Genomic DNA, 144179 nt, shown 5'->3' with positions numbered 1-144179 from the left:
AATGTGACAATCGGGAAGGGAATAGAAAGCGCGAGAAGGAGAGAAGTGAGCGCCATTAGCTCACGCTGTGTTTCTATTATCCAAAACTTAACAATAACTTACAAAAATTGTCTTTTATACCTTAGCCAAGGTTTCTTTGGTCAAAAACTAATAATATGGAAGCTCTAACTAAGGATGAATTGATACAATCTAGAAGCTTATAGCCCTGGCTCATTGATTACAATATCCACTTGGAAAAAAAGAAGTTACAATATTCTCGATTTATGAAAAGAATCAGTGCTTTTACAATAAAAGCTCCCGAAAAATGATACATGGGTTAGCTTGTTGCTAACACAAGAGATGTTGAAGATCCATCTGACGAGGAGATTTGAACTCTAGACCGGTTAGTCAAGAGAGAGATGGCATAGGCAATCTACCACACTTGGGTGATAGAAAGGTTATACCATTTTCCTACGTTTTTTAGCACACATGCATACACCCACTAACATAGCACACACACACCTACTATGAGAGAGAGAGAGAGAGAGAGAGAGAGAGAGAGAGAGACAGAAAAGCGCTCACCAAAAATTTTCTCCCCTACCTAGCATGTGAGGAGAATTATGAGGAATTAGAATGGATTTTGTGTTTAGTGACCACGAGTGATGCCTACACAGCAGTAGGGTCACTCTACACATTAGAGAATACTGCCCACTGACACATGCTTACCCCTTTGCACAAAATGTCTACCCACGCATGGTAACAATCTTGATTAACATATATGCACAAGAAGATGAAGAAGAATCAATAGATGACCTTAAGGAAGCCTATGATCTCACTGAGGATGAGTTTATTTATCTTGAAGATGAGGATAGAGGCTTAGCCTTGGGACTGCCAACCAATCTATACAATATCCTCTTACCTTGATCCTTTAGTGTGATGCAGATAGATAGGTTAGGATTCTATATTTTGTTTTAATTTTGCTAAATAAATGGTTAATGCCTTTTTCCACATATGTGCCTCTTAGAGGTATTGTTTGCTAATGTGTACAAATAGACGTTACCCTAGCTTGACTTTTCAGTGTCATGAGATCGTTGTCATGTCCACACCAAAAAGCATCAAGAATTCCTATCGGCACAAAAAAGGTGTTTCCCATTCTTGTTACTTTTTTGTCTTTTCTAGCATTCATGCTTGCGTGTTTCAAGAGTAAGGTAACAAAGTATCTAACATACTTGCTTAGTATTCTGCTTTAGATTCAATATAATTTTACCTCATAGTCCCTTGTCTACGTTTATCAATCAAGAATTTTGACTGAGCTAGTTTAACCAAGGTAGAGAGTTAGAGATCATTTTTTAATATCGTAGAAAGATGCTTTCCTACTTCTTCATATTTACTTTAGGCTCTTAATCCGATATTATTAAATGTTGCATGCAATGTGTTGGTGCTTTCTAGTAGGCTTAATCCAAAACAACAAATCAACAAGCAATAAGGCCACTTTAAAAAAAAAAAAAAGGGAAAAAAGAAGAGCCCAAAAGTCAATAAAAGCTCTTTGTGACAACAAATTCTCTAGCAAAGACACTTTGGGAAATCAGCCAAAGGGAATCTATTGAGGTGATGATTTCATGTGTGATTTTCTTTACCACTCTCAAGTTGAGGGTCTTCTATGTATAGCCTCTAGTTAGCCCTCATGAACATGAAACATCTACTCTCGTGATTAAAAAACTCTAAATTGACCATGGGGCTACCCTATTGACAGTAAAACTAATGACGCTAGTGTCCTTGATTCGTTGATCTCAACAAGTGCCACTGAGCTAAATTATATTGTGTTTTAATGTATAAAGCTCAAACACGTTTGTCTAATATCTTGTCATCAATTAATCTTCATGCTTATGCATGACATATATTTTTAGTTAGCTATTCCTATGCGAATGCAATTACCGTGCTATTTTCTTGTGATATTGCAGTGTCCAAGTAAAGCTAAGGAGTTGAAAATTGCAAAGGACGTTGGTGCAGGCAAAGTGGGTCGACCATGGAAGGTGACACAAACAGGTATGGATATGTTAACAAGTTCATGGTTGAGGGCTGAAGCAAGTGGGAGAGACCTAGGCAGGCAGGTGGCAGATGTTATGTATGTCTGATGCGATTTTCTAGACCAAAAGGGCTTCAAAGTTTTCTAGATAGAATGGCACGTGAAGGATCGTTGAGGACCAAAAAATTGAGAATAGAGTGCTTGAAGTGCTGAGTGAGGTAGTCCAGACGACTCATCAAATGGAGCCACGATGTACGAGATATTGAAGTTTAAAGATGGAGGTGTTTGCAAATCTAGACGGATAGGGCATGTGATGATAGGTGATTAGAGTGGGTTTCAGCGGATGGATGTGAAGTGCTTGAGATGGGGATCATGTCAGTCCTTCCAGATCATAAATCGAAGGCTCAGATGCGAAGTTACAGAGGTTTGAATTTTTGTCAAGGGTCGATTTGAGCCAGTTTGTCTGCTTTGGAGAGCGTGCCATCTAGGAGTTTTTGGTCCTCAAATTTTTTTCGAGTGTGGTATGCACAATATGGAGTCAGCCAAATTTGACTGCTTGTCAGTTGGATTCCCAGACACCAAGTTATGTCAGGTGAAGTTGGTGATAGAGATGTCAGGTGGAAGTCAGTAATAGATGCTGTGATAGATGCTAGAGAAAGGGTGCCAGATACTTATATCCCGTTTTGTGGCCTCAATTGGAGATCTCAGGAAGGTCAAAGTGTGACACCGACAAGGCAGGATGAAGTCAACATGGTGGAGATCCCACTATAGTTTATAGGTCGAGCATTGGGTTACTCAACTGGAAATAACAGTCGCTTGAAGTTTGGGGGGGAAAAGCTTGTTCTCGATGGTTTTTGGTGAACTTTGGGAGACCTTGAGGGAGGTGCGATCACAGGCTGCCACGTGGCATTGAGTGGAGCCACATGCAAGGGCTAGAAGGAGAGGAGCGAGGTATAAATCCCCTAGGGGGCACAATTTGGAGGCATCTAAGGTGGAGAGTGTGAGATCTCACGAGCTTGGCTATGGTGAAAGCATGCTGGCACTGCATGGGTGGCGTGATGAGCCTAGTTGGGCCGCCCCTTGGGTAGTGGCATCTTGCAATAATGATGATGATGTGGCACAGTCATAAGGGCGGGCTCCTATGGCCACAAAGGCCGAATTCTTTTGTTGAGGACGGGGGGGTCCCACCCCTTGTCACGGTGCCTTGACATCCCAAGGTGGGCCTAAATGAGGTTGACTTGGAAAACGGCTAAGTGAAGGCCTCTAGGATGGTTCACATGCAGCTGAGAATGGAAGGTATCCAAGCATGCAAGAGATACTAAAATAAAGTGCCATGTGTATAGAATGCCAAAAAAATGCTATCATGAGCTCCAAGAGGACTTTACGAGTAGATGAAACATATTTTTTTCTTTTTTAAGCTTTTTCCCAACCCTATAAGAGGGCATTCCCTTGCTTCATGAAGGGTTCTTTCCCTACGGTTGTGCAGGAGGACCATGAAGTGTTGCCAAGGAAGCAGCTGTTGAAGCTATGGTGCTTGTGCGGAGCCAAAAGGGCTGCCAAAGTTTGTAATGAGCTCGTCAAGGAGTGTGTCGGCTTGGAAAAATATTTGTATATGGTGTTGTTTTGTGCATATTGAAGCCATCATTGTCGTGTATTGGTGTTAGTTTCCCCTTCCCTTCTCTCCTTGCGTATGTTTTCGGGCGTGTATCGACAGGTGTGCCCCCCCCCCCCCCCACTCCCGAGCTCGGTTGTGCAAAGAGAGTGGTGAAGGCAGTGAATCGGGTAGTGCGGGATGATTGGGCCTCTTTGTGTTGGTGCAGTGAGGTGTGTGTGTGTATAGTGTTGTGTGCAAACAGTGGTTTGCATGTGAATGGTGCTGAGTTTGAAGGTGAACTCTAGTGTATTGGGGTGTAGTGTATACCTTGGGCTATAGAGAGGCGTGTTGATTGTGTTCTGGGTGTGTTGCCCTTTCCATCTTTTGGTGCTCCAATGTGAGGAGTGAAATGATGCTCCGGTTTGAAGACTAGTAGTGATGTTCAATGCTAACAAGTGGTTGCTGGATGGTTGAGGAATGTTTGTTAGTCGAGTTTGAAGTTGGCAGAGATGGTGGAGCTAGGCTTTGGCCCCATATTTATAGGTGTTGAAGACCCGGAGGACTGGGTAGTGGATTTTGAGCTATGGATGTTGTTGTTGCGGATGCAAAGTGATGAGGAAAAGCTGCAGATGGTGCCATTTTTTATGCGCGGATGTGTAAAGGTATGGTTTGATGGTCTGAAGAGTGGTGATTGAGGCTCATGGCTGGAGCTACAGAGTCAATTTCTGAAGCAATTTCGGAAGGTGGTTACTCCATCAGGCTAGTGCAAAGCTGAAGGCGATACACCAAGATGTAAGTAAGGAGTTTTCAATTTTTCTTGAGCAGTTTAAAGCCTGATGCAGGTAGTTAGAGGTTGCCATGGAGTTAAAGGCAATGAGTATTTCAAGTTGTCAAAGATGTTAAAGTGCTTGCATCTGAAGATTAGGAAAAAGGTTGAGTTTAATGGAGACAATTATGAAGACATGGTATATTTGGCTAGAGTGAAGAGCAAGAAGGTGAAGCAAAGCTAGACTTGGGCTTGCTGAAGCTTGCACATTGTGTGCATGTTGCAACGGCAGAGTGTTTTATGGTTAAACCGAAGGTGGTGCTGGTTGTTCAAGGTGCAGAGCCTATTGAGGTAAGACTGATAATAGATTATGGCCCTTGGAGGTTTCCTATGTGTGAAGTGTCTAAGCCGATGGTGGACAAACTTGTCAACAAGGATAAGCCTTTTGTCAAAGAGAACCGGTGTGCGGTGAAGGTAGTGGATGGCAAGTTTTAAGAGCAGCATGAAGAGGTAAAGCCTATTTTTTTGAAACAAATGTATGAGGAGGTAGCGGAATGTAGTCGAGTTGCAGATTTCCAGTGTCTAGAAGTGGATGAAGAAGGTGTGCAAAGCCAACAGGATGGTCAAGCTTTTGTGGAACATCAAGAGGATGAGGATGCTGATACAGAGTCAGCATGTGCTAATGATGGTGAAGATATAAGCTCCAGTTTGTGGGATACGGGCAAGGAAGATAGAGGGGATGAGTCCACATCCTATGGCGGGAAGACAGAGTTTGATGAAGCTTTGCTGGTAAGGATAAAGATACCTTGTTGTTTAGTTGATGATGTGGTAATAGCCAATGTGAAGGAAGAGGAGGTTGACACGTCAAAGCATGTGAAGAAAGATATGTAGTCAAAGTTGCTATGTGACACTATGTTGATGACCATGCTCATGAAGATAGCAGTGGGAAGTGTTGTTGTGGTGCAGTTGGTTCGTGGCTTTGCGAGGAGGATGAAGCTAAGTCTATGGATAGCCAAGCTAGCCTACAGAGTCAAAAAGAGGGTGATGGTCATTTTTTTTATGCTCCATGATGAGTTAGATGTTGACCAAATGGAGGAGCAACCGGAGTTGCCTATGGCTTGCACGAGTGGTGTTGCGGATACAGGTGCTATGGGTGAGGTATATCTTGAAAGCGAGTCTAATAGGGGGGTTTGATGATCTTGAGGTTGCTATGGATGAAGGGATTACATAGGTGCTTTTGGATAGAGCTTTGGCCAGGATACAAGTGATGCGACGGTTAGCCCCTCCAAAAGAGGTGCTTCAATAGATAAGCAATGGTCTACTATGGAGAATGTGCTGGCATAGGCTGATGTGGAGAAGTTTTTGTGTCAACCGTAATGCTCTTTTAAGGAGAGCCCCACTTTATATGGATGGGAGGGAGGGTACGTCCATTTTGAGTGATGGTATGTTTGGTGATGCTTGTTATGAAGTGGGTTGTTTGCCAAGGGATGCTTGGATTAGTGAGGACATGCCAGGGGCATCTTGTTTGGATGATTCTCTATGTGTTGGGGTGCACCACTATGGGAGGAAGCTACAGATGGATGGAAGGAATCAGTGTCAAGTGTTTGATCTAGGTGGAGACTATGCTGTGATGCAAGGGGTGGAGCAACCCACTTGAGGTTTGATAGAGCTAGAATTAAACTGTGTATATATGGTTTTGGGTTTTCTCACTATGTTGATAGGTTTTGCAATTGGTAGTAGAATAAAGTTGTTTTGTGGTTGAACATAAATGTTCAACAATGTAAGGTGACACAGACAGGTATGGATATGCTAATAGGTGCATGATAGAGTGCTAAAGCAAGTGGGAGAGACCTGGGCAGGCAAGTGGCAGCTGTTATTTATGTATGATGCAATTTTTCTATACCAAAAGGGCTTTAGAGTGGTCCACATGGGGTGACAAGTGAAGGATGTCCGAGGTGCATGTTTTTTGCTTGAGGATAAAGTGCTTCAAGTGTTGAGTGAGCTGGTCTAGATGGCTCATCAAACCGAGCAACGATGTGCGAGATATTGAAGTTTAAACCTAGAGGTGTTTGCATATCTTGGACCGACAGGGCAAGTGATCATAGGTGATTAGAGTGGGTTTTATTGGATGGATGTGAAGTGCTTGTTTTGGGTATCATGTTGGTTTTTCCATATCATCAATTGAAGTCTTGGATGCCAAGTTATAGACATTTGAAGTTTTGCTAGGGGCCAAATCTGAGTCGGATTGACTTCTTTAAAGAGCGTGCCATCTGGAAGTTTTTCATCCTCGATAGGGTTCTGGAGTTTGGTATGCACAATATGGAGTCAGCCAGATTCAACTACTCGTTAGTTGGATTCACGGACACCAAGTTATGTCAGGTGGAAGTCGATGGCAGATGCTAGAGAGGGTTCCATATAATTTTATCTCGTATTTGTGGCCTCGATTGGCCATCTTAGGAAGGTTAAAGTGTGGCATGGACGACATGGACTGAAGTTGACCTAGCGGAGATCCACCTAGTTTTTACAAAATGGGCATTGGGTTACTAGGCTGGAAATGGCAGTTGCTTCAAGTTTGGGGGAAAATGCTTCTTCTTGATGGTTTTTTGTGAACTTTGGGAGCCCTTGAGGAGGGTGTGATCACAGGCTTCCATGTGGCATCGAGTGGAGCCACATGCAAGGGTTGGAAGTAGAGGAACATGTTATACATCCCGGAGGGGGTCCATTTGGAGGCATCTAGTGAGAGCTCATGAGATCGGCTATGGTGGAGTGTTGGCACTGTGTGGTTGGTGCAATGAGCACAACTGGCCGGCCCCTTGGGTAGTGGTGTCTTGTGGTGATAATGAGGACATGGCACCGCCATAAGGGTGGACACAAAGGTGGAATTCTTTTGTTGAGGAGAGAGGGGATCCCACTCCTTGTCACGGCGCCATGATATCCCAAGGGGGGCCGTCCGTGAGGTTGACTTGGAAAACGGCTAAGTGAGGGCCTATAGATGGTTCACACGTAGCTGAGAATGGAAGGTAGCCGAGCTGTTGCAAGAGATACTAAAATGAAGTGCCATGTGTATAGAATGCCAAAAAAATGATATCATGAGCTCCAAGAGGACTGTACGAGAGCAGATGAAACGCTTTTTTTTCTTTTTTCAATTGTTTCCCACTCCTATAAGAGGGGATTTCCTTTCTTTGTGAAGGGTCTTTCTTTGCCATTGTGCGGGAGGACTCTGAAGTGTTGCCAAGGAAGCGGCTGTTGAAGCTATGGTGCTTGTGCGGACCCATGAGGGATGCTAGAGTTTGTAATGAGCTCACCGAGGAGTGTGCGGGCTTGGAGCAATATTGTATATGGTGTTGTTTTGTGCATATTGAAGCCATCATTGTTGTGTATTGGTGTCAATTTCCCCTTCCCCCTTCTCTTATCTGCTTGTGTGCGTATGTGTTTTCGGGCATGTGTTGGTAGATGTGCCCCCCCCTCCCCGAGGTCGGTTGTGCAAAGAGAGATTGAGAGATGTTATGTGTGGTGAAGGTAGTGAATCGGGTAGTGCTGGATAATTGGGATTGTTTGTGTTGGTGCAGTGAGTGTGTGTGAAGTGTTGTGTGCAAATGGTGGTTTGCCTATGAATTGTGTCGAGTTTGAAGGTAAACTCTAGTGGATTGGGGTGTAGTGTATATCCTTGGCTATAGAGAGGTGTGTTGATTGTGTTTCGGGCATGTTCCCCTTTCCAACGTGTGCATTGTATTTAACCTAAACATCTTGATTGTGAGCGTGTCCATGGGCCATTGCTCTCATCAACATTTTTTACTACTGCTTTCCATCTTCGGTCCTTGCTTCAATTTACACACTCATAGCTTTCGAGGATGGAATCTACATTAGAAAGGGGTGCACGTTATCCCATGAGGACATTCTTATTATTTGTAGTATTTTTAGTCATGGGTTGGGCTTGTTAGTCGCGTAAGTGCATGGTCAGTGATTTGGTGATAGTTAATGAGAGATGCACCATAAACTTTATTAGACAAGGATATAGTATCGACTGGCCAAGTGTGGGCACCAAAATGTGAACAAAATGACCCACATAAAAGACATTGTAAGCTAGTTTTGGGTCATTATCAGAGGTACTAATGTAGAGTGCTCTTGCTCTCTTTATCTCTCTCCTTATACTCTTGTTGTTTGTGTGTGATTGTGTGTGAGCATGAAAGAGAGAGGGTGTGTGTGCAATCGAGCTACGGGTGCTTCTTCCAGTCTTGGAGTCTCGTTGTTAAGCTTGAACAATTTTTGGCCTGCTAGAATAGATGAGAATTCCAAATCCTTCTTCCGTGATGTGTCTTTAGCTTGGGAGTTTAGCTCTATGCAATGCTACCATAACTTAAAATAATTGGTTCAACTTTTACTAATCCATTGGTTGTTGTTGTGCTTGTTGATTGCTTTGTAGCTTGCATTATCACAAACACATTGCTATTTTGCATTGCTTTCATCTTTGCTCCTATTTCCCTCCTAGAATTGAGCCATAATCATTGCCCAATGTAGCTTGATGTTGTAATTGAATTTGGTCTCTAGTAGACCTTCTTTTAATGGATTCATTGATAGCTAATACAATAACTAGCAAAAACTTGCCAAAATTACAAAAGCCTCCTTTTTTTTCAAAAATCAAGATAATTACACACAAGCTGCAACAATAATCGCATCAAAATTTGATAAGACAATGAATTACTCAATTAAATACGGAATCAAAATCACCAAACTAGGCAAAATTAGTGCCAAGATAGGGCCTAAATTCATCCACATCTAGTGCAATTTAAGCATAAAAATGAAATTCCAGAACATAAATGCACATTCCATTTTTTGCACCTACTCAACCAAATAATCATGCGCACAAAAAAATATTTATGCACGCACACACGCGCACACGCACACACACACGTGCAAGAATAGCTAGGCATAAATGCACTAAACAGTTAGGTGCCCACATACTTACAATTAATGCAACCAAACACTCACTTAGCAACACCAACACATCAATGTACTAAACACACGTGTGAATGTTCTTGTCATGTTGATATCTTATCCCTTGTAGATTGGTGTTGGTTTCTCAATTTCATTTTCAAGGTCTTCAATTTTATTTTTCAATATTTACAAGAAAAATAGGAAAAAATGCACGCCAAAAACATTTGTAATTAAAATGGTCTATCAACACTTATTCCCTTGAACTTACCACTTTTGACCAACTTTTTGATTTTTAGCCTTGCACAAGTTATTTACTAAAGTTTTGAATTTGACTTATTTATTTACACTTTATCTGCAAAATCTTATCCTCATCTTGAGTTTGGTGGATCATCCCCTATCACCCATTTGCTTGGCAAGTGAAAAATTGCAGTGCCATTTGATCAAAACAAAAATTAAAGTCTCAAATTGATTTCTTATCAAGCAAGGCCAATTTTCCATCACTTTTTCCTACTCTCCCCACCTGTTGGGAGTTTACCATGAAACATGTTAGAGAAGTGTGCTTGTGTATAGATTTTCAACAAGTGCCCATGCAAGGTCATGTGATTGGCCATATTATGTAATTATGGTCAATGCATAGGAAAAGCACATGTTGTACAACAAGTGCCCATGCAAGGGCATGTAATTGGCCATATTATGTAATTATGGTCAATGCATAGGAAAAGCACATGTTGTACAACAAAATAGTATTAACTCTTGATCTAGATGCTCAAGGTTTTCTTTTGCTAATGAGGATAGATTAACGAATGACTTCAAGCCAAAAAGCAGCAGTTACAAGTGTGTTGCCTATTAGAGTGAAGGTATTCACTGTGGTTTAGTCTTCATTTTGTAGTTTTGGTCTTTACATAAACTTAGTAATAGTCTTGTGTGGAGGCTTTGATTGTCCTATATTTGTGCTTTCCACACACAAACTTACTTGGTTCTTTGCATGCACTTGGGTTGAATCTTTGCCTCATCTTTGCCTTGGTAGAGTTTTGCTTCCAAACTTCTGGCTCCATTGGTGTTTCAATTGAGGCCACAAAGTGCATACAAATTATGTGTATTCAAATTTGCAATCAAAGAGAATAATCATCCCAATTTGGGGTTGCCTTATATGTTTACAACCACAATGTTCCCAGTATAGTTTTCTCGCTGAAATCCTCATTTGGGCGAATGTAAAACTCTTGAGGGAAGTTAACTTGTCCAACCAAGATTTTTCGCTTGATTTTCTACGTGTATTGCATGTTGTATAGTTTTCCATACTTAGGTGTAGGGCATACATCTCCATGATAGCATTGGGCAGTTTTTGATGCGATTTGCATGACACATTTACTCTAGCATTGTACCTTCCAAAGCTTGTTCCTTGATATTATTGATTGTGTGCACTTTTGCATCACCTTTTTCCAATGATGGTGGCAGTGGTTGCGTATCTCCTAGTCTAATTGGTGGTTGATATCATTGTTGGGCATCCATGATTTCCTTTTCAAGATTTGAAATCTTACTTCTTCTTGAGATTGGAAAATAACTTCCTATTTCTTCAATTTGCACTCTTTGGATGCATGGATTTGCTCAAGCATAGCATTTTTTAATGGCAAATAATAATACAATATAATTAAATTTGCCACCCACCTAGAGTCGATAGCTTAACCACTTTGTTAGGTGAAGCTTTTTGATATGGAGGTGTTATTCCCTTTTTTCTTGAACCTGGAAAGATGGTGTTTGAGAGAATAGACCAATACTTGGGTCTCCTTCCTTAAGCTATTTGGAGAAAATCTTAGAGTCAATTAAGTACTTTTGCATCCTCTTTGAGCATAGATATGAACTATGGAACTCAATGCTACTCATTCAAAATTTTTAGGTCTTCTAATTGCTCTAACAATTTGTGTCCATTCAAGCTGTTTTTCTATTCTCGAAATAGGGTCAAAGATTTTTTTTGGAAAAATAGCATCTAGATTGTATATCAAATTGAAAGAAATTGTGTCTAGAGTTGAGTTGTAAGCCACTCTATAAGCTCAAAGTGCTATATTGAGTTGCAATTCCCAATAAGTTCATCTAAATTCCCTATTTTTCTCAAAATCATGCATTATAATGTGTTAGTGTTTTTTGCTTGTTGTGGCTTGTGGATGATAAAAATCTACTTTGTTATGACTTACTAGACTCTTTGGTTTATGACCCCATTTAAAGTATGAGTCTCTCTATCACTATTGCATATCAATCCATAACCCATATTGTGTGCATGCATATTCACACAAAAAATTGCAATGGTTCTTACGTCGGTGTACTTTTGCTTTAGTCCACTTGATCAAGCACCTGCCATGACAATGATGTATTGAGTTTGAGCTCTATATGCTGATGGTTGTATGGGTCTGACGAACTCTATGTCCCATTTAGCAAATGCTCTACCCACCATTGGTTTAGTCGCATATTCTAGCCATCATGATAATTCTAGCTGTTGTGTCATTTGAAAAAGGGCCTCTTGCTAATCTTGCATGTGTTTGCTCTAAAAGAGGGAGCACATGAAAAGTTGCTCACCTTTACTCTACTTTCAATGTTGACCCCTACCAAAGAATTATTTTGAGCATCCATTCTTAAACTGATCATTTAATGTGGGAGAATAAATGGGAACAAGGGTTAGAATATAGACATGTGCTTATGGATATGTCTCAGCATGGGGCCAAGGTTAAAGGGGTCCAAATGAGATATGGTTTGTTAAAGAGAAATGCTACCTAATGGAGCTTACATACCTTAGGGTTAGCTTCATTGAAGACCTCCAAAAGTTAGTGTTAAAAAGTCCTTTGACCTTAGGCAAGCTAGGACTGACCTTGAGGTGGGAACCCTACCCAAGCATGAGGTGCTTGTCTTCTTGCTAATTAAAGTGCTTAAAATGTTTGTGGGAACCTTGCCCAAAGCTTGACGTGATTTTTATGCTTAGGTTCTTGAAGTGTTCAATTCAAAGATAATCTCAATGGGCATCAACAGTTTCCATGCTTGGTTGACTAATTGCTTGAAGTATTCAATTCAAACCAAATGATCGGTTCTTGAGAGTCCTCCAATTCAAATTTCTCGTAGTTTTGTGGTAACAGAAGCACATCAAGCTATCTGATTTCTGTGAATGTTTGCATGTCATGTTCGACGAACATGGAAGGATCGCCTTGACTCTTGCTCGTGTGGAGACATCACTTTGATCATCTGCAGAAGCCCACGAAAACTTGCACACAACAATTATGCAAAAATTTTCAATGGTCGTGAAGTCAATGCTAGAGTAACAGGACCACCTGCAATGGCTTGAAAAGGGAATTTGATTTCCATGTCAGAAATTTCATTTCAACACTTGGTCTTTTGTGTCCAAGTAAGGCTTGTTTAAGGTATACAAACCAAGTAAGGCTACAAACCACCATGGTAGGGACTATGGTTAAGACTACAACAAGATCTTATGTACTCAAGCAAGGCTCAAGATTCTACAGGACACATCCGCAAGGATACACAAATTTTGGCATGCATGGTCATGCAACATGCAAGAGATTGATAGCACATCAAGTCGAGTCAAGTGATTCGTAAGGTATGCATATATTTTCAGTTTGTTTGAAAAAAAATTCAAAACATGCTGCATAGCCCTATCACGCAACAGAGGTGAGTGCACTTTGAACACTCCAAGCACAATCACGGCTTGTGACAGTTACCATAAGCATTAAGATTTTGTTGCATGCATTTTTGGCAAAGGACCGGTGATTAGTTTGCAAACTCAAATCAAGCACGGTTTGAGTAGAAACCACCTCAATTCAAAACATGGCTTCTCTCAAGTACCTCGGATAGAACAAGCTCATCATCGGTTAAATATTGATGCAAAGGCATGGCAAATTGGTAATATTCTAGCATCTCAAGGAGATCGGCACGGCCTGTTGCTAGACTTGATGAAGGGTGCAAAGTTGCTTGGCATGGCTGCCTACTTGTCACCGCTTATAGAAGCCGATGGAGAATTCTTACCATGCGGCACTATTAGCCAATTTTAGTTGAAAGGGTCTGACACAGTCAATTCTCTTTTGCCATGATATTTATATGTCAGTCGCCTACATGTCACCACTTCTAGAAGACGATGGAGAATACTTACCATGCGGCACTATTAGCCAATTTCACATGAAAGGGTCTGACATAGTCAATTCTCTTTTGCCATGATATCTATATGTCAGTAGCAGCATCCATTGGCTATAACAACTTATGTGTAGCAAGGCTTCAATTTAGGCATCTTGCATTGGGACTTCCCACATTTAGAATATGCTATGCGCATACGAACTTGGGGGGGACCTGGCAGTCTACAGGTTATTTCATTACATGCCGAGAGGGCATATATGGTACATATGACAACTCTCTCTCGTGCAGTAGATATGACTATGAGCCAGCTTCAAGTGAATTTTTCCTTCAAGATTTCAGGACAACTTGCTACAACAGGACGACCAGGTAGACAATTTCAAGTTTTTCTATGTTTTGAACTTTAAGATTGGCAAGGATTGCATGGTGTACAAAGTAAAGTGCTTTGAAAACATTCATAAGAAGCAAGGCTTCTAGCCCATACCAAGGTATTGCCCATTGACTCGGGATCAAGAGCATTAGCACACAAGTTTGGGGAATTGGCAATACATACCGGTACAGATTGTGCACGACTAAGATATCGGGTCAATCTAAAGGGGCCATCATTGTCACCAAGGGCTTACACCTCTGCGCGCACGGCATGCCAGTGAGGTAGACAAAATTTCACCTCATTATTGTTGAGCATCCGGACACATGTCTGGTTGATCTAATTTTGCATAGGGACAACATATGAGGAGTATTGGAGTATTAGAGGACAAATGATTCTTGTGCTATTTGTATGCAAAAAAAGAGCACCCAGACATCTCTATTTTTGCATAAGAGCGACACAAGAAATTTTCATAAGGGTGTTTTGTGTTCATTGACTTGTGTCCTTGATACACAAAAATAGGGCATCCGGACGTAAGTTCGGATGCTCTATCTTCGTATAGAGACGACATCCGCATTGAAAAAAAATGTTACCAAAAAAATTTCCAATGAAAATACATACCTTTGTGTTTCCTTAAGAACATTTTGAGCTCTCTTTAGCTTTGGATTCTATGAAAAAATCTTAACAAAATATGACGGACGAATCAAAAAATTTATATATAGCCTCTTTGGGAACTATAAATAGTGTTTCAATCATGTACCTCGAAACACGTGCACAAGGATCAAACCCATGCATCACAAATTATGTCAATCTAAATTTTACTTAGGTAATTGTGCACTCCTATATATCGAGACACTCACACCCGAACAATTATTTTTTCTTATTTTTTTCTATTAGATCCATTCTTCTCTCCACATTTCTCCACAAGGTTAATTCAAGGTCGACTTACATTGGGCCTTCTCTTGTTGCTCCACAAAGTCGATTTCAATAGAACCTTCTTGTTTTCTTTAATCTTCTCTTCATTTTCTCTACTCGAATATTTGGATGCTCATTGTAAGGTAATACTTTGTATATAAACACTTTCTTTGCAAATTTTGTTACATAAAGTTTTTTCCAAGCCATGGCATTGTTATGCAAAAATAGTGTAACGGGACACATGTCGTACTACACTAATTTCACGTAGCAACGACAATATAGCCCTTTTGATATTTTTTCATGTTTGTTACCATATACATGTGGTAGTGATGTGTGTGAACACACTAGGACCGCTGGGGAATTTTTTCCCTCTTTAGGAGTTTTTTTCCCCGAGCATTGTATATACGCCCATCACTCTAGGGCTATCTATTTTTTTCCATTGCACACTAAGTAACACACTCTCTATTGTGTGTCTTGAGCTTCCTTCATCTTCTCCAAGCTGTGTGTGTTTCTCTGCAACCCTAATTCCAACAATTGGTATCAGAGCAGGTTACGTCCTCCCTGGCTTAGTCGCTAGCTACTCCAGCACATGCCTGCTCACTTTTTTCGATTACAGTGAGGTTTGGCGAGCATTTGCAGGTCGACAAATATTTCGGGCAAGCTCGCAGAGCTTAGTCTGCTCAGATTTCTGATTAGGGCTCATTTTGGCCTTCGTTTCCACTACAGGCAGGTCTGCACAGGCAATTTCATCATTTTGTGCAAAATTTCTGTCAGTGTCGTTTTCTGCATAATAGGTGCCTTACAGTCTTCTACGGTTTGTGCTATATAGCACGTGTTGTTCCCACTCTGTTTCTTCTATTTTTAGGCAATTTTCACAACACAGATATCTTCAAGATGTTTGCTGCTGAGGACAGGTTGGATGGGGACAATTACCCTATGTGGGCTTATGTGATGCAACACGTTCTTGTGTCAAAGGGCGTCTGGAATATTGTGCAGGGCATTGATGTACGTCCTCATTCTAAGGATGTAGGCGATGTTGAGGATGTCGCAGGTCTTGCTGCAAGGATTGCTGCTATTAGAGTTGTTTTGCCTACGATAGAACAAGCTAGTTGGGATGTAAAGGATGCGCAGGCTCATGCATTGATTGTGTTGTCTATGAAGCACACCATTATTCCTCACATCCGTTCAACAAAATCTGCAAAACAAGCTTGGGATATTTTGGCTAGTCTTTATGCAAGTCGCAATGAGGCTAAAATTGCTTTGCTGCGTAAAGAGCTGGAGTCGAAGATTATGCATGAGGAAGATGATATGGACACTTTCCTTGCTAGTGTGAAGGATATCAATGAGCAGCTTATTTCTACAGGTGAAGTCATTTCAGATAGTTCCCTTGTGCAAACTGTTCTTGATGCCTTACCAGATTCTTACCAGACTTTTGCTAGTACTTGGAGACTTATGACCCAAGGAAATCCTGAAGTTGTCAAGTTTGATGCATATGCACATTGTTGTTGCAAGAGTCACTTTCTAGAAAAAACAGGACTAGGAGCATGCAGTTGAACAGGATTTTATTGCTTCTCAGAGAAAGGGTGGTAACAGCAATACAGCCACATCTTATGGTTCTACTGCGAGTGGAAAAATTTCTGTTCTTAATGCTTCTACTGGCAGCAATTCGTCTGGAAATTCTGGTGATAAGGGCAAAAAGAAAATGTGCTGCCATTATTGTAAAGCTAATGATCACTTGATCAAGTCGTGTCCTAAGTTGAAGGCCAAAGAGGATAAGAAGAAAGACGGTGGTTCCACTGCAAATGCTGGTTCCACTACAAATGCAACCATGTTGAGTCTTCTGTGAAAGGAGATTGTGTTGCTGATGTTGATGCAGAATGGGCTTTTAGCGTAGAGTGCACTTACAATCCTATTGTCCATGATGCATGCTTGTCAGTTGCTACAAATTCACATGTGTGGTATTTCGACAGTGGTGCTACAAATCACACATTACCTCAGATCGTGAATTGTTCACCTCTCTCGAGTCTGTCCCTCATGGAAATTCAGTCCCTTGTGCCAACAATGCCTCTTATCCGGTTCAGGGAGTTGGAAAGATTGTGCTTACTGCTGCAAATGGTAGTTCCTTCACACTTGTTGATGCACTTTATGTACCTGGGATCAAGAAGAATCTCTTGTTTGTATTCGCACTTGCTAGACTTGGACTTGTAGTCAAATTTGTGGATGACAAATGTATAGTTCATGATCTCAGTTTTGGTGATGAAATTGTTGCATCTGGCCTTTTGTGCCGCGGGCTGTATAAGCTCACTTTGTATGACAAGTGTGGACAAAATTTTGCAAATTTTGTTGCAGATTCAAGGGCTATTTCAGATGCAAAACTTTGGCATGCACGTTTTGGTCATCTGAATTTTGCCAGTTTGCTGCGTTTGCAAAAATCTGATATGGTTGCTTCTTTGCCGCCTCTTGAAGCACATGTTAAACATGTTTGTGAAGGCTATATTTTGGGTAAGATGCAGCGTTCTAAGTTTCCAAAGGATGGTTCAGTTCGGGCCTCATGTAGGTTGCAGCTTGTGCATAGTGATGTTTGTGGGCCCATGCAAACTCCGTCCTTGGGCAATTACCTTTACTTCGTCACTTTCATTGATGATTACTCCAGGCATGCATGGGTATTTCCGCTAAAAGCGAAGTTCGAAGTTTTTATGTGCTTCAAACAATTTCTAGTTATGGCTGAAAATGTCTCGAAATGTACTATGGGCACCCTCCGTTCCGATCAAGGGGGGAGTATATATCTCATGAATTCAATGCATTTTTGTCTAGTCATGGGATAAAACACCAATGTACAGTGCCTTATACACCTCAGCAAAATGGTGTTGCTAAGAGGAAAAATAGGTTACTTACGGAAATGGCACGATGTATGGTCAAAAGTCAAGCTTTGCCGCATTCTTTTTGGCTTGAGGCCATCATGTGTGCCACTTATGTACTAAACAGATGTCCTACGAAACCTTTGCAGTCTATTACTCCATATGAAGCATGGCATGATAGAAAGCCTTCTATTGAGCACATGCGTGTTTTTGGTCGTTTGGCATATGCTTTGGTGCCACAAACACAGCACAGAGAATTGGATGATAAGGCTGTCAAATGTATTTTTGTTGGTTATAGTGTGGAAAGCAAAGGTTACAGGTTGTATCATCCGCAAACAAAACATATTCTAGTTTCACGGGATGTAGTGTTTGTGGAAGATTCTGTTTAGCCCTTGCTGTCATGTACTAGAGATAGTAATGTAAGCTCACAGGACATTTATGACACTTTGTTGCCTCTTTTCAGTGATGGGAATACAGATGTAAGTTCCAATGAGGTAAATGTACAACCTATGGGGGTTTCTGAAAATGTTATAGATCAGTCTATTACTGATGCAGATGTACATGATGTACTTGATGAGGAAAGGGCTGAAAATGAGCAGGCTAGAGGTATGCCAAAATGGCTGGTGCACACTTTGCGTGACAGTAAATTGGATACACCTTTGTCTAGTCGTACTCGTTCAGGCTCTCGCCATGCAGATTGTTATGCTTTGGCTGTGTCTAGCTTACATGATGTTGAGGAGCCTCTGTCTTTTGATGAAGCACATAATTCAGCAAATTGGATGGCTGCCATGCAATCAGAATATGATGCACTTATAGAAAATGACACATGGACTTTATGTGATTTTCCTCTTGGCAAAAAGACCATTGGTACGAAGTGGATTTACAAGTTGAAACGCAAGCCGGATGGTGAAATCGATCGCCATAAGGCTCAACTTCTTGCAAAGGGTTATGCACAGCAAAAAGGCATAGATTATGAAGAGACTTTTGCTCCCACTTGTCGTATGACTACTATGCGTTTTCTATGTGCATTGGCAGCTCATTTTGGTTGGGATGCACATCAATCAGACATTGTTATTGCTTTCTTGAATGGTGACATATTTGAGGAAGTTTATGTAACACAGCCTCACGGTTTTGTCATAAAAGGACAAAGTGTGCAGATGTAAGAAGGCTTTGTATGGGTTGAATCAATCTCCTCATGCTTGGTATGAGAAAGCTGACACTCATTTGGTCAAACGAGGCTTTCGTAACCGTCCAACAGAAAGCACATTGTATGTAAAGTGTGAGGGTGATGTACTCATTGTGGTTCTTTATGTCGATGATTTGCTAATCACAAGACCAATGAGAGACATATTGCTGAATTTAAGGCTGATTTGAATGCTACTCTCAAGATGAAAGATTTGGGGCTGTTGCATCATTACTTGGGTATACAGTTTAAGCAGTGTGATGGTGGTATTGCCTTGTGCCAGAAAAGTTACATAGAGACATTGCTATGTAAGTTTGGACTTGAGGATTGCAAACCAATTTCCACTCCCATGGAAACAGGTTTGAAGTTGAGTCCACATGATGTTGGCGATCCTGCTGATGTCACTCTCTATCAAATTTTTGTTGGCTGCCTCATTTATGTATGCAACACGAGGCTGGATATTCAATTTGCAGTCTCACACGTCAGCAGATTTATGCATAGCCCAGGGTCTAAGCATTGGTAGGCTGTCAAGAGGATTTTCCGTTACCTTAGTGGCACTTTACATCTTGGCTTGTTTTATCCAAAGGGGGGATCATTGCCGCCAGACTTACATGCTTTATCGGACTCAGATTGGGCTGGTTGTTTTGACATGCGAGTGCCCACAACTAGTTTTTGTTTCATGCTTGGGAGTTCATGTATATCATGGTTGAGCAAGAAGCAACCTATTGTGGCCACTTCTAGTTGTGAGGCTGAGTACATGGCAATCTTCATAGTTACGGTTGAGTGTGTATGGCTCAGACGCCTTATGGCTGATTTGGGTGTTGGACACGACACTGCCAACACTATCTACACTGACAGTCAGAGCGCATTGGCAGTTGCGAGGAACCCAGTTTTTCATGCTCGCACAAAGCACATTGAGGTGCATTACCACTATGTCAGGGAGAGGCTCTCAGCAAGAGAGATCAACTTGGCTTATGTGCCAACACAGGACAACCTTGTAGATCTTTTCACAAAGGCATTGTCTCGTGAGAAGCTTGAAGCTTTCCGCAAAGCTTTGCGCTTACTCCCCTTTGTGGACTGATCATGTCCTCAGGGCATGGCACTTCCCTTTACTCATGTGCCAGCTCTCGTTCACGCATCACTCCAGGGGGGATTTGTTACCATATACATGTGGTAGTGATGTGTGTGAACACACTAGGACCGGTGGGGCATTTTTTCCCTCTTTAGGAGGTTTTTCCCCTCGAGCATTGTATATACGCCCATCACTATAGGGCTATCTATTTTTTTCCATTGCACACTAACACAGTCTCTATTGTGTGCCTTGAGCTTCCTTCGTCTTCTCCAAGCTGTGTGCGTTTCTCTGCAACCCTAATTCCAACAATATTTGTGTCCTCTCTATGCAAAAATAACGTATTCATTCATGCATATGTCAAGCCTAGTTTCCTGTAGGAAAGACATAAAAGTTTATTAGAGATACTTTTATAATTTTTTCTTGAATGTGTCCTCCTAATGCAAAAATAATGTAGTGGAATGTATGTCCGACTACACTATTTTTGCGTACAGACAACACAAGGGCTTTTGTATAACTTTTCTTGGTGGTGTCCTCCTTATGCAAAAATAGAGTAGTCGAACATGGGTTCGGCTATACTATTTTCGCATAGAGAGGACACAACCTTCAAATTTGGTGCAACATTTTTAGATTGAGCCCTGTTGAAGTTAATGAAGAGATCTAAGATAGTGTGTTGAAGAAAAACAAAAGTGACTCTCTTTCTATATATTTTCCTCTTTTTAGGTATATTCTAAAGATATGGCAAGGACCAAACAAACTGCAAGGAAGGTTCCTAGAGAAAATGTCAAACTAGGAGATGTCAAGGGAACACTAAAAGATTTCAAACCAATAGACAAAGGTAAGGCTCAAAGGGGGACAAAGGTGAGAGCTCAAAGGTAGACAAAGGTAAGAGCTCAAAGGGAGATAAGGGAGGTTGCATCCTCCAAGCAACCAACCAAAAAGGAAGTTGGTATGAAAGTCCCACCTGTAAAGAAAAGAAGATTCTCTCCGAAGGTGAGATGCTTGAGGGAGATAAGGAGAGCACAGAAGACTCTAACAATTGCAATTCCAAGATTCCTTTTCAAAGGATCTCTAGGCAAATGGCAAAGCAGTTTAAGATTGATATGAGATGGACAAGAGGTGCCTATAGGTTGCTGAAGACTTTCTAGTTGAGCTTTTCCAAGATGCATATTGAGGCAGTCCAGGGCGGGCAACAAGAAGAGCGGCCTCTAAACACCCTTCGAGGCTCCCGTGCTGCTCAATCGGGGCTGGGGCAAGCAAAATCCGAGACAACAACAACCCACAGCCAGAAACCAAACAAGAAAAGGGGCACCACCTAGTTGTAGATGCGAACTAGGACGCACGTGATATCTCCTTGTACTCAAACACACAAAGAGAGGGGAATGCAAGATAGCCACACACACCAAACACAAACATTCACCATGCCAGAGAGAGATAAAGAGCACAAATCAACTTGAGCAACTCAGTCTTAGCCTTAAAGACTAGATGCACACAAAGCTTGATGAGAAATAGAGAGACAACACAAAACTTGACCTTGTTGCCAATACACAAATTGTCTTAGGGTCACGGGAGCCCTCTCACCGAGCACCCTCTTACAATTTACCTTTTAGGCAAACAATTCAACAAGCCCTCAAACCACCAAGCATGAAATGGCACAACAAACTTCAAGGACAATATACCTTCAACCACCTCATGAGCCAACTTATCAAGTCAATTTAGAGAGAAGAGTCGTAGTTTTAGCATACAATTGCACTCAAAACTATGAATCTTATTTATGGACAAGAGTAGGCTACAAATGTGGTGAAGAGTATCGTATCACTCCACTCCTCTAGATGGCATAACTAACTTCAAGCTTCTCCATGCACCTATGTGTAGTGATGGAATAGAGCACTCACAATGCACACACTGTACACAACTAGGCTTGAAGAGTGGTGTCTTATGTGTTGAGAATGGTGTGGTGTAGTGTGATCATGTGATGATTTACAAGGGAGAGAAGGGCTCTATTTATAGGTTTTAGAAGCACCGATTAGGATTAGGCTTAATCAAGTTTATTTGAAGGAATAAAAGATTATACATATTTTTATTTTTTGTTATGAGAGTGGGTCTCTCTTGTCCTTCGAGTCACATGGATGTGGGCTCAAGGGAAGAGAACTATTGAGGATGAAAGGAGAGAGGGATTGGGTGAATAATTTGGGAGGGCCTACTCTAGTAGAGGGTGCATTTTACAATAAGGTTAGTGGTTAGTAGTTAGTAATTATCACTAAAAAATATTTACAAAATCATTCACCAAATGGTGAGATATATGATGAGAAAAGTTAGACAAGGAATGAGCTTGTAAAGAGAGGTTGAAGCTTTGGAGAAGTTGATATTTACCTCTTTACAGAACCGGAAGAAGAAGCGGTCAGCATGGCTAAGTAGCGCGTGTTGATGAAGCTATGTTATCTTCAAACCTTGGAAAATTCATGATAAAAGCCTTCATTGGCAGAGGTTATCCTTGGATTTTTGCTGATTTTTTGAAGTTCTTTACAAAGCTGAAGAGAGTATGGTAATATGGACATATATGTAGAAAGAAAGGGGGACACCTAGGGTGTAGAAATGGAGGATGAAGGCTATGGAGGTGTGAGAGAAGTGGCAATGGTGAAGAGGGTGAATTAGGACATGGGAGTTGCAGGTTTGGGAGTGGGAAGGAGAGGGAGGAGTGTGTGTGAAAGAGGAAAATGATAAAGTGGAAGAGGGAGTGTGGCTGCATAGCATGGGCAAACTGGGGTCCACCAATAAAATCATAGCTCACAGCTCGTAGCTCAAAAAAATATGAAAAAATTTGAGGTAAAAGTTCAGCTCACTAGCTACAAATTTTGTTTGTATCACCTTTTCAAATTAGGGGAGCATGTGATCTTTAAAAATTCAGCAAAACCGATTGTTTTTTCCACTGCACAAGGTCCTTGTGAGGTCCTTCTTTGGATGATTCTTTTGAATACCTCCAAGAATGAGCTCCCCATGGTGCATGCATACATTCCACATACCCTTGACCTTATTTGGTAGGTCTATAATTGAAGATATTGTTGAGATCATGATATAAGTGAATAGTATAACTAAGAAAATCAAATATTGAGGGGTCTAAAAAAATATGTACATGTCAAATATAAATAATATAGGTGGAAAAAAATATAAAGGGGTCAAAATAAATCTCTCTCATTATAAGTCCACCATAAAAAGATGAATATTTTTGGTGTTCTAATTTATGAGAGTAAAAGAGAATAGATGTAGGAAAGAAAAATCACAATAGTGAAAAAATATACACATAAATAAAACTAGTTTTTTTGGATTTTTGTTGGGATGGAGTTACACCAAAAATAAGAGAAGCTTGCATGAAATTATTTTTATATGGAATAAAGAGTATGCAAAATGGTAAGAAAAAATATGGTAATGGTGAGTCAATGTACATAGCATAAATAACACACCATAGGTAGAAATATTTAAATAAATACCAAAATAATTATGAAAAATCATTTTATTTAGGCCCTATATACAATGAAATATTTATACACAAATGGGCCATAATATACTTATATTTTTTATATTTTTATATTTTTTTGGCTCAACTAACCCAGTGACTAGCTAGCTAAGGGTTTTTAAGAAGATATGGGAAAAGTCCCCTAACTGACACACACCTATATACAGTGAAATGGTAGGGATAGCCACAGTGTTTGGATGATTTTGGTAGGGTGGGTTAACTCACTATGGCAATTACGGAGAGCCGAGAAACGGCTATCATTAGCCCTCTCCCAGGATGATGGTATATTCGTGTACCATCATAGAGCATCTTTTCCAAAGAGAGTGCCTCAGAGTCCTTGACAAGATCTTCATTGTTTGGCCCCTCGGCATTTTGGTTTAAGTTACACTCATGCTTCATGTAACAATACTTACATGAGACAGCTGTCCTTTGACAGATCTTTGGTAGATTCTTTGGTAGAAGGCGACTCAAATAAGGCTTCAAGCGATACCCGTTTACCTTCCTGGAGTGCTCTTTCCCATTCAAGTCCATAAGTTGATAGTAACTTGAATTGAAAGCCTTCTTAACTATGTATGGCCTTGCCATCTATTTTCAAATTTGGCATCAAAACGATTGTCGAGTCGATTGTCATACCTTAGCACAAGATCTCCTTCATTGACGCCTTTTTCCTTTAGTTTCTTGTCAAGCTTCTCCTTCGCCTGCGTAGCTTTCCTCTTGTAGCACTCGTATGCTGCTTCTCTTTTCCATTCAAGCTCAGCTAAGGTAAGAAGTCGATCCATCCATGCTTCTTGATCATCTTGTGCTGCTTTGCCATGAAGTCGTATTGTTGGGATGTTGAGCTCAATTGGTTGTAAAGCCTCTTGACCATAGACCAAGTGAAATGGTGTAAACTTCGTGGCTTCCCTATATATAGTTCGATACGCCCACAAGGCACCATCCAAGAAGTCATCCCACAACTTTGTCTTGTTTCTCACCATCTTTCTAATGATGCCTGCAATGACACCATTGGCTTTTTCTACCAGACCATTGGATTGGGGATAGTAGGGTGTACTATGACGATGTAGAATGTGAAGTTCTTCACAGACCTTTGTGAGCAAGCCCTTTCTAAACCCTGGACCATTATCAGAAACAATCTCCAAAGGTGTGCCAAATCTACAACAAATGTGAGTGTAGACAAATTTTCTCAATGTCCTCTCATTTACCTTTGCCACACTTTGTGCTTCTACCCATCTCGTCATGTAGTCTATGGCCACCAAGATATACGATTTCCCATTTTTAGTCCTAGGCAATGGACCCATAGCATCAATGCCCCATTTTTCAAATGGACCATTTGCAAGGACTAACTGACGTGGACCATGTAACAGACGCTTGTTTCCATTAATCTGACAGTTGTGACAGCTTTTACACCAATGTTGGACATCCACATGCAGACTTGGCCAAACATACCCCGCAAGCAAAATCTTCTTCACAGTTAACTCTTGGGCAAAATGACCACCATATGCCTCTTCATGCAAACCTTTTAGAATGGCTGGAATCTCCTTGATAGTTGGTACTCTTCTGCACACTTGATCCTTCCCTCTTTGATAGAGGGATCCTTCTAGGAAGAGATACGCGCTTGCCTTTTTCATGAGTCTCCTCTTCTGAGCCTTTGTGAAGTCTTGTGGAAACTCACCCTCCAAAATGTAGCTAATAATGGGAGTCAATGACTCCAATCCCTGGTATCTCGGTTGCTTGGCAGTTGCTGCCACCATGATGACCTGCACTTCTTTCTCAACACATGTAACTGCTTGTTGTGCAAGTAAATCGGCATCTTCATACTGTTTCCTAGGAATATGATATAGTTGCACTTCTTCAAATTGATTAAACAATCTACGAATGGCATTAACTTTTGTCCTTAGGCTTTCATTCTTGCATGCCCAAATGCCTAAAATTTGCTTCACGATGAGAAGTGCATCCCCTTTTACCATGAGACGTTGTATACCTTGGCCAATGCATATCTTTAAACCATGAAGTAGTGTGTCATATTCTGCTTCATTGTTGCTAGTTGAACCTGGTAGATTGACATTCTCTTGCATGACCACCTCCCCACTTGGGTTCAGCAATACTAGCCCTCCCCCTGCTTTTCCTGTGACTCGTCAAAAAGCTCCATCAAAGAACAAGGTAAAAGCATTAGGAATATTTTTCGGTGGTGGCAATGGTAGGGTCTTTATTTCAGGCACCTTAATCTCCTTCTCATGTACCCTATAAGTAAGGATCCCTGCCAATTGTGCACGCACACTATCTTCTACCTTGAAAGAGTATTGGAACTCTTGCAATTCCATAATCCTTTTTGAGATCCTAGTGCTAAGATTCATTTGAGATGACACCCAAGGAAACAAATTTTTTGCAATGAGAATTACAAAAGGTTTTGGTAGCAAGTAGGATCTAAACTTTCTCACCGCAAACATGAGAGAAAGCATCATGAGTTCTGCCTCCGTGTAGACTCTCTCCAAAGCATTCATGACCCTACTAGCAAAGTAGATGGGTCGCATCCGGGTACTATGGAGATCTTGTTGTAGCAAAACCGCTCCAATTGTTTCTTTCCCAACACTAGAGCTAACAAAGAATGTGTACTCCCAACAAGGAGGCATGAGTGTTGGTAGTTCTGACAGGATGACTTTAATGTTACAAAAGTACTCTTCAAGCTCATCGGACCATGCAAATTCTACTTGTTGTGTCAACTTTTGCAAAGGATGAAGCAACTCCGAAGCTAAGTGAATAAAGCGTGACATATACTTCACCTTTTGAATGAATGAGATGACCTCTTTGAGATTCTTGAGTGATGGGAGCTCAATAAGAGCCTTTGTCTTTGAAGGATCCACCTCAATGCCTTTATAGGAAACCTTGTGACCAAGCAAAATCACTTCATCCTCACCTATGTGACATTTGTCCGGGTTGAGCTGACCTCCCATGTCATAGAGCTTCTTTAAACCTTCTTTTACCCTTTGTAGATGCAATGATTTTGAGCTATAAATGCAGAAATCATCAATGAACACCCTAATTGACTTTCCAAAGAATGCTTGAAACACCATGTTCATGAAACGTTGGAATGTTGCAGGAGCATTTGTCAGACCAAATGGCATGACTCTAAAAGCATAACAACCCCAACGAGTGATGAAGGTTGTTTTTAACTGATCTTCCAATGTGATACCTATTTGAAAGTAACCCGAGTAGCCATCACACACAGTGTACTTCTCATGACCAGCTACCTCATTTAGTATCTCATCTTGAAATGGGAGGAGAAAGTGATCTCTTTTTGTTGCCTCATTGAGTGGACGGTAATCCACACACACCCTCCACTTGCCATTTTTCTTAGGAGTGACAACAACGGGAGAGACCCACTCTGAATTCTCCACTGGATAAATGAAACCTGCTGCTAGAAGCTTTCTTACCTCCTTGAGTAAAGCCTGCTCCTTGATGACTCCTAGCCTTCGTAGCTTTTGAGCCTTAGGTGTGGCCTCTGGCTTCAACTCAATTTTGTGTTGAACAGCATCTACTCCACGCACATTGGTGTAGTCTTTAGCAAAAATCCTAGGAAATTTCCTTAACACACCTTTGAGCTCCTCTCTTTCATCCTTTGTAAGTATTGTAGATAACATACCTTCTAGCATTCTTTCATCTTCCACTTTTTGGTTTTCTTGGGAACCTACCTCTTCCAAACCTGGGCAAGAGGTCTCTTGGTTGTTTGGCTTAAACCTTACCCCCATGACTTCGATGGAAGACTCCTCTTCAGTAATGCTGCCGCTACTTTCTCCTTTTGAAGTGCTATCGGTCCAGCCTTCCTCCGTCTCACTTTAAGATGATTCTTCATGGAGCTCCTCTTGGCGTTGCTCCTTCATGTCAAAGACAACCTTCTTATGATTTTCATTCCTGCAAATTAGCTTTCCACTCTCCCAATCCTGCAAAGCTCGCATTTTCATTAGCCATGGTCTCCCTAGGATAAATGGGTAACCATTTCCTTTGGTAGACATAACATAAAAATCCACCGCCTTCTTAATGCCAAAGGCCTCTACAAAAACATTTTTACAAATGCCTACACACCTAGCTTTTCTATTGTTTGCCATCTTGACTTTAATTCAGGTGTCTCATGGATGTGCATGCCTAGTTTTTGCATGAGTCCCTCTGTCATGATGCAAATTTGTGCACCCCCATCCACTAGACCTTTCCTAACCAATCTTCCTTTGATGTAACAATCTAGCACAGGTGTAATATCCTCATTCATTTCAGCATGTGCAATTTTTACAAAAGGCACACTCTCTTTTACCTTTCTCTTAGTGCTAACTGCCTTTGTTAAAGCCCTCCTAACTTGTGGGCATAATGCAAGAAACTGAGGCCATGTGATATCAGGACCCTTACCTCTCATGTTTTCCAACAAGTTGTATGGAGCCATACCATGTCCAAGAGGGAAGTCTTGGAGATTGATACGATGTCGAGTCCTCTTAGCTTTCTTGGTCTCCTTTGCCTTCTTTTTTCGTCCATGATCACTTTGTGATGTGACTCCTTCTTTCTCTTTACCTTTTCCTCGGCCACGCTTAATGCCATTTGCTTCCATGTCAACATCATTTGAGTTTGTCACCTCTACTGCATGCACATTTGGGTCTGGCAAAGGTGGAACTCCTTCCACTCCTTGTGGAGGTGGTCTTGCTCCATTTGACCTTTGTAGAAGCCGTGGTTGCTGACTAGTTCCTTCTCCTGCATTCATCACTGGGTAATTCAAGTTAGGTCTCCCTGGCTCCCCACGGGGCCAAGGACAATTATACATCCCATGTCCAGACTCTCCGCAATTCCAACATTGCAAGACTCTCCTAGGTTGTGCATCTCGCTCTTCAGACTTCTTTGCTTGTCCCTTTGGACCTACAGCTTATGCAAGGTGAATTGACAAGCTGCTTAAAGATTCATTTAACTTCTCAATCACTTCCGCCATTACCTCAGGAAGTTCCCTAGATGTTGATGCTTGTGACTTACCTTTGGGTCTAAGACCTTCTATTGGAACCTCCCCCCTTAAGCACTTGAGTTTCCTATATTTCTCAGCAGCCCTAGTTTCATCTGCTTCAAAGGTAGCAGGTGCACCGGCCTCAACTTTTATCTTAAGGTCAGGAAAGAGTCCGGCTATGAACCTCTCCTTCTTTAGGAACTCTGCACCATCACTAGGGTTAGCAACATTTCGTATCCATAGAGCCCAAAGACGTGGAAACTCTTGCTTGTACAAGTAGTAGTCATCTAAGTCTTTTTGCTTATGAGAAACAATGTCTTGCCATAGTTTTTGAGTGTTTTGGGGATCAAAGAAGTATTTATTGAAACGATTCAAAACTTCTATGTAATTCCCCTTAACTTCCTCAGGCAAAGAGTCAAACCAAGTGCTAGCATCTTTCCTAAGGACCACCTCAAACATTTCTACACGTTCTTGATCAGTTACTATCCTCTTGATACGGCAAGACATCTTGAAATTCACTAAAAATAATTCTGCATCCTCTCCAGGCTCTCCAAAGAAAAGAGGATATCCAGACATTTGGCGTTGAGCCTACATTGAATCGGTTTCAAAGTGACAACACGTTTTTGTTTTTCTTTCTTAAAAAAATTTACACAATAATGTTTTCTAAATTGCAATCTAATCTACAACAAAATAAAAATATTCACATCAAATGACCTATGATAATCAATAAGAGGCAGGATGACAGGGTTTGGTGATGCGAGAATTTCTCCTACTCTTTGGGCACCAAACATGAACACCATACGTTGTTGAAAATGGATTTTTCTACTAATTGCAATGTTTATTCTAATGTGTGGAGTGAAATGAAAGGGAAAAACCCTTATTCTTGGGCCATTATCCATTGTCTATGCATGACCTAATGCTTAAAACAATATAAACGTCCAAACTAAGGTCGTACCTAATGAGAGGCAAAATAAAAGGATTTACTGAAGTAGCTATCTCGGTCAACCTAAGAGGACCTAAAACTCTACGAATTACTCGTTGAAATTGCAACTTAGTACTAACATTTATGTGTACCTTTTGCCTTGCAATCGGAATGAAGGGATCATACAAATTCTCGTGATTCATGCAAACTACTTGATTATGCTAAAGGTTGAGCCTACACAAAACATACACAAACCGTCCTCCGTGGCGGCACCAATTTGAGGCGGTCCGGGGCGGGCAACAAGAAGAGCGGCCTCTAAACACCCTTCAAGGCTCCCGTGCTGCTTAATTGGGGCCGGGGCAAGCAAAATCAGAGACAACAACAACCCATAGCCAGAAACCAAACAAGAAAAGGGGCACCACCTAGTTGTAGATGCGAACTAGGACGCACGTGATATCTCCTTGTACTCAAACACACAAAGAGAGGGGAATGCAAGATAGCCACACACACCAAACACAAACATTCACCATGCCAGAGAGAGATAAAGAGCACAAATCAACTTGAGCAACTCAGTCTTAGCCTTAAAGACTAGATGCACACAAAGCTTGATGAGAAATAGAGAGACAACACAAAACTTGACCTTGTTGCCAATACACAAATTGTCTTAGGGTCACGGGAGCCCTCTCACCGAGCACCCTCTTACAATTTACCTTTTCGGCAAACAATTCAACAAGTCCTCAAACCACCAAGCATGAAATGGCACAACAAACTTCAAGGACAATATACCTTCAACCACCTCATGAGCCAACTTATCAAGTCAATTTGGAGAGAAGAGTCGTAGTTGCAGCATACAATTGCACCCAAAACTATGAATCTTATTTATGGACAAGAGTAGGCTACAAGTGTGGTGAAGAGTATGGTATCACTCCACTCCTCTAGATGGCATAACTAACTTCAAGCTTCTCCATGCACCTATGTGTAGTGATGGAATAGAGCACTCACAATGCACAATCTACACAACTAGGCTTGAAGAGTGGTGTCTTATGTGTTGAGAATGGTGTGGTGTAGTGTGATCATGTGATGATTTACAAGGGAGAGAAGGGCTCTATTTATAGGTTTTAGAAGCCCCGATTAGGATTAAGCCTAATCAAGTTTATTTGAAGGAATAAAAGATTATACATATTTTTATTTTTTTTGATGAGGGTGGGTCTCTCTTGTCCTTTGAGTCACATGGATGTGGGCTCAAGGGAAGAGAATTATTGAGGATGAAAGGAGAGAGGGATTGGGTGAATAATTTGGGAGGGCCTACTCTAGTAGAGGGTGCATTTTACAATAAGGTTAGTGGTTAGTAGTTAGTAATTATCACTAAAAAATATTTACAAAATCATTCACCAAATGGTGAGATATATGATGAGAAAAGTTAGAGAAGGGATGAGTTTGTAAAGAGAGGTTGAAGCTTTGGAGAAGTTGACATTCACCTCTTTACAGCACCGGAAGAAGAAGCGGTCAGCATGGCGAAGTAGCGCGTGTCGATGAAGCTATGTTATCTTCAAACCTTGGAAAATTCATGATAAAAGCCTTCATTTGCAGAGGTTATCCTTGGATTTTTGCTGATTTTTTGAAGTTCTTTACAAAGCTGAAGAGAGTATGGTAATATGGACATATATGTAGAAAGAAAGGGGGACACCTAGGGTGTAGAAATGGAGGATGAAGGCTATGGAGGTGTGAGAGAAGTGGCAATGGTGAAGAGGGTGAATTAGGACATGGGAGTTGCAGGTTTGGGAGTGAGAAGGAGAGGGAGGAGTGTGTGTGAAAGAGGAAAATGATAAAGTGGAAGAGGGAGTGTGGCTGCATAGCATGGGCAAACTGGGGTCCACCAATAAAATCATAACTCACAGCTCGTAGCTCAAAAAAAAATGAAAAAATTTGAGGTGAAGTTTCAGCTCACGAGCTACAACTTTTGTGTGTATCACCTTTTCAAATTAGGGGAGCATGTAATCTTTAAAAATTCAGCAAAATTGACTATTTTTTCCACTGCACAAGGTCCTTGTGAGGTCCTTCTTTGGATGATTCTTTTGAATACCTCCAAGAGTGAGCTCCCCATGGTGCATGCATGCATTCCACATACCCTTGACCTTATTTGGTAGGTCTATAATTGAAGATATTGTTGAGATCATGATATAAGTGAATAGTATAACTAAAAAAATCAAATATTGAAAGGTCTAAAAAAATATGTACATGTCAAATATAAATAATATAGGTGGAAAAAAATATAAAGGGGTCAAAATATATCTCTCTCATTATAATTCCACCATAAGAAGATGAATATTTTTGGTGTTCTAATTTATGAGAGTAAAAGAGAATAGATGTAGGAAAGAAAAATCACAATAGTGAAAAAATATACACATAAATAAAACTAGTTTTTTTGGATTTTTGTTGGGATGGAGTTACACCCAAAATAAGAGAAGCTTGCATGAAATTATTTTTATATGGAATAAAGAGTATGCAAAATGGTAAGAAAAAATATGGTAATGGTGAGTCAATGTACATAGCATAAATAACACAGCATAGGTAGAAATATTTAAATAAATACCAAAATAATTATGAAAAATCATTTTATTTAGGCCCTATATACAATGAAATATTTACACACAAATGGGACATAATATACTTATATTTTTTATATTTTTATATTTTTTTGGCTCAACTAGCCTAGTGACTAGCTAGCTGAGGGTTTTTAAGAAGATATGGGAAAAGTCCCCTAACTGACACACACCTATATACAGTGAAATGGTAGGGATAGCCACAGTGTTTGGATGATTTTGGTAGGGTGGGTTAACTCACTATGGCAATTACGAAGAGCCGAAAAACGGCTATCAATATATATGTGCAACCCACTCTCACAGGGTCACATTTATGGACAAGGATCTTGGGGGTTCATTGTTCAGTAACTCCTTATATAACGTGTGTTCGTGGGGTATTTAAAAAAACCCTCTTTTAACATGTCTGAATCAATAAAATGACCCCTTACTTTAGGCATTTTTTTCAAAATTGAATTAAAAAACCCTTATGTTAATGTATCTTTATTAAATTACCTAAAATTTGTGAATTGTAAAACCCCTCCTATCAAACTCACGTTATACATTAACATGATTACATAGTGCACCCCCCGAGACAAGGATATGATTATCTTGATGAGATTAAGGTACAGATTCTCATCAAAAATCTTGAACCCATACCTCTGAAAGATGAGAAAACCTTCAACATTCTCTACATACCCCCATCAAGAATGCAGGCTTCTTGGTGGCTACTTTCTCAGAGGATGACCTTCTTCAAAGAACAAATTATATTACCATGGATGCTGAGTGTGTTGACATCCTCAAAGAATGGCAAAGAGAGATCAATGACCTTATTATTCTTGCATCCTTGAGGTTTACCTAACCATCAACATTTTATATGTGTTTTTGTGGATTTTTCATAATCAATAAGTGTTCTTTGAATTTCTTTGTAGATTATTGATGCATGACTATAAGTTAGATGTCCAACAGAAAGTGGACATGTTGACCTAACCATCTCTCTCTCTCTCTCTCTCTCTCTCTCTCTCTCTCTCTCTCTCTCTCTCTCTCTCTCTCTCTCTCTCTATTTGAGGTCTGATTTTGACATAAGGAACTAGCTAGCCAATATAGATTTTGAGACTTGTGAACTCCTTCTCTGCCTCTACCATGAGAGGTATGTTCACTGCAACCCTATGTTATTTTCATATTTTATCTTGGAGGCTTTTGACAGTGTCCAGTGGTCTTTCCATAGCTCTCACTGGTGTCTTACAGCAATTGATATCACTGATAAAACATGTTTCAATTGAACTCTCTCGAGGGCCACCATGGAATGGCTAGGATGTAAACTATCCAATACTTTAGCCAGTGTTCCCACTTTCAGTTATTTTGTAACAATGCTTTGGATCTTTCTAAATAGAGTTGCCTCAAGGCTGATAGAGGCAATTGAGCAACGTCCTCCTATCACAAAGCTCATGGATGACATGCACATCTTAAATGTGAAGGTATGGTACTGCTAGGTTGTAAGTAAATTGAGCTTAAAATTGTGTTTTTTTTCTGCCCCTTCTATTTGTGTAGCCACCCTTGCAGGAGGAGGCTTTCTCATGTGGATGGAGAGTGATAACAAATGTCAAGCTAGTGGTTGACTACACCTATTGCAACCCAAAAAAGACTATTATGGTAAGCATTTGACCATATAAATAGGGTAAGCTATTGCTATTAAGCCCACACACTAATCTTTCTTTGCTAGATCAATAGGAATTCCTACACCGACAACCGTGTTTGGTGGGTAAGGGCAAAGTTGATTAGATATATGGTGAGTGTCTAGATACCACTAGCCACATCAACACCCAAGCCCCCAAATGGACACAGAAGCCAAAGCAAGAAGCAAGGAACAGAGGTCAAGGAGGAACCACACAAAACAGCAAAGGCAGAGGACGAGAAGCCCAAGGAGGTTCCAAAGAAGGCAAATAATCATGTTTCCCCGAGAAAGATCCCCAAAAAAACACAAACACATGCCAAAGAGGATCAGAAGAAGTAGACATTTGAATAACCAAAGCCCAAGGAGGAAGAGAAATAGATAAAGACAGTCAAGGAGACAGAGCCTAAGATCCCAAGGAAAACATATGAAGCTAGCACAAGAAAGAGTCCTAGGACTCCCATAACTCCCCAAAAGTATTTTGTGAAGCAAAATTTTGTAAATAGCAAAGCAATACATATTCTACTTGACATACTCTCTACTTGAGAACATTACATACTATCTACTTGAGAACATTACATACTATCTACTTGAGAACATTACATACTCCCTCCTTGTGAGTATTTTGTAAAGAGAAACCATTACATACTCATTATTTTTTGTAAAGAGAAAAAGCTACAAATTCTCTCCTTGAGAGTATGATGTAAATTTTACAACTTTCACTGGCTCCATCTCTCATGTAGCTCCCAATATAATGTTTCAATTTCTGCTACAATTGTGGTATCCCTTGCATTTGTCTTTGTATGTTTTTCATACTCCAAATGTGTTGACAGCAGCATGTCAAGGCCCAATCCATAATCCATGCCATCCTCCAACCCTACCCATAAAAGGGCCTAAGAAATCTGCCAACCATGATGGGAGTTCTGTCATGTAAGTGGAGATAATGAAAACTGGTGCAGGGTGTCTTCCACCTCTTCCTTCTCATTTTCATGGGTTTTTCTCCCTTTCTCTTCTCCTTCTTGCTCACAAGAAATGAGGAAGTGGAGCCAGAATCCTAACCCATATCCCTTGACCTATTGCTACAAGAAGAGGAAGAGGAGAAAGGGTGATAAACCTATATTGGGTTGGCCTATTTATAGTTTTGTGAAGGCATACAATATTGATAACATCGACATCAAACAAGATAAGACATCTTAATAATAAAAAACAAATAAGACATCAAAGAATACATTTGAACAATAAATCAAATAAAAATGGAGACATTTGAACCAAAATGTCATTTGTCGTTGATATGGAAATGTACAAATTGTCAATTTTCTATAAGAAGAGACAACCAACATTTGTATAAAATGCCAGTTTGATAGAATTTGCATAGGCTTTGGCAGGCTTTAGCTTGGAAGAAGATGTACTATCCCTTTTGACACTTCTAGGCATAAATTTTTTTTCTCAATCCTCCTCGAGACCTGCAATCCATATTTTTGCCAAGTGTTCATTGTGCATCCATACATCAATGTCTTAAATGGGGTTCTCATTGATATCATCCATGTTTTGATCTAAAGGAACCAAGTCCCCCCCCATGATGCCATCGACTAAAAAATAAATGAAATAATGAAGTTTTAGGTATGGATCATGTATTTATAGGTAATGGAGCCAGATTGCACTTTGCAAAGGACTCCATTCATTGTTTTTGACTCCAACTCTCATCCAAAAATTCTTACACATCTTCAATATCTAAGCACTTCACCGACATCTTTATTCTAGAGACTTTCACATCAACCTTTGCAAAGAAATCCACAAAGTAAATGATGGGCATAAAAAATGAAACATTGTTCAACTTGCTTGAAATGTTGGCCTTTATACATTTTTGGATCTCATAAAAGATCTTGCACCTATAGCTTTCACTTGTTATTAAGCTTGGCAATGGCCACTCTCCACTTTTGAAACTAGGCAATGCAACCTTGGTGACAATGCCCCAATCCTTCATAGATTTTGATGGGACATAAAAATGGTCATAAAAGAATATCCATTTTTTTGCCAGAGAACTATGTGTTCTCCCTTTGTAAAGCTCTTCACAATGGATCCATTCCAAACATCTAAAATATATATGGCACACTCCACTGGTTGTCATTACTCTACGCTTGAGGGATACAAGTCTGTAATGAGCATAGTAGAGAACCACAAACCGAAATTATAACAATCATCTAGAGAACCACAAACATAGTAGAGAACCACAAACCAAAATTATAACAATCAAGTATATAAGATAAGCTAATGTGTACATCTGAACAACAAATAGGAAGAGAACCACAAACAAGAAGAGAAGTGTGAAACACTTACAATGAGCTCTACGCAAAGGAAGATTTGAGCTTTTAGGTTGTAGGTGAAGCTCCTTCTGCATGTAAACATGTTGCACCAAAACCTCTTTCGTTGTCTTCTTAGCTCCAACAAGTCGGAAGTCTCACTCTCCCTTTTCAACAAGGCAACAATGGGTTCTTGGATGAGGCTTTTCTTCTCCTGCTCTGTTGCATTATAATCCAACTACCCTTGGTTATAGATATTGGGATCCATGGGTTGTGCTCACCTATTGTGGCATAAGTGGGATGGATTCAATGGATGTGCTAGGGTGTTTGGATCGGGCGGACTCCATTGCTTAAGGAGAATAGGATACAAAATAGATGAGGGTGAAGAGAGGACAACAAGAAGAGGAGGGAAGGGGAGGTGAGACAAAGAGGGATGGGAAAAGGAGGGAAAAGAATATTGTGAGAAGATTCAAAAAATCTTTTGGGTCAATGAAAGAGACCTTTTTGAGGTAAAAGGAACATGTACTTAAAAGTTACCTCAGATTATGACTCAAACAAAATTCATATAAGAAAATCAAATGCAATTTTCAAAAAGAAGATTTCGTAACAGAAACCCTCCCCTCATTGGCTTAGAGCACTCTCTCTTTAAACGTTAAAAGGCAAAAAAGAGACCTCAAACTTCCCCTAATGGGTCGGCTATAATACAAAATGCTTGCAAAAATTGAAAGCATACATATGCGCGCGCGTGCACACACACACACACACACACACACACACACACAAAGGCACTTTGAACTCTACACCATGGAGTTGCGCCACTCAAGGAATTTTACCGTAAGCCACATGTACGTCAACCTGATCAGTACTCCCTTCTTGTTGCAACGGGTCACCCTCACCTTGCTCGCCTTAGTGTTGTAGCCGGTCACCCTTGCCCTACCCACCTTAGGGTTGCAATTATTGCTTGTCATGGATAGCATAGTTGGTCACATGCAATGTGCTCTTCATGATATTGGATAGCCAGTTCCCCATTTGCGCTCACCGTTTGCATTGCCTATGGAGGTTGCCTCATCTCCCTTGCTACTACCACTTGTTGCATGGTGTTGTCCTTGCCATTCTTTTCAAGCAAAGTCCAAGAGTCAAGGAGACTTCAAAAGTTTCTATCGTTGCTAATGACACAACTAGTGCCAACATCACAGTTTCCCAATGCTGGGGACATTGCTACCTACCATAGTTCTTTGGTCTACCTACTTGTAGAGCCCTTGTGTGCACTTACGCCTTTTTTTTCCCTTGCTAGATTTATCTTCTTTCTCTTGCTTTGTTATTGTTGGGTCTATTCTATTTGCTTGTCTAAACTATCTTCCTTTGTTTATCGTTCGTTGTTTGTTTCTTTTTTTGGGGGGGAGGGGGGAAGGGAGTGTGCATGCACACATTGTTTCTAAGTGTTTCTGTATTCTTTTGGTATCCGTACTTTCATAATGTGTTTAACGGTGTGTGAAGCTTGCCTTGTTTTGGTATGACTTTTGTTGTCTTTTGGTCTGTGTGTGTGTGTGTGTGTGTGAGAGAGAGAGAGAGAGAGAGAGAGAGAGAGAGAGAGAGAGGAGACATAGTATGTAGGTGGAGCTTCCTACAACCATTGTAGCTCCTTTATTTTGTCATGAATAGAGATAATGAATAAAATTAGTCATGTTAGCAAATTGGGTGGCTGATCAGATACAAACAGATGCATTGGCCCTTTATATCCAACAAAAAGTACAGATATAGACCAAAACTTGGTCTCTGTTCTCAAGACAAGAATGACATGCAAACCCTTGTCACTTGGGCTTGAGTAGTGAGTAGAAAAGCCAGCTCAAGAGAAATGCGAGAGTATATAATCACACTTATTGACCCAAGAGGATCATACTTTGCATTTAAGATATACAACTTTTACCATATCAACAAGTGCCTCATATTGTTCAATACATAAAATGAATCAGATTACTCTATAAGAGAAATTGTATCACAATAAAAAAGAATTTATTGTTATTTTGAATAACAAGCACATTTTATGAATACTTTTTTTAACCATGTGCCAACGCCATTCATATTAAGTGAGGTCTACTTGTCATTGTCCCGTCTTGAATGTGGATGGTAAATTTAACTATAATTTATTGTAAAACCAAGGTATCCCTTCTTCTAAGGCCATGCCGTGACATTATTATGATTTAAGTTTCTTATCATGACACAAAATGATTTGCATAAAGGGTGAGCCAACTATCACCTAAGGAGTTAGCTATTGTCAAATTTATGCATCTCATTTGAGCCTTTACTTATTGAACATACTTAGTGACGGTGGTTTCCTTTAATGTTTTCTTTGAATAACAAGCACATTTTATGAATACTTTTTTTAACCATGTGCCAACGCCATTCATATTAAGTGAGGTCTACTTGTCTTGAACGTGAATGGTAAATTTAACTATAATTTATTGTGAAACCAAGGTATCCCTTCTTCTAAGGCCATGCCTTTGACATTATTATGATTTAAGTTTCTTATCATGACACCAAATGATTTAAGTTTCTTAACATGACACCAAATGATTTGCATAAGGGTGAGCCAACTATCACCTAAGGAGTTAGCTATTGTCAAAGTTATGCATCTCATTTGAGCCTTTACTTATTGAGCATACTTAGTGAAGGTGGTTTCCTTTAGTGTTTTGTCTTCTACTACAGTATGATAGATTTAAGGGAGTCTTTTGTTCATGTATGCATCCTTGAGTTACTCGATGCAGGGCTAGAAAAGCACATTTTTTCTTAATGGTGAAAGGGCAAACTTGAAATTATCCCGATTTCTAGATCAAAAGTTGAAGCTTTTCCCGGTAATGCCACTAAAACTTATGCAATTTTTTTGGTTTTCTTAAAGGCAAGCTCCAAATCAAACTAGGATTTTACAATTTCAGCCAGTTAAAATACACTAGACCGTGATTTTTTTCTTGCACTGACTCGATGCAATGTCAAGCTTCTCTCTCTCTCTCTCTCTCTCTCTCTCTCTCAAGTCCCTGAATCTCGTGGCAACATCATAGCCCCTTCTTACACTGTCCAGCCTCGCAAGCCCTCGAATTTCTCATGTCAAAGCTCTTGCAAGCCTTGAATCTCTCGCAGCCTAGCCCTTGAACTCATGGCCTTGTACGAAGCTGTGGAAAAAATTGTGCGAGCATCACAAAATTTCAAAGAGTGAGCCTCACGAGGCACCCTGGCGAGCCTCAACTGCCAAGTTGAGGCTCTGTTAACGCTTGGTTTAAAATGGGGTCACACTGGAGCCAAAGTCTCATCATGAATACCCCAAAGGTTACTACGAGGAGTCGGCCAAGTTTTGCAGCCTTTGTAGCAGCACCGAGCAAAAGCAACCGAATTGGAGAGCTTCAAAGAGTTGTTGATTAGCTTATGGAAGAGAATCACGACCTCAAACCGCACCTTAGCAAGCTTGAGGCATGCTTCGACTCTATGGTCAATCTTGCCACAGACAAAGTCAAAGAAGTTGAAGCCAAAGTCACCCAAGCTCACTTTGCAACTATTAAAAAAGTGCAGACCTGTGTGACAACGGAGCTTTGAGAATAGAAACTTCAGGAAGAGAACTCCTTCAAGGTCCGGATTGGTGGGCTTCCCTCACCATGATGCACCACCAACGATACCCTGGAAGAAGAAATTATCAAGCTCAACAATATGTTTCAAACAATCAACATCAAGCCGGAAGCCATTTCTTGGATTAATGACACCCATAGGCAAGCTCCACCTGAGCATTGACTTCTCAATTTCAAGGAAAAAGAGGAGCGGGTGAGGCTATTGTGCCAATCCACCTCCTCAAGGGAACAAAGGTTTGGATTGCTAAGGGGCTTCCCATGAATCAACTCAAGATGAAAAAACAAGAACTCAAAAAGGTCTATGAAGCATGAAAACAAGGTAAATGGGCAGTATATCAAGGAGGTAAGGCCATCATCCAAGAGTTTTTGAACTCCCAAAGTGGCTATCCCCTTACCCAATCCCACCTAGGTTTTGTTTCTTTTTTCCACCCTCTTAACGGACCCTCAGTCCTTACTTGATATGTATCTAATGCTTTCACTTAGAAGGTCTCATATAATCTTTTTGTTTTCGATCCCATGGGCCATATTTGACCTCCGTGGACGATAATGCAATCTCTCTCTCTCTCTCTCTCTCTCTCTCTATGTTCGTCGAGGATGTCTCGTGACTACGCCCGCGGTGCACTGTTGTGAGACCACATTTCAAAGTTGAAACCAAATGAAAAGATTATAACTTGGTATAGAGTGGACTCTGGAGGCTCAGGCTTGGTATCAAGAGGCTGACATTGCTCAATGTCTGGATTGTAGGCTCTACAACGCAATCCTAGCGTGGCCCACTATTTTGGAAGCTGCGCACTGAGCAGGGGCACCTCACATCCACTGCTTCCATGGTTGGGCTGTTCCTTCATTAACCTTCCTCTTGGCGAAGCGCTAAGCGTCTCGATCATGTCCAATTCTTCTGGGTCCTCAGCTCATTCTCTCCACGGCCTTCATTTCTGCTACTCGGCTCATCTGTTGAGGTAATCTCAAACAACTACTGCCCATTTTGCCATTTTATCAACAAATGCACGTCGTTGTATCGGTCAATCAAGCGTCAAAATCATCTGACATGGCCTCTTTCTTTGGCAAGATCAATGTCTCAGTGAATGAGTATCCCATGAGAAGGAGGTGGCTTGGTTTTACATGATATATGTGTTACAATTGGCCAACTACTAATGCTTCAAATATTCATTAGCCATTCTGGCGATACGCTGGCAATAACTGTTTGCAGGATTTGGTCTACAAGTTCTGTACAAAGGCAGTTGAAGAGGCAGGTTTCACATATTTAATGCCTGCCTTGGCATGTATTGCGGTGCATGCATAATAATGTGCCATTTTAAGTGGGCTCAGCTCATCGAAGAGTTGTCACTTTTGCTGATTGTTGCATATTTTGTTATGCAGGCTTCAAGTTTTCTTTTTCGGAGGAAGATTCTAGCTCCTGCAGCATGCCAGGAAGCATACGCGTGTTAGGTATGTGATATTAATATAGTTCTAAACATATCCTTGAAGGATTACTGAAACTTGCCTCCTGATTGCTCTTCCCTCCCTTATGAAAATCTAAGGAAATGCTTAAAGAGATACCCTCGAGGATTTTCACCTTCAGGTGAACCCTTTGCAGTGCATGGTTTGTGCATTGTAGTTTGTAGCTTGTTTGTGGCCTTTAAATAATTTGTTTCCCAAGTGAAAAAAGGCCTAGCATTGCGATGGTAGAATAAAATAACTGTAGAGCAGCTTGAATTTTGTTTCAACTAGACCAAGAATACAAAGTGGCTAATTAACTCACAACTTTGAACCTATCAAAAACCAGCATTTGGTGTGGCTTTTTGGAACCATAAAATTTTCTAATAAAAATAATTACGCTCCGGCGAAAGTTGCATTATGTTGGTCATGAGGTCTCATGATTGTAGACAATTTTACAAAGCCGCAAATATTCTAATGCTGCTGTTTCAAATTGAACAGTATTGGAGGCTTTTGATTTGCCAGAGGCAGTTGATGGTATAGACCTTTTCCAATTGGCTTTAAGTTCAAACCATTCCTGGTACATGGTATGTATTGATGCTTTTTGTCTTGCAATGCAGATGGTGAAGAGGTGGCAATAAAGGGTAATCTTACCTGTCCTTCCTTATGAACCTGATTTTAAGTGAAAGGGTCCCTTCTTTCAACTTGTATTCTCTCTCTTGCTCCCCCTCCCCCAACACACACACATTTTTTTTTTGTAAAACAGTTTGATTAATTTACTAGTGGGAAACCTCAAAGCGAGGAAAACCCACCGAAAAGATCATATACAAGGGAAAGAACACAGAAGTGTTTGGCTGTACAATATGACTAAAAACACTCATAAGAAAGCCGATGTATCTCTACGGTGATATCACCAACTTCCAAGGTGAGCCGTAAAGATTGCCCAAGAGAAAGCTTTAAAAACGGGAAGGGATCTGCATCAATGCGATGGAACATATAGCCATTACGCTAGCGCCACAGGGTCCAATAAGCCCAATATCTGACCCACCTAAAGAAGACCGTGAATCGTTGCAATGTAGATGAGAAAATGCCAAATGCCCAAAACGGCTTGTGGAAAACCATCGTCGGAAAATGGAGCCGCATATAGGCCGATATGCGGCGAAGGAAATCTCTAGTAAGGCAGCAATCCCACAATAGGTGGCAAACATTTTTTTCCGCAGTAGAGCAACGGACACAAGAAGGGCGGATACGACGTGCCCTAAGAAAACTGCCCACCAAGAGCACTCCAAGCAAACAACGTCAAAGAAACAATCGCTCCTTCAAAGGCAAGTGATTTTTCCACAAGGTGGAGAGAAGCTTCCTCCATTAGATATCAGAATTGTGCATATGCCAAAGGGCATTACAATTGTTAAGGTTGCGGTAGGAGAAGAGCATAAACTGGACTGGGAGAAATATCTTGAAAAGGCATTTCCCGAAGGTTCCAATCGGACATGCGATCACCATCAGGCAAAGGTGAAATTGGTGAAAATCAACCAGCATGTGCTGAAGTTCTCTTGGGAATTGACGGTAATGCATGCCCAATCCAAAACGGTTAGCAGCAAAAGGAAACTCAAAAGTGTATCTGGCTGCATCCACCACATCCTCAACCACACGAATGCCGCGACAAGAGAAAAAGTATGCGTGGCGAGGCGAACGGTCAACCAAAGTAAGAGAGTATGTTCGGCTCCAATTGAGACTCTCCAAATGAAGCGAATTTCCTTCTCGCTGAGCATTCCATGATAGATGAATCGAAACCTCTTTCCAAGCAGAGATTAAAGTGGAAGCAAGAGGACATCTAGGAATGTGCCCTTCCATCTTACCACATTCCTTCCATCTTACCAAACACAACCTCCCAAATAGATGATTGACAATGGCCAAACGAGGAAGTAACAACATGCTGAGCCAGGTATGCAAACTTATTTGTTGTGCAAGTGTAGACAACAACATATCCTTCCTAGCAAGAACTTGCCTGCGCAAGATCAAGATATTGAGACCACCAGAATGTTTTAGGAGTGCAATGCTTCTCCATCGACATCAAATGCATGCGTGAGCATGAGTTCGCCACAAATGAGACAAAATGGTTGACATATGAGAATCGAGACAATGACGTGGCCAATGCATTAGTGGCAAAAAGAACTGAATATAAGCCATCAGGATACTCTGAACGATTTGCAAGTGAACATGCATGGCTAAGTGGATAATTTCCAGTAATGCAATATGACATTCAAGCGTTGCATAACCCAATCCATTTTTTGAGTGTGAGTGACATTCCATCCAATTGGATACCCCAAATGCCTGGTATTCACATTCGGGGGAACAATCTCACCTGGCCACAATAGACTATGCCAATCGCAAGAACGAATTCTCTTGCCAAAAACGCTAGTCTTTATGCTCCAAAAAACGTTGATCTGCTGCAGTCCTAGCGTTAGTAAAAACGCTGATTTGGGGCAGATCGTGGTGATCAAAAACGCTAAGGAAGGGGCTGATCTGAAGGGGAAACAAGCGCCAGAAGGGGGGACTTGATGGCGAGGATCTGCTGTGAGTGAAAACGCCAAGGGGATCGTGAGAGGTATGGCGAGGGTCTACTGCTGAGGGGGGGTACTGCTGAGAAGTTGCCTGTTGAGCGGGAAGCTCCTGCTGCCTCTTCTGTCAGAAAGTGCTAACTTGGGTTTGCTTATATATTAACTTAGCAAAATTGCCCTACCTACTTTTGTTGGAAAGTCACTTAAAAATAGTAAGTGAAAATACCAATAAATAGGAAAATAAGCTAAATGCATCGGAAAATTCCCCTAGCTGATGCTAACGGATTCTGATGGAAATTCCGATGATCATGCTGTGTGCAACCGGAGGATATGCATCTATGCTAAGTGACTGGGCATGCACGGTCTACGAATAGACTCACAAAAATGCCAGATCACTGCTAATCTAGACTTGACGGAATTGACTGAACTGACTGGAACCGTGCTATGGTGTAGCTTGTCCACGGACACATAGGGTTGGGATGTGTCACGTGACATGGAAGGTGAGATCTGCGAGGTTCGGGACTTCTATTGCGGTATGTCTATGCTGAAAACTGAAAACGCTAGTCTAACTGATGATTCTGTTGCGGTAGATTTGCAAAATCTGCAAATAAAAAACAATAGGGCTGAATGCTGTTCAGATGCAAAAACGCTAGGTGTTTTGTTGTGGTCTTGCTATCGCCGGGGCTGATCTGCAATGCAAAACGCCAAGGCTTGGTGATGGCAGAAAAACGCTAGGCCTACTGTTTGCAAAACGCTAGGTTTGGTGTGGGGGGGATGTTGCTGAGAAGATGCCTGTTGAACAAGGTGTTCCTGTTGCCTCTTCTGCCAGAAAGTGCTAGCGCTAGGTTTCTTGTGTACTTGCTTGGTAAAATTGCCCTACCTAGTTCCCAACAAAAGTCACTTAAAAATAATAAGTGAAAATTGGCTATAATAGGGAAAATAGGTCTATGCACTATAAAAATGCTCCTAATGGGTTCTGATGGAAATCTGATGGTCATGTTGTGTGCAACCAGAGGATATGCATCTACTCTAAGTGGACATGCACTGTCTGTGAACACTCACAAAAGTGCTAGAGCACTTGCTAATCTAGCCTGACTGAATTGAACTGAACTCATGTCATGAAGTAGCTTGTCCACGTACACATAGGGTTAGATGTGCACGTGACATTGTGCTATTTCTTTCTATCTTTTGTGGTGCGTATGCCGTATCAACTACCTCATTTTTGTGCTAATTTTTTCGATTTAATGCTTCTCTAAGTGCTAGGCCTTATTATGGCCGAGTCTGCCCTTGATCTTCAGAGTCATGACAAAAACTCAGTACGCTGAACTTTGTGTTGATGTATGCTCATGTGTGTGTGCATGTGGTGTGTGTTGTGTTGGGTAGCATATGTTAGTACCTAGTTCTACACCCACTATTGGGCACTGACAACATTAGTGGGGATGTCGTGGTATTTAGTCAATATGCGTGATGGAGCTGATGGTTATATTGTCTTGTGGGTGACTACCTTGGGTCTATACCTTGCACTTTCCTTCAAGGGTGAATGTGGGCTTATCTTGGATTCATCTAGGTATATTTTTTTAGTTGTAAGCGGACATGCAAATTTCACATTGTGAAGTTTTCGTCCGAATTACGACCAATTGATGTTGTGCTATTTCTTTCTATCTTTTGTGGTGCGTATGCCCTATCAACTACCTCATTTTTGTGCTAATTTTTTCGATTTAATGCGTCTTTTAGTGCTTAGGCTTCATTATGGCAGAGTCTGTAACAAACTGCTGACGTGTCGACCTACTGAAGAACGGAGCTACCGGCTGAGGGGCCTAAACCCTAAGAAGAACAAGCAACAGAAGAAGTGTCACAAAGTGATGACCTAGTTGTCTGAGAGCAGAAAACCCTAACCCTAATTTTTGCTAGAAACCCTAATTGCACAAACCCTAATTGCTGAAACCCTAATTTTGGAAACCCTAACCCTAAAACTTGCAAACCCTAATTTTGAAAACCCTAACCCTAAAACTGCAGAAACCCTAACCCTAACCCTAAGGGCAACAGGCTGATTTTCGAATTTTGCGCTGGCTGATGATGTGGCAAGCTCTACGGATTTCCGCGATTTACGCTGGCAACTTTTTGGCTTTGCTTTTGGACCAGAAGCTTTTAAGTTTGAAGGCTTTTACTGTAAACTGTTTTTTAGGCCAAGGGCCTTTAAATATGAGGTTAGGGCTCATTCTCTGGCATGCTTCCTGGAGAAGGTGCAGAGTCTGGAGTACCGGCTTGTACTTTGACGATGCAATATAAAGAAATACCGAAAGGGGCGCCAAGGTTTGAGGCCAATACTCTCTGGGGTGGAATTCCGCCACTCTGTGTCGCGTGTCGTCCCTCTCTTTCAGTTCAGTTGTTATTGAAGTGCTAAAAGTCTATTCAGTCTGTTCTTTTCTATTGGCACGTGGTGCCCGCCTTGTGACAGTGGTATCAGAGCATTAGGCGTGTGCTTTTCTGAAAGCATACTAGTCCCACGAAAGAGCAGACAGAGCTTTTGGAAATTTATTTTATTTGAGGTATCTTCGCCCTCCAACCCGGGCTTATGTCACTCCCACCCTTACTTCATCGCGCATCAGGGGCGCTCCCGTGTTCACCGTAGTGTCTTACAGGGCATAAGCCAATTAAGATCACTTGCAAGAGAAGGATCCAGATTTGTTTCAAGTCATTGTTTTTTTTCTCAGAAGCAGTGCCATGTGTTGATGTCCATAGCTACCAAGCAGCATATTCCAAGTACTTGGCAAGCTTTCAAGAAAATTTTGCCCGAAGTTATATGGTTTTGGACATCTTCCTTCGGAGTGCAACTTCTGGCAGAGTGGGGTATCCTAAAATGCTTGCCATGGAAACCCTAGCAGATTATATCTTGAAATTCCTGGACATCCCTCAGTAGATGTCTCTTCACGAATAGATAACCTTGGAGGTTCAGTGCGATTGCTATCTTGGGACTACCATCGCTGCCAAAGAAACACTGTTTGTCTAAGAGCTAATAGACCATGGTGTCCTCGGCTACGACCTTATGGAAGAAATCTAACCCTAATTTTTGGTGCAGGTTTCAAGATGGAAAGTCAGTCGACTTTTCGAGCTCGACTGATGTCAAGATTGTTTTTTAAGTTTGAGTTCTGCTTGATCTTGTTTGGTGATCCTATTTGGAATTTGTTTGAAATGGATGGTATCTGTTTTGAACTTGTTTTGGTGCCGATTTGAATTGTTTGACTCTGGTTTCAATAATTGGTGATTTTACTCCCGGGTTGAGAAGTGAGAAATACTGTTTTGGTATTGTTTGAATCTCGGAATGACGCAGGCCGATGCTTGGGGAGCGTTTCGTTGTATGTTTGAAAACCTCCGAATGACGCAGGCTGATGCCTTGAGAGCGTTTGGTTGTATGCTTGTAAAATAATTATTGTTGTGACTCCCGGCCCGGACTTGGATGGTTATGCAGGAGGAGTATTAAGAAGTCTGAGCAGTGGTTACTCTCAGCACCTCCAAACGACGCAGTTTGCGGTCTGGGGGGCGTTTGGTTGTAAAAGACCTCTATATCTCCCGGCCTGGACCTTTTTAGGTTATGCGGGAGGAGTGATGAGGGAGTCGTTGAATATCTCCCGGCCCGGACCTTGTTAGGTTATGCGGGAGGAGTGTTCATCGGCGGCTTTATGTTTCTATGTCTTGTAACATGCATATGTAAGCATTGGTGTTGCATTGTGATTTGCCAACCACTGAATATTCCTAATTGGATGAGATTGCCTGGGTATGTAATTTTAGTGCATCAAGACATCCGTGGAAGATCAGTACGGTCTAGGTGTGATGGCTAATTTTACTACGCCGGAATATCAAGAGTTCCGATCTGGAAAAAGGAGAAGCTAACTCCTTGATCAAAAGAGCAGAAAGGGGAAGCCAACTCCTTAATAAAAAGAGCAAACTGATTGTCCCTCGGAATGACCCTCGGAAATTTTTGAACTAACTTGAGTTGTCTTGCAGATATGTTGGAATCGCGGACGATTACTCTCTTTCAAGAAGGGGAGATGTAACAAACTGTTAACGTATCGACCTACTGAAGAACGGAGCTACCGGATGAGGGGCCTAAACCCTAAGAAGAACAAGCAACAAAAGAAGTGTCTCAAAGTGATGACGTGGTTGTCCGAGAGCAGAAAACCCTTACCCTAATTTTTGCCAAAAACCCTAATTACGAGAAACCCTAATTTTGGAACCCTAATTTTGGAAACCCTAATCGCGAGAGTAGGTGGGCTTAAACTGGCTGATAGTTACATGCGCGGACACAGCATTTGCACGCTGTGCTCTCAGTTAGAGGGTCGTTCGCTTTCGCATTTGCTGATGAGGTGTCCAGCGGCAGATGATTCTAGGGGGCGTTGGCTAAACCGATTCAACTCCACCTTCAACGCACTCGACCCTTCGTTGGACCTTGAAGAAAGGACCATTATCCTCCTTGGTGGGGAGGCTTGCGGGAAGCGGCTGCCCTTTTGGGTATGCCGTGATTCGCACTCGAGGGACGGAACTGCAGGGCACGTGCCTGTGGCGAAGTAAGTTGTACCCCGGTACTTGGGTGCTCTGCATTGGCGGATAAGGAGATAATGCTCCCCTTCCTATGCTGCTATTTGAATCCGATCCCTTCCGGGGGAAATGACGAAGCGAAGTCAGATGAGCTACGGGAGCACCCAAGTGCCATTCCCCCCCCCGAGGGGGTCAACTTCACCTAAAAGGGGTTGGGAAATGCAAAAGGGAGACATTACCAGCCTCAGCGGACGCCACCTGTGAGCCGACGCCCTTCCAAGCGGGTATGGCATTTCCCAGGGGAAAACCGTCGGGTTTCAAAGGCAGTTTAGTGAGGTGAGCGATAAGTTACCTAGAGGAGGCAACTCCAAAGGGAAGACTGAAGCAAGTCTCGCAATACCTGGGCCTCTGAACGGAGGTACTTGGTTGTTGTCACGCCTAAATCCAAGTGGCGAGTGGGTCTCTCAAGGGATTAGTCATGGCCCTAAGAGTGTAGATAATTCTGGACTCTCGTTGTCCAGAGGAAACTAGTGACAAAAGCGTTTGCCTTCGGTTTCTGGGTGCATAGTCCTGGTCCTCCTTCTTGTATACTTTTTTGGTGTATGAGGGGAGCGGTTGGGCGTGCCCTACCCGACTCCGAAAACAAAACAAAAACAAAATAATTGCTAAAACCCTAATTCTGGAAACCCTAACCCTAAAACCTGCAAACCCTAATTCTGAAAACCCTAACCCTAAAATTGCAAAAACCCTAACCGTAACCCTAAGGGCAGTAGGCTGATTTCCAAAGTTTGTGTTGGCTGATGACGTGGCAAGCTATACGGATTTCCGTGATTTAAGCTGGCAGCTTTTTGGCTTTGCGTTTGGACTAGAAGCTTTTAAGTTTGAAGGCTTTTACTGTAAAGTGCTTTTTAGGCCAAGGGCCTTTAAATATGAGGTTAGGGCTCATTCTCTGGCATGCTTCCTGGAGAAGGTGCAGAGTCTGGAGTACCGGCTTGTACTTTGATGATGCAATATAAAGAAATACCGAAAGGGGCGCCAAGGTTTAGGGCCAATACTCTTTGGGGTGGAATTCCGCCACTCTGTGTCGCGTGTCGTCCCTCTCTTTCAGTTCAGTTGTTATTGAAGTGCTAAAGCCTAAAAGTCTGTTCAGTCTGTTCTTTTCTATTAGCACGTGGTGCCCGCCTTGTGACAAAGTCTGCCCTTGATCTTTGGAGTCATGAGAGAAACTTAGTATGCTAAACTTTGTGTTGATGTTTGCTCATGTGTGTGTGCGTGTGGTGTATGTTGTGTTGGGGAGCATATGTTAGTACCTAGTTCTACACCCACTATTGGGCACTGACGACGTTAGTGGGGATGTCATGGTATTTAGTCAATACTATGCATGATGGAGCTGATGGTTATATTGTCTTGTGGGCGACTACCATGGAAGTCAACTCTCTTTTTGTCTTTTTACCTTCCTTTCACATAGGAGGAAGTTTGGACAGAGAAGGCAGTTTTACAATTTGTACATCATACACATCACAGTGGTTGACAGATTATAGATTTCCATCAAGGCAGACGTGTCCCACTCTTGCTTCTAGATGTGCAAGCTTTGACCGTTTTGCCTCTCTCAAAGAGGCAACGTCACTAGCTTGATGGTTTGTAGTATGCTCACAGGTTGATGTATTCCCAAATGTAGCAAAGGACACATGAGTGTTGTTGCTTATGCACATGGATTACATGGTTTCTATGTTTACTGCGTGTGGTACAGTAATGAGTCATGGACCTTTTGGATCCAGCTATGTTATACATGTTGTGATTGTTAGAATTGAGGCATCTCTCTGGATTTGTCTAGTCGGTCCCAGTTTCTCCCAGGGACAGGTAGTCTCCCGACTTTGCGGCAGAGTTCTAAAATGTTCCCTAATAGCAGTTTCCTAATTTTTAGGAGCTGCTTCCGTTGGGCTCCCATTGGTCTTCTGACCATCTATCCCCATTGGGACCGCATCCAAAACTGTCGGGTATTTTCTTTTGGTGGTCCCACCTTGACTTTGTGCCTTTATTGAGTTCACTTCCTAGTATCCACCAACTTGCTAAGTCCGACGGGGGGACCTACATGATCTCGAACTGAGCCTAGACACCCTCTTACCATACGAATTCTAGTGCCGAGCAACTTCCCTCGTCTGCGGGTGAAACTATTGTTCAAATTGGCCATACAATGTTCGACCATTTGCAACGTCAAAAAGAGGGTCTCAAAAATAAAACAAAAATCATTGGAAAGAAACCAACAATGAAGGGTAGTAGTTGCCACGTCCTTGTGACATAGTTAACAGTTGCCACGTCCTCGTGACAGTAGCAGTGACAATTGTGTGTCCCTCGGGTCTATCCATTGGGCATGTCAGATCTATGGCGGACCACCCTTGGTCACTTGTATGAGCAGTTTGTTATCAGCATGGAGAGCCTTTTCTAGATCTCTCTCTCTCTCTCTCTCTCTCTCTCTCTCTCTCATTCTTAGATGTCCCGTCTCTTTCTACCTTAGTGATCTCTCTGCTCCACAGGTGCCTTGTTCATGTATATGGCATTGCAAGTGTTCTAGATCTGGGCCGAGGTGTCCACCAGATCATGAGCTAGTGGTCATTGCATCTTTTGTTACCTCCTCTGACAGTGATATAGTGATCAATTGGTCTTATGCAAAGTATGTACTGTATAGGATGGTTTACAACAGATCTATGCATGCATCATGTGGTTTCTTCCTGACTTATGTATCTTATGGGCTTGGAGACGGTCTTGGAGAGACCTACCTACATGTTTGGATATGTCTGCTTTTGAGGTTGTTCAGAGTTCCTGTGACGATTGATTTTGCTATTGCTATACATTGTGATGCCTTGGAACACCAACAGATTGTAGACATCTAGATTGGTATAATCTAGAAGGATGCTTTTGAGACGAGACTTACAAAAACATGTTGTTGGTGAGGTGGATGTTTTGCTCATTGGGGAACCTAAAATTTTTGCACCTTTTGGGAATGTCATGAAAGCTAGTTCGTGGACCTTTTGGGAACCGGCGAGTGGACAATTGTCTCGTAATTGTGTTGTATGCATTTTTGTTGGTCCATGCTTGCTTGCCTCAATGAAACACCATGGCACTTTGGTAGCGGGTAGGGATTCCTTTCGGTCTATGCTCCACGCGAGTGCCCTTTTTTGGGCTGTTTTGAGTGCTTCTCTGCCTCTAGTTGATGCTCGGGTTATTAGTGGTGATTTCAACAATATTGAGTGTGATGCGGATTGGTGTTCTGCATGCACGCCGGGTTAGTCATCGATTTCACCTCTAGAGCAGCCGGCATGGGAACGGTTTCTTTTAGAGACACTCTACGGATGCTTGGCACATTTGGGCGTTTGGTCACCGTAAGGGATCTCTTTGCTACTCATGGGGATTTAGAGGGGTTGCGAGACTGCTGGAGCGCCTAGATAGCTTTTATGTTGGTGTATGGCAACCTTGAGAGGTGGTGCCATCTCATTTCCCTGTTTCACTTTACATTTCCTTTGTGGTTCCTTCGGCCCCAAGAAGAGGTGCTCCGATCCCCAAGTGAGTTCTTTCAGAGTATGATCTACGTCAGCAGTAACATCAGTTGTGGTGAGAGGTGGCACCATCTACCACTTCACGTGCACAATTGTTAGCATCTTGCATCATGGAGTCTAGTCGCTTGTGCAAGGAGACGACATATTCTATTTGTAGTGAGATCCAACACAGAGGGCGTGCTCTACGTGCCCATATTTGCTCTACGTAGCGCACGTCACGAGGACGTGGCAATTGCTAACCTTAGTTGCTGGTTCCTTTCCCTTGATTTTTGCTTAATTTTTGGGACCCTCTTTTTGAAGTTGCGAATGACTGGACACTGTATGGCCAGTGTGAAACGGCCGACGACCTAGAGTTTCAACCGCAGACGGAAAGGCCTTGTCGCTACGAGTTGGTTGAGCCGATCGGCACTGGAATTTGAGCAGTAAAAGTATGTCTAGGCTCTACTCAAAGTTTGAAGAGAAGATCACCCGATAACTAGGCTACATTGCATTTTTGGATGTGGTCCCAGCGGTGATAGATGGTCAGGTGACCAGTGGAAGCATCTCCTAAAATTTGGGGAATTGCTATTGTGGGCCATGAAATCTGTTCGTGTCATAAGCTCCGGAATGACAAGAGGAACATTTCATTACTCTGTCACTAAGTCAACTGAGCAACCGATTGAGATATTTTTAGACCGGAAGATGCAAAACCGAAAAACCATGCATGAGTGCCATTTGGCACATTTTTGGGCACTTTCCAGCTTGAGAGAGAGAGAGAGAGAGAGAGAGAGAGAGAGAGAGAGGCGTTGAAATTAAACATGGGGTTGCATTTTCAGCCGTATGGTGGATTGTTGCAGGTACCAAAGCTACCGTGTGCTTGCCTACCCTCTATGTACATGAAAGTGCAAGAACTGAAGCCTTGCACAACATTCATTGCTCTCTCGCTCCCCGTTGTGTAGTTATATGGTTCTCCACAAGAGGGCTCTTCATTTGACCTATGTACAGCTGTGTGGGTTCATGCGAGATCAGCCGTATGGTGGATTGTTGTAGGTACCAAAGCTACTGTGTGCTTGCCTATCCTCTATGTATAGGGAAGTGTCACAAATGTGATGACGTGGCTGCCATGTGTACACACACATAGTGGCATGGACAATCCCGGGAAATACAGTCTGGCTGAAATACGGACATGGCAGTGACGTGGCATCGGAATTTCCGCTGCATACTACCGTGGCACTGCCCTACGGACCGCCGCGATTTCCGGCGGAATTTTTGGGCTGCTGACGTGGCAAAAAGCTGTACGGATTTTTCTACGCAAAAGCTGGCTGATTTCTACGCAAGAGAGGGACAGAGCTTTTGGGGATTACTTGCTTTTACTACGCAAGAGAGTTAAGAGAGAGAAGCTTTTTGCTTTATTTTAGGGCTCAAGAGAGCTTGTGAGAGAAAGCTTTTGCTTTATTTTAAAAGCTTTTGATTTTCAGCTTTTGAAGCTTTTTGGGGCTCTGCTTTTGTCATCCCTTGTACTCTTTGAATAAGCAGGCAGGGCCTCATAACTGAGAGCATCTGGATGCAGAGTTTGAGTATGAGCGCCTGTCCGCACTCTTGTACTTTGAACTTAGATTAATACAAAAAGAAATACCGAAAGGGGCGCAAGTCTTTGGGGCCAATATCTCTAGGCACGGAACTCCACCAGGCCAGTGTCGAATCAATTGTGAACTGTGAACTGTTTTGAAGTGGTTGTTTGTGCTGTCGGGGTAGATTCTTGACTTGGAGTGTCCAAGTCTGTTACAGTGGTATCAGAGCACGGCTGATTTCTCTTCTACGGGAAATCCGATCCCTATTTTTTTTTTTCCACAACACTTCTGGCTTTAGGCAAAGATCAATCGACTCCCTTTGCATCAGGAGATGCGGGAAGGGATCACAACGAAGGTTCACGCAAGGAGTATAGCCCGCCTGGCGTACTCAGGCGGAGCTCGAAGAGATGGAGCGGCAACGATTGATCGGCGACGCAACAAAGATGATACTCAATTTTGCGAAGGACCCAAAATTTGCAAAATATATGAGCGAGACCTCTTTCGAGGAGGTGCACGTGCAGTGGCGGCAGACCACAGAACCACCCAAGAAACCTCCTACTCCCAGGATGTACACAGAGCAAAAATGAGAAGAGGTGGTTGATGCACGAATTGTTTAGCTTTTTGACGCGCAAAACAAAGCTAAAAAGCACGACAAAAAGCAGAAGAAAAGCGTTGACTTCCTGGGTTATTTGGGTCGTCAGTCTACTTTTGAAAAGGCAAAGAAACAGAAGAAGCGTGTTCGATTTGAAGGAGTATCCAGTTCTTCTTCTTCTTCTTCTTCTGACAGGTCTTCTAGCTCATCTGACTCGAGTGAAGAAGACAGAAAAGGCAAAAAGCGAAGCAAGAAGCAACGCTTTGGAAAGGGCAAGTAAAAGGCAAAGAAGTCTAAATCTCGCCCCATGATTGACAGTTCTACAGAGGACTCGTCTACAGATATTTCGGACTCTGATGACAACAACTTTTATGCAAAGAAGAAGAATTTTTACAAAGCCAACCAGTATGACTTTCTGGAACACAAAAGCAAGAAAGTCCGAGAGTTTAAGGAAGGTGGACAGTCAATTAAATTTGACACGTTTTCTGGTTATAGAGATGCTTAAAAGGCTGTCTTTTATACAGCAGTTTGTCATAGTTTTCTTTGGAGGGCGTTACTCAGAGCACTCTAAGGTTCGGAGAGCTGCCTCTTACTTTAAGGGGAATGCTCGAACTTGGTGGTCCACGCTTCTATTGAACAAGACAGTGCTAGTTAAATGGCTGAAAATTTAAAATTCTTTTTATTTCTTCTTGGCTGACTCGAGAGTATGAATGCGATATACGAACTGCTTGGAACCATCTTCGGAGGACCAAGAAGGATACAGTGGACGCTTATTGCGAGAGATTCTGGAGCTCTTTTCTACCCACCTCTTCATTTAAGAAGATCTCGTTCAAGGAACAGATTGAGCGGTTTACCTTGGGTCTACCCACAGAGATTCAAGATCACTGCTTAGAACAAAAGTCAGCTTCCATTGAGGAGTTGACGTGTCACAAAGTGATGACGTGGCGGACAGCAGAAACCCTAATTTCTGTCAGAAACCCTAAAATTCCTGCAAACCCTAATTTTTGCCAAAAACCCTAAATTCCGGAAATCGCGGAGGCGGATTATTATTATTATTATTTTTTTGGAAATTGATGAGCGACGCGAATTTTGCTTTTGCTTTTTAAAAAAAAAAAAAAAAGAGAAAAGACTCTAAGAGAGAGGGAGAACTGATGCTTTTGATTTTAAAAGCTTTTGGGGCTCTGCTTTTGGGCATCCCTTGTAACCTTTAAATTAGTGGTGAGGGCCTCACTTCTCAGAGCATCTGGACGCAGAGTCTGAGAGTGAAACCCTAACCGCTCTCTTGTACTTTGATGATTGATTAATACAAAAAGAAATACCGAAAGGGGCGCCAGTCTTTGGGGCCAATATCTCTAGGCACGAAACTCCGCCGGGCCAGTGCAAATCTATTGTGATCTGTGAATTGTTTTGAAGTGGTTATTTGGTGCTGTCGCGGTTGATTCTTGACTTGGAGTGTCTAAGTTTGTTACAGTGGTATTAGAGCACGGCTGATTTCTCTTCAACGAGAAATCCGATCCCCGAATTTTTTTTCCGCGGCACCTATGGCTTCAAGCAATGATCAGTCGACTCCCTCTGCATCTGGAGATGCGGGCTGGGATCACAAGGAAGATTCAGGCAGAGAGTATGGCCCGCCTTGGCCTACTTAGGTGGAGCGGCGAGAGATAGAGCGTCGCCAGTTGATCAGCGATGCAACAAAGATGATGCTCAATTTTGCCAAGGACCCGAAGATGGCAAAATATACGAACCAGACCTCTTTGAAAGAGGTACTGATGGAGTTGCAGAGAACCACAACACCACTCCCGAAACCCGCTCTCAAGAAACCTTCTGCCTCCAAGAAATATACGGAGAAGGAACTGGAGAACGTGGTTGATGCACGGATTGCTCAGCTTTTCGACGTGCAAAAGAAAGACAAAAAGCACGGCAAAAAGCAGAACAAAGGTACTGACTTCCCGGGATATTTGGGTCGTCAGTCGACATTCGACAAGGCAAAGAAATTGAAGAAGCGCGTCAAGTTTAAAGACCTACCCAGTTCTTCTTCTTCTTCTTCTTCTGACAGTTCTTCTAGCTCTTCAGACTCGAGCGAAGAAGACGGGAAAAGCAAAAAGCGAAGCAAGAAACAACGCTTCGGAAAGGGCAAGAAAAAGGCAAGGAAATTTAGGTCTCGCCCAGTGAGTGACATTTCTACAGAGGACTCGTCTATGGACAGTTCAGACTCTGACAACGGAAACTTTTATGCAAACAAGAAGAATTTTTTTTACAAAGCCAACCAGTATGACTTTCTCGAAGATAAAAGCAAGAAAGTCCAAGAGTTTAAGGAAGGTGGCCACTCGATCAAGTTTGATACTTTTGAGGATACTCAGATGCTTCGAAGGCTTTGTCTTTTATACAGCAGTTTGACATCGCTTTCGCGAGAGGACGCTATTCAGAGCACTCCAAGATTCGGAGAGCTGCCTTTTACTTTAAGGGGAATGCTCGTACTTGGTGGTCCACGCTTCTATTAAGCAAGACTGTGCAAGTTACATGGCTGAAATTCAAGAGGCTTTTTATTTCTTCTTGGTTGACTCAAGAGTTTGAGCGAGATAAACGAGCTGCTTGGAACCATCTCCGGATGACCAAGAGCGATACAGTGAATTCTTATTGTGAAAGATTTTGGAGCTCTTTTCTACCCGCCTCTTCATTCAAGAAGATCTCGTTCAGAGAACAGATTGAGCGGTTTACATTGGGTCTACCTACAGAGATCCGAAATCACTGCTTGGAACAGAAGTCAGCTTCTATTCAGGAGTTGATGAGTCATGCGAAGCGGGGCTTTGCCATTCACTCTTGCAGTCTGACCTACCCCACAGATGAGGCCATGACACAACGAGCCGAACAGACTTCTGGGAATGAAAGTAGAATGAAAAAGAGCAACCCAGAGAAAAAAAAGGATGCACGACCCAAGCTTACTCCTGAGGAGAGAGCTCGCTTCATCAGAGAGGGGAAGTGCTTTGGATGCGGGGAACATGGACAAATTTCCGCGAAGTGCCCTGGTAAGGCACAGGAAGAACAGAATGATAAAGACGACGACAGGTCTGAGAGTTCGAGAGCAGCTGAGGAATGTGGCAGAAAAGGCAGATAGAAAAGCAGAACTGGTACCACATGGCATGGGACCTCCACCGAATCTAATGAATGAAAGTACAAACTTTGCCGCTTTAGGGGCAAAGTGAAGGATCAGGAAGCTCTTTTGAAGGAGCCAAGGCCAACTTCTTTTCACTTGGAATTGGTGGCTCGATTTGGAACTACGCCCGACAGACTGACGCCACAGGCGGAGGTAGTTCGACTGGCAAAGTGAAGGATCAGGAAGCTCTTTTGAAGGAGCCAAGGCCAACTTCTTTTCACTTGGAATTGGTGGCTCGATTTGGAACTACGCCCGACAGACTGACGCCACAGGCGGAGGTAGTTCGACTGGCACCCGGATGGGATGTTGCCATTACACCGAGCATTGGCAAACTTTGTTTGCAATGACAGGGGTGTTCAGGGCACGCGAGTGACGTTCTACTCGGGATCCCTTGGTACCACAAGAACTACGCCGTGGTTGACTACCGGGCCCAGAAAGCGACTTTGATAAATGAAGGGCTTGGAGATTGTACTTGAAGAACTTCAGTTTTCTTACTCATTCTTTTGGGAGAACTGAACGATGGATAAAAGTTGAATATGTTTTGACCTGAAGAAAAGAACGCCAAGATTTTTTTTTCTCCACGCTCATGCCGATTGCTTTTGAGAGGGCCTGAAGATCATACCATTGATCTGATATCTGGAAGCACGCCACCGAATCGGCCACCTTATCGTGTGAGCCGAGTACAGAATGAAAAGATTATGAACCCAGTGAAAGACCTCTTGGAAAAGGGTCTTGTCCAGCCTAGTACTTCACCGTATTGCTCTCCATTGTTGTTGGTTTTAAAGAAAGACGGATCTTGGAGAATGTGCATCGATTATAGCACTCTCAACGAAATCACCATCAAGAACAGATTTCCGATTCCTAGATCGATGATATAACTCGACAGGTTACAGGATCCTCGTGCTTTAGCAGGATTGACTTGAAGAGTGGATATCATCAGATCAGGATAGCGCCAGGAGATGTCTACAAGACAACTTTTTCGACGACGACTTTGGGTTATTTGAGTTTTTGGTTGATGGGCTTTTGCTTAACCAATGCTCCTGCGACATTTAACCGGATGATGGATAGGATTTTTCGAGAGTACAGGCTATTTGTTGGCACTTTCTTTGACGACATCATTGTTTTCTCCAAGAATGAGGCAGAACACAGAGATCATCTGCTTCCAAGTCTTTCAGGCATTAAGAGATCACACGTTAGTGATTAATGCAAAGAAAAGTGAATTTTTCCTAACAGAGATACACGTTTTGGGACACATTGTGTCAGCAACAGGAGTGCAAATGGACCCGGCCAAGATAGAGACTATCCGTGATTGGCCCGATTTGAGGAATGTCCATGAAGTTAGAAGCTTCTTGGGATTGTGTTCGTACTACAGGCGGTTCATACAAAAGTTTGCAGAGGTTGCTTCCCCTTTGCATACCTTGACACAGAAAGGAGTACCTTTTTCGTGGGGACCCACAGAGGTGACTGCCTTTCGGACATTGAAAGAGAAATTGACTACGGGACCTATTTTGACTTTGCCGGACTTGCAGAAGTCATTTGAAGTATATTGTGATGCTTGTGGTCGTAGTCTGGGTGCGGTCTTGATGCAAGAAGGCCATGTCATAGCTTACGAGAGCCGTTTGTTCTCTAGGCCGGAGATGACAGCACAGATTTATGAGAAAGAGCTTTTGGCGGTTATATGCTCTTACTCAGTGGCGGCATTACCTACTCGGAGCGGATTTCATTGTCTTTACAGACCATCAGAGTTTGCGCTACTTCTTGTCACAAGCAGCTTTCGGAAAAGCAGATGCGGTGGGCGAACATCTTGTCACAGTTTCACTTCCAGATTGTCCATGTGCAGGGACAGAAGAATGTGGTGGCAGATGCTTTGTCTCGGAAACCGTTGGTTCTGGCTATTTCCGTGATACATCATAGGAGCTTCGAGGATATGGTCGATTAGTATGCCACAGATACAGATTTTGCAGATATTTTCACACGGATACGGGATGGGGAGACAGTAGCAGGATACTCCCTTCGGGAAGGCTACTTGATGAAAAAGACTATGTTGTGCGTCACACAGCCGTTGAGGGAAACGGTTATGACTGAATGCCACTGTCCACCTTTTACGGGTCACCGCGGCATTGCTACCACCATGAAAGGGGTAGAGAGATATTTCTTTTGGCCGAGACTCAAGAAAGATGTGGAAGAGTTTGTGCGCAGTTGCTTGGTATGCCAGAAGGTCAAGTTTGACAGGCATAAAGCACAGGGATTGTTACAGCCTTTACCCATACCCACCCGCCCCTGGGAAAGTATAGCAATGGATTTCATTTTTGATCTCCCGAGAACACAGAGTGGTCACGATGGTATCTGGACTGTTATTGACAGATTTAGCAAACAGCTCATTTCATTCCAGTGAAGAAAACAGTCAAGCCGATCACTTGGCGAGACTGTTTGTGGCCCAGATTTTCAGATTACATGGCATGCCTGAGACAATTGTCTCCGACAGAGACCCCAGATTTACGAGTTTGTTTTGGAAGGCAATTTTGGGAGAACATTGGCACGCGGTTGCAGTTCTCGTCATCGTTCCACCCGCAGACTGACGGGCAATCCGAGATTGCAATTCAGTGGTTCTAGATTTATTGAAGTCTTATATCTCAGATCAGAAGACTCAATGGGAAAGATTTTTACCTTTGGTGGAATTTGCCTACAATAACACGATACACTCGTCGACGGGTAAGGCGCCATTTGAGATTGTTGAAGGTGCTGCGAAGGTTCCACCCTTCCTGAGCACGAAAGATAAGATCTTTGAAGCGGATGAATATACGCGAGATTTGGATACGGCTTTTGCCAAGGTTCGCGAGACTTTGCAGAAGTCTCAAGAACGACAGAAAAAGGCAGCGGATCGCCATCGTCGCGACATGAAATTGAAGGAGGATGATTGGGTGCTCTTACGGTTTGAGAAGGCACGCCTATGAAAGAAAAAGGGAAAGGAGAGGCTTTTTCCAAAGCTTAGTATGCGATACCATGGCCCTTTCCAGATTACTGAAAAGATAAATGAAGTCTCCTTCCGACTGAAACTGCCAGATACTTGGAGGATTCACAATGCATTTCATGTGAGTCTCTTGAAACCTTTTAAAGGTGATGTGCCTGATGATGGGGAGCCTGATAAGCAACCCGAAGTCGAAGAAAACGAGGAGATCCTTGTTCCTGAACAGATTTTGGCACATAAGGATACGAAGAATAAGGGTAAAGTCCGAAGGCGGTTCTTGGTTAAGTTCAAGAATTATCCTGCACTTGATGCGAAGTGGATGGAGGAGGAGGACCTAGCAGATACTCCTCAGATTGTGAAACTTTACCTCGATGCTTTTGGTTTAGCATAGTCTACTCCAAATGGAACCCAGAATTCAGCTTGGCCGGAGATCTGGTGCAGTGGGATGCACAAGAGGGGAGTCACTCCACTCCTTTGTCAACAGATGCCTTGATTTAGATACTAGAGTCACTGATGTCTCTTTGAGCTTCAGGGATATTGAGAGCTGACAGTATTCTGCTAGATGACTTTATGAAATGGAATTCCTGATTATGATACTGATTTGTTCTTGACTTCTTGTGAGTGCAGGAACTGATAGCCGAAATGACTGCAGCATTTTGGTCTGATTGATCTCGAATAGACATGGTTGCAATAGGGGTTAGTCAATCGGACATCGTTGAGGTCCCGATTGGACCAAGATGTGATTGCTAGCTACATTGCCGATAAATCATGGTCTAAGATCCGAATGAATGTTGAATGTCATGTGATGTCTGGTGATGTCCTGTGATGTCGTGTGATGTGACTCGATTTTGTACATGTGCTAGATGTGTGTTCCTAGTACGTAGGTACTAACAGTCAGTGTCTGCTAAGATGGTTTATGGCTTTTGTCGGTTTTGCATGCGTAATCGCGGTCGATTACAATGCTTTCAAGAGGGGGGTATGTCACAAAGTGATGACGTGGCGGACAACAGAAACCCTAATTTATGTCAAAAACCCTAAAATTCTTGCAAACCCTAATTTTTGCCAAAAACCCTAAATTCCGGAAATTGCGGAGGCGGATTATTAATTTTTTTTTTTTTTTTTTTGGAAAATGATGAGCGACGCGAATTTTGCTTTTGCTTTTCTTTTATAAAAAAAGAGAAAAGACTCTCTAAGAGAGAGGGAGAACTGATGCTTTTGATTTTAAAAGCTTTTGGGGCTCTGCTTTTGGGCATCCCTTGTAACCTTTAAATTAGTGGTGAGGGCCTCACTTCTCAGAGCATCTGGACGCAGAGTCTGAGAGTGAAACCCTAACCGCTCTCTTGTACTTTGATGATTGATTAATACAAAAAGAAATACTAAAAGGGGCGCCAGTCTTTGGGGCCAATATCTCTAGGCACGGAACTCTACCGGGCCAGTGCAAATCTATTGTGATCTGTGAATTGTTTTGAAGTGGTTATTTGGTGCTGTCGCGGTTGATTCTTGACTTGGAGTGTCCAAGTTTGTTACAGACGAGTCATTCGAAACGGGGTTTTGCCATTCACTTTGGCAGTCTGACCTACCCCACAGATGAGATCATGACGCAAAGAGCCGAACAGACTTCGAAAAATGAAAGTAGATAAAGAAAGAGCAACCCAGAACAGAAAGAAAAGGATGCACGACCCAAGCTTACTCCTCAAGAGAGGACTCTCTACATAAAGGAGGGGAAGTGCTTTGAATGCGGGGAAACTGGGCATATCTCCGCGAAGTGCCCTTAAAAGGCACCGAATGAACATGATGAAGAAAGGCCAGAAAGTTCTAAAGTAGCTGAGGGACGTGGCAGAAAAGGCAGATAAAAAGCAGAATTGGTACCACATTGCGTGGGGCCTGAACCGAATCAAATGAATAAAGTACAAACTTTGCCGGACAAAGGGAAAAATCAGGAAGCTCTTTTGAAGGAGCCAAGGCCACCTTCTTGAATTGGCGGCTCGATTTGGAATTACGCTCGACAGGCTGAGGCCACATGCGGAGGTAGGGGATGTTGCCATTACACCGAGCATTGGCAAACTTCGTTTGCAATGACAGGGGTGTTTAGGGCACGTGGAGTTTTACGTAATTGCCTTAGAAGGTTGTGACGTTCTACTCGAAATCCCTTGGTACCACAAGAACAACGCCGTGGTTGACTACCGGGCCGAGAATGCGACCTTGACAAATGAAGGGCTCAGAGATTGTACTTGATGAACTTGAGTATCTTTACTCATTTTTTTGGGAGAGAATTGAACGATGGATGAAGGTTGAATATGTTTTGACCTGAACAAAAGAATGCCAAGATTTTCTCCACACTCATGCAGATTGCTTACAGATTACAGGGATCCTCGTGTTTTAGCAGGATTGATTTGAAGAGTGGATATCATTAGATCCGAATCGTGCCGGAAGACGTCTACAAGACGGCCTTTCGGATGACTTTTGGGTTATTTGAGTTTTTGGTGACACCTTTTGGCTTAACCAATGCTCCTGCGACATTTAACCGGATGATGGACAAGATTTTTCAAGAGTATAGACTATTTGTTGGCACTTCCTTTGACGACATCATTGTTTTCTCCAAGGATGAGGCAGAACATAGAGATCATCTGTTTCAAGTCTTTCAAGCATTACGAGATCACAAGTTAGTGATTAATGCAAAGAAAAGTGAAAATTTTTCCTACCAGAGATACACGTTTTGGAACACATCGTGTAAGAAGCAGGAGTGCAGATGGATCCGGCCAAGATAAAGACTATCCGTGATTGGCCCCATTTGAAGAATGTCCAGGAAGTTAGAAGCTTCTTGGCACTGTGTTCGTACTACAGGCGGTTCATTCAAAAGTTTGCAAAGGTTGCTTCCCCTGTGCATATCTTGAAACAGAAAAGAGTCCCTTTCTCGTGGGGACCCACAGAGGTGACTGCCTTTCAGACTTTGAAAGAGAAATTGACTACGGGACCAATTTTGACTTTACCGGACTTGCAGAAGTCGTTTGAAGTATATTGTGATACTTGTGGTCGTAGTCTGGATGCGGTCTTAATGTAAGAAGGCCAATGTCGCCTACGAGAGACGATTGACTGCATAGATTTGTGAGAAAGAGTTTTTGGCGGCTATCCATGCTCTTATTCAGTGGCGACATTACCTACTCGGAGCCGATTTTACGGTTTTCATAGATGATGGGAGTTTACGCTACTTCTTGTCACGGAAGTAGCTATCGGAAAAAGCAGACGTGGTGAGCAAACATTTTGTCACGGTTTACTTCTGGATTGTCGTGTGCAGGGACAAAAGAAATTGATGGCAAATACTTTGTCCCGAAAGCTGTTGGTTCTGGCTATTTCTGCGAGACATCATAGGAGCTTCGAGGATATGGTCGGTCGGTACACCACAGAATAGATTTTGCATATGTATTCAGTTGAATACAGAAAGGGGAGATAGTAGCGGACTATTCCATTCGGGATGGCTACTTGATGAAGAAAACCATGTTGTGCCTTACACAACCGGGGAAAAAAATTCTAACCGAATGCCACTGTCCGCCTTTTACGGGTCACCGATGCATTGCTACCACCTTGAAGGGGGTAGAGAGATACTTCTTTTGGCCGAGACTCAAGAAGGATGTGGACAAGATTGTGCACAGTTGCTTGGTATGCCAAAAGGTGAAGTTTGACAGGCATAAAGCACAGGGATTGTTACATCCTTTTACCCATACCCACCCGCCCCAGGGAAAGTATTGCAATGGATTTCATCTCCCGAGAACACAGCGTGGGCACGACTGTTTATTGCCCATGTCTTTAGATTACATGGCATGCTTGAGACAATTGTCTCCGACAGGGACCCCAGGTTCACGAGTTCGTTTCGGACGGCTATTTGGGAGAACATAGGCACGCGGTTGCAGTTCTCGTCATCGTTCCACGCGTAGACTGAGATTAGAGATTGCTAATTCAGTGGTATTGGATTTGTTGAAGTCTTCTTTGTTGGATCAGAACACTACTTGGGAAAGGTTTTTACCTTTTGGTGGAATATGCCTACAGAAACACAATTAACTCTTTGATGAGGAAGGTGCCATTTGAGATTCTTGAATTTGCTATGAAGGTTCCACCCTTCCTTAGCACGAAAGATAAAATTTTTCTTTGAAGCCGAACAGTTCACGAGGGACTTGGTCCGGAAGGCTTTGCATAAATTTCAGGAAAGACAGAAAAAGGCAGCAGATCGCCATTGTCGCCATTTGAAATTGAAGGAGAATGATTGGGTGCTCTTACATTATGGGAAGGCACTCCCGAGAAAGGAAAAAAAAAAAAAGGGAAAGGAGCGGCTTCTTTGAAAGCTTAGCATGAGATAGTGTGGACCTTTCTAGATTTTCCGAAAAGGTAAATGATATCTCCTTTGGACTGAAGCTGCCAGAATACTTGTAGGATTCACAATGTTTTTCATGTGAGTCTCTTAAAGACTTTTGAAGGCGATGTGCCCGATGATGGGAAGCTTGATGTGCAACCCGAATTGGACGAAAACGAGCATATACTCGTTCCAGAACAGAAATTGACACAAAAAGAAAGAAAGAAGGTAAAGCGAATTGACGGTTCTTGGTTAAATTCAAGACCTACTTCGCAATGGATGTGAAGCGAATGGAGGAGGAAGACCTAGCAGATATTCCTCGGAATGCGAATCTTTACCTTGAAGCTTTTGGTTTAGCATAGTCTATTCCAAATGGAACCCGAAATTTAGCTTGGCCGAAGATCTGGTGCAGTGGGTTTGCACAAGAGGGGAGTTACTCCGCTCCTTTGTCAACAGATGCCTCCATTTTTAGAATACTAGAGTCAATGATGTCTCTTTGAGCTTCAGGGATACTGAGAGCTGACAGTATTCTGCTGTATGACTTTATGAAATGGAATTTTGGAAAATATGAAACTGACTCGTTCTTGACTTGTTTGATTTCAGGAACTGATAGACGAGATGACTGCAGCATTTTGGTCTGAATGATCTTGAACAGACATGGTTGCAATAGGGGTTAGTCAATCGGGCATCTATTAGGTCGTGAGTGGATCTAGATGGGATTGCTAATTGCATTGCCGATAAATCATGGTCTAAGATCCGAATGAATGTTGAATGTGATTTGTCATGTGATGTCCTGTGATGTCAAGTGATGTCCTGTGATGTTGTGTGATGTGACTGTCGATTGGTACATGTGCTAGATGTGTGTTCCTAGTGCGTCGGTACTAACAGTCAGTGTTTGCTAAGACAGTTTATGGCTTCTGTCTGTTTTGCAGGCGTAATCGAGGGCGATTACAATGCTTTCAAGAGGGGGGTATGTCACAAATGTGATGACGTGGCTGCCCATGTGTACACACACACAATGGCATGGACAATCCCGGATATAGTTTGGTTGAAATACAGACATGGCAGTGACGTGGCACCAAAATTTGCGCTGCATGTTGATGTGGCACTGCCATACGGACCCTCGCAATTTCCACGCTGCTGACGTGGCAAAAAGCTGTACGGAGTTTTCTACGCAAAAGCTGGCTGATTTCTACGCAAGAGAGGGTTAGAGCTTTTGGGGATGACTTGCTTTTACTAAGCAAGAGAGTTAGAGAGAGAAGCTTTTTGCTTTATTTTAGGGCTCAAGAGAGCTTGTGAGAGAAGCTTTTGCTTTATTTTAAAAGCTTTTGATTTTCAGCTTCTGAAGCTTTTTGGGGCTCTGCTTTTTGCATCCCTTGTACTCTTTAAATATGCAGGCAGGGCCTCATAACTCAGAGCATCTGGACGCAGAGTCTGAGTGTGAGCGCCTGCCCGCACTCTTGTACTTTGAACTCCGATTAATACAAAAAGAAATACTGAAAGGGGCGCCAGTCTTTGGGGCCAATATCTCTAGGCACGGAACTCCGCCGGGCAAGTGTTGAATCATTTGTGAACTGTGAACTGTTTTGAAGTGGTTATTTGTGCTGTTGCAATAGATTCTCGCTTTGGAGTGTCAAGTGTGTTACAGGAAGTGCAAGAACTGAAGCCTTGCACAACATTCACTGCTCTCTCTCTCCCCTCCGTGCTGCTATGTGATTCCCCACAAGAGGGCTCTTCATTTGACCTATGTACAGTTGTGTGGGTTCATGCGTGGCCGAGGCAAGAGCCTCTTGCACAGGTATTGGATTAGCTAGTTGCTAATCCCCAGCAGGTACAGGTGAATTCGGAGAGATTTCACGCAAGAAATCTCGTCTGATTCAAAGGGCAAGTAGCCCTACAGGTGCGGGAGCTCGAGGACTTGCTATAGATGCAACCGGCTCGCGAAATGGAGCCCAAAACTGGGAAATACAGCCTGCTGTGTATTTTTGTAGGTTTAAATACCCCTAGGGAGGTCTGGGGACGCAAGGGGACCATTGTGCGAGTGATCTGGCACATTTCAGGGCAGAAAACAGAGAATTCAGCGTGCTGCAGATTCTTGCCAGGTTTTGCATAGTGTCCGTATATGTCGGGAAAGTCACTTTTTGGGTGGGGATACTGTTTGTGAAGCTTCCTAGTTCGGTTGTGTTGCCGAAATCGGCCCAAAACAGGTCATTTTCAGCTCAGATTATGCAGGGCAGCTTGTAGGAAATCACAGGTTTTATTCCATCTTTGAATACAATAAAGAAATACCAAAAGGAGCGCCAGTCTTTGGGGCCAACAGTTGTCGGCGTCTGCTTGGTAGCGCTCTAGCTTCCAAGCCGTGTGTGTTTGAAGTATCAATTCCTGTTACAGGTTTGTATTTGCAAAGTTTCTCAGTGTCCTAAAGTCTAAAGTAAAGTTTCGGGTGAAAGCCTACGTGCACCACCCTACGGGCCGGTTTCAGCGCATCCTTCAGGACTCACTAGATGATCCTTACTTTACAGGTAGACATACAGAGATCTTAGAGAGGAGCTACACTGGCTCCATGTGATTGGAGTTTTACTCCCATGCTTCGGCATCCCATTGGATCTTGAGAGGGAATAGGATGAACAAGGATTTTTGTGCCTTGCAATGAGAGACCAGCCGAGTCTACGATGCGTGCGATAAGAGATTCTTTAGGGGTGTTGCATACAGAGCCGGATCAGGTGGTAGCTATTACTTCGGATTCTACGAGCACTTGTTCACAGTAGGGGCAGTTACTCTAGAGGTTTTACGAGCTAGAGATCATGCCTGGAACCATACAAGGAGGTGAGTGACTATAGACATGTGCGTGCAATTGATGGCTCCTTTTTCATTGGATGAGTTGCAAGACGTAGTGCATGGTTTGGCTCTTTTCTCACCAGAGGGTCTTTTATGACTTACTGGGATGTAGTACAATTGTGGATTTTGAGAGGCTACCATGATAAATTTGGTGCCGGTCTTATGCCGCAATCGATGTGTTCAAGCCTTATCCTGGAGGGAGGGGACACCACTCGTTTGCGACAGTGGCGGTCCATCTCTCTCCTCTCTTCAGTTTATAAGATATTGGCAAAATTGATTAGTGTTAGACTGCGTCCTTTTTTGCCGGACCTTATACATAGTTCTCAGACAGGTTTTGTTCAGGTTCGGTGTATTTTGGACGATTTGTTTTGCTTTCATCAGGTGGTAGAATGAGGATCTACTGTAGCTTTGTAGATTTCCGCAAAGCTTTTGACACAGTGCCAAGAGCCAGACTTATACGCAGACTACAGGACATGGGTGTGCCTATAGAGCTGATATGGGGTATTCTGGCTTTATACAGGACAGTGATGGGGCAGGTACGCACTACTGAGGGAATGTCTGACATGGTCCACTCCAATATTGGAGTGAAGCAGGGATGCCCCTTATCTCCGACTCTTTTTGGGATGTATGTGGATGAGTTTTTAGACTATGTAGAGCGTCAGAGGGGCTCAGCTAGCAGGGACATGGATTCTGTTGTTACTATATGTTGATGATATTGTGTTGATTTCTGACCTCCAGAGGGGATGGAACGTCATTTAGATGCTTTGCATACATTTGCTCACGACAGTGGATTGTTTGTCAACCTTGGGAAAACCAAGGTTATGGTGTTCAACACCACACCACAGTGGGTCAGGAGGTCAGCACCCACATTTACGTATGGCCAGGAGACTGTGGAGTACACAGATGCATATACCTATCTTGGGGTAGTTTTCGGTGGACCGGTGTTTTCACTGATGAGAGCATCAGAGACTAGATTGACGAGAGCATATGCAGCCTTGGGAGGACTGGAGAGGATGTGTTCGCACGTTCAGTTTCAGGAACCACGAACAAAGCTATGGCTTTGTGACACTCTAGTGACCTTAGCTATGCTCTACGGAGTTCAAGTATGGGGACCTCAGTAGACCATCATGGGAGATCTGGCAACATAGATGGACGGAGATGTATGGAGAGGCCTCTGGTCTTTATGATCGCTCGCATGATTCGGGCTAAGGCCTCAATGCCGCATGAGATTATCCGAGCCGAGCTAGCGGCGCCCCCCCCCCCGTGGTTGAGGCATTGACTAGATCAGTATCCTCTATCAACAATTTATGGGATCTCCCCAGGGACAGATATGCTCGGCTTGACCTAGAGTCATCTCGACAACTAGCGCTACAAGGCGATACAGCATGCTGGAATGGACAGATGACATCATGGTTTCAGTCACATGGTTTTAGCATGGATAGATTGCCTCTGTTTCAATACTCCCTGGCAGCACCCTCCTTGTCTCTCACGGACAGAGATCACCAGACTCGTACGCCAGGATCTGATTCAGCTAGATACCAAGAGCACATGGATACAGCCGACACAGGAGTTGGGAGCGAATATGGCCTTTTACAGAGAGCATCTTCTTCACGGACAATTTTGTGACTAGGCTTGCATACATGGATACACGCTTATCTCATGGGATACGATGCGCTATTGGGCAGATACGCACATCCTCACATCAGCTCTAGATCGAGATTGGCCGATTTCGAGGGGTACCAGTGGGGCCAGGATATGTCACCTATCTCACTTAGAACTAGAGAAAGAGCTGCACTACACATGTCATTGCCTAGCGTACTATGAGCTACATGGCCGCTTCCATTGTCTGTTCAGAGAGGGTTTTGGACCATTTTCTAGAGTCATGAGATACGAGGATCAGAGATGTCTCGGATTGTTCCTGCTAGAGCTACGCAGACTTAGGGGGAGCTTGCTGAGGACATCAGGGGAGAGACAGTCTCAGAGACGAATCACACAAGCCAGGGGAGAGGCAGAGGAGCAGTCACCACAACAGATCTCAGAGCCCACCCCCACTAGAGGTACGTTGATTGACCGAGCCATTCTAGGAAGATCCAGACGCCCACGACCTCGAGGGGTCTCCCACCATCGATGAATGCTGTAGCAGAAGATACAGATCACTCTAGCTCGACATGCAAGACGCCCAACCAGAGTACTGACCATGGAGGATGTTGATGAGATTCGCCAGCGACCGATGAGAGATCTCATTTAAACCACCAACACCCCCCCCCCCCCCCCCCCCCCCCTTCTCAAATCTCGTTTCAATTCCGAATCAGCTTCAGATTCATTTCCTTAATGTTTTTTAGTGTTAGTTCTTTGTACTTTCGATATCAGATTCACCAATTGTAACTTTTTGGTCTCATAGGTCATTTTGGCCTTTCGAAGACGTTTATATAACATTTCATTTCATTTCATTTCATTTCATTTCATTTGTGTGTGTGTGTGTGTGTGTGTGTGTGTGTGTGTGTGTGTGTGTGGAAAGATCATCTCTATAAATCTGAGTACAATAGAATCTCGGAGATGCTAGAAATAGCCTATCTCGCAGGGTGTACAGGGCTGAAGTGTAAACCAAAGGTGGATTAGGGAGGATCCACCGGATCTAACTCCTCAAGGTGGGGTATGAGAGGAGTGTAGGATGAACCACGACGGTGGCGATTAATGCCACTGAATGTGACCCCTGACAAAACTGAAGAACATCAGGGCATCGTCTGATAAGAAAGCAAGCCTGAGCTCCCAGCTGCCCTTGAGGAAACCCGCTGCTGAATCCCACTAGCTACGTAGAGTGTGGATAATATCCACCCAAATGTTTCCAAGGATGGTCACAGTAGAGGATGGTGCAGCGTTGAGAATGTGACGGCCCTGCCACAGATACTGACAGCTACAGGGTATCTCATGGGAACCTTGAGTATGATACCCAGAAGGATGCGCGCCAGGAGAATGCAACAACCACTAGATTGCTCCCCACGTAAGAAAGTCAAACTGAACCCCTGCTCTGGAAAGAAGTGCAAGAGCTCTTCAAACAAGGAGTGATGTGATACAACCCCAAATGCAGTGGCTGAAGAGTCTCTACAATCCTCCTTGTACAGTGTACACATAGAGGATCACGGAAGAGCCAACTCAAAGATCACCATGAGTAAACAACCAATGGAAGTAAGGAATCCTCTGTGCCACTCTCAAAGCCCACAATGCACACCAAAATTGATATATAAAAGCATGTGATAAACTTGCATGCAACCGTTAGGCTTTGGATTTGGAGGGTCGTCCTTTGTTTCAGCTATATTGGGATCCTGGCGAGTGGCAATGGCCGTCGGATGTATAGGGCCATACTCCAGTCACCTTTTTTGCATATTCTGTTAGGATAGGTGGCACACTACTTGTACGAAAGAAGCCTCGGATGCCCAAAATACAGCGAGTCAAGAGGCAGCCTCATCTCTGAAGAGATGAGGATCCATGCATCGCTCTCTACCACAAGAACCCACAACTCTGATCAGCGGCCACGCAAGGCTAGAAAGAACAGGCCCTTTCTCATCAAAGTAAAAATGGATCCATATGTGTGTAGAGGAGTCCTGCTCTGAATGAAACAAACTGATTCCAGATCCTTGACGAGAAGGGTTGTGCCAGATCCATCAAAGTAACCCCACCAACCCTGATGCTATGAAAGCACCGTATCACCCTCATAACCTGGTTCCACGTCTGGAATGGCAGACTCGATCTCAAGAATTCTGGGCTGAATTCCTTTTCGGCTATCACACCTCTTTACCGAGATATCATCCGGCAACAATCTGTCACGACACCAAGTGGTCATCGAGCTCGCCAGACCGGCATCTCAATTAGCCCAATTAATGTGTAATCACTGCCCTAGCTGCTGAGGTCTCTACCCATACTCTGAGTGGATAGGTGTTAGGTGCAGCGGAATGATTGTTTGAACTTTGCTCAAAAATGAGTGCTGCGAACTGTGCTCAAGGTTCCTTATGTTCTTATGGAAGGTAGAGCCTTCCGTTCTTAATGAGAGAATGTTATGATCACAAACAAAGTGCATGGACACTGTGCGTGCAAGTGTATGAGACTGAGAGATAGAGAGAGAAGAGAGATACGACACCAGAGACGTTGTAAAACCCTCCTCCGAAGGCCCCACTCTCGTCGGCGAGAGTGGTCTACTTATGATTGCACAATCGTGTACAAATGGTATGCATGAGACTGATGCAAGTCTAGGCTACGTCGACGATGACGACGGTGATGATGAAGTCGACCTAAGGGCTGAAATCTGCAATCTTCCTACTGCTGTCCAAAAATACTATGGGCTGAAATCTGCAAATGTTCTATCTGCTGAATTTTGACTCTATGTCGGTGACGATGTCGATGACGGCGATGCGACGACGACGCACTGAAAACGCATATGCTGAAATCTGCGTTTTCCGGGCTGAAACTATAAACCTTGCGGAAACTAACCGTGCGGCGAGGAACTGTTGCGGGAAGGTGAGATCTGTGAGCTTGTCCACGGACACATAGGGTTGGATGTGTCAGGTGACATCCCCTCCTTTTCAAAGTGAGGTACTGGTACTGAACTGTATGGCGTCGAGGGAGATCGCCAAAAGCATCCGGAATCGTGGAAGGGACTCTTCGCTGGCCCACTCTGATGTGTGGGTCATGCGGTACTTGAACTTCATAAAGGTCTGCAACGCTTGCTTCTCTGGGCCACGCCGAAAGTGACACAAAGTCTCCTGTGTTTCCTTCGATGCTTCAACTTCGTCGAGAGTCATGCTTCTTTCTTCTTCAAGAACCTCCGTGGCTGAAAATTCCCGAAACCATTTCCAACACAAAACCATGAACATACCCATTCCACGTAAAGTGAATGGAAAAAATCTTGTCTTCGCTGAAGACTGTGTATGCAATGTAGATGAACATAGAGACGGAGTGACAACCCGTTCATCAAACACATGCAAACAATGAGATCGAATCTTTCTCTTATGATCTAGAGCAATCAACTGTGGCAAAACACAATGGAAATGCCCACTCTTGGTGCTCATACTTTCATGTGCTTGTTCGGAAACTATGTCATGCCAAGGAAGAGACATGGAATGTGACTTCCTTACATACTTTTCAGCTTTTCATGAGAAATCCGCATACATTCGTGCTCATCCATGAGAGAAACGTGCTCAGCATACAATATGTCATGTCTATGAAAAGAGATCACATAAAGACGCTGACCGAATTACAGGAAACGATCACGAATAAAACACTCGAACAATGCGTGCTATCAATCATGCGAACACATAATACTTCCTGTGAGGGTTCGTTGGACCTAGGCTCGAGAGCCAAGATCGGCTCTTCCTGAATGATCGAATCGTCCTGTGGGGGTTCTTTGGACCTCGACTCGAAAGCCAAGATCGGTTCTTCGTGATCGATCGAATCTACGAGGTTAGCTTCGCTAGAAAAAGCTTCAACTACCTCATCATCCTTGTGAACAATCACGTCATCTTCATGCAACTTATCATGCTTGTGAGAAATCACATCTTGATCATGCAAATCATCATGCTTGTCATTGCATCCAAATCATGATGCTCATCATTATCATTCAAATCATCATGCTTTTCACAATCAAGCAAATCCTGTGTGTCATGCTTTGGAGAAGAAGAGACTGAGAGAGTCTCCTTTTCCCGAATCTCTTGCATCTGTGCCTGAACTTGAGAAAAGAGTCGCAAGAACTCTTTCATCTGTTGGTTGCTCTTTTCTTTGATGGCTTTGTTCTCACGATCAAATTCTGCTTGTCTTGCTTTGTTCTCGCGATCAAATTTGGCTTGACTTTCTTTTTCTTCCAAGTCGTACTGACGCTCTATGGCTGCCATTCCTTCTTCGTATTCATGATCTATGGCTGCCCTTCGTTCTTCGTAGGCCTTTCTTTCTGCTTCTCTTTCTGCTTTTCTTTCTTTGCGTTCTAAGTATCTTTCCTTAAACAACTGCTTCAACTCCTCCATAGGAGTTAGTGCAATCCTTGACGTAGATGGTGAAGGGGGAGGGTTGGAAAAACCTCGTGGTGGGGAAAATTCTTCTTCGCCTCTCTCATGGTCATCACCTCCAAGTGAAGTATCCATTCCGCTTCGAGTGATGACCATCTACTGAAGTCGTGTGGGTTCTTGTGGATTCTTGTGGTCTTTGGTTCTTAAGTTCACGAGGAACTTGGGTGCTTGCGGGTCTTGAGTTCTTGAGGTTCTTGAGGTTTTCTTTCGCTTGCAAACCGTGTTTGAGAAGGATCTTCTCTTCACCCAAGTTCTACTCTTTTCCGCGGGCGCACCCCTTGGCGGCCTTGCGCTCACACCAAGGTTGCTTTTTCCCACCTCACATCGATTGGCCGGCCGCTAAGTGCACGGTCCGCTCTCAATGATTGAAAAGAGACACAAGGGGAGGCTGGACAAGCCCTTCTTTCTTGGGTTTCCTGTCACTCTTTAAAAAACACGATTAGAAATTGACACGTCCAAGTGAACTTGGGTTCGTGCGACCGCAACAAGCAAAAAAAAATTCTTGTGATTCTTGTGGTTCTTTCCTTGAGTTATACAGAACACTGCCAAAGCTCTGATACCAATGTTAGGTGCAGCGGAATGAATGTTTGAACTTTGCTCAAGATGAGTGCTCCGAACTGCGCTCAAGGTTCCTTTTATTCTTATGGAAGGTAGAGCCTTCCGTTCTTAATGAGAGAATGCTATGATCACAAACAAAGTGAAGGGACACTGTGAGTGTATGAGACTGAGAGAGAGAGATACGACACCAGCGACGTTGTAAAACCCTCCTCCGAAGGCCCCACTCTCGTCGGCGAGAGTGGTCTACTTATGATTGCACAATCTGGTACAAATGGTATGCATGAGACTGATGCAAGTCTAGGCTATGTCAACGATGACGAGGGTGATGACGAAGTCGGCCTAAGGGCTGAAATCTGCAATCTTCCTATTGCTGTCCAAAAAAGGCTATGGGCTGAAATCTGCAAATGTTCTATCTGCTGAATTCTGACACTATGTCGGTGACAATGTCGATGATGACGATGCGACGACGATGCGCTGAAAACTCAAATGCTGAAATCTGCGTTTTCCGGGTTGAAACTGTAAACCTTGCGGAAACTGACCGTGCGGCGGGGAACTGCTACAGGAAGGTGAGATCTGCGAGATTTGGGACTTGATCTGCGGGTACTAACTGCTGAAAACTGAAAACGCTGATGTTCTTTGACTTTCCATCGTGGTAAAGGTGCAAAACGCCGGGGCTGATCTGCAACCAAAAACGCTAGGGCTGAATTTTGGTCCTTCTGTCGCCGGAATTCTGCAAAATGCAAAAACGCTAGGCTGATCTGCTGTGTCTAACTGTTGCCGGGTTGATCTGCCATGCAAAACGCTGGGGTTGATCTGCAATGGAGAAAACGCCAGGTTGTCCTTGGCTGAAAACGCTAAGTCTCCTGCCCGGGGGGGGGGGGGGGGGGTTCTGCTGAGAAGTTGCCTGTTGAGCGTGGAGCTCCTGCTGCCTCTTCTTCCATTTAGTGCTATCTTTGGTTTGCTTATATATTTTCTTACGCAAATTGTCCTACCTACTTTTGTTGGAAAGTCACTTAAAAATAATAAGTGAAAAATGTCAAAAATAGTAAAAATAGGCTAAATGCACTGGAAAAATCCCCTGAAGGATTCTGATGGGAATGCTTATGATCATGCTGTGTGCAACTAGAGGATATGCATCTATACTAAGTGTCTGGACATGAACGGTCTGCGAACAGACTCACAAAAGTGCCAGATCACTTCTAAATCTAGACTGACTGAACCCTTGTCGTGCTGTAGTTTGTCCACGGACACATAGGGTTGGATGTGTCACGTGACAATATACCAAAGAATTCCATACAAGAGGTTGTCGCTCAATCTCCTCTCTCAAGCGAGGAGTACATTTGACCAAACACTCTCTGAACGAGTTCCACAATGAGCGCGCAAAAGGAGACAGATGATCTTTATGCAAAGGCACATCCGTAAACAAACACCATATCCCTCCAATCCATGTGTGCATGTCTCTAACACCATGGGTGGGGGTGACTGTAGCCCAAGGTAAAGTGAAGTAACATCTTCCAAGGTTCATTGCCTAGAAAAAGTCCCCTGACAATGAGCTTGGCAAGAAGTGCATAGCTTTGCAACTCAGGATCAATGATGTTCAAACCACCCTCTGCATGAGGGAGAATCATTGTGGACCATTGAATGCTAGCCCAAGTGTCACCAATACCGTCTGATCCTCCAAAAAGGAAGTTTCAAATCAAGCGCCTCAATTGTGCCATAACTCCCTCATGAAGTGTCCAACATGATGCAATGTACCAAGCAGAGGCCAGCAACACCTAATTGGCAACCAACGTGCGACCAACCAAAGAAAGACACGGCAAGGACCAGTCGCTAAGCTTCCTACGCATGGACTGCATGACATGTGCAAATTGTTGCTCCGAAGTCACGTCCAAACCTACCTAGAACCCCAAGTATCTACAAGACTGGCCAAGTCTCAACCAAGTAAAACCATCCATTGTTCCCCAGGTCGGCATGTCATCAGTCCCCACAAGAATGCCAAAAGATTTGTGACAGTTGATACGTGCACCATTGGCCAAACAATATACATCCAAAGAGAGACGAATCGTATCCAAACACCCCCGTCATAGTGCGAAAACAATAGAGTTGTCATCAGCATACTCTTAATCTATCAAATACGGCTCATCCTCAACGGGCACGAGTAAACCTCTAAAACCTGGCTATTGTGCTCTGATGAAGTCTGACATCATCTTTGCACAAACAAATAATATTAATCTGCCAGCGGCAGCCCTACCTGACTAAATGAGAGAGCTCAAACGAGCGTCCAACGAATCCTCCAATGGTCACTGCACTAGAAACAGATCTGTACAGTGCTCATACTCCTCGAATCCAAGCATCCGGAAAACCAATCCAAAGTAGGAAAACTCCAATCTACTCTGTCATAGGCCTTCTCATAATCGAGAATGAGGTTTGCCAATGGTCTATTGGACCCTCCTCAATAATAGCTCTGAGTGTCAGAATCTGGTCAAGAGTGGAGAAACCTCTCCTGAATCCTGCTTGCCGTGGTGCTCGTATGCCCTCTCGCTCGCCCATCGACTCAACTCCTGCTCAAGAACGGATGCTTACAGCCTAGCCAATGTGTGACCAACCGTGATGATGTGAGAATTCCCGAGAATCATGGGATCTCCTGACTTGAAAACAGGCACAATCGTAGACATACTCCAAGTCTCAGGAAAGCCTTCATACATGGCTCGATTAAACATCATAGCAAGAAGCTCTGCAAGCATATCTCTGGCATGGATGAAGTGCTCTGCTACCAGACCATCATGATCATGTGCTCTCCTTGTCTTCATCCTGTCAATGGCTTTCCTTACCCTCTTGGCAGTAAAGAAAGTACATGTCTCTGGGCATGTCTCTAGCGGGTCCGGTAAAGGTGGTTGCCCTGATGCTGTGTAGAGAGATGTGGCATATTCCCCCCATGTCTTTGTGGAGGTGACCGTTGGTGGTGGTGAATGCTCGTGGAATAGCCTCCATGCTTCGCCTGAGTCTTGACTCATAAATAACTGATACAGATCCCGCTCTAGCTGAGATAAATAAGCCCTTTTCTTTCGTCGCACAAGGCGGCAAAAGATAATCCGTGACTGTCTATGTGTGGTATTACCCATGAGCACTTTCCTCTGTAATTTGATCCTCATCTCTTTACACTCCTCATCATACCAACTGTTCTGGGGCATGCTCTCAGATCTTCTCCGTGTAGGTTGGGTGTGGTTGTATGCCTCTGATGCTGCATCATGGAGTGTCTCTGTCAATATTTGAGTGAGTCATCTAGTGGTCGTCTTGGCTCCCGAGTGCATAGCTGCCTGTATATCGCATCCATATACACAGAATCCGTCCCCCTCATGAAGGTATACCGAGTGTGCGTGGGGACCTCTCCTAATGGAGCTGTGTTGAAGTGGAATGTAAGAGAGAAAGACAAGATAGCATCAACTGCTAGTCCAACTGGCCTAGTGCCCACCATGAAATCTTGAAAGAATGGAATGAGACCTGGCTGGGCCATAACATAATCCAACCTTCAGCTATCGAAAATCTTTATAGGCCATTCAAAATGGCCAATGTATGTGCAGTTCCCATATCTATCAAGTATATGCCATACCCAGTGTACTCATCTTGTGATAGTCTGGATAGGCCCATCTCTCTCCCAGTGAAACTATCCTCAAAGGCACCTACATCCAGACGGAGTGACCCATTACAATTCTAGATTGCCATCTTTAGTGTGGTCCCATAGGTCTCGCACCGTCATGCGGAGCGCCCCTCCAATATCACCACCCTTCCATCCTTGTAAAAAGCAATCTTCCCTTTCGCCCTTGTTGCTCTAACTTCCTGCATTACCTCTTGCATATGAGCAATCTGCGAGAGGGTGAGTCTTGAGGTTATCTCCAAGAAAGATGCCCGTCTTCTTTAGAGTTGGTCTCTTCTTCAAGAAGTACTTCTTCACTTCCATGGAGGGGATACGGAGGATGAGTGCCCTTTCCTTCAAGGTTTCCCCGTTTCTCCCACTTTTCTTATTGCCCACTCTCCAAGCCCTCGTATGTGTATGCTCGTGAACCCCCACCAGAGTCATGAGTTCTTTCACCTCTTCATCCACATTATCTTGGTCTCTGAGACCACATATCCTTACGTGTAAGGCCCGCACACGTCTCGGGGTTATTTCCTTGCCTTTCCCTTTCTTGACAATCTCGATCCATTTCTCGGCCTCTTCTGCTTTTTGTTGGGTCTTTGTGATGACATCTACCCACCAGGTAGTCATTTCTTTTTGTTGCTCCTCACCTTCTTTGATGGCCCGCACTTGTTCTTTAATCGTGTTAAGCTCTTCAATCACTGAGGGTTGAAGCTCTCCCTCTTCGAGGACATTTTGCGATCGCACCCCTGCAAGCTCTTTCTTGAGTAGTGCGATTTCCTCATCTTGGGCCTTCACACGATCCTCAAATGTATGTATCGTGCTTTCCTGTGCCGACACGCGCTCGTGGAGTGCCTTAATAGTACCTAGGAGGTGGCGGTTGATCTTGTTGATACTCCCTCATTTCTTCTTTGCATTTTTTTTTTTTCCGAGAAAAAGATTCTTCTATGAGTTAATGAAACTGCCCATAGGGCTAGAACCTCCTCTACAAGAGAGAGCTACAACAATCATGATGGGGAGACTCTCCCAATGAAAAAACAACATATGTACAATGAGGCTAAATCAAGATGGGAGGAGGGAAAAGCCACACAGGTGGACGGTAGTGCCATCTGAGCACACCCTGGACATGAAAAAAGGCCCAGGATGCCAGAGTCGAAGGAAAGCCTCTCTGCGCTCCCGCATGCGGTCAGAACTGCCCTGGAGTCTCTCAAACTGTCCTCTGAGAGTATGGATTAGCTCTAGCCAAAGATCCCGAATAGTCTTGCTGGTGGTATAGGGTGTGCCTCGAAGATGCGGAAGCAACGGGCCCGCTAGATGAACCAGAGTGTCAGGCCACTGATCCTCTCGCTCGCTGCACCACTCCTGTGGAGTAAGCTCTGTAGCAGGCTAGAGTGTAGGTCGACCACCCTGCATCACTATCATCCTGCTGGTGGAAGATAGCTCAAACCGAAGTGCCGGGCCCGTGAGAGTGGACCAAGCAGTTGCCCCCAAAGTGTACTGCCGAGTTGTGGAAAGGGCTGGCATCAGCCGAAGGACACGAAGCCACACCTGTTGTCCCAAAGACAGTGACGCTGACTCTCCACAAGATGGTCACAAGTTGCACATGCGGTCGAGAGACCACTATGTACAAGCCAGCTCCCAACTGCTGTAGCTCTGTGTGCAACCAGCCATTGGAACAAAGTGACTCGTCTCCGTTGTCTGGAGTCCCACAACCTCTCCCAAAAAGCTGCCAAGAAATCAGCTGTGAGACCCTCCTCTTGCCAATGAGGTGATGCAGCAGGACGAGCCTCTCTCTGCGCTGCTAGTATGTGACGTCCCAGTCGAACAGTGTATTGAAAGAAAGGGACGCTTGGATGGTCTGTAGAGGAGAAAGGGTCCCTCCACAATCACTCTCCAGGATCCCACTTTACTCGTGCTAGTGGAAAACTCTCCCAAGCCCACAGTCTCTAGTGGCCAGTCTCAAGAGCTGCTAGGTCGGGATCTATGACACAAGTCCTCCCAGAGATGCCCACCACGCGAATCCTCTGAAAACAACACTCTGCCACCTGCGGGGCCTCTACTGCAACTCGGTGTAAGCGTCCCTCACCCTGTAGCTTGAAAAACAGGGAGGGTATAGTCTCTGAGCAAGCCCGAACTGAGATGAGAACCTCCAGTCGCGTGAAGGCTCCCATCCATCTGGGCGCTGTTGACTTGAGATGTGTGAGCCACTCAGCTGGTACTGTCTTTGAGATGTTCTGACACATGCTCTGCACCCCTCTCATGCCCTATAGCTGAATGCCCTGAAGCTCCTCTTACAAGCCTGAAAACTAGCCTGAAAACTATAACCAGTCACCTAGAGAGCGTGCTGGACCCTCAGTCATGGGACCCCAGGAAACATGAGGCCGACTACCAACCAAGTGGCCTCTCTGAGTGCTAACCATGGGGTTCCAAATAAGGGGCTGTCTCAGGCGCTCCTCCGTGCAAGTAGGCTGACGCTGCTCCAGGCCTCGCCGCAGTTGCTCCCAGGATCGGAGCGGACTCACAGCGAAGCGGTCCTCCAGTCTCCTGCTCAAGCCAACTCTGCGCATTTGTGTGAAAATCCATCGAGTCGAGGGTCGCCATGGGCCTCCAGCGTGAGGCACCCTAGCACTAAGCCGCTGAAGCAAGAACTCCTACCAAGGCTCCTCACCTGGAAGAAGTCCTCTGACGATGAACTTCCCAAGAAGGGTTCTGCTCTACTGTGCTGGGTCTATGATCCCCAACCCTTCGTGAGAACAAGGAAAAGTGATGACCTGCCATGCCACTTTGGCCCGGTCTATTTGAGTGTCACGTCCTGACCAAAGGAAGTTCCTGATCAGCCTCTCTACCTGGCTAATACAAGAACTCGAGAAGATCCAACAAGAAGTGATGTACCACATAGTAGCCAACAACACCTAGTTGGCCACTACAACTCTGCGTGCCAAAGAAAGTCGTGCGGAGCGACAGGAGGAGGGGAGCAATCTGCTGCTTGGGAGACAAGTCCAAACCAACCTGATAGCCCAAGTAACGAACTACAGTCCCTGGGGGATCCACTTGAAACCCTCACCTTGCATCCAATCGGGCGTAGAAGCACTACCAACCGAGAAAGCCACCGTCTTTCTCTAGTTGATCAGTGCGCCAGACAGAAAGTCTCAAGAGCCTGCTCACACCTGTGTAGGTTGGCCTCCTGACCATTCAAGTACAAGGCTGAGTCGTCTGCAAACTCAGCATCCATTAGCTCATCTCCCGAATAGGGAGCGCTAAGCCATGTAAACCAACCTGCTGTGAAACCAAAAACCTGCTCATCGCCTCAGCATAGAACAAAAAGAGAAAGGGGGCAAGAGGGCAGCCCTATCTGACCGAACGTGTGAGCATGAAACGATCACCTCTACCTCCTGCTAAAAGCATCTGACTGTGTGCCCGTCTGTACAAAGCTGACACTCCTCTGATCCAAGCATCTGAGAAGCCCATCCTGCTCAGTGCCCTCCAAAAAATCCTAGTCAACTTTGTCGTAGGCCTTCTCAAAATCGAGAAGAAGAATCACAAATTCCTCACCATGGAGCCGCGCGAGGGAGGCCTCCCAAAAAGTAAAGATGTTGTCAAGGATACTACGCTCCTTGACAAAACCTGTCTGAGTCCCATGTATAAGGCTCTCTAGAAGTGGCTGAATCCTCAAACTCAGAACCTGGGCAAGAATTTTGTAGGCTGAGTTGAGGATGGTGATGGGGCTCCACTGTCGAATCTCATCCAAGGAGCCACCCTCCTTGGGAATGAGGTAAATCAGACCCTCACTCATGTTGTCAGGCATCTCACCTGTGTGCGGGATGTACCGAAAAGCACTACAAAGATCTGAGCCAAGCAAGTCCCAGTACTCCAAGAAGAAGCTAGGAGTCAAGCCACCCTCACCTAGACAGCTACCATGGGGGAGTGCACTAAGAGCCGTGTGCAGCTCCTCTAGCAGTAGAGGCAGCTCAAGCCTCTGACACATCTCCTCAGTCACAAGACAAGGCATCTGTGCCAACACCTGCTCTCTGCATGCATCTTGACACGCTCTGATTGGGGCTCTGCAGACAATAAATCATGGTAGAAGTCAGTAGCAACTGCACGCATGGCCTCTGGCTCTGAAGCAACTGATTCGTTGGGCCTCCTCAACTGACTGACCTTGGCATCCGTATGCGGAGGTCTCAGTGCCTCAAAGAAAGCGCCTGTCACTCTGTCACCCACCTGGGTCCACTGAGATGCCTGTCGATGGAAAGCAAACTCATGGCGCCTATCGTCTGTGTTGACGAGCTCCTGGCGAGCGTGCTGTAACTGCTCCTGCAGCCAAGGATTATCTGGATGCTGCTCCTGCATCCTCTGCAAGGAAGCAACGCCCCGTCGGAGGCGCTGCTCCTCCTCTCTCGCTATAGGCAAGCGAGCTGAAGACTCCTGAAGAAAGAGCCGACTAAGCTGAGCAAGTCCTGAGGCCACTGTGTCAGCAGGAAAGTCTTGTAAGTCTAAGCTCTCTGTCCAAAGAGCCTCCACTTGCTCTCTGAGCGCAGAGTCCAGCAAGACCCTCTCTGGGATGCATAGCATCATGCTCCCCCTCTTGTGCCTATCAGTTGTTGGGTTAAAGGCCCAAATGGCCCTCTTTTAATGTATATTTTAAAGGTACTAACCTTTGGCCAAGTTCACATTGAACTTGGCCACTACCTTATAGATTGGTCCTATACAAATAATAAAGGGTAAGTGAGTTTTATTCAACTCACTCACTTATTCCCTGCAGCAATAGCGTGCCCTCTCTCTCTCCCTATCGTTCTGCTAGCGCCTCCTCTCTTGCTGGCCTTTGCCACCTCTCTCTGCACACACATTGCACTTCCTCGCGTGCTCTATCACTTGCACACACCGCCGTGCGCTCATCAACTGGTATCAGAGCCTGATTAGGGTTTGTCGCCAAACCTGCAAACACTGAATTTCAGCCAAGAAGGTCAACTTTTACGCGAAATTTTGCAATTTCGTCTCCAAAGGACTCGTCCCCGGACTCTAGAGAGCTCCCGGCAACCAAAATTGACCTAAAACAGGCTGAAATTAGGTCAAAAACAGGAAATTACAGGTTATGACAGCAAAATACAGGTTTTGCAAATGATGTATTAAGGTGTGGGAATACTTTTGCTCAGTCCCCACTACCCGAAAACCCTGAAATTGCCGAAAAACAAGCCCTAAAACAGGTGTTTTAAGCTAATTTCAGATTTACGTAGGTTTTTGCAAGTGTTTTTATGGTACGATTACATTGGGGAAAGTGCAAATAGATGCAACCCATGTACATTTGACAAATTTTGTCGATGTATGACCATCTGTGGCTCAATTTCATGCAATTTTGATGCTACAAATTGGGGCTTTTGCGCTTACATGCTTCTAAAGGCTGTATATTAGCCTTATGTATGTCTTCTGAGGCTAAAAACAACTAAATTTGTTGTCTTCGAGCACAAATTCGCTCGCTGAAATTTCCTGCGCATAAATTTCAGGAATTGAATTTTGTGGCCAAATCGACCTATTTTGGCCCAAATTGCTCCAGTGACCATTTATAGCTGTAGTGTACATCTCTGTGAGGCTATACTCCGATTTTTGCGCATTTTGCCCAAAAATTTAGCGTATTATCCCTCTTATTTCGTGCAACTATGGCCTCATCTTCTTCGGATGTGAAGAACCTCTTCTAGATTAGGAGGTTCGATGGTACAGGTTTTGATCTTTGGAAAGACAGGATTCAAGGAATCCTATTTCTTAAGGATTGCGAAGGGGCACTTGAACAGGTGAAGCCACAGAATATGAGGATGAAGCATGGGTTAGCATGAACAGGAAGGCCGTTACATACATTAAAATGGCCATGACCGATGAGACAGTCATTGATGTAAAAGGTCTCACGACTGCTTTTGATGTGTGGGAGAAGTTAAAGGGAATGTATGAAAATACAACTTGTGTCAACCAGGTGCACTTGATGCGAAAACTTGTTGGCATGCAACTAGATGAGTCCAAGAGCGCGGCATAGCACTTGTCATTGTTCGCAGGTACTTTGTCGCAGTTACAGGATTCTGGCTTGCCCGCTTTTGATGATAAGCTGAAAGCTATCTTCTTGCTTATGACCTTACCTGAGTCATGGGAAACTTTGGTGGTTTCGTTGTCCAATAACCCCAATTTGACCTTTGATGGTGTTAGGGGTTCTATCTTGAATGAAGAAATCAAGAGGAAAGCAAGTGGAGAGGGAGGCAACTCTGCCAACATGGTTAGAGGCAGGACAGAAAAGAAGAATGCTTATGCACAAAGGAGTAAGAGTAAGAGTAAAGAAAGGGGAAATGCAAGCAAAGGCAAGGGTGATGTGACTTGCTGTCAATGTGGCAGGAAAGGTCACAAGAAACCCGATTGCAGGTACTATAAAGCTGAGTTAGAAAGAAAAAAGAATGGCGGAGACAGAAAGAAAGAGAAGAAGGAAGTCAAGGCAGATGCACAGGATAGCTCAAAGGACAAAGAGAAGGCCAATGTGGCTTCTAGTGTTGTGATTGAGGAGCTGTCAGATGTAGAAGACATCTTGTGTGCCACTTTGTCAGATGATGATGCTTATGACTTTGATGCCTCTCTAAATGTTCATTCACAGGACATGCAGATCACCAAGAGTGATCTTATTGATGCTTTGTTGACTGTCAATGATGCGTTGTCCCAGACTTGGATTGTTGATTCCGGTGCTTCATTTCATGTGACTCCTATCAAGGAGTGTTTCTCTACTTTTGATGTAGGGAAGCGTGGCCATGTATACCTTGGAAACAATCATGCATGTTCCATTGAGGGTATTGGCACTGTGCATCTCTCCATAGATGGCACAAATGAGCTTGTCTTGCATGATGTTAGATATATGCCGGGAATCAAGAAGAGTCTGTTTTCTGTTGGTCAGATGGATATGCATGGTTACAGCATCTTGTTTGAGAGAGGATCATGGAAAATGACCAAAGGCGCAAGGCTGATTGTAAAGGGCACAAAGAAAGGGACACTTTACTGCATGCATGGAAAGGCCGTGTTGGGCAAGTTTATTGCATTGGCTGAAATTAACTCTCACATGGAGTTGTGGCACAAGAGGCTTGGCCATATGAGCCAAAAGGGCCTTTCTAAGCTTTGTACTTTGAACAAGCTTGATGCGAAAGGCACAAAGCTTGACTTTTGTAATGAATGTCAATATGGCAAGCAAGTAAAGCGTTCTTATTTGTAAATCTTGTGTGCTTGATCTTGTACATTCTGATGTATGTAGCATGCCTACTAAGTCTATGGGTGGTGCATGTTATTTTGTCTCCTTTGTTGATGATCATTCTAGGAAAATTTGGGTTTATTTGCTTAAGTCTAAGGATGCAGCCTTTGCTGCGTTTAAGAGATTTCATGCATTTGTGACCACCCAAACAGGTAGAAAGCTAAAATGCTTGCGTACAAACAATGGGGGGAGTACACAAGTGTTGAATTTAACAAGTTTTGTGAAAATTTGGGCATTAAGAGGGAGCTTACCGTGCCATATAGCCCCTCTTCTAATGGTGTGGCTGAACGATTTAATAGGACACTTTCTGAGAGGGTGAGATGTATGCTGTCCACAACTAATCTCTCTCATGGATTTTGGGGAGAAGCTTTGAGAACTGCAGTGCATATATGCAATTGATCCCCTCACATGTCTTTGAAAGGTGACATCCCTGAAGAGGTTTGGTCTGGCAAGCTTGCTTCATATGATCACTTACGCATTTTTGGTTGCGAAGCTTTTGTGCATGTTAGACCTGAGTTGAGGAGTAAACTAGATGCGAAGTCCATTAAAGGCCTCTTCATGGGATATGGTGAAGAAGGCGAAATGGGTTACAGGATTTGGTTACCTCAGCTCAAAAGGGTTGTACGCAGCCGGGATGTTGTTTTTAATGAGGCAAGGCTGCTTCAAAACAATTGTGCCTCAAAGCATGACCATAAAAGGGTGAAATTTCAGCATGACCAGCCACCTGTTAGGCCTATTTTTGACCCTCAGGATGCACCACAAATGGCTGAAAATGTAGATGATCCAGTGGTGTTTGAGCCAGATGATGTTGGACAGCAAATTGAGGCTCCTAAAGAGCATTTGCAGCCAAGAAACAATGCTGAAAATGGTGCTGAAAATGATGTACCACAGCCCATTGTTGATGATCTTGTCGTGCCACCTGATGTAAACCCATTGCCGGATAATGTGGATCATTGGGTGAGGCGGTCTACTCGTCAAAGACGGCCTGTGAGTCGATATGACCCCTCTTTGCATTACATTATGTTGACCGATGAGGGAGAGCCTCTTATGTATAAAGAGGCAAAGACATGTGAGCACAGCGACAAGTGGGAGCTTGCTATGCAGGAAGAGATTAAAGCTTTGCACGCTAATTATACTTGGGATTTGGTTGAATTGCCCAAAAGAAGGAAGGCTATTCCTAACAAATGGGTGTACAAAATCAAAACTGTTGATGCAAATCCCAAGTATAAGGCAAGACTTGTTGCAAAGGGATATGTTCAAACCAAGGGCATAGACTTTCAGGAAGTGTTCTCTCGTGTTGTGAAGACGACCACTTTGCGTGTACTGTTTGCCATAGTGGCTGCTCTTGATTTGGAAATGGACCAAATGGATGTACATACCGCTTTCTTGCATGGTGATGTGGAAGAAGAGCTTTACATGAAACAACCCGAGGGTTTTGTTATCCCTGGCAAGGAACATTTGGTATGTATGCTCAATAGAAGCTTGTATGGGCTGAAACAATCATGTAGACAGTGGTACAAGAAGTTTGATCGCTTCATGCTTAAACGTGGTTACAAAAGAAGCCATGCAGACCATTGTTTGTATACCAAAGATGATGAGGATGGCAGCCCTATCATTCTTGTGCTCTATGTAGACGATATGTTGATAGCTGCAAAGAAAAGAAGCACTGTTGATGCTCTTAAAGGGCAGCTGAAATCTGCGTTTTCAATGAAAGATCTTGGGGCAACTGAACATATACTTGGAGTGCGTGTTACACGGCAAAGAGACAAGCGCCTATTGTATACATACATATATATATATATATATACATACATATACATATATATATATATATATATATACATATACATATACATATATATATATATATATATACATATATATATATATACATATACATATATATATATATATATACATATATATATATATACATATATATATATATATATATATATATATATATATATATATATATATATATATATACATATACATATATATATATATATATATATATATATATATATATATATACATATACATATATATATATATATATATATACATTGAAAAGGTGTTCGACAGATTTAACATGGCTGAAGCAAAGCCTCTTGGTGTGCCATTACAGCCATATGTCAAGATCTCCAAGGATGATTGTCCCAAGTCAAAGGAAGAAGCCAATGACATGCAAAGTGTGCCTTATGCTTCAGCTTGTGGTTCACTTATGTATGCTATGGTTGCTACTAGGCTTGACATAGTTGTCACAAAGTGATGACGTGGCGGACAACAGAAATCCTAAAATTCCTGCAAATTTCTGCCAGAAACCCTAATTTCCGGAAATCGCGGAGGCTGAAAAAAAAAAAATTACTGGAAATTGATGAGCGACGCGAATTTTGCTTTAAAAAAAAAAAAAAAAGAGAAAAGACTCTAAGAGAGAGAGAGAGAACTGATGCTTTTGATTTTAAAAGCTTTTGGGGCTCTGCTTTTGGGCATCCCTTGTAAGTAGTGAGGGCCTCACTTCTCAGAGCATCTGGACACAGAGTCTGAGAGTAAAACCCTAACCACTCTCTTGTACTTTGATCTGATTAATATAAAAAGAAATACCGAAAGGGGCGCTAGTCTTTGGGGCCAATATCTCTAGGCACGGAACTCCGCCTGGCCAGTGCAAATCTATTGTGATCTGTGAATTGTTTTGAAGTGGTTATTTGGTGCTGTCGCGATCGATTCTTGACTTGGAGTGTCCAAGTCTGTTACTGTGGTATCAGAGCACGGCCGATTTCTCTTCTACTGGAAATCCGATCCCCGAATTTTTTTCCGCGGCACCTATGGCTTCAGGCAATGATCAGTCGACTCCCTCTGCATCTGGAGATGCGGGCTGGGATCATAACGAAGATTGAGACAGAGAGTATGGCCCGCCTCGGCCTACTCAGGCGGAGCAAAGAGAGATGGAGCGACGTCAATTGATTGGCGATGCAACAAAGATGATGCTCAATTTTGCCAAGGACCCAAAGATGGCAAAATATATACACCAGACCTCTTTGGAAGAGGTACAGATGGAGTGGCAGAGAACCACAACACCACTCCCGAAACCTGCTCGCAAGAAACCTTCTGCCTCCAAGAAAATATACGGAGAAGGAACTGGAGAACGTGGTTGATGCACGGATTGCTTAGCTTTTCGACGTGCAAAAGAAAGGCAAAAAGCACGGCAAAAAGCAGAACAAAGGTACTGACTTCCCGGGATATTTGGGTCGTCAGTCGACTTTCGACAAGGCAAAGAAATTGAAGAAGCGCGTCAAGTTTAAAGACCTACCCAGTTCTTCTTCTTCTTCTTCTTCTGACAGTTCTTCTAGCTCTTCAGACTCGAGCCAAGAAGATAGAAAAAAAAAGCAAAAAGCGAAGCGAGAAACAAAGCTTCGGAAAGGGCAAGAAAAAGGGAAAGAAGGGTACATCTCGCCCAGAGACTGACAGTTCTACTGAGGACTTGTCTACAGACAGCTCAGATTCTGATCATGGAAACTTTTATGCGAACAAGAAGAATTTTACAAAGCCAACCAGTATGACTTTCTCGAAGATGAAAGCAAGAAAGTCCGAGAGTTTAAGGAAGGTGGCCACTCGATCAAGTTTGATACTTTTCAGGATACTCAGATGCTTCGAAGGCTTTGTCTTTTATACAGCAGTTTGACATCGCTTTCGCGGGAGGACGCTATTCAGAGCACTCCAAGATTCGGAGAGCTTCCTCTTACCTTAAGGGGAATGCTCGTACTTGGTGGTCCACGCTTCTTTTAAACAAGAGCGCCAGTTAAATGGCTGAAATTTGAAAAGCTTTTTATTTCTTCTTGGTTGACGCAAGAATATGAACGAGATATACGAGCTGCTTGGAACCATCTTCGGATGACCAAGAAAGACAGAATCAATGCTTATTGTGAAAGATTCTGGAGCTCTTTTCTACCCGCCTCTTCATTCAAGAAGATCTCGTTCAGAGAACAGATTGAGTGGTTTACCTTGGGTCTACCTACAGAGATCCGAGATCACTGCTTGGAACAGAAGTCAGCTTCTATTCAGGAGTTGATGAGTCATGCGAAGCGGGGCTTTGCCATTCACTCTGGCAGTTTGACCTACCCCACAAATGAGGCCATGACACAACGAGCCGAATAGACTTCTGGGAATGAAAGTAGAAAGAAAAAGAGCAACCCAGAAAAGAAGGATGCACGACCCAAGCTTACTCCTGAGGAGAGAGCTCGCTTCATCAGAGAGGGGAAGTGCTTTGGATGCGGGGAACATGGATATATCTCCGCGAAGTGTCCTAAAAAGGCACAGAAAGAACAGAATGATAAAGAACGACAACAGGCCTAAGAGTTCGAGAGCAGCTGAGGAATGTGGCAGAAAAGGCAGATAGAAAAGCAGAACTGGTACCACATGGCGTGGGACCTGCACCGAATCTAATGAATGAAAGTACAAACTTTGCCGCTTTTGGGGCAAAGTGAAGGATCATGAAGCCCTTTTGAAGGAGCCAAGGCCAACTTCTTTTCACTTGGAATTGGCGGCTCGATTTGGAACTATGCCCGACAGACTGACGCCACAAGCGGAGGTAGTTCGACTGGCACCCGGATGGGATGTTGCCATTACACCGAGCATTGGCAAACTTCGTTTGAATTGATAGGGGTGTTCAGGGCACGCGAGTGACGTTCTACTCGGGATCCCTTGGTACCACAAGAACTACGCCGTGGTTGACTACTGGGCCGAGAAAGCGACTTTGATAAATGAAGGGCTTAGAGATTGTACTTGATGAACTTAAGTTTTCTTACTCATTCTTTTGGGAGAACTGAACGATGGATAAAGGTGAATATGTTTTGACCTGAAGAAAAGAACGCCAAGATTTTTTTCTCCACGCTCATGCCGATTGCTTTTGAGAGGGCCTGAAGATCATACCATTGATCTGATATCTGGAAGCACGCCACCGGATCGGCCACCTTATGAACCAAGTGAAAAGATTATGAAAAGATTATGAACCAAGTGAAAGACCTCTTGGAAAAGAGTCTTGTCCAGCCTAGTACTTCACCGTATCGCTCTCCAATGTTGTTGGTTTTGAAGAAAGACGGATCTTGGAGAATGTGCATCGATTATAGCGCTCTCAACAAAATCACCATCAAGAACAGATTTCTGATTCCTAGGATCGATGATATACTTGATAGGTTACAGGGATCCTCGTGCTTTAGTCGGATTGACTTGAAGAGTGGATATCATCAGATCAGGATAGCGCCAGGAGATGTCTACAAGACAGCTTTTCGGACGACTTTTGGGTTATTTGAGTTTTTGGTGATGCCTTTTGGCTTAACCAATGCTCCTGCGACATTTAACCGGATGATGGACAGGATTTTTCGAGAGTACAGGCTATTTGTTGGCACTTTCTTTGACGACATCATTGTTTTCTCCAAGAATGAGGCAGAACACAGAGATCATCTGCTTCAAGTCTTTCAGGCATTACGAGATCACACGTTAGTGATTAATGCAAAGAAAAGTGAATTTTTCCTAACAGAGATACACTTTTTGGGACACATTGTGTCAGCAGCAGGAGTGCAAATGGACCCGGCCAAGATAGAGACTATCCGTGATTGGCCCGATTTGAGGAATGTCCATGAAGTTAGAAGCTTCTTGGGACTGTGTTCGTACTACAGGCGGTTCATACGAAAATTTGCAGAGGTTGCTTCCCCTTTGCATACCTTGACGTAGAAAGGAGTACCTTTTTCGTGGGGACCCACAGAGGTGACTGCCTTTCGGACATTGAAAGAGAAATTGACTACGGGACCTGTTTTGACTTTGCCGGAGTTGCAGAAGTCATTTGAAGTGTATTGTGATGCTTGTGGTCGTAGTCTGGGTGCGGTCTTGATGCAAGAAGGCCATGTCATAGCTTACGAGAGCCGTTTGTTCTCTAGGCCGGAGATGACAGCACAGATCTATGAGAAAGAGCTTTTGGCGGTTATCCATGCTCTTACTTAGTGGCGGCATTACCTACTAGGAGCGGATTTTACTGTCTTCACAGACCATCAGAGTTTGCGCTACTTCTTGTCACAAAAGCAGCTTTCGGAAAAGCAGATGGGGTGGGTGAACATCTTGTCACAGTTCCAATTCGAGATTGTCTATGTGCAGGGAGAGAAGAATGTGGTGGCAGATGCTTTGTCTCGGAAACCGTTGGTTCTGGCTATTTCCGCTATACATCATAGGAGCTTCGAGGATATGGTCAATCAGTGTGCCACAGATACAAATTTTGCAGATATTTTCACACGGATACGGGATGGGGAGACAGTAGCTGGATACTCCCTTCGGGAAGGCTACTTGATGAAAAAGACTATGTTGTGCGTTACATAGCCGTTGAGGGAAAAGGTTATGACTGAATGCCACTGTCCACCTTTTACGGGTCACCGCGGCATTGCTACCACCATGAAAGGGGTAGAGAGATATTTCTTTTGGCGGAGACTCAAGAAGGATGTGGAAGAGTTTGTGCGCAGTTGCTTGGTATGCTAGAAGGTCAAGTTTGACAGGCATAAGGCACATGGATTGTTATAGCCTTTACCCATACCCACCCGCCCCTGGGAAAATATTGAAATGGATTTCATTTTTTTGATCTCCCGAGAACACAGAATGATCACGATGATTTTCTGATTACATGGCACGTCTGAGACGATTCTCTCCGACAGAGACCCCAAATTTATGAGTTGGTTTTGGAAGGCAATTTGGGAGAACATTGGCACGCAGTTGTAGTTCTCGTCATCGTTCCACTTGCAGACTGACGGGCAATTTGAGATTGCCAATTCAGTGATTTTAGATTTATTGAAGTCTTGTATCTTGGATCAGAAGACTTAATGGGAAAAGAACTTACCTTTGGTGGAATATGCCTACAATAACACGATACACTCTTCGACGGGGAAGACGCCATGTGAGATTGTTGAAAGTGCTGCGAAGGTTCCATCCTTCCTGAGCACGAAAGATTAGAAATTTGAAGCGGATGAATATTCGCGAGATTTGGATACGGCTTTTGCCAAGGTCGTGAGACTTTGCAGGAGTCTCAAGAACGACAGAAAAAGGTAGCGGATCGCCATCGTCGCGACTTGAAATTGAAGGAGGATGATTGGGTGCTCTTACGTTTTGAGAAGGCACGCCTACGAAAGAAAAAGAGAAAGGAGAGGCTTTTTCCAAAGCTTAGTATGTGATACTACGGACCTTTCCAGATTACTGAAAAGATAAATGATGTCTCCTTTCGATTGAAATTGCCAGATACTTGGAGGATTCATAATGCATTGCATGTGAGTCTCTTGAACCCTGTTAAGGGTGATGTGCCTGATGATGGGGAGCCTGATGAGCAACCCGAAGTGGAAGAAAACGAGGAAGTCCTTGTTCCTGAACAGATTTTGGCACATAACGATACGAAGAAAGGTAAAGTCCGAACGCGGGTTCTTGGTTAAGTTCAAGAACTTTCCTGCATTTGATGTGAAGTGGATGGAGGAGGAGGACCTAGCAGATACTCCTCGGATTGTGAAACTTTACCTCGATGTTTTGATTTAGCATAGTCTACTCCAAACGGAACCCAAAATTCAGCTTGGCCGGAGATCTGGTGCAGTGGGATGCACAAGAGGGGAGTCACTCCACTCCTTTGTCAACAGATGCCTTGATTTTGATACTAAAGTCACTGATGTCTCTTTGAGCTTCAGGGATACTGAGAGCTGAGAGTATTCTGCTGGATGACTTTATGAAATGGAATTCCTGATAATGATACTGATTTGTTCTTGACTTCTTGTGAGTGCAGGAACTGATAGACGAAATGACTGCAGCATTTTGGTCCGATTGATCTCGAATAGACATGGTTGCTATAGGGGTTAGTCAATCGGACATTGTTGAGGTCCCGATTGGACCTAGATGTGATTACTAGCTACATTGCCGATAAATCATGGTCTAAGATCCAAATGAATGTTGAATGTCATGTGATGTCCTGTGATGTCTGGTGATGTCCTGTGATGTCGTGTGATGTGACTGTCGATTTTGTACATGTGCTAGATGTGTGCTCCTAGTATGTAGGTACTAACAGTCAGTGTCTGCTAAGACGGTTTATGGCTTTTGTCGGTTTTGCAGGCGTAATCGCGGTCGATTACAATGCTTTCAAGAGGGGGGTATGTCACAAAGTGATGACGTGGCGGACAGCAGAAACCCTTAAATTCTTGCAAACCCTAATTTCTGCCAGAAACCCTAATTTCCGGAAATCGCGGAGGCTGAAAAAAAATTTTAATTTTTTTTTTTGGAAAATGATGAGCGACTCGAATTTTGCTTTTAAAAAAAAAAAAGAAGAGAAAAGACTCTCTAAGAGAGAGAGAGAACTAATGCTTTTGATTTTAAAAGCTTTTGGGGCTCTGCTTTTGGGCATCCCTTGTAACCTTTAAATTAGTGGTGAGGGCCTCACTTCTCAGAGCATCTGGACGCAGAGTCTGAGAGTGAAACCCTAACCACTCTCTTGTACTTTGATCTGATTAATATAAAAAGAAATACCGAAAGGGGCGCCAGTCTTTGGGGCCAATATCTCTAGGCACGGAACTCCGCCGGGCCAGTGCAAATCTATTGTGATTTGTGAATTGTTTTGAAGTGGTTATTTGGTGCTGTCGTGGTCGATTCTTGACTTGGAGTGTCCAAGTCTGTTACAATAGCCCATGCAGTGGGAGTTGTGAGCCGATTTATGGCTAATCCAGGCAGGTTGCATTGGGATGCAGTAAAGTCCATTATGAGGTACTTGAAAGGGACTAAAAACCAATGGAATTGAAAGGATTTTGTGACTCTGACATGGCTGGTGATGTGGATACACGGAAATCCACAAGTGGCTATGTATTTACTCATGCGGGAGGTGCCGTTTCATGGTGTTCTAGATTGCAAAAGATTGTTGCATTGTCTACGACAGAGGCTGAATTTATTTCAGCCACTGAAGCTTCCAAAGATGCTATTTGGTTAGCATGCCTATGCAGTGAGTTTGGTTTGCCTGCCAAGGCACCTATGCTTGGTTGTGATAGCCAGAGTGCCATATGTCTGGCAAAGAACGCCATGTTTCATGCACACACAAAGCATATTGATGTGCGGTATCACTTCATACATGAAGTGCTTGAGGATGGCCTTATTACATTGGTTAAGGTCCATACATCACAAAATCCAGCCGATGCTCTCACTCAGTGCTTACCCAAAGCACAACATCATCTATGCATAGAGATGGTGGGAGTCAAGTAGCTTAAAGGCGCCATTTATGCCTTTAAGTGGGAGGTTGTTGGGTTAAAGGCCCAAATGGCTCCCTTTTAATGTATATTTTAAAGGTACTAACCTTTGGCCAAGTTCACATTGAACTTGGCCACTAACTTATAAATTGGTCCTATACAAATAATAAAGGGTAAGTGAGTTTTATTCAACTCACTCACTTATTCCCTGTAGCAATAGCGTGCCCTCTCTCTCTCCCTATCGTTCTGCTAGCGCCTCCTCTCTTGCTGGCCTTCGCCACCCCTCTCTGCACACACATTGCAATTCCTCGCGTGCTCTATCACTTGCACACACCGCCGCGCGCTCATCATCAGTCATTGTGAGGATCATTGGTGCATGGTCTGAGAAGTAAGTCACAGCCAAAATGCCAACATTCCCACCCAAGTCACAGAAGTGATCACTAGTGTAGAAGCGATCTATCCAAGATAGATTCACTCCTCCCACTCGATGGTCCGAACGAGAGAAGGCCAAGTTGTCAGGTGGTCTCACAAAGCTAGAATGCTGCCACACATCTGAAACCCGCAGTCATACATAGCCTCTCCCAAGCTGCCAACTCATCTCCATGCACAGTAGTATGGCTACCTCCAACCTTGTCAGCTGGGTCCTCCAACATGTTGAAGTCTCCCCTAATGCACCTTTGCTCTGCCTGCGGTAGAGACTCTGCAATGTGAGCCCAAAACTCTGTACGTGCGGTCACCACATTGGGCGCGTAGATGTTCAGGAAGCCCATCAGGCAAGCCTGAACTTGAACCTGCATAGTAATCCATTGAGCCCTGCCTGGCACAATAACCCCCCTGCCCACAATGGCCTGCTGCAAAGAGCCCGCAATGGTCGTACATACCCACCCTGGATGCCTCCAGGTCCAAAAGCAACTGACCAAAAAGTCTCAAAGCGACCACGCAAAATCTGACCACATCGCCGAATGCAGCTCTCACAAAGATGGTGCGCGTGCAACATAAGGATGTCAATCTCACCACCCTCAAGGCATCTCTGCAGCTCTTGACGCAGCCGACCCTCTGACGCTGAAACTGGGGCCCTCCTAATCCGTGCACATTCCATGAGATGATCCTCATGGAGTCAGTGAGAGAAAACAGATGCTGCCACAGCAACCAACCTTGCTATCTTTGAGGCCGGTTTGGATGGGGAGTAATACGAATCCGAACGACCTCTAGACAAGCGCGCAAGAAGTGACTGTCCCGCCTAGGCCCAAGTGTCACAAAGTGATGATGTGGCTGCCCGCTGTTGGAAACCCTAATTGCAGAAACCCTAACCCTAACTGTAATTGCAGAAACCCTAACCCTAATTTGCAGAAACCCGAAACCGTAATTTGCTCGTTGCTGTGTACGGAAAAGCTGACAGGTGGCTATACGTGATTTCCGGGATTCGCGGCGCAAATTGCGGGATTTTGGCTGGCAGCTTTTGGGCGATGTTTTTATGCTTTTTGCTGGCTGCTTTTCCCTATGCTTTGGGAGAGAGAAAAAGCCCCTCTTTGCTTTATTTTAGAGAGAGAGAGAGAGAGAGAGAGAGAGAGAGAGAGAGAGAGAGAGAGAGAGAGAGAGAGAGAGAGAGAGAGAGAGAGAGAGAGAGAGAGAGAGAGAGAGAGAGAGAGAGAGAAACTCTTGCTTTATTTTTACAAAGCTTTTGAGCTTTTCATTTTCAGCTTTTGGGGCTCTGCTTTTGGCATCCCTTGTACCTTTAAATACGTGAGTAGGCCTCTCACAACTTAGAGCATCTGGACGCAGAGTCTGAGTGTGAGCGCTTGTCCACACTCTTGTACTTTGAACTCAGATTAATACAAAAAGAAATACCGAAAGGGGCGCCAGTTTTTGGGGCCAATATCTCTAGGCACGGAACTCCGCTGTGCCAGTGTTGAATCAATTGTGAATTGTGAATTGGTTTTGAAGTGGTTATTTGGTGCTGTCGTGGTAGATTCTTGACTTGGAGTGTCCAAGTCTGTTACAGTGGTATCATAGCACGACCGATTTCTCTTCTACGGGAAATCCGATCCCAATTTTTTTCCTCGGCATCTATGGCTTCAGGCAAAGATTAGTCGACTCCCTCTGCATCCGGAGATGCGGGAAGGGATCACAACGAAAATTCTGGCAAGGAGTATGTCCCGCCTCGGCCTACTCAGGCGGAGCGTCGAGAGATGGAGCGTTGTCAATTGATCGGCGATGCAACAAAGATGATGCTCAATTTTGCGAAGGACCCAAAATTTGCAAAATATATGAGCGAGACCTCTTTTCAAGAGGTGCATGCGCAGTGGCAGAAAACCACAACACCACCCCCAAAACCCATTCTCAAGAAACCTTCTGCTCACAAGAAGTATTCAGAGAAGGAATTAGAAGAGGTGGTTGATGCACGGATTGCTCAGCTTTTTGATGCGCAAAACAAAGCCAAAAAGCATGGCAAAAAGCAGAAGAAGGGCACTAACTTCCCGGGTTATTTGGGTCGTCAGTCGACATTTCAAAAGGCAAAGAAATAGAAGAAGCGTGTTCGATTTGAAGGAGTACCCAGTTCTTCTTCTTCTTCTTCTTCTTCGAGTTCTTCTAGCTCATCTGACTCGAGCGAAGAAGACCGAAAAGGCAAAAAGCGAAGCAAAAGGCAACGTTTCGGAAAGGGCAAGAAAAAGCCAAAGAAGTCTAAATCTCGCCCCGTGAGTGACAGTTCTATAGAGGACTCGTCTACAGACAGTTCAGAGTCTGATGACAACAGTTCTATAGAGGACTCGTCTACAGACAGTTCAGAGTGTGATGACAACAACTTTTATGCAAAGAAGAAGAATTTTTACAAAGCCAATGAGTATGACTTTCTGGAAGACAAAAGCAAGAAAGTCCGAGAGTTTAAAGAAGGTGGATAGTCAATTAAATTTGACACGTTTTTGGGATATAGAGATGCTTTGAAGGCTTTGTCTTTTGTACAGCAGTTTGATATCGCTTTCACGGGAGGACGTTACACAGAGCACTCTAAGATTCAGAGAGCTGCCCCTTACTTTAAGAGGAATGCTCAAACTTGGTGGTCCACGCTTCTCTTAAGCAAGACTGCGCCAGTTAAATGACTGAAATTCAAGAGGCTTTTTATTTCTTCATGGTTGACTCGAGAGTATGAACATGTTATACGAACTGCTTGGAACCATCTTCGGATGACCAAGAAAGATACAGTGGACGCTTATTGCGAGAGATTCTGGAGCTCTTTTCTACTCGCCTCTTCATTTAAGAAGATCTCATTCAAGGAACAGATTTAGCGGTTTACCTTGGGTCTTCTACAGAGATCCAAGATCATTTCTTGGAAGAGAAGTCAGCTTCTATTCAGGAGTTGATGAGTCATGCGAAACGGGGTTTGGCCAGCCACTCAGGCTGTCTGACTTACCCCATCGATGAGATCATGACACAAAGAGCTGAAGCAACTTCGACAAATGAAAGTAGAAAGAGAAAGAGCAACTCAAAAAAGAAAGATGCATGACCCAAGCTTACTCCTCAGTAGAGAGCTCGCTTCATCAGGGAGAGGAAGTGCTTTGGATGCGGGGAACCTGGACATATCTCCGTGAAGTGCCCTAAAAAGGCACAGAAAGAACAGGAGGACGAAAGGCCTGAGAGTTCGAGAGCAGCTGAGGAACGTGGAAGAAAAGGCAAGATAAAAACAGGACTTGTTCCAGATTGCGTGGGTACCGATCCCAGCAAGTTGGACCAGAGTACAGAACTTTGCCGAGCTTGGGGCAAAGTGAAAGACCAAGAGGCCCTGATCTTCTTTGATGGAGGAGCCAAGGCCAACTTCATTTCATCGGAACTGGCGGCGCGGCTTGAGATCACTCCCTATCGGATGGAACCACTTGCGGAGGCAGTTCTAGCGGCACCCGGCTGGGACGTAGCCATTACACCTGTCATTGGAAAACTTCGGTTGCATTGTCAGGGGTATTTGGGGCATGAGGACTTTTACATAATGTTTTTGGAAGGTTGTGATGTTCTCTTGGGAATTCCTTGGTACCACAAGAACAACACCGTGGTCGACTATCGGGCGAGGAAAGTGACATTGACTACAGAGAAGGGCAGAACCATTGTACTTGACATTAAACTGAAGGGCGAGTCTGCCCCTATTGTATCGGCTTCGGCCATTTCTGATGGAGGAGCCAAGGCCAACTTCATTTCATCGGAACTGGCGGCGCGGCTTGAGATCACTCCCTATCGGATGGAACCACTTGCGGAGGCAGTTCTAGCGGCACCCGGCTGGGACGTAGCCATTACACCTGTCATTGGAAAACTTCGGTTGCATTGTCAGGGGTATTTGGGGCATGAGGACTTTTACATAATGTTTTTGGAAGGTTGTGATGTTCTCTTGGGAATTCCTTGGTACCACAAGAACAACACCGTGGTCGACTATCGGGCGAGGAAAGTGACATTGACTACAGAGAAGGGCAGAACCATTGTACTTGACATTAAACTGAAGGGCGAGTCTGCCCCTATTGTATCGGCTTCGGCCATTTCTAAACTAATGAAATCCAGTTTGTTTGTTTACTCGATCTTTATGAAAGAGTTGAGTGATGAGGATAGGACAAATATGTCTAAACTTGTTAAAGAACGCCAAGATTTTCTCCACCCTCATGCCGATTGCTTCTCAGAGGGCCTGCCAAGCGAGTTACCACCTGCTCGTCCTGAAGATCATACTATTGATTTGATACTTGGAAGCACACCACCAAACCGGCCACCTTACCATGTGAGCCGAGCACAGAACGAAGAGATTATGAACCAAGTGAAAGACCTCTTGGAAAAGGGTCTTGTCCAGCCTAGTACTTCACCGTATTGCTCTCCAGTGTTGTCGGTTTTGAAGAAAGACGGATCTTGGAGAACGTGCATCGATTATAGAGCTCTCAACAAAATCACCATCAAGAACAGATTTTCGATTCCTAGGATCGATGATATACTCGACAGATTACAGGGATCCTCGTGTTTTAGCAAGATTGATTTGAAGAGTGGATATCATTAGATCAGAATTGCGCCGTGAGATGTCTACAAGACAGCCTTTCGGACGACTTTTGGGTTATTTGAGTTTTTGGTGATGCCTTTTGGCTTAACCAATGCTCCTGCGACATTTAACCGGATGATAGACAGGATTTTTCGAGAGTACAGGCTATTGTTGGCACTTTCTTTGACGATATCATTGTTTTCTCCAAGAATGAGACAGAACATAGAGATCATCTGCTTCAGGTCTTTCAGGCATTACGAGATCTTAAGTTAGTGATTAATGCAAAGAAAAGTGAATTTTTCCTACCAGTGATACACTTTTTGGGACACATTGTCTCAGCAGCAGGAGTGCAAATGGATGCGGCCAAGATAGAGACTATCCGTGATTGGCCCGATTTGAAGAATGTCCATGAAGTTAGAAGCTTCTTGGGATTGTTTTCGTACTACAGGCGGTTCATTCGAAAGTTTGCAGAGGTTGCTTCTCCTTTGCATATCTTGACACAGAAAGGAGTCCCTTTCTGGTGGGAACCCACAGAGGTGACTGCCTTTCAGACTTTGAAAGAGAAATTGACTACAAGACCAGTTTTGACTTTGCCCAACTTGCAGAAGTCATTTGAAGTATATTGTGATGCTTGTGGTGTAGTCTGGGTGCGGTCTTAATGCAAGAAGGCCATGTCATTGCTTACGAGAGCCGATTGTTCTCAAGGCCGGAAATGACAACACAAATTTATGAGAAAGAGCTTTGGCGGTTATCCATGCTCTTACTCAATGACAGCATTACCTACTTGGAGCGGATTTTATTGTCTTTATAGACCATCAGAGTTTACGCTACTTCTTGTCATAGAAGCAGCTCTCGGAAAAGTAGATGCGGTGGGCGAACATCTTGTCACAGTTTCACTTCAGATTGTCCATGTTCAGGGATAGAAAAATGTGGTGGCAGATGCTTTGTCTCGGAAGCCTTTGGTTTTGGCAATTTCTGCGATACATCATAGGAGCTTTGAGCATATGGTCGACCAGTATGCCACAGATCTATATTTTACAGACGTTTTCACACGGATACGGGATGGGGAAACAATAGCGGGATATTCCATTCGGGATGGCTGCTTGATTCAGCTGTTGAGGGAAAAGGTTATGACCGAATGCCACTGTCCACCTTTTACGGGTCACGGCGGCATTGCTATCACCATGAAAGGGGTAGAGAGATACTTCTTTTGGCCGGGACTCAAGAAGGATCTGGAAGAGTTTGTGCGCAGTTGCTTGGCATGCCAGAAGGTCAAGTTTGATAGGCATAAAGCACAGGGATTGTTACAGCCTTTGCCCATACCCACCTGCCCATGGGAAAGTATTGCAATGGATTTCATTTTTTCTCTCCCAAGAACACAGAGTGGTCACGATGGTATCTGGACTGTTATTGACAGATTTAGCAAGCAGGCTCATTTCATTCCAGTGGAGAAAACAATCAAGCCGGATCACTTAGCGAGACTGTTTGTGGCCCTGATTTTCAGATTACATGGCATGCATGAGACGATTGTCTTTAACAGGGCCCCAGATTTACGAGTTTGTTTTGGAAGGCAATTTGGGAGAACATTGGTAGTAGGTACGCGGTTGCAGTTCTCGTCATCTTTCCACCTATAGACTGACGGGCAATCTGAGATTGCCAATTCAATGGTTTTAGATTTATTGAAGTGTTATATCTCATCAAAAGACTCAATGGGAAAAGTATCTACCTTTGGTGGAATTTGCCTACAATAACACGATACACTCTTCGATGGGAAGGCGCCATTTGAAGGTGCTATGAAGGTTCCACCCTTCCTATGCACGAAAGATAAGATTTTTGAAGAAGATGAGTATACGCGCGACTTAGACACGGCTTTTGCCAGGGTCCGCGAGGCTTTGCAGAAATCTCAAGAACGACAAAAGAAGGCAGCAGATCGCCATCGACGCGATTTGAAATTGAAGGAGGATGATTGGGTGCTCTTCCGTTTTGAGAAGGCATGCCTGAGAAAGAAAAAGGGAAAGGAGAGGCTTTTTCCAAAGCTTAGTGTGCGATACTACGGACCTTTCCAGATCTCTGAAAAGATCAATGATGTCTCCTTCCGACTGAAACTGCCTGACACTTAGAGGATTCACAATGCATTTCCTGTGAGTCTCTTGAAACCTTTCAACGGTGATGTGCCTGATGATGGGGAGCCCGATGAGCAACCCAAAGTGGAGGAAAACGAGATCCTTGTCCATGAACAGATTTTGGCACATAAGGACACAAAGAATAAGGGTAAAGTACGAAGGCGGTTCTTGATTAAATTCAAGAACTGTCCTGCATCGGATGCGAAGTGGATGGAGGAGGAGGACCTAGCAGATACTTCTCAGATTGTGAAACTTTATTTCGAAGCTTTTGGTTTAGCATAGTCTATTCCAAATGGAACCCAGAATTCAGCTTGGCCGGAGATCTGGTGCAATGGGATGCACAAGAGGGGAGTTACTCCGCTCCTTTTTCAACAGATGCCTTGATTTTATAATACTAGAGTCACTGATGTCTCTTTGAGCTTCAGGGATACTGAGAGCTGACAATATTCTGTTGTATGACTTTATGAAATGGAATTCCTGAATATGAAATTGATTTGTTCTTGAGTTGTTTTTAAGTGCAGGAACTGATAGATGAAATGACTGCAACATTTTGGTCTAATTGCTCTTGAATAGACATGGTTGCAATAGGGGTTAGTCAATCTGCCATCGATGAGGTCCGGACTGGATCTAGATGTGATTGCTAGCTACATTGCCGATAAATCATGGTCTAAGATCCGAATGAATGTTGAATGTCGAGTGATGTCCTGTGATGTCGTGTGATGTGACTGTCGATTGGTACATGTGCTAGATGTGTGTTCCTAGTACGTAGGTACTAACAGTCAGTGTCTGCTAAGACGGTTTATGGTCTCTATCTGTTTTGCAGGCGTAATCAAGGGCGATTACAATGCTTTCAAGAGGGGGGTATGTCACAAAATGATGACGTGGCTGTCCGTTGCTGGAAACCCTAATTGCAGAAACCCTAACCCTAACCCTAGTTTGTTGAAACCCTAACCCCTAATTGCAGAAACCCTAATCCTAATCCTGACCCTAATTTGCAGAAACCGGAAACCCTAATTTGCTGGCTGCTTCGTACGGAAAAGCTGACACGTGGTTGTACGAAATTTGCGGGATTCGCGGTGCAAAATTTGGGATTTTGGCTGGCAGCTTTTGGGCGATGTTTTTACGCTTTTTGTTTGCTGCTTTTCCCTACTCCTTGGGAGAGAGAAAAAGCCCCTCTTAGCTTTATTTTAGCAAGAGAGAGAGAGAGAGAGAGAGAGAGAGAGAGAGAGAGAGAGAGAGAGAGAGAGAGAGAGAGAGAGAGAGAGAGAGAGAGAGAGAGACACTCTTTGCTTTATTTTTAGCAAGAGAGAGAGGGAGAGGGAGAGGGAGAGAAAAACTCCTGCTTTATTTTTACAAAGCTGAGCTTTTGATTTTCAGCATTTGGGGCTCTGCTTATGGCATCCCTTGTACCTTTAAATACGTGAGCAGGACTCTCACAACTCAGAGCATGTGGACGCAGAGTCTGAGTGTGAGCGCTTGCCCACACTCTTGTACTTTGAACTCAGATTAATACAAAAAGAAATATCGAAAGGAGTGCCAGTCTTTGGGGCCAATATCTCTAGGCACGGAAATCCGCTGGGCCAATGTTCTGCCGGGCTAGTGTTGAATGAGTTGTGAACTGTGAACTGTTTTGAAGTGGCTATTTGGTGCTGTCGTGGTAGATTTTTGACTTGAAGTGTCCAAGTCTGTTACACAAAGCCGAGCGTGCAGTCCGAAGGGCTACATCCTCTGTCCAAAAATCCTCATGCACAAAAACATAACACGGAGGGCATTGAGTGCTAGCAAACAAATGCACCACAATGTGCCTGCAACCCGCTGCATCTGGAGGTGTTACTGTCTCGTGACACATCCAACCCTATGTGTCCGTGGACAAGCTACAGCATGACCAGGGTTCAGTTCAGTCAAGTCAGTCTGGAATAGGAAGTGGTTTGGCACTTTTGTGAGTCTGTTTGCAGACCGTTCATGTCCAGACACTTAAGAGTAAATGCATATCCTCTTGTTGCAGCACACAGCATGATCATCAGCATTACCATCAGAATCCATCAGGAGCATTTTCCAATGCATTAGACCTATTTTCCCTATTTTTGACATTTTTCACTTATTATTTTTAAGTGACTTTTGTTGGGAACTAGGTAGGGCAAATTTACTAAGTTTGTATATAAGAAAACCTAACGCTAGCACTTTCTGGCAGAAGAGGCAGCAGGAACATTGTATTCAACAGGCACCTTCTCAGTAGGACCCCCCGACATAGAGACCTAGCGTTTTCAGCAGGACAAAGCGAGCGTTTTTCAGCATTGCATATACCTAGGGTTTTTGCATCAGCATGACCTCAGCGTTTTGCAGATTTATCTCGCGACAAGACATCAAGAAGCACCAGTGTTTTCAGTTTTCAGCAGTCAGACATCATAGTAGAAGTCCCGAACTCGTAGATCTCACCTTCCAGCAGCAGATCCTTGCCGCCGAACGGGAACGCGGAACGGCGATATCCTTGTGATATCCTTACCGGAACACGGAACGGGAACGGCGACGGGATCCCCGCGGAACGAGGGAACGGCTAGGGGTCCGGAACGGGAACGGCGCGGAACGGGAGGTATAAAAAACACCCAAATAGTGCATTTTTTAGCTCCTTGTGTTTAAATACAAGGAGTATTAGAGTGCTTTGACTCTAATACTCACAAAAAACTCGTTTTGAAGACCATTCAACCTTGCTATGACTAGATGATGAGAGAGAGAGAGAGAGAGAGAGAGAGAGAGAGAGAGAGAGAGAGAGAGAGAGTGAAGAGGGAGAGAGAGAGTGAGAGGGAGAGGGAGAGATTTGAGAGAGTGGGAGGGAGAGGAAGACAGCTTGAAGGCTTGAAGCCTTGAGCCTTGAGAGAGTGAGTCTTGAGAGAGAGAGATCTTGAGAGTGTGAGAGGGAGAGAGCTTGAGCCTTGAGGATTAGCTTGTGGAGAGAAAGGGGGAGGGGGGTGCATTTTATGAGTCCTTGAGGCCTTGCACACTTCAAACAGAAGCCCAAACATTTACTTCAATTTTTTCAATTTTTGCCAAATTTGTTTGTAGCCGTTGGCCGTTCCAGGGGCATTCCGGAACGTTCCGGAACGGCCGTTCCGGTTTGCACTGGCCACCCGAAACGTCAGACGTTCCGGGACGTTTCGGAACGTTCGGGAAGGGAACTGCCCCCCGGAACGCCGGAACGGAGGCTAGGGGGCGTTCCCCGGTAACTCTGGTGTCTAGGGCCTCACTGCCTCTAGCTGCAAGAAAGAGGACGTGGACTGGCCGCCTCCAAGTCGAGAGAGGAATCACCCAGAAACCGAGTGAAGCTGTAGTCGAAGAAATCCCAACGTCTGTGAATGTCGAAGCTGGTCAGACCTCTGGGGACCGCTGCAAAGGGAGAAGTGAGCACCAAAAAAGGCGGCCTTTGGTGGGGCTGTCCCTCTCGAGCCACACGGCTCGTAGCGAAAGCACTATGAAGAGAACGCCTCGCGGTAGAAGCGTGTCCAGTACCCTGCGTATGAGGAGGAGTGGCAGAAGGGTCGAGAGACGAGGCTATGGGCCCCATCGGGGATAGAGGAGGGGGGGGGGTGGCAGTGGGCTGAGGGAGGAGGTGGTGGTGGTGGTGGTGGAGGAACAGAAGTGGACGCGGCCTCCTCAGACAGGTCTTGCTGAAGGGGGTCAAAACGGTTCCCAGTCAGAACCTAGTGCTTCTGAGCTGCAAAAGGTCGGCCACCAGGAGGAGCAGTGGGGTGAGCTCTCCCCTGACGGTGGCGGCCAGGCACCTGCTGCCAACCATCAGCTGGCTGGTCACTGGTCTCTGTCGAAGTACCAGCGTGTGCATCCTGTGTACCTGGCTGCTTGACATGCTCAACCTTGGGATGCTGTGCATGCGCTGTGAGTCGAGGTCTCCTGCGAGGACAGGCCTTTGCCATGTGGTCCATATGCTTGCATGTGAAACACTGGTCCGGGAGACCCGAATACTCCACACTGTGTCTGATCCATCCCTCACTTACCCTAGGCAGCAGTACCACCTTGGGGAGGTAGTGCATGTCACGAACGAGAATCCGCACAGTAGGTAGACTTGCGGCCTTGGCCACAACTGAAGCTGCCGTGCGTGGAGACTCCAGAATTGTCCCGAACATGGAACCTAGGAGGGGATGGTACTCTCGCCTCAGGCCAGGGAAACAGACCGAAATCGTTAAGTCTGCCTCCTCCTCGAGCACGTCTGTAGTAGGGTCAAAACCGTGATGCCAATGCCGGAAGTAAGCTCGAGCTGCTGTGATGCCGAGTGGGCTCATCGAAATCACCTTGGTCGTCATATTTGCATACTTGAACTCGACCTGGTAGTACCCTCTCCCGAGGATCTGGACATCACTGATCTTGCCCACATCGAAGAGAAGACGGGCCTATAGTAAATCCTGAACCTCACCCCGACTGGGCCGAGTGGCAATGATCTTATAGATAACCGAAGTGGCTTGCAAGCGCTCCACTTCAGCCATCAAGCTCGCTTGCTCTTCTCGCGAAAGAGCAAGTCAAAGGGTCGGCTCTGCGGTGTTGGGCGAGGGGGCTTTAGTGGAGTCCCTCTGAGGTGGAGCAGAAGTCACCATTCTGTCTGCTGCTGAGTCAAGGAAGGCGAAAAAGACGCGAAGCTCCCAGAAGGCCGTGGGGACAAACTCCTGCGAGCTGGGGGGGGGGGGGGGGGGGGCAATATATGTGGGAATGCAAGGGGCGGGGGAGCTGAGGCGCAGAGGTCGGCTGAAGGCGGGAGAGCTAGGGGCGGACAGGCCGCGGGCTGAGGCAGGCAGAGGCGGTGGGCTGGGCTGGATGCGCGCTGGCAGGCAGCGTGGAGTGAAGGGCAGGGCAGCGCGAAGGCAGCCGGGGGGGGGGGAGATGGGCAGGGGAAGGGGTGAAGGCAACGGCAACGAGCTCTGTTTTTGGTCCTTCTTTGCATTTTTGAATAGCATCCTCCATCGGGTCATCCTTGCCATTTTGTTTCCTCATGATTGAACGCCGCAAAAAGGAAAGGGAGAGAAACAGAATGAAGTGAAGAAAAAGACAAAGTATGGAAAGGGAAGAGGGGGGGGAAATGGGACCTGGGTAAAAACCCGCACTCACGTAATTGAAGAGAGAGGAATTTTTAATTTTTAATTTGTTTTCCTCTCTCTACGCGTGCAAATTTTCTCTCTACGCCCGTAGGCTTTCTCTCTCTACGCATTTCCTTTCAACTTTCTCTCTCTACGTACTTTCTTTCCACATTCTCTCTCTATGCCTTCTCTCTCTCTATGCTCTTTTTTCTCCCCCGATTTCTCTCTCTATGTACGGGACAGCAAAGGGGGGGGGGGGGGGGGGGGGGGGGGGGGCGGGGCTGGAGAGGGAGAGCGCGAGGGGGGCGGGGCAGTAGGGGGGTGGAGCGCTAGGGTGCGGGGTAGCAGGGGAGAGCGCGAGGAGGGGGGCGGGGCTGCAGCAGGGCCGCAGGGGGAGGTGAGCGCGAGGGGGGGGGGGGGGGGGGGGCAGCAAGAGCAAGAGAGAGAGAGAGAGAGAGAGAGAGAGAGAGAGAGAGAGAGAGAGAGAGAGAGAGAGAGAGAGAGAGAGAGAGAGAGAAGAAACCTGCACTTCTAGTTTAGAGAAAGCACCATCTCACATCATGTAAATTTGCAACAAAGATGAGCTTTCGGATGATAACCTACCTACATTTCCTTCTTCGATGCTGCATAGCATCATCACTGTCAGTTAGAGAGCGAGAAATGAAATGAAATGTTATATTAACGTCTTCAAAAGGCCAAAATGACCTATGAGACAGGAAAGTTACAATGTGATGGATCTGATACAAAGTCAGAGTAACAAGATGACAAATTGACAGAATGACAAAATATAATACTATGGAATCCTAAACTGCTAGGTGTGAACTAAGCAGCTAGCTGGGATAGCTAGATCACAAGAGATCTAGCATCGGTCGTTGGCGAATCTCATCGATCTCCTACATGGTCAGTAGTCTGACCGGGCGTCGTGCATGTCGGGCCAAAGTGATCCGAATCCTCTGATGCAGCCTCCGTCGATGCTGTGTAGTCCTCTGCAGTCGTGGGCGTCTGGATCTCCCCAGGTCAGTCGCTTGGTCGATCAGTGTGTCTCTGGTGTGAGGCGATGAGCTCTGCTGTGGTAGTAACTCCTCCGGGTGTCCAGTGGCAGCTCTAAAGAATTCTATGATCGGTCAGAGAGAGAGAGAGAGAGAGAGAGAGAGAGAGAGAGAGAGAGAGAGAGAGAGAGAGAGAGAGAGAGAGAGAGAGAGAGAGAGAGAGAGAGAGATGAAATGTTATATTAATGTCTTCAAAAGGCCAAAGTGACCTATGAGACCAGAAAGTTACAATGTGGTGTATCTGATACAAAGTCAGATTAACAAAATAATAAATTAATCTAGGATAACAAAATATAAATACTGCGGAAACCTAAACTAAGCTGACAAGTGTGAAGGTGAAAGGCGTGAAATGTGTGAACTAAGCAGTACAATGTGTATACAATATGGGAGGGAAGTGGAGATCCATCTTCATAGAGATCCATCTTCATCTGCACTCTAGACGACAAAGAAGTAGGGCTCGAATCCTTTGCTGAAGCCTCCTTCGAAATTGTGTAGCTCCTCTTCTCCATCGGGGTCGTCTAGATCTTCCTAGTTCCAATGCTTGGTCTATGAGAATGCCAGTAGTGCGGGCAGACCTCTCCACTGTTGGCTGCTCCTCTGTCTGTTCTTCTGGGTGTACAATATCTAGTATAAAGAAATCTGTGATCTGTCTCCGGGGTTGTCTCTCTTTAGCTCTCGTCAGTAAAGTTTCTCTATGCCTGTGTAACTCAAGTAGATATAGCCCAAGACATCTCTGGTCCTCATAACTCATGACCCTAGATAGAGGCCCAAAACCTTCTCTGAATAGACAATGCAAACGGCCTCGTATCTCATAGTACACTGTGCAATGACATATGTAATGTACCTCTGTCTCTGGCTCTAGATGGCATAAGCGGCATATCCTGCTATTTGTTGGTGTCCCTCTGAATCTGCCAGTCTCAATCTCAAGCTGATGTGAGGACGTGCGTATCTGGCCAATGGCACAACGCAAACCATGAGAAAGATGCGTGTCCATATAGCTAGGTCGAATCACAAACCCATCCCCCGTGAGGTGGAGAAGATGTTCTTTGTAGAAAGCCATCTTTGTGCCCAACTCCTGTATCGGCTCTATCCATGTCCTCCTCGTCCATCTGGATTAGATCCTGACGAATGAGTCTATTAATCTCTACCCGCGTCAGAGACGTCAAGGGTGCTTGTAGAGAGTATTGAAAAGGAGGCAACCTGTCCATGGTGAAACCATGTGTCTGAAACCATGATGCCATCTGTGCATACCAGCATGATGTATCCCCATTAAGAGCTAATTGTCTGGGGCACTCTAGAGCCACCCTGGCATATCTGTCTCTTGTAGTATCCCACAGACTGTGTACAAAGGAGACTGATTTAGTAAGCGCCTCAATCTCCATAGGGGGGGCAGCTAATTCCGCTCGAATGATATCATGCGGTACGGAAGCCTTGGCTCTAATTAGCCGAGAGATCATAGATACCAGGGGCTTCTCCATACGCCTCCAACCATCCTGGCCTACAGAAGGTCCCCAAACCTGCACCCCACATAACATAGTAGAGGCGAGCAAAGTATCAAAGAGCCATAACTTTGTCCTAGGTTCCTGGAACTGAACCTGTGAACACATCCTCTCCATTCCTCCTAGAGCCGCACCAGCTCTAGTTAGTCTAGTCTCTGCTGCTCTTCTGAAAGAAAATCTCGGCCCAGTAAAGACTACCCCTAGGTAAGTGTATGCATCTGTATACTCCACAATATCTTGACCATATTTGAAAGTAGGTATTGATCTCCTGACTCATTGCGGCGTGGTGTTAAACACCATAACCTTGGTTTTACCTAGGTTTACACACAATCGACTATCCTCTGCAAAACTGCGTAGTGCATCCAAATGTCGTTGCATACCTTCTGGTGAGTCAGATATCAGCACAATATCATCAGCATATAGCAACAATGGGATCCACGTCCCTGCCAGTTGGGCGCCCCTGTCACCCTCTCTGTCAATTTAATCAGATACCTCATCAACATACATACCAAATAGAGTAGGAGACAATGGGCAGCCCTGTTTTACTCCAATAGTAGAGTGAACTAAATCAGATACCCCTTCCGGAGTGCGTACCTGTCTCATCACTGATTTGTACAGAGCCATAATCCCCCAAATCACCTCTATGGGCACCCCCATCTCCTGTAGTCTGCGCATCAATCGAGCTCTTGGTACCATGTCAAATGCTTTGCGAAAATCCACAAAGCTGCAATAGATCCGTCTCCCATGTGCTCTGCCCTCCTCAATGATGGCCCTGAGTGTCACAATATGATCAAGAGTGGAGAAACCCCTCCTGAAGCTGGCCTGACCCTTTGCTCGTACCCCCTCGCCCTCTGCCCAATTACTCAAGTGTTGCTCTAGAATAGATGCATACAACCATGCCAATGTGTGTCCAACCATATTAGTGCGGTAGTTCCCAGGCTCTGTAGGGCCACCTGCCTTGAAGATGGGCACAATGTTAGACAACCTCCAAGTCTCAGGTAATCCCTCACACATGGCACGATTGAACAACACTGCGAGAACCTCCATCAGCATATCCCTGGCATGTATAAAGTGCTCCGCTACTAGACCGTCATGATCATATGCCTTCCCGGTCCTCATCCTGTCGATGGCCCTTTGTACCATCTCAGGTGTAAAGAAAGTGCTCGTAGCTGGGCAAGGCTTGGTAGGGTCTGGAAGGTGTTCCTGTCCAGGAACCGTATATAATGATGTCGCATATTGGCCCCACACATCAGGTGAAGTAATCACTAGGGGAGGGGAGTGCTCATGGAAGAGTTGCCATGCCTCTCCTGAGTCCCTACTCAAGAACATCTGATATAAGTCTCGCTCCATCTGAGCTAGGTAAGCTCTCTTCTTCCGTCGCACAAGGCATCGGAAAGCAATCCCAGACTGTTTGTAAGTGATGACTCCTAAAAGAAGATTCGTCTGAAGCTGGGCTCTCATCTCTCTGCATTCCTCATCATACCAACTATTATGGGGCATGCTCCCAGAATGTCGTCTCTTGCCCGGTTGAGTTTGTGGGTATGCCACTGATGCAGCCCCATGCAGTGTCTCAGTCAGTAGAGTGGTGCACTCCTCCACTGAGAGTCCTGTACTATTTGTGCCAGCTGTGCCTTCCAATAGACGGTCCCAGGTCTCCTCTGTATAAACAAAATTAGTCTCTGGTGTAAATGTATAGCGGGTGTGGGACCTGCCTCTTGATGTCTGGGTTATACTATACGAAAATTTAACAGACAGTGTCAAGAGAGCATGATCTACTGCTATGCCCACTGGCCTGGCTCCCACTGTGAAATCCTGAATGCAGGGGACAAAGCTTGGTTGTGTCATAACATAATCCACTGTGCTGGCCCCATGTCTGTGTGGAAAGCATGTGAAACCTGCTGCTCCAGGAAATCGTTGTAAGCCATTACTCCGTCTCCATTCTGTCATCTGAGCATCTGTCAAGTCCCAACTCACCCACATCCAGCTCTCTAAGCATCTCATCTGAAGTGTCCTAGAAGACTGTCTGCGAGTTGCCCGTTCGGGCATTGAAGTCTCCTAGGAGAATGATATCACCATCCCTAGAAAACTCCCATATGTCATCATCTAGTATAGAGAAAGGCGACTGCCCTCTGGATGCAGCATACACTGATGTACTGGGAGGAAAGTAACATATGGCAATATATAGGAATCGACCTGTGTCAGCTCTCAGTCTCACCCACATATATCTAGCATGATCATCTCTTCGTACAATATGTAGTAATGGTTGTAGTTCCTCTCTGAATAGCACTGCTACTCCTCCTGAACCTCTACTCCCATGTTCAGATCTCGCATTTGTCCTGTGAGCTGTCTCCCATCTGTATCCCAACACATGTGGCATCACCTGTCCAGGGGCCTGATGAGTCTCTGAGAAGAATACAATATCCTTGTCTTTGAAACTGTCCTCAAATGCACCCATGTCCAACCTCATAGACCCATTACAATTCCAGGTAGCCATCTTCAATGTGGTCCCATAGGTCTCGCACCGTCATGCAGTGCGCCGCTCTAAAATCACCACCCATCCATCTCTGTAGAAGGCTATCTTTCCCTTCTCCCTTGCCGCTGTAATCTCTGGCATTACCTCTCTCATATGTGCGAGCTGTGAGAGAGTCAGATCATCACCGAGGAAAATACCTGTCTTTTTGAGAGTAGGCCTCTTCCTCAAGAATTCCTTCTTATCTTCCAATGAGGGGAAGCGTAGTATGAGAGCTCTCCCCTTTGAAGACTCTCCCGTGCCATCACTTTTCTTACCTACCCTCCATGCCTTTGTGTGCAAAGGCTTCTCCATCCCCATCATTGATGTAAGGCTTGTGACCTCTTTCTCCACATTGTTTATGTCCTTGAGACCGGTCACTCTCACATGCAATGCTCGCATCCGCCTTCTTTGTTCCTCTTCGAGCGTCATGTTGATAAGCGTCGGTGTACAAGGAGTTTCTTGACCTTTCCCTTTCTTGGCGACCTCAATCCATTTTTCGGCCTCGTCCGCCTTTTTCTGTGTCCTTGTTATCATCTCCGCCCATGAAGATGTCTTTGCCACACTCAGTTTCTCTTCCTCTGTGATCATCCTTACCTTTTCCTTGATTTCCTTGATTTCATCTATTACCGAGGGCTGAAATTCGCCCTCCTCTAACCCACTGCTTACTCTATCAGCAAGCTCCTGTTTAAGGGCTGAGACTTCATTTTTAAGTGTCCGTATCTCGCCGTTTGGGTTCTCCTGTTTGAGGGCTGAGACTTCTTCTTTGAGTGTCTGTATTTCTGTGTTAAGGCTCTCTTTCTCCTTCTTCCATTGTGCGCCTTCATTGAAGACCATCTGAAGGAGGTTGGCCTTCTCCTTCCACCATCCTTCCATCTCTGTTTTCCACTCCTTCATTTCCTTCTCCATCTGCGCCATCCGTTTGTTCGTGAGCATGAAGGTTGCCTTTGCTCGTGACTTGCAAGCAGGTGAGACATTGACGGCTTCCGTGTCCTGTGCAGGGTCCTTTGCATCTTCTGTACTTGCTGCATGGTGAAGAGCCAATCCTTCCTCGACCTCCTCTCCAGTATCTTCACCTGGAAACCTCACACTTGGTGTTGCTTGACTAATTTCATGATCAATGGTCGATCCTTTTGGAAATGGAAACCCAAGAGAATTTCCTAGCCTACTTAAGACCTCTGGATCATCCATATACCTCAATCTTGTAGCAGGTCCCTCTCTTTCCATCTCCTCTACAATGACCCTCAGACTTGGACTGCTTTGTACTTGTTCCCACTGTGCTTCTACCAGCTCTGTCTGGCCTGAAGTTCTCAGATTCTGCATGATAGCGTCGCCTGAAACGAAACCGGAAGCTGCTCCCGGTAGCGATGTATCTATGATCATCGAATTTGTTTCAAATCAAAAAAACAAAATCAAAGTGTCGTAGTTGTGGCTCATCCACCTCATGTTGCAAGTGATTGGCTCAAAGGTCTCCTTTGCGCAGGATTTTGATTTTGAAAATTCAAAAATTCGGAAATTTGAAAATTTGGAAAATGCCTAGGTTTTGAAATCCGCTGGGTGTATGTACCTGCGGGCTGAAGGGGGTGGGGGTGGGGGTGGGGGTGCTGTATGTACCTGTGGGCGTGCGAGTCACATCAACGCCTCACGCTGAAGCACCTCACGCTGACTGAGTAGGTCGCGCTGCAGGTGCTGAAGCACCTCACACTGGCATAGCAGGTCGCGCTGCAGGGCTGAAGCACCTCACGCTGAAGCAGGTCGCTCCGCAGGTCCTCACGCTGGCAGAGCAGGTCGAGAGAGAGAGAGAGAGAGAGAGAGAGAGAGAGAGAGAGAGAGAGAGAGAGAGAGAGAGAGAGAGAGAGAGAGAGAGAGAGAGTGAACTCACGCTGGCTGGCTTCCAATGTGGAGGTAGAGCAGGTCGCGCTGCAGGTCCTCGTCCTTGCTGCAGGTGCTGAAGTCCTCACGCTGCAGGTGCTGAAGCAGGTCGCGCTGTAGGGCTGAAGCAGGTCGCTGAAGTCCTCATGCTGCAGGTGTTGAAGCAGGTCGCGAGAGAGAGAGAGAGAGAGAGAGAGAGAGAGAGAGAGAGAGAGAGAGAGAGAGAGAGAGAGAGAGAGAGAGAGAGAGAGAGAGAGAGAGAGAGAGAAATGAAATGAAATGTTATATTGTCTTCAAAAGGCCAGAATGACCTATGAGACCAAACTGGTACAAAAGTGGTGAATCTGTTACAATGTCTGGGTACCTTAGTACTAAAGTACCAAGTGTGAAAAGTGTGAAAGTAAATGTGAAAAAACTAAATACAAAGTATTAAAGAAACTTCTTAGGAGCATTCTGGGTGTCTGGCTAGAATGCTTCGAATCCTTTGTTGTAGTCTTCTCCGGTGAAGTGTGCTTCTGCATCTTGGTCGTGGGCGTCTCGATTTCCTAAGCTCAATCGCTCTGTCAATTAGGGTGCCTTCGGTATGAATGTGGGTACTCCTTTGTGTTGGCTGCTGGCCTCTTGCTTCCCCTTCCACTCCTGCTTCTCTCGATCCGAAGAAATCTGTGATCTGCCTCTGTGGCCGTAGTGCTCTTTGTCTTCTCATTAGATTATCCCTGTGCCGATGTGGTTCCAGTAGGTACAAGCCTAAGCATCTTTGATCTTGGTATTGCATGATTCTATCTAGAGGTCCAAAACCTTCTTTAAAGAGGCAATGAAAACGCCCACGTATCTCATAGTATACTGTGCAGTGGCTCCATTCCGCATAACTTGCAAATTCTGCTCTCAGGTGGGATTCCCCTAAATCTGCCAAATTCAATTTCCAACTGGTGTGAGGATGTTCGAATCTGACCAATAGCACATCTCAAACCATGAGACAGGTGGGTATCCATGTAACTCGGGCGAATCACAAATCCATCTTCAGATAGTTGTAGGAAGTTTTCTTTGTAGTCGGCCATCTCCGTGCCCAATTCTTGTGTAGGGTCTACCCATGTCCTCTTAGTATCCAACTGTATAAGATCCTGTCGGATGATTTTATTAATCTCCGTTCGTGTAATTGCCAATGATGGAGCCTCAAGAGAGTATTGGAAGGGGGGTAATCTTTCCATACTGAACCCGTGTCTCTGAAACCACGAGGACAGTTGCGCATACCAGCATGATGTATCCCCTTTCATTGCCAATTGGCGAGAGGATTTGAGGGCCAGTCTAGTATATCGGCCATTATTTGTATCCCACAAACCATGTATAAAGGACACTGATCTGGTAAGAGCTTCAATTTCTATCGGAGGGGCCGCTAGTTCCGCTCGGGTAATCGCGTGTGGTACGGAGGCCTTGGCTCTAATCATTCGGGAAATCATAGATACCAAAGGTCTCTCCATTGACTTCCAATTATCCTGATCCACAGATGGTCCCCAAATCTGGACCCCATAAAGCATAGCCGAAGCCACCACAGTATCAAAGAGCCAAAGTTTTGTTCGTGGTTCCTGAAACTGCACTTGTGAACACATCCTCTCCAACCCTCCCAGGGCTGCAGAGGCTCTGGATAATCTAGCATCCGATGCTTTCTTAAGAGTAAACTTCGGTCCTGCAAATACCACCCCAAGGTATGTGTATGCATCTGTGTACTCTACTGTATCCTGGCCATATGCAAATGTAGGTGCCGATCTCCTAACCCACTGCGGTGTGGTGTTAAACACCATAACTTTGGTTTTACCCAAGTTTACTGACAGTCCATTGTCCTCCGCGAATTTATGTAATGCATCTAGCTGCCTCTGCATTCCATCTGGTGATTCTGCTATCAATACAATATCATCTGCATACAACAACAAAGGGATCCATGACCCTGCAAGTTGAGCACCTTTGTCACCTTCTCTATCAATGTAATCTGATACCTCATCTATGTACATACCAAATAAAGTAGGGGATAGTGGGCATCCCTGCTTTACTCCAACGGTGGAGTGAACAATGTCGGAATCCCCTTCTGGAGTACGTACATAACCAGTAACTGACCCGTATAAGGCCATGATCCCCCAAATAATCTCTTTGGGGACCCCTAACTCTTGCATCCTGCGCATCAATCTGGCCCTTGGTACTGTATCAAAAGCTTTCCGAAAATCCACAAAGCAGCAATACATCCTTCTCCCGTTTGCTCTTCCTTCCTCAATAATGGCTCTGAGCGTAAGAATATGATCTAAAAGTGGAGTAACCCCTTCTGAATCCAGCTTGTCCTGTTGCCCTTATTCCCTCATTCTCTTCCCATCTACTCAATTTTTGTTCAAGAATGGATGCGTACAGTCGGGTCAAAGTGTGACCTACCATAATGGTACGGTAGTTCCCGGGTATCATAGGATCCCTTGACTTGAAAATAGGTACGATAGTAGATAATTTCCAAGATTCAGGTAATCCTTCACACATGACCCGATTAAACAGATGAGCAAGGACTTCTGAAAGTAGATCCCTGGCATGGATCAGGTGTTCTGCTACTAAACCATCATGATCATATGCTCTTCTTGTCTTCATCTTATCAATGGCTTTTTCCACCATTTCCGTAGTAAAGAAAGTACTAGTAGCAGGGCATGGCTCTAGCGGATCTGGTAATGGACGCTGTCCAGATACCATATATAATGATGTTACATATTGACCCGAGATCTCAGGAGAAGTAATCGTCGGAGGCGGTGAGTGCTCGCGAAATAAGCGCCAGGCCTCATGTGAGTCCTGACTCAAGAAGAGCTGATATAAATCCTTCTCCAGTTTGGCTAAAAATGCCCTTTTCTTGCGACGTACTATACGCCGAAGAGCAATCCGAGACTGCTTATATGTGATGATCCCAAGTGTAAGCTCTTTCTGGACCTGGGTTCTCGTCTCTCTGCATTCCTCGTCATACCAACTGTTTTGAGGCATGTTCCCAGATCCTCTCTTCTGATCAGGTTGAGTATGTGGGTATGCCTCTTGTGCTGCTCCATGTAGTATCTCTGTTAATTGAGAAGTAATCTCCTCTACAGTATATACTGGCTTGGCTGTCCACATCCTATTATAGATCTTTTCCACATAGACTGAATCAGTTTCTGGCGTGAAAGTATATCTTGTGTGTGTCTTCTTCCTTTGTACTTGAGAGGCATTGTATTGGAAGGAGATTGATAAGGTCAATAGAGCATGATCCACTGCAATCCCAACCGGTCTGGGTCCCACCTTAAATTCCTTGATACTAGAAATAAAGCTTGGTGAAGTCATGACATAATTCACTGTACTGGCCCCATGCCTGTGCGGGAAGCATGTGAATCCCCCAGATAACGGGAAATTCTCTAGACCATTAAGTATGGCCAAACCATGTATAGTTGCCATCTCCATGAGATGTCTCCCATATTCAGTGTGTTCTTTATCCTGTGAGTTTCTAGTAAGCCCCCTCTGTGATAAATCCACTTCTCTGAGCATTTCCTCAGAAGTATCATAGAATATTGCTTGAGTGTTGGCCGTTCTGGCATTAAAGTCTCCTAAGAGAATGATGTCTCCATCTCTAGAGAACTCCCATATATCATTACTCAATATGGGGAAAGGGGATTGCCCTTTAGTTGAGGAGTAGACTGAGGTACTCAGAGGGAAGTAGCATATAGCGATATATAGAAATCTACCTGTCTCGGCTCTCATTCTCACCCACATATACCTTGCTTGCTCATCTTTCCTGATAAGCTGTAGTAGTGGTTTCAGCTCCTCCTTAAATAAGATTGCTACTCCTCCTGAACCCCGGCTACGTTGTAGAGATCTCTTGTCTGGTCGACTAGCTGTTTCCCATAAATAACCCTTCACATGTGGCATACGCTGTCCAGGTATCTGGTGTGTCTCTGAGTAGAAAACTATGTCTCTGTCCCTAAAGCTGTCTTCAAAGGCACCTACATCTAGTCTATATGATCCATTACAATTCCACGCCGCTATCCGGAGCGTCGCCCCATAGGTCTCGCACCGTCATGTTGAGCGCTTTTCCAGAACCACTACTTTCCCTCCTCTATAAAAGGCGATTTTCCCCTTTTCTCTTGCTGCCCTGATCTCTGGCATCAACTCTTGCATGTGTGTCACTTGTGCCAATGTAAGGTCATCTCCCAGGAAAATACCGGTTTTCTTAAGAGTTGGCCTCTTTTTTAGAAATTCTTTCCTTATTTCTATATTCGGGAATCGGAGAATAAGTGCCCTATCCTTTACGTTTCCCTTCTCATCGATTCCTTTGTTGCCCACTGTCCATGCACTTGTGTGAGTAGGCTCTGTGATGCCCATGCGTTGTAGCAGTTCCTTCACTTCTTCATCTACATTCTCTTTGTCTTTGACTCCTGTGACCCGCACATGCAGAGCCCGAGTCTTCCTTTTCTGCTCTTCCTCAATGGTCATATTAATAATGGTAGAAGTAGGTGTGGTCTCGAGCATTTGGGCCTTCCCTTTCTTCGCATCCTCAATCCATTCCTCTGCTTCCTCAACCTTTTCTTGTGTCTTCACAAGACGTTCCGCCCATGAAGATGCCGTTTTCGATTTTTGTTCATCTCCTTCCCGTAGAGTTTTCATCTGATCCTTCATGTCCTCAAGCTCCTTCAGCACCGAAGGTTGGTCGTCTCCCTTCTCCTTAGTTGCAGATTTGCAAGCCGCAAGTTCTCCTTTTAGCTCCTCGATTATTGCATCCTTTTCCCCCATGTGTTTTTCCATATTTGTTCTCCATGCTTCAAAACTTGCTACTGCCTCATCAAGTTTCTTTTGCATAACGCATTCTGCTACATTTACTTCGGCCTTGATGAGAGAGAGAGAGAGAGAGAGAGAGAGAGAGAGAGAGAGAGAGAGAGAGAGAGAGAGAGAGAGATCTTTAAAAGCTTTGATTTTCTATTCTTGAAGTTGCTAGTGTTTATTATTTGTAGTTGCTGTTGGTGCGAGGGAGTTTCAAACAGCACCAAACAAAACATTTGGTCGGAAGACTGCACCATGGACCTTAGATTTTGAATTGTAAGTCTTTGGGCTCCCTTGTGCTTTTATTCTGAAGAGACCGGTTTTGTTCCATTTTTGACGCCTTTCCTTTTCTTGAAATTGCTCACAGCCCTGTGTTGAACCTTCGTGATAATCTCTTGGTGATGCTTGTTCATAAAAATGGGGAGATGATATCAAAGAATGGTTAGTATAATATTGACTGTTTAATGGCTTCTAATTGATGGTGACAAATGAAACCTGTTTTTCTGTCAGAAATTGATACACCTTCTATTGTGGAGAAGGGCTCTTATGAAGTATATCTTCTGTTGGATGGTGGTGGGAGTATCCACCTGAGTCTTAGCTTTGTGCTCACAGATGAAGAACGCCGGAGAATTGATATAATGGTAAGCAATACCTGTTGATACAGCAATATTTTGTGTCTGTGTAAGCCTTCACTGTTGGCCTTTTGGTTACCCCTCATGTATATTCTTCTTGAGAGTCTGCACAACATTATGTAGCATTTTGTGTATGTCTCATTCCGATTTAGAAGGCATGCACTTGCACCATTTAAACCGTGATTCTGCTGCAGAGAGCAGCTGCCTTGAAACGAAGAGGGCAAGAAGCGCCAAAGTCAACCGAAAATTCACAGCTAGTAGAAAAGGAAAGTGAAAGTGGGCCATCTGATCCCATTCTCTCAGCACCAATACGGGAGCCAGAAAAAGATGTTGACAAATCCAAAGCAAGCAAAGACGTTTCTTCGGCTGCCTCACAGGAGTTAGAATCACAATCAGACAAGTCTGATAAGAATGTGCAAGATAACCTTGAAGAACCCTCAACAGGTTTTGAACCTGTGAGAGAGCTGGTTTCTACGAGTGGAGATTCTTCTGAGAAAACTAGCAGCATCAGATCTATCAGTCCCCACAACCCTGCCAAAGCAGATCAAATGAACTCTAGTTCATCTGCCACAGTTGCAATTCCATCACAAGCATATGTATATGGTGAACCGGAGGAACAAACGGGATCAGGTAATTTACGTATCTTAAATTTTGGCAACATTTTTTCTCTGCCCTATCATGCACAAGAGCTACCCTAGCCTAATCTGCTCTTCACAGAAAATAGTCGGGGAGATTCGTTGGAAAATTCGGCAGGGGTGAATCATATAAAGCCCAGTCCTAGCAGTGTTAAAGCCAAGATCAAAGCCTTTGAAACAACCAGGCCAGAGGTATATTATTGGGTGGTTTTTCTAATGCCATGGAAACCTCAATCTCGCTTGTGTAACCATGGAAAGTGCAGGGTGCCACCAAACAAGGCCTTACACTCCCTTCAACCGTTGAGGTGCACATGTCGAGCTCTCAATTCAGAAGCTCTCCAAGAAGAAATGCTGAATGTGAGGCAGAGCAGGCAGAATTACCCAGAAAGCATCTTAAACTCATGGATGCCGATAGAACAGGGAGTGAAGAAGTTGAATCTGGAAATGGAATGGCAAGTGTGGAACCTTTCAAGACGGGTCCTGAGAGTGATTTGGCTGTTTCAGGGGCTTCAGGAGCAGATTCTTGTAATAAAGAAAAGGATTGTTTGCCTGAAAGTGAAGGTAAAGAGACAGAACGCAGTCTGGAGGCTGTAACCAATGTGGAGTGTGTTAAAACGAATGAAAGAGATATGCAGCGAGAAAAAACCCTGGTGACAGCTTCAAACCAGAAAGGAAGAATGATTGATCTTAATGGTGTCTCAAAGCAGGTAGGGGTACTTGCTGTATTTGGTATCTTGTCAGCCTCGCCATGTAATCACTGAATCGTATATTGCCTTGTAGGTTCTAAATGGTGCAATTGTCGGAGCTGTAAGTGGAGCTGTCCTTATTGCTGCTGGAGCCTTTTTATGGGCCAGAAACCCAAACAAAAGGTTTGGTATTCTCCTTACAGTAAGCTTTCTTCAAATCTGTAATGTTGCTAAATCAGATCCTTATTCTCTTTTCTTCTTGTTTTTGTCTGGTTCCTCGACAAACAGAAGAAACATAAGTACGCGCCAGCAGGTACTTGCGACACATAGAATGTAATAACTTTCAAGTGTTTGAAGGTTTTCAACAGAGCTACTGTTATTATCACCAGCTTGTGACTGATCTTGGGAGCACTGTCACAAGAACCCTGAACCCTGTTTTTTCGTGTAATAGCTTAGGAAATGACTGTTTATAGGCAACTTCAAGAAGGAACGGCCTCATCGATATCCTAGATGCTGTCCAAACCTCAAACAGATTGAATTTTCCAAGTTCATAACTTTCGATTATGCATGTAGGGCTTTTCTCTCTTACTTTTATTAGACTAATGCATGTTCCTTCTCTCAATTATCCCACTCACACCCCCCCCTCAAAAAAGAAAAAAAAGAAGGTATGAGACATCTCACATAGAGGCACACATGGCAGTATGGAATTGCAAAGGATCCCTATAGACACACCTGGGGTCACTCGAGGAGGTGATGGAGGGTAGAGAGTGTGGAGACATCATAGTGCTAAGTTCCCACAGAGAGGATACGATCTTTCAGATTGATCATTTATTTTTTTTCCGAGAAAAAGATTCTTCTATTAGTTAATGAAAACTGCCCGTAGGGCTACAACCACCTCTGCAAGAGAGGGCTACAACAAACATGATGGGGAGACTCTCCCAATGAAAGAACAACATATATACAATGAGGCTAAATCAAGAGATGGGAGGAGGGAAGAGCCACACAGGTGGTCGGTAGTCCCATCTGAGCACACCCTGGACACTGGTGAAGAAAGGCCCAGGGCTCCAGAGTCTAAGGAAAGCCTCGCGGCGCCCCCGCATGCGGTCGGAGCTGCCCTATAGTCCCTTTAGCTGTCCTCTGAGAGTATGGATCAGCTCTAGCCAAAAGTCACGAACAGTCTCTGCTGGTGGCACAGAGCGAGCCTCAAAAATGCGGAAACAGCGGGCCCGCCAGATGAACCAAAGTGTCGGGCCACTGATGAGCTCCCAACACTCCTCTCTCTCATTGCACCACTCCTTTGGAGTAAGCTCTGTAGCAGGCTGGAGTGTAGGTCGCTCCCCCTGTATCACTATCATCCTGCTGGTGGAAGATAGCTCAAACTGAAGTCTGGGCCCGTGAGAGTGGACCAAGCCGCAATGACGCTGGCTCTCCACTAACTGGTCGCAGGCTGCACATGCGGCCGAGAGACCACTATGCACAAGCCAGCTCCCTACTGCTGTAGCTCTGTGTGCAACCAGCCACTGAAACAAAGTGACACGCCTCGGCTGTGTGGAGTCCCACAGTCTCTGCCAAAAGGCTGCCAAGAACTCAACTGTGAGGCCCTCCTCCTGCCAATGACGTGCTGCAGCTGGGAGGGCCTCTCTTTGTGCTGCCAGTATATGACGTCCAAGCCGAACAATGTACTGAAAGAAGGGGACTCCTGGGTGGTCTGCAAAAGAGAAGGGCTCCCTCCATAGCCACTCACCAGGATCCCACTGTACTCGTGCCAGTGGACAGCACTCCCAAGCCCAAAGCCTCCAGTGTCCAGTCGCAAGAGTTGCTGGGTCAGGGTCTATGACGCAAGTCCTCCCACAGATGCCCACTACTCGGATCCTTTGGAAACAGCACTCTGCTACCTGCGGGGCCTCTACTGCAACTCGCTGTAATCGTCCCCCACCTTGAAGCTCGAAAAACAGGGCTAGGATTGTCTCTGAGCAAGCCCTGACTGAAATGAGAACCTCCAGTCATGTGAAGGCTCCCATCCACCGGGGTGCTACTGGCTCGAGAGGCGTGAGCCACTCAGCTGGAACTGACTCTGAGATGTCCTGACACATGCTCTGCACGCCTCTCATGCCCTGTAGCTGGTAACCCTGTACCTCCTCTGACAAACCTGTGAACTCTAGCCAATCACCTAGAGAGCGCGCTGGACCTGTTGCCATGGGACCCCAGGAAACATGCGGTCGACTACCAACCAAGTGGCCTCTCTGAGTGCTAACCATGGGGTTCCAGACGAGGGGCTGCTGTAGGCGCTCCTCCGTGCACATCGGCTGTCGCTGCTCCAGGCCATGCCGTAAGAGCTCCCAAGAACGAAGCAAACTCATAGCGAAGCGGTCCTCCAGTCTCCGGCTCAAACCAACTCTGCGCATCTCTGTAAACATCCATCTGGTCGAAGGTTGCCAAGGGCCTCCTGACTGAGGCACCCTGGCACGAAGCCTCTGCAACAAGAACTTCTTCCAGGGCTCCTCACCTGGAAGAAGTCCTCTGACTATGAACTTCCCTAAAAAGGGCTCTGCTCTGCTGTGCTGGATCAATGATCCCAAGCCCTCCCTGAGAACAAGGAAGCGTGATGATTGACCAAGCCACCTTGGCTCGGGCCATCTGAGTGTCACGTCCTGACCAAAGGAGGTTCTTGATCAGCCTCTCTACCTGGCTGATACAAGAACTCGAGAAGATCCAGTAGGAAGTGATGTACCACATAGTTGCCAACAGCACCTGGTTGGCAACTACTACTCTACCAGCCAGCGACAAACGTGCTGAGCTCCGATGTAACAGCTTTCTCCTGATGGACAGGAGAAGAGGAGCAATCTGCTGCTCAGGAGACAATGCCAAACCAACCTGACAACCCAAGTATCAAACTGCAGTCCCTGGGGGAATCCACCTGAAACCCTCTCCTGGCATCCAATCTGGCATAGGAGCACTACCAACCGAGAAAGCCACTGTCTTTCTCCAGTTGATCAGTGCGTCCGATGCACTACAGAAGGTCTCCAGAGCCTGCTCACATCTGTGAAGATTGGCCTCCTTGCCATCTAAGTACAAGGCTGTGTCATCGGCAAACTCAGCGTCCAGTAGCTCCTCTCCCCGAATAGGGAGTGCTAAGCCCCGAAGGCCAACCTGCTGTGACACCAAAAATTTGCTTATCGCCTCCGCATAGAACAGAAAGAGAAAGGGGGCAAGAGGGCAGCCCTGTCTGACTGAGCGTGTGAGAATGAAGCGCTCACATCTCCCCCCTGTCAAAAGCACCTGACTGTGAGCTTGTCTGTACAAAGTTGACACCCCTCTGATCCAAGCATCTGAGAAGCCGATCCTGCGAAGAGTGCCATCTAGAAAGTCCCAGTCAACTCGGTCGTAGGCCTTCTCAAAATCGAGAAGAAGAATCACAAGGTCCTCACCACGGAGCCGTGCCAACGCAGAAGCCTCCCAAAAAGTAAAGATGTTGTCAAGGATACTGCGTTCCTTGACAAGACCTGTCTGAGTCCCATGTATAAGGCTCTCTAAAAGTGGCTGAATCCTCAAACTCAGAGCCTTGGCAAAAATTTTGTAGGCTGAGTTGAGGATGGTGATGGGGCGCCACTGTCGAATCTCATCCAAGGAGCCACCCTCCTTGGGAATGAGGTAGATCAGGCCCTCACTCGTGCTGTCAGGCATCACTCCTGTGTGCAAAATGTACTGAAAAGCACTACAAAGATCTGGGCCAAGCAGGTCCCAGTACTCCAAGAAGAAGCTAGGAGTCAACCCATCCTCTCCTGGACAGCTACCATGAGGGAGGGCCCTCAGAGCTGTATGCAGCTCCTCAAGCTGAAGGGGCATCTCAAGCCTCTGGCGCATCTCCTCTGTCACAAGACAAGGCATCTGTGCCCAAACCTGCTCCCTGCATGCATCCTGCCGCTCTGACTGAGGCTCAGCCGACAATAACTCACGGTAAAAGTCAGTACCGACTGCACGCATATCCTCGTGCTCAAAAGCAACTGACCCATAGGGCCTCCTCAACGGACTGACCTTGGCATGCGAGTGCCGAGGCCCCACTGTCTCAAAAAAAGCACCAGTTACTCTGTCACCCACCTGAGTCGACTAAGATGCCTGTCGATGGAAGGCAAACTCATGACGCCTCTCCTCTGTGCTAGCAAGCTCCTGTCGAGCCTGCTGTAACTGCTCCTCTAACCATGGACTGTCTGGGTGTTGCTCCTGCAGCCTCTGTAGTGAAGCAGTGCCCCGTCTGAGACGCTGCTCTGCCTCTCTCGCTGCAGCCCGGCGAGCCAGAGACTCTTGAAGAAAGAAGTGGCTAAGCTGAGCTAGGCTTGAGGCAACTCTGTCTGTTGGTGAATCCTGTCTATCCATGCCCTTTGTCCAGAGAGCCTCTACTCTCTCTCTGAGTGCTGAGTCCAACAAGACCCTCTCAGGGATACGGAGCACCGTGCTCCCACTCCTCTGCCTGTCTGCCACTGTGAGGATCACTGGTGCATCGTCCGAGAAGGAAGTCCCTGCCAGGATGCCCACGGAACCCCCCATATCACTGAAGTGGTCACTAGTGTAGAAGCGATCTATGCGCGATAGATTCACTCCTCCCACTCTGCGGTCCGATCTAGAGAAGGTAAGACTGTCTGGGGGCCTCACAAAACCAGAGTGCTGCCATGTATTTGAGACCCTCAAAGTCATACAAAACCTCTCCCGAGCTGCCAACTCGACTCCATGCATAGTAGCATGGCTGCCACCAATCCTGTCAGAAGGGTCCTCCAACATGTTGAAGTCCCCTCCTATACACCAATGATCGGCTTGCAGCAAAGACTCAACAATCTGAGACCAAAACTCTGCACGAGCACTCGCCACATTGGGCACATAGATGTTCAGGAAGCCCACCAGGCCACCCTGAACCTGCATAGTAATCCACTGAGCCCTGCGTGGCACAATAATCCCTTTGCCCACAATGGCCTACTGCAGTGAGTCCGCAATAGTCATACATACCCCTCCCTGGATGCCTCCAGGTCCAAAAGCAGCTGACCAAAAGGTATCATAATGTCCACGCAAAATCTGACCACAACGCTGAATGCGGCTCTCACACAGATGGTGCTCTTGAAGCATGAGGAGATCAATCTCTCCTCCCACAAGGCAACGTTAAGGTTCCTGACGCAAACAGCCCCGCTGTCGCTGAAACTGAGGCCCACCTAGTCCCTGCACGTTCCATGAGACGATCCTCATGGGGAGCGAGAGAGAACAGATGCTGCTGCAGCAGCAAGACGGGCTATCTTCGAGGCAGGCTTGGATGGGGAGTAATCCGCATCCGAGCGTCCTCTAGATAGGTGTGACTACAGTGAGTGCCTAGCCCAAGCCCAAGCAGAGCGAGCCATACGTAACGCAACCTCCTCTGTCCAGGAGTCCTCATGGATGTATACATAGCAAGGCAAACACTGTGTATCAGCAAAGAAGTACACCACAATGTGCCTACATCCTGCTGAGTCTGGAGGTGTCACCGCAAACTTGGCCAATGGCCACAAAGTCTGCAGCATATCTGTAACTCCAAGTTCTCCCATGTGGTGAGAGAACTCTAAGACCCGTGTATGTAACCATCCCACCACTGAGTCAAGGGACCACTCTGTATCGGCCCTACCACAGAGGGGGAAGGAGAAACCAACTGCTGAGTCTAGGGCCTCTGTCCCCCTAGCGGCGAGGAACAAAACATGGACCTTGAAACATGCTGCCTCATGGTGGGCTACGGAATCGCCGAGAAAACGAGTAAACCCGTAGTCGAAGAAGTCCCAACGACGTCTGATGTCAATGCTCGTCAACCCACGAGGGATGGCTGCAAGGGAGGATGTCTGAATCTGCAGAGGGGGCCGCAAGAAGGGCTGACCCTCTCGCGCTAGCCGACTCGTGGCAAAGGCGCTGCCAAGAGATCTCCTAGCCGCCGAAGAGGGACCAGTCTCCTGAGCCGACTGAGGAAGTGGAGCAGGAGGGGGGGGGGGGGGGGGGGAGGGAGCTGGGAAGAGTGGAGGAGAAGAGGGGCGGGATGGGGCGACAGAGGTAGAGGGGCGAGGTGGAGAGGCGACGGCAGCAGAGGGCGGGGAGGAAGAGGCAAAGGGGGGGAACTCTGGGGGGGGGGGGGGGGGGGGGGGGGGGGGGGGGGGGGGGGGGGGGGGGGGAGCGGGGGGAGGCTGGCGTAGGGATCTCCTCCTGCTCGAGAGGACCAAAACGGTTCCCCGTGGGAACCCACTGCTGCTGAGTAAGCACCTGAGGGCCACTCTGAGTGCCAGGCTGACGCTGTGGCCCTTGTCGTCGGCGGCCACGGGCATGCTGCCACCCCTCCTTTGCTGGAGCCCTAGGCTCGGAGGGTGGCTCTCCATCTGTACGCTGTGCCGCTGGCTATGGCTGCGGGCCAGCCCTGGCAGGCTGGGGCTGAGGCTGTAGTGCAGATCACGGCCTCTCCGTGGACATGCCTTCGCTAGATGGCCCATCTATCGGCAAATGAAGCACTGGTTCGGGAGGCCCGAGTACTCCACACTCTGTCTAAACCAACCCCCACTAACCCTAGGTAGAAGGATAACCTTCGGGAGAGTGTGGGTATCTTTGACCAAAACTCGAACTGAGGGAATGCCAACTGCCTTGGCAGCTACTGATGTTGCCTTGCGAGGTGTCTCCAGGACGGTCCCAATGGCGGAACCAATCCTGGAAAGAAGTGGTAGGTACTTTCTCCGTAAACCCGGAAAGCAGACTGAGATGGGGATGTCTGCCTCCTCTACTAGAACATCCGAAGCTGGGTCAAAACCATGTCGCCACTGTCGAAAGTGGGCACGTGAGGCTCGGATGGCCAATGGACTCATAGCTATGACCTTGGACGCCATCTCGGAGGACTCAAACTCGATCTGATAGTACCCCCGTCCGAGAATCTGGACATCCAAAATGTTTCCCACCTCTGCGAGAAGGCGGGCCTGGAGAAGGTCTCGCAGCTCTCCTCTGCTAGGTCGGGTGCCGAGAATCTTGCAAATGACCGAGGTCACCTGCAATCGCTCTACCTCGGCGGCAAGGCTCGCTTGCTCTGTAGGCGAGAGAGCAAGTCGAATGGTGGGCTCAGCAGGGTCGGGTGAGGGGGCTTCTGGCGAGTCCCTCTGTGGCGAAGCTGGAGCCTCCATCTGTGTCTACTGCTGTGGCGTAAGAAGAGGACGACGACGGGAGGGCGCTGCAAAAGGGCACGCCAACACTGCTCCAAGGGGTTGAAACAAATGCCGAGGGTACCGAATTTTCCGGGAATAACAGGCGGATGGCCCAAAATGACGGGCGAACGGGTCGAGTCGGGGGGGGGGGGGGGGGGGGGGGGGGGGGGGGGGGGGGGGGGTGATAAAACGGGCTGGGGCAGGCGGGCCAGCAGCGAGAGAGCTGGGGCTGTGGGTGTGTGGCGGCAGCAGGGGCTGATGGCGGGCGGACGGACTGGGACAGGGCTGCGCGGGGGGGGGGGGGGGGGGGGGGGGGGGGGGGGGGGGCAGCGGGGGCTGAGTGCCAGCGGCAGGGGAATGCAGAGCGGGGGCTGAGGGCAGCGGGCAGCACGTGGTGGGGGGGGGGGGGGGGGGGGTGCTAGGCAGCGAGGTTGGTTGCACAGCATCAGCGAGCGCACGCGTTCTCACCTTCAGAGTGACATCTTAGCACTGATAGCCAACAAATGTTCAAAATCTCAGATTGATCATTTTTTAGAAGTTCTAGCCACCAAGTTTGCCAAGGTCAAGGAGGCTTTGCTGAAGTCTGAAGAATGGCACAAGAAAGTAGCGGACAAGCATCAACAAGATTTGCAGTTGCAGGAAGGTGAGTTGGTGCTTCTCAAGTTTGAGAAGGCAAGAGTGAGAAAGATGAAGGGTAAGGAGAAGCTTTATTCAACGCTAAATATACAATACTATAGGCCCTTTCAAGTTTCGGGAAAAGGTCAATGAGGTATCGTTCAGATTGAAGTTGCCAAATACTTGGAGGATTTACATTGTATTTCATGTGAGTCTACTGGGACTTTTCAAGGATGAGGTGCCAGAGGATAGGGATCCAAAGGAGCAACTTTAGGTAGAAGAAACCGAGGAGATTCTTATATTTGAGCCGATCCTAGCGCTCAAAGAAGGAAGAGTGAAGGATGAACTGGTCTGAAAAATGTTACAAAGTGATGATGTGGCATGTTGTATCGGACTGGAAGAGAGGAGGTAAAGTTGAGTTGGAGCTGGACTGGAGGAGAGGAGCCGAGTCTGAGCCCAAGCACGCATGAAACACGTCGAGATTCTCCACAAATCCTATGGCAGGCCGTACGGATGGGTGACACAACAGTCAGATGTGGGCTGCTTTTCGGCAAGGCATTGACTTTTGCAAGCTGGTGGCTGCCAACTTCTGATAGTAGTTTCTTTTTGGGCCATAGTGCCTTTAAATAAGTGGCCTTGGGAGCACTTTGTAGATCAGTGCATGGTTGCAAATTGTACAGCGACTCCCTGGCCTTACAGATCACTTAATAAAGTAGTACTGCAAGCGATGCCTACCTTAGGGGCCACTGCATTTGAGTGGAGAACTTTGCCCCACTATTGTGGTGAGTGCAAAGACTCTCTCTTCAAGTTCACTCCTCTTCTTTCTCATGGAGTGCGTTCTTCAACGTGGGATGCGAGATTTGGCCACTTGAACTATGGACAGCTGTAGAAGGCAAGTGGGGTGATTGTAACCTTGCTTCCTCCAAAGAGTACACGAGTTCCTTGGGAATCCAAGCCACAGCAAGTAGGTTGAAGGCCATGTCTAGAACATAAAGTGCCTCAACACTGTAGTTGGGATCCATAGAAGAATGAAAGATCGGTATTTGGCCTACGCCAGACACAGGGACTTTGTGAGAATCATCCAAAGTGACAGATTGTTCATGAGTAGAGCAGAGAGAGCTAAACCACTCCCTCATAGGAGTCATGTGAGCCGTCTCGATAGCTGCAAGCAATGAGACACCCTCCGTCGGCTTTGTAATTGTTGTAGAAGCCAATTTATTCTCCTTGCCCTCCTCGTGATTCTTCTTTGTCGTCCAATGTTTAACTTCCTTGTGCCCCTTCTTCTTTCAATAGTGACACTTGATGTCCTTGTTCTTCTTTTCCTTCTTTGCTGTCCCCGCCCTTTTGTAACAAGAGCTTCATCTAATCCAACAGCTGCTCCATTTCGATAGGCAAAGCGACCCTCAATCCTCTCTGTAGAGACATCTCCACGGGCCACAATGAGATCGCCCAAGATATGCCACACTTGGTGAGTGCTCCCCTCGATAGAGTTGAACTGGTTTATTGAACGAGATAGAGTTACCGCTCTAGTCGAAGGGCAAGAAACTTCTCCTTGTACGTGCCATAAATCCTCCTTCAGAGGCCGTGTGCATGCTCCTCTCTGTGAACCTCTGCCATGACTTCGTCGGCGGATAGGTTTCATATAAGAAAAGTAAAGACTCGATGGTCGTTATCCTCCCACTGGAACAATTGTGGCATCATCAACGATTTCTTGTTTCTTGGACTAATGCATGAAGTTGTTGAGCCAAATCCAAGCTTGAGGAAGGATAAGTCGGTCTTGATTTCGAAGTTTTTTGATTACCGAAGACTCCCCCCTTCCTCCTCCTCCCTCTGCCTCTCCATCTCGCCCTCCTACCTTTGCCGATCCCCCTCGCCCCCCTGCTCCCTCACCTCTTCCCGCTCCAATCCCGCAGCCGTCTCAGGGGATAGGGCCTTCCTCGGCTGCTAGGAGATCTCTTCGCAGCGCCTTTGCCACGAGTCGCTTGGCGAGATAGGGACAGCCTTTCTTGCGACCCCCTCTTTTGGTCTAGACGTCTCCCTTTGCAACAATTCCTTGTGGTCTGACGAGCTTCGACATTTGTCGTCACTGGGATTTCTTTGCCTACGACTTTACACGGTTTCTCGGCGACCCCTCACCAGACCTTGAGGCAGCCTGCTTCTTCAGACTTCATGTACTGTTCCTTGCAGCTAGGGGGATAGAGGCCTTGAACTCGCGGTTGGCTTCTCTTTTCCCCTATGCGGCATGGACCAGGCTGAGTGGATTATAGACTCAGTGTTGGAGTGGCTGTAGACACAGGCCCTAGAGTTCTCTCATCACATTGGAGACCTAGGGGTTACAAACTTGCTTCAGACTGTTTGGCCATTGGCCAAGTTTGTTGTGACACCTCCAGACGCAGTAGGATGTAGACACATTGTGGTTCACTTTTTTGCTGACACGTAGAGCCCGCCATGCTATGTACACATACATGAGGACTCCTGGATAGAGGAGGTTGCTTTACGCATGGCTCAGTCTACTTGGGCTTGGGCTAGACACTCTTTGCAGTCACGCCTATCTCGAGGACGCTCGGATGTGGATTACTCCCCATCCAAGCCTGCCTCGAAGATAGCATAGTTAGTTGCTGCGGCAGCATCAGCTCTCTCTCGCTCCTCATGAGGATCGTCTCATGGAACGTACAGGGATTAGGTGGGCCCCAATTTCAGCGTGAGAGGAGCCGACTGCGTCAAGAGCTTCAGCGATGCCTTGTGGGAGGAGAGATTGACGTTCTTATGCTACAGGAGCATCATCTGTGTGAGAGCCGCATTAGACGTTTTGGTCAGCTTTTGCGTGGACGATATGAGACTTTTTGGTTAGTTGCATTTGGACCTGGGGGCATTCAAGGCGGGGTATGTATGACTATTGTGGATTCTTTGCAGCATGCCATTGTGGACAGAGGGATTATTGTGCCGGGCAGGGCTCAATGGATCACTATGCAGGTTCAGGGTTGTCTCGTGGGCTTCCTGAACATCTATGCGCCCAATGTGGCGGGTGCACGTGCAAAGTTTTGGTCTCAGATTGTTGAGTCTCTGCCGCAGGCACAACAATGGTGCATAGGGGGTGACTTCAACATGTTGGAGGAACCCTCTGACAGGATTGGTGGTAGCTATACTACTGAGCATGGAGTTGAGTTGGCAACTTGGGAGAGGTTTTGTATGACTGCGGTTTTCAGATGTGTGGCAGTATTCTAGCTTTGTGAGCCCCCCAGACAGCGTGGCCTTCTCTCGGTCGGACCGCAGAGTGGGAGGCGTGAATCTATCTCGGATAGATCGCTTCTAGACTAGTGAGCACTTCTGTGACTTTGGTGGGACAGTTGGCATTCTGGTAGGGACTTCCTTTTTGGACCCTGGGGCCTGCACCAATGATCCTTACAGTGACTGATAGGCAGAGGAGGGGGAGCACGATGCTATGCATCCCATAGAGGGTCTTGCTGGACTCGGCGCTTAGAGAGCTAGTGGAGGCTCTTTGGACAGAGAGCTTAGACATGTAGGATTCTCCTGCTGACAGAGTGTCCTCAGGACTTGCTCAGCTTAGTCGACTCTTTCTTCAGGAGTCTTCGGGCTCGCCTGGCTGTAGTGAGAGAGGAGGAGCAAAGTCTTCGATGGGGCGTTGCTTCCTTGCAGAGGATACAGGAGCAACATCCAGACAGTCCTTGGTTGGAGGAGCAGTTAGAGCAGGCTCGCCAGGAGCTTGTCAGCTCAGAGGAGAGACACCATGAATTTGCTTTCCATCGACATGCATCTCAATGGACCCAGGTGGGTGACAGAGTGACGTGCGCTTTCTTTGAGGCAGTGGGACCCCGGCATACGCATGCCAAGGTTAGCCAGTTGAGTAGGCCCGATGGGTCAGTTGCTTTAGAGCCAGAGGACATGCGTGCAGTTGCTACTGACTTCTACCGTGATCTACTGTCTGTAGAGCCTCAATCAGAGCGTCAAGATGCATGCAGAGAGCAGGTGTGGGCACAGATGCCTTGTCTTGTGACTAAGGAGATGCGCTAGAGGCTTGAGCTGCCTCTTCAGCTAGAGGAGCTACACACGGCTCTTAGAGCACTCCCCCGTGGTAGCTGTCCAGGTGAGGATGGCTTGACTCCCAACTTTTTCTTGGAGTACTGGGACTTGCTTGGCTCAGATCTCTGCAGATCTTTTCAAGTTCATCCTGCACATAGGAGAGATGCCTGACAACATGAGTGAGGGCCTGATTTACCTCATTCCCAAGGAGGGTGCCTCCTTGGATGAGATTCGACAGTGGCGCCCCATCACCATCCTCAACTCAGCCTACAAAATTCTTGCCAAGGCTCTGAGTTTGAGGATTCAGGCACTTCTAGAGAGCATTATACGTGGGACAAAGACAGGTTTTGTCAAGGAGCGTAGTATCCTTGACAACATCTTTACTTTTTGGGAGGCTTCTGCCCTCGCGCGGCTTCGTGGTGAGGAGCTGGTGATTCTTCTTCTCGATTCTGAGAAGGCCTACGACAGTGTTGACTAGGACTTTTTGGAGGGCACTCTACGTAGGATAGGCTTCTCAGATGCTTGGATCAAAGGGGTGTCAGCTTTGTACAGACGGGCACACAATCAAGTATTTTTGTCAGGAGGTAGAGGTGATCGTTTCATGCTCACACGTTCGGTCAGACAGGGCTGCCCTCTTGACCCCTTCCTCTTTCTGTTCTATGCTGAGGTGATGAGCATTCCATATGGTTTCTATCTTGGCAGGGTCCATTTGCACACCCTCTGCTGAGACGATGTGTCCCAAAAAGTGTCTTGGTGGTAGGAAAAACTCGCTCTTTTTCGTGTTTACCACTAATCTGTGCCATCGTAGTGCCTCAAAAACTTGTAAGAGATGGTGTCGATGATTTGCTTCACTCTTGGAGAACAAGATGATGTCATAAAAAAGGGTGCCCATAAATGACCTATAATCTCTAAAATTCCGGTCCATCATCATATTGAAGGTTGCAAGAGCATTTTTGAGACCAAAGGCGTCACCAAATACTCGTAGAACTCGAAGGATGTCTTGAATATGGTCTTGTATACATCTCTAGGAGCGATCGTGATATGATGATGGCTGCTTTTTAGATTGATTCTGCTAAAACATGTAGAACCCTATGGTCTGTCAAGTATATCATCAATGTTGGGCATTGGGAAACATGCTCTTGATGGTGATTTTATTGATAGCTCTGTAGTCAATGGACATTCTCTATGACCCATCTTTCTTTAACACTAGAAGCAATGGTGAAATATTAGGTGATGTACTTTGCTGGATTAGACCCTTTTCAAGAAATTACTGAAAATTTTCCATTCACTCATTGATGTTCAATCGTAGCATGAACACATGCATTTTCTTGATTTCCCTTGTCTTTTGCACCTTGATCTCTGTTAGCTTTAGCTCTTCCTTGAGGTCTTTGATTTCCTCCTCTTCCCGAACGAGATTGATGGTTAAAGTTATTTTTATTGTTGTTGTTGTTGTTGTTGTTGGTGGTGGTGGTGGTGGGTAGTCCCAAAAAAGTGTCCAAGGTTCCCTTGGTTTTGAGGCTGTCTCTGATTTTGGTTAAAGTTCTACTGAGCTGCAGGTGGCCTAGGTCTAAAATTTTTGAAGTTCTAATTCGGGTTGAAGTTTGTGGTTTCATAATTGTCCACCAATCCTGTCAAGCTTGAATGTTGAATGGACAATCTCTGGACTGTTGGTCAGGATCAAGACAAATGTAGCATAAATAATCTCGTCAGACCTTCATATGCAATAAGTTCTCTCTTCTTTGTTGGGAGTTCCCAGACTTTTGTTCCTCCTTAGGACGAGGTCTTTTGATTTCATGGACATGAGCAGGCAGGGATTTCATTCACGTCTTCACGTGAAGTGCGAAATGGTAATAACTCATGCTCATCGTGGGTGTAGAGTTCAAGGGTGGAGTCCATGCTAGGTCGAGTAGGTCACATGGGATTGTCTGGAGACCATAGATGGCCATAGAGGTTTATAACCTGGCACACCATGGCTTGGGTCATGGTTGGCGAGTGACCGGTGAAGTGTGAACAGCCCACTCCATGACTATTATGCATGGGACTCCTATGGATGGGTGGCACGCTTATTGCAGTGCTCCTATGTCAGAGAGCTCTCAGGAAAGCTCTCCCAGGTTTATGACGCCTTCCTATCAATGTAAGTGGCAAAGGCATGTCTTCCGGTTGAGAGGTATTTTATTTTCGAATGTATCTTTGCTCACCACTGCTATGGCAAATGCAAGAGTTTTCAAGGATGGCATCTTGGCAGTGACATTCGTTGCTTGATTCTCTAGCATGATTGCTTTGCCATCTTTTTTTTTCCGAGAAAAAGATCCTTCTATTAGTTAATGAAAACTGCCCATAGGGCTACAACCACCTCTGCAAGAGAGGGCTACAACAAGCATGATGGGGAGAATCTCCCAATGAAAAAACAGCATATATACAACGAGGCTAAATCAAGAGATGGGAGGAGGGAAGAGCCAGACAGGTGGACAGTAGTGCCATCTGAGCCCCTGGACTATGGTGTAGAAAGGCCCAAGGCGCCAAAGTCGAAGGAAAGCCTCGCGGCGCTCCCGCATGCGGTCGGAGCTGCCCTGTAGTCCCTCAAGCTGTCCTCTGAGAGTATGGATCAGCTCTAGCCAAAAGTCACGAACAGTCTCTGCTGGTGGCACAGAGCAAGCCTCAAAGATGCGGAAACAGCAGGCCCGCCAGATGAACCAAAGTGTCAGGCCACTGATGAGCTCCCAACACTCCTCTCTCTCACTGCACCACTCCTGTGGAGTAAGCTCTGTAGCAGGCTGAAGTGCAGGTCGCCCCCCTTGAATCACGATCAAACTGAAGATAGCTCAAACTGAAGTGTCGGGCCCGTGAGGGTGCACCAAGCCGTTGCCCCCCAAGTGTACTGTTGAGCCGTGGAGAGAGCAGGCATCAGCCGAAGAACTCGTAGCCACACCTGCTGGGCCGAGGGACAGTCCCAAAGACAATGACGCTGACTCTCCACCAAATGGTCACAAGCTGGACACGTGGCCGAGAGACCACTATGCACAAGCGAGCTCCCTACTGCTGTGGCTCTATGTGCGACCAGCCACTGAAACAAGGTGACTCGCCTTGGCTGTCTGGAGTCCCACAACCTCTCCCAAAAGTCTGCCAAGAACTCGACTGTGAGACACTCCTCCTGCCAATGACGTGCTGCAGCGGGGAGGGCCTCTCTCTGTGCTGCTAGTATATGACGTCCCAATCGAACAGTGTACTGAAAGAACGGGACTCCTGGGTGGTCTGCAGAAGAGAAGGGGTCCCTCCATAGCCACTCACCAGGATCTCACTGTACTCGTGCTAACGGACAACACTCCCAAGCCCATAGCCTCCAGTGTCCTGTCTCAAGAACTGCTGGGTCAGGGTCTATGACGTTAGTCCGCCCACAGATGCCCACTACTCGGATCCTCTGAAAACAACACTCTGCTACCTGCGGGGCCTCTACTGCAACTCGCTGTAGTCGTCCCCCACCCTGAAGCTTGAAGAACAGGGCTGAGACAGACTCTGAGCAGGCCTTGACTGAAATGAGAACCTCTAGTCGTGTGAAGGCTCCCATCCACCGAGGTGCTACTGGCTCGAGAGGCGTGAGGCACTCAGCTGGAACTGACTTTGAGATGTCCTGACACATGCTCTCCACCCCTCTCATGCCCTGTAGCTGGAAACCTTGCATCTCCTCTGACAAACCTGTGAACTCTAGCCAGTCACCTAGAGAGCGCGCTAGATTTGCTGCCATGGGACCCCAAGAAACATGAGGCCGACTACCAACCAAGTGGCCTCTCTGAGTGCTAACCATGGGGTTCCAGACGAGGGGCTGCCGTAGGCGTTCCTCGATGCACATCGGCTGTCTCTGCTCTTGGCCACTCCGTGAGAGCTCCCAAGATCGAAGCAAACTCATTGCGAAGCGGTCCTCGAGTCTCCTGCTCAAACCAACTCGGCGCAACTCTGTAAAGATCCATCTGGTCGAAGGTTGCTAGGGGCTTCTTGACTGAGGCACCCTGGCACGAAGCCTCTGCAGCAAGAACTCCTTCCAGGGCTCCTCTCCTGGAAGAAGTCCTCTGACTACGAACTTCCCAAGAAGGGCTCTACTCTGCTGTGCTAGATCAATGATCCTAAGCCCTCCCTGAGAACAAGGAAGTGTGATGACTAACCAAGCCACCTTGGCTCGGGCAATCTGAGTGTCACGACCTGACCAAAGGAAGTTCCTGATCAGCCTCTCTACTTGGCTGATACAAGAACTCGAGAAGATCCAGCAAGAAGTGATGTACCACATAGTCGCCAACAACACATGGTTGGCAACTACTACTCTACCAGCCAACGAAAGTCGTGCTGAGCTCCAATGTAGCAGCTTTCTCTTGATGGACAGAAGAAGAGGAGCAATCTGCTGCTCGGGGGACAAGTCCAAACCAACTTGACAACCCAAGTACCAAACTGCAGTCCCTGGGGGATTCCACCTGAAACCCTCTCCTGGCATCCAATCTGGCACAGGAGCACTGCCAACCGAGAAAGCCATTGTCTTTCTCCAGTTGATCAGTGCGCCCGATGCACAACAGAAGGTCTCCAAAGCCTGCTCACATCTGTGCAGATTGGCCTCCTGGCCCTCTAAGTACAATGCTGAGTCATCGGCAAGCTCAGCGTCCAGTAGCTCATCTCCCCGAATAGGGAGTGCTAAGTCCCTCAAACCAACCTGCTGTGACACCAAAAATCTGCTCATCGGCTCCGCATAGAACAGAAAGAGAAAGGGGGCAAGAGGACAACCCTGTCTGACCGAGCGTGTGAGCATGAAGCGCTCACCTCTACCTCCTGCCAAAAGCACCTGACTGTGAGCCTGTCTGTACAAAGCTGCCACCCCTTTGATCCAGTGTTGCCAAGAAACGCGTTCTTCACTCATGAAATGTACGAAACGTTTCAGAAATGTTTCTGTATGAGTTTGGCCGTTTCAAAGGTAAGTCAAAGCTCGTAAGTTTTTGCACGTCAGGCTGTAGCGTTGATTTTTTTATTTCATGAAATCCTCAATGTCAAGAATGTAGCTTCTGTCTTGCTTCTAATGATGAACGTTAGTCCTATTATTCCTCTTTTTCATGTCTAAGATCTCAGCTTATACCACTTAAACTTACGTACATTTCTTTAGTTTGCATGAAACTTTTGTTATGGCGTTTCTTTCTCGGACGAAACCGTTTCGAAACTTCTAAAACTCGTTTCAAACGAAACGTTTCGAAACTCCGTGGCAAGTATGCTCTGATCCAAGCATCTGAGAAGCCCATCCTGCATAGAGTGCCCTCTAGAAAGTCCCAGTCAACTCTGTCGTATGCCTTCTCAAAATCGAGAAGAAGAATCACAAGGTCCTCCCCACGGAGCCGTGCCAGGGCAGAAGCCTCCCAGAAAGTGAAGATGTTGTCAAGGATACTGCGTTCCTTGACAAAACCTGTCTGAGTCCCATGTATAAGGCTCTCCAAAAGTGGCTGAATCCTCAAACTCAGAGCCTTGGCAAGAATTTTGTAGGCTGAGGTAAGGATGGTGATGGGGCGCCACTGTCGAATCTCATCCAAGGAGCCACCCTCCTTTGGAATGAGGTAAATCAGGCCCTCACTCATGCTATCAGGCATCACTCTTGTGTGCAAAATGTACTGAAAGGCACTACAAAGATCTGGGCCAAGCAGGTCCCAGTACTCCAAGAAAAAGCTGGGAGTCAGTCCATCCTCACCTAGACAGCTACCACGAGGGAGGGCCCTAAGAGCCGTGTGCAGCTCCTCAAGCTGAAGTGGCATCTCTAGCCTCTGGCGCATCTCCTCAGTCACAAGACAAGGCATCTGTGCCCAAACCTGCTCCCTGCATGCATCCTGCCGCTTTGAGTGGGGCTCAGCCGACAGTAACTCACGGTAAAAGTCAGTAGCAACTGCACGCATATCCTCGGGCTGACAAACATCTGACCGATCGGGTCTCCTCAACTGATTGACCTTGGCATGCAAGTGCCGAGGTCCCACAGTCTCAAAAAAAGCACCTGTCACTCTGTCACCCACCTGAGTCCACTGAGATGCCTGTCGGTGAAAGGCAAATTCATGACGCCTCTCCTCTGTGCTAGCAAGCTCCTGCTGTAGCTGCTCCTCCAACCATGGACTGTCTGGATGCTGCTCCTGCATCCTCTGTAGTGAAGCAATGCCTCGTCTGAGACGCTGCTCCTCTTCTCTTGCTGCAGCCCCGCGAGCCAGAGACTCCTGGAGAAAAATGTGGCTAAGCTGAGCTAGGCCTAAGGCCACTCTGTCTGCAGGTAGAACCTGGCTGTCCATGCCCTCTGTCCAGAGAGCCTCTACCCTCTCTCTGAGTGCTGAGTCCAACAAGACCCGCTCTGGGATGCGAAGCATCGTGCTCCCACTCCTCTGCCTGTCTGCCACTGTGAGGATCACTGGTGCATGGTCCAAGAAGGATGTCCCTGCCAGGATGCCCACTGATCCCCCTAAGTCACTGAAGTGGTCACTAGTGTAGAAGCGATCTATCCGCGATAGATTCACTCCTCCCACTCTGCGGTCCGATCTAGAGAAGGCAAGACTGGCTGGAGGCCTCACAAAGCCAGAGTCTGCCATGTATCCGAGACCCTCAAAGTCATACACAACCTCTCCCAAGCTGCTAACTCGACTCCATGCATTGTAGCATGGCTTCCTCCAATCCCATCAGAAGGGTCTTCCAACATGTTGAAGTCCCCTCCTACACACCAATGGTCAGCCAGCGGCAAAGACTCAACAATCTGTGACCAAAACTCTGCACGAGCACTCGCCACATTGGGCGCATAGATGTTCAGGAAGCCCACAAGGCCACCCTGAACCTGCATAGTAATCCACTGAGCCCTGCCTGGCACAATAATCCCTCTGCCCACAATGGCCTGCTGCAATGAATCCGCAATAGTCATACATACCCCACCCTGGATGCCTCCAGGTCCAAAAGCAGCTGACCAAAAGGTATCATATCGTCCACGCAAAATCTGACCACATCGCCGAATGCGGCTCTCACACAGATGGTGCTCCTGAAGCATAAGGAGATCAATCTCTCCTCCCACAAGGCAACGCGGAAGCTCCTGACGCAATCGGCCCCGCTGTCGCTGAAACTGGGGCCCACCTAGTCCCTACATGTTCCACGAGACGATCCTCATGGGGAGCGAGAGAGAACAGATGCTGCCGCAGCAGCAAGACGGGCTATCTTCGAGGCTGGCTTGGATGGGGAGTAATCCGCATCCGAGCGTCCTCTAGATAGGCGAGAATGCAGTGAGTGCCTAGCCCAAGCCCAAGCAGAGCGAGCCCTGCGAAAAGCAACCTCCTCTGTCCAGGAGTCCTCATGAATGTATACATAGCAAGGCAAACACTGTGTATCAGCAAAGAAGTACACCACAATGTGCCTACATCTTGCTGAGTTTGGGGGTGTCACCGCAAACTTGGCCAGTGGCCACAAAGTCTGCAGCAAATCTGTAACTCCAAGTTCTCCAATGTGATGAGAGAACTCGAGAACTTGTGTATGCAACCATCCCAACACTGAGTCGAGGGACCACTCTGTCTCGGCCCTACCACTGAGGGGGAAGGAGAAACCAACTGCTGAGTTCAAGGCCTCTGTCCCCCTAGCGGCGAGGAACAAAGCATGGACCCTGAAGCAGGCTGCCTCGTGGTCTGCTGCGGAATCGCGGAGTAAGCGAGTGAACCCGTAGTCGAAGAAGTCCCAGCAGCGTCGGAGGTCAATGCTCGTCAGACGACGAGGGATAGTTGCAAGGGGGGATGTCTGAATCTGCAGAGGGGGCCGCAAGAAGGGCTGACCCTCTCTCGCTAGGCGACTCGTGGCAAACGCGCTGCCAAGAGATCTCCTAGCCGCCGGCGAGGGACCAGTCTCCTGAGTCGACTGTGGAACTGGAGCAGGAAGGGGGGGGGGGGGGGGGAGAAGGAGCTGGGGGGAGTGGAGGAGAAGAGGAGCGGGGTGGGGCGACAGAGGTAGAGGGGCGAGGTGGAGAGGCGACGGAAGCAGAGGGCGGGGGGGAGGATGAGGAGGAGGAGGGGAACTCTCAAGGGGGAGCGGCTGTCGAGGGTGAAGCGGAGGTGGAGGCTGGCGTAGGGGACTCCTCCTGCTCAAGAGGACCAAAGCGGTTCCCCGTGGGAACCCACTGCTGTTGAGTAGGCACCTGAGGGCCACTCTGAGTGCCAGGCTGTTGCTGTGGCCCCTGGCGTCGACGGCCACGGGCCTGCTACCACCCCTCCTCCGCTGAAGCACCAGGCTCAGAGGGTGGCTCTGAATCTGTGCGCTGTGCCGTTGACTGTGGTTGCGACCTAGCCTTGACAGGCTGGGGCTGAGGCTGAGGTGCAGGTCGTGGCCTCCTCCGTGGACAGGCCTTCGCTAGGTGGCCCATCTGTCGGCAAATGAAGCACTGGTTCGGGAGGCCCGAGTACTCCACACTCTGTCTAAACCAACCCCCACTCACCCGAGGCAGAAGGATGACCTTCGGGAGCGTGTGGGTATCTCTTAACCAAAACTCGAACTGAGGGGATGCCAGCCGCCTTGGCAGCTACTGATGCTGCCGTACGAGGTGTCTCTAGGACAGTCCTGATGGCGGAGCCAATCCTGGAAAGAAGTGGTAGGTACTCCCTCCATAAACCTGGAAAGCAGATTCAGATGGGGATGTCTGCCTCCTCTACTAGCACATCCGTAGTCGGGTCAAAACCATGTCGCCACTGTTGAAAGTGGGCGCGTGATGCTCGGATGGCCAGTGGACTCATAGCTATGATCTTGGAAGCCATCTCGGAGGTCTCGAATTCGATCTGATAGTAGCCCCGTCCGAGAATCTGGACATCCAAGATCTTGCCCACCTCTGCGAGAAGGCGGGCCTGGAGAAGGTCTCGCAACTCTCCTCTGCTAGGTCGGGTGCCAAGCATTTTGCAGATGACCGAAGTCGCCTTCAATCTCTCTACCTCAGTGGCTAGGCTCGCTTGCTCTGTCGGCGAGAGAGCAAGTCGAATGGTGGGCTCAGCGGGGTCGGGCGAGGGGGCTTCATTGGAGTCCCTCTGCGGTGGAGCATGAGCCGCCATCTGTGTTTGCTACTGGTAAAAAAAGTGGAGGATCGTCGACGAAAAGGGGGGGAAGACCTGCTGGACCGAGCACGTCAATGGTGCTGGCGACGCCCGTCAAGGGAGAAGGCTAACGGTAAAAAGCAGGCGAGGGGGGCGGACAGTGGGAGGGGGCGGGCTGGCGTGGTTGACTGTGGGAACTGCTTCGGGCTGGCTGGGCAGCGGGCAGCAACGGGGGGCAGCGCGAGGAGGGGGGAGCAGCAGGGGGAGCTGGGCAGCGGGCAGCTGCGGGCTGCCAGGGCAGCGGGCAGCAGCAGGGGTAGCGCGAGGGGCAGGGGGCAGCGCGAGGTGGACAAGCGGGAGAGCAGTGCGAGGGTGTGAGGGAGGGCGATGGCGCAGGGGGGGGAGAGGGGGCGGGTGCGAGCAGCAGCGAGCCAGTTCAGATTCAGCATTCGACGGTGCGAGACTTCATGTCAACATTCTTCTGTCCCTTCACTGCTTTGCCATCTTGGTTATGGGCTCTTCATATTCGTCTTCAACATTGGACTTCTATCTTTGTACATAGTTTGATTGGTAGTTGGACCATGCACATTTGTTTTTGGTATTCATTATGATTACACCTTGTGTGTGTGTGTGTGTGTGTGAGAGAGAGAGAGAGAGAGAGAGAGAGAGAGAGAGAGAGAGAGAGAGAGAGAGAGTTGAATTCTGGAAATTGCAGAGATCCAAACAAAGCACGAGGAAGTAGATATGCAGATGGATTAGAAATGCATATGTAACATAGGAAGACTTTCATTCCAGGGAGCTGTTGCTTCATGTCCACGCTCATGAGGGTGTTACGACCAGTTAACTGTGCGCTTGCCAAAGTTGGAGACCTCGCTCAGTCTCTCCTAAGAAGTTTTGGGCAGGTTCCCTGGAGTAAAATGAAAGGCCTCTCTGGAGATGAGATGAGCATGTCATACCATATGAAATTCTGCATTTAAGGTGGGGAGCCCTACACCAATTTTGTTTTCCTCCAGCCATTGTCTAATCATGTTCTATAGTAGCTTTAGACCTACTAAGGCTTGGTTATGTCTGAATTCTAGCCAGGTGTACGAAAGACGTTGAGTGCAAGTATTTTCCCATCAATGTATCTATCACCCATTGATGTGCCTAATCCATCTGGGCATCAAAACCCACTATTGATATGCTGCTATTAGCATTAATTGTGTGTGTTTTATTGACTACATACTGTATGTACTTGTGCGTAAGGAGAGGTTTCCTTTGTTCTGTCCCTCCATTCTGCAAAAGAGTGTGCATATAGCATATTTGGTGCCTATTTGTTTTCTTTGATGAACTATTCTGTGTTTCATTCATTATAAAGAGCACTATGATTGTGGTGAGTGAGCAGTATTAGTCGGCTTCATACAATAACTCCTCCAGATTTGCTTGCAGAACTAGTAACTGGAGGTCAACCATGTATATTAGCTGAGGAAACAGGAATACTAGGAGAAGTCAATCGATTTGCTTTATCATCTTTCTGCGCGAAAGATGCGCGGCTTTGCAGAGTTAATGCAATAGATCGTTGTTAACAATGTGCTAGAATCATTGGAGTAATGAACCTTGTAGTATGTTGGATACGAACCCCTAAGGGCATCATAGGCGAATAGCATAGTGGTTAAGCTTCAACTTTATACTCTCTACGTGCCGAGGTCAAATCCTAGCCGTTAGGATTGGTTTTAAATTGTGAGTTGAATGGAGATGTTAATTGGAGATGCTAAAGCATCTTGGGAGATTCTATGTAATGGAAATTGAAAGTGGATCCATTAGGTTTCTTGTATGTGCAAGCCATATGGTTGACTTGTTTTATTATTAGTTAACCATTTGGTGAGCCTTCACAACCCTTACAACAGAAACAAACTACATGTTTTATTATTAGGTAACCATTTGGCGAGCCCTTACATCAAAAAATATAAACTACATCCAATGGTGCAGTGTTAGGCTCTCTTATTTGAAACTTCACTACATTAGGTAAGCGCCCTTGCAAACTAGTTTGCTGTTTCTAGTTGTAGGGGCATATTAATACATATGTAGTACGAGGAAAACGCACATATACATGTGACAGGTTCTTTAAGAGGGCTCCAAAAATTTCCTCACTAGGAGATTCATCATTTCCTTCGATCATTTGGGCGCCATTTTTATTTAAATAGATATTTACATAAAAGGTAAACTTTTTGCCAACAAGTAAGGCCTAAGTTCTTCAAACATGTAGTTTGTATGCAAACTCCCACTCTCTGTAGTATTATTAGTTAACCGTTTGCGCTTGGTTGCTCACTTGACTAGGTTTTATGTATGCCCGATTCACGTGGTTAACATGTTTTATTTTTTAATTAAGCATTTCGTGAGCTTTCGTAGCCCTTATATTAATAAAATTAATTACATCCAACGGAATAATATTAGGCACTCTTATTTGAAACTTCGTAGAATTAAGGACCTTGGCAAAGTAATTTGTTGTTTTCATTTTAGGGGGATATATATACATGCAGAACACACACAATGAGAAAAATGCACATATAGCAAGCTCTTTAGGAGGGTGGAGATTTATCATTTCCTCTGACCATTTGGGCACCAATTCTATCCAAAATAGATATCTACAAAGAAGGCGAACTTTTTTGCCAAGTAATGCTCAAATTTCTTAAATACGTAGATCATATCCAAACCTTCATGAACTCTTTGTGGTTTTACATTTCTCTTTTATGCTTATTAACTAATAACTAGTGTAGTACATTAGAATTTTCATATCGCCATATCTTGGGCGAGATCTATTTCACAATCAATTGTAAACAAGATGCATCTATTTTCACAAGGAAAAATGTGGTCCAATCAAGTGCTTTTAAGAGTGGCGTAGAGCTCCAAGCTTCCTTTAGCTTCTTAAAGGATTCTTTGCACTCTTCAATCCACTCACAATTACTAACCATGCTATGAAGCGATTTGGAAATTCTTGCCTACATGTAAATCAATCTACAATAGTGCCTCCATCTATAACCCATAAAATCTCACACGACTTTAAGATATGTGGGTCTTGGCAAGTCCATAATCATTTTGACATTTTTCCAATTAATGGATATGCTACCTTTGAGAAGGAGGACATTCAACAAGCAAGTTGGCTCAAGCTATCCTTCTTTTCCAGCAAGTGTAGAAGTAAAGCTCTATTTAGTTTAATGCAAAGACAAATTCTATTAGATATCTATAGCGCCACTATGGGCACTACACCGAAAGAGGGTTAGGTTGCCAAGCTCACCACCTAGCCTATGAGACAATGAGGATTACCCCTCATCCCTATACCCTATTGCATGCTGTACATATTGGCCTAGTCGCCTGGGCACTATGGCCGACAGTCTTTGTGAATCTCACCTTCCCAGCTCTACGATCGGAAGGCGATCAACCTATTTATTGCCATTACATGCTATGTGACATTTACCCCCCTCCATAAAGAGTTTTTCGTCCTCGAAAAAAACATGGGAAAATCTCTTGGCAATTGCACTACTGCGTTCCAAGTTGTTGCTTTCTCATTTAAGTTTGTCCACTTAACGAGTACCTCTTGGTACACCTTATGATGGGTTTGCCTATCTCGATATCTTAGAATTCTTTATGGTTCATGGGATATCTTTGGTGGCTCTATCAAGTCAACCAAAATCTATGGAGAAACTATGTTCTCCAATCCGTGAACTGATTTCTTCAGTTTACTAACGGGGAAGACACAGTGA

The 144179-nt window shown here is 45.4% G+C and overlaps 1 protein-coding gene across 8 annotated transcripts; it reads left to right on the top strand.

Moving 5' to 3' along the window:
- The first annotated feature begins 40079 nt into the window (after positions 1–40079).
- Positions 40080–142246, top strand: LOC147425981 (uncharacterized). Of its 8 annotated transcripts, none has more exons than XM_086497991.1 (14): positions 40080–40343; positions 40454–40633; positions 40765–40833; positions 41323–41358; positions 41442–41465; positions 117797–117881; positions 117973–118046; positions 118116–118246; positions 118432–118867; positions 118955–119064; positions 119136–119579; positions 119653–119741; positions 119847–119891; positions 141155–141749. In XM_086497991.1, exons 3-14 carry the CDS (start codon positions 40809–40811, stop codon positions 141210–141212), a joined length of 1557 nt encoding a protein of 518 aa, XP_086354117.1. In that variant the 5' UTR covers positions 40080–40343; positions 40454–40633; positions 40765–40808; the 3' UTR covers positions 141213–141749. The 8 variants fall into 8 exon arrangements, 6 of the variants coding, with proteins under 6 accessions (XP_086354117.1, XP_086354116.1, XP_086354118.1 ...); XR_015186117.1 differs by lacking the exon at positions 40454–40633 and adding an exon at positions 141868–142246 and having other exon boundaries at positions 40081–40343; positions 141155–141417; XR_015186116.1 differs by lacking the exon at positions 40454–40633 and having other exon boundaries at positions 40081–40343; positions 141155–141417; positions 141523–141749.
- Positions 142247–144179: the final 1933 nt, after the last annotated feature.

The sequence above is a fragment of the Adiantum capillus-veneris genome, chromosome 24 (genome assembly GCF_014529385.1).
Source record: "Adiantum capillus-veneris isolate H3 chromosome 24, ASM1452938v2, whole genome shotgun sequence".
Lineage (NCBI taxonomy): Eukaryota > Viridiplantae > Streptophyta > Polypodiopsida > Polypodiales > Pteridaceae > Adiantum > Adiantum capillus-veneris.
The sequence above is the reverse complement of the archived record's forward strand: the minus strand, read 5'-3'. Positions and strand labels throughout refer to the sequence as shown.

Excerpts from the sequence above, each read along its gene's own strand:
- LOC147425981 (XM_086497991.1), top strand. The coding sequence starts at position 40,809 with ATGCCAGGAAGCATACGCGTGTTAG. Across the intron at positions 119,580-119,652 it reads TTAATGGTGTCTCAAAGCAG|GTTCTAAATGGTGCAATTGT; the intron begins GTAGGGGTACTT and ends ATTGCCTTGTAG. Across the intron at positions 119,742-119,846 it reads GCCAGAAACCCAAACAAAAG|AAGAAACATAAGTACGCGCC; the intron begins GTTTGGTATTCT and ends CTCGACAAACAG.